At 35.9% G+C, this 117,581-nt stretch overlaps 14 protein-coding genes and 2 pseudogenes across 17 annotated transcripts; 7 read left to right on the plus strand and 9 right to left on the minus strand.

Moving 5' to 3' along the window:
* Positions 1-276: 276 nt before the first annotated feature.
* LOC145639770 (uncharacterized) lies at positions 277-7,023 on the minus strand. Its single transcript, XM_081691095.1, has 11 exons — positions 6,485-7,023; positions 5,608-5,924; positions 5,361-5,438; positions 5,108-5,213; positions 4,725-4,813; positions 3,069-3,180; positions 2,664-2,717; positions 2,533-2,581; positions 2,035-2,135; positions 894-1,009; positions 277-803 (listed from the first exon to the last, which is right to left on the minus strand). The coding sequence occupies exons 1-11, from the start codon at positions 6,872-6,874 to the stop codon at positions 449-451; spliced, it is 1,767 nt and encodes a 588-aa protein (XP_081547221.1). The 5' UTR covers positions 6,875-7,023; the 3' UTR covers positions 277-448.
* Positions 7,024-7,741: 718 nt separating this feature from the next.
* On the minus strand, positions 7,742-11,255 carry LOC145639771 (RAN GTPase-activating protein 2-like). The gene is made up of 2 exons (XM_081691096.1): positions 11,097-11,255; positions 7,742-9,765 (listed from the first exon to the last, which is right to left on the minus strand). Exon 2 carries the CDS (start codon positions 9,755-9,757, stop codon positions 8,129-8,131), a length of 1,629 nt encoding a protein of 542 aa, XP_081547222.1. The 5' UTR covers positions 9,758-9,765; positions 11,097-11,255; the 3' UTR covers positions 7,742-8,128.
* A 2,457-nt stretch (positions 11,256-13,712) lies between these two features.
* Positions 13,713-14,687, plus strand: LOC145638688 (gibberellin-regulated protein 3-like). The gene is made up of 4 exons (XM_081689674.1): positions 13,713-13,924; positions 14,092-14,145; positions 14,232-14,280; positions 14,499-14,687. Exons 1-4 carry the CDS (start codon positions 13,880-13,882, stop codon positions 14,678-14,680), a joined length of 330 nt encoding a protein of 109 aa, XP_081545800.1. The 5' UTR covers positions 13,713-13,879; the 3' UTR covers positions 14,681-14,687.
* A 2,597-nt stretch (positions 14,688-17,284) lies between these two features.
* On the minus strand, positions 17,285-19,395 carry LOC145638689 (uncharacterized). Of its 2 annotated transcripts, none has more exons than XM_081689675.1 (3): positions 19,255-19,395; positions 18,288-18,363; positions 17,285-17,919 (listed from the first exon to the last, which is right to left on the minus strand). In XM_081689675.1, exons 2-3 carry the CDS (start codon positions 18,354-18,356, stop codon positions 17,347-17,349), a joined length of 642 nt encoding a protein of 213 aa, XP_081545801.1. In that variant the 5' UTR covers positions 18,357-18,363; positions 19,255-19,395; the 3' UTR covers positions 17,285-17,346. The 2 variants fall into 2 exon arrangements, with proteins under 2 accessions (XP_081545801.1, XP_081545802.1); XM_081689676.1 differs by having other exon boundaries at positions 18,288-18,358; positions 19,255-19,377.
* Positions 19,396-22,575: 3,180 nt separating this feature from the next.
* LOC145639772 (uncharacterized) lies at positions 22,576-28,543 on the plus strand. The gene is made up of 7 exons (XM_081691097.1): positions 22,576-23,070; positions 24,394-25,125; positions 25,341-25,696; positions 25,879-26,090; positions 27,277-27,533; positions 27,672-27,850; positions 27,965-28,543. The coding sequence occupies exons 1-7, from the start codon at positions 22,791-22,793 to the stop codon at positions 28,046-28,048; spliced, it is 2,100 nt and encodes a 699-aa protein (XP_081547223.1). The 5' UTR covers positions 22,576-22,790; the 3' UTR covers positions 28,049-28,543.
* Positions 28,544-29,603: 1,060 nt separating this feature from the next.
* Positions 29,604-30,545, minus strand: LOC145640726 (uncharacterized). The gene has a single exon (XM_081691956.1). It carries the CDS (start codon positions 30,543-30,545, stop codon positions 29,604-29,606), a length of 942 nt encoding a protein of 313 aa, XP_081548082.1.
* An 854-nt stretch (positions 30,546-31,399) lies between these two features.
* On the minus strand, positions 31,400-35,524 carry LOC145638690 (histidinol-phosphate aminotransferase, chloroplastic-like). Its single transcript, XM_081689677.1, has 10 exons — positions 35,369-35,524; positions 34,964-35,207; positions 34,613-34,696; positions 34,342-34,496; positions 34,158-34,255; positions 33,819-33,927; positions 32,817-32,974; positions 32,340-32,482; positions 32,093-32,233; positions 31,400-31,694 (listed from the first exon to the last, which is right to left on the minus strand). The coding sequence occupies exons 2-10, from the start codon at positions 35,195-35,197 to the stop codon at positions 31,563-31,565; spliced, it is 1,254 nt and encodes a 417-aa protein (XP_081545803.1). The 5' UTR covers positions 35,198-35,207; positions 35,369-35,524; the 3' UTR covers positions 31,400-31,562.
* Positions 35,525-46,919: 11,395 nt separating this feature from the next.
* On the minus strand, positions 46,920-47,450 carry LOC145640727 (uncharacterized). Its single transcript, XM_081691957.1, has one exon. It carries the CDS (start codon positions 47,448-47,450, stop codon positions 46,920-46,922), a length of 531 nt encoding a protein of 176 aa, XP_081548083.1.
* A 1,393-nt stretch (positions 47,451-48,843) lies between these two features.
* Positions 48,844-56,446, minus strand: LOC145638691 (putative magnesium transporter NIPA4). The gene is made up of 9 exons (XM_081689678.1): positions 55,833-56,446; positions 53,271-53,327; positions 52,766-52,856; positions 52,511-52,671; positions 52,221-52,348; positions 51,958-52,095; positions 50,740-50,832; positions 49,395-49,500; positions 48,844-49,308 (listed from the first exon to the last, which is right to left on the minus strand). The coding sequence occupies exons 1-9, from the start codon at positions 55,990-55,992 to the stop codon at positions 49,205-49,207; spliced, it is 1,038 nt and encodes a 345-aa protein (XP_081545804.1). The 5' UTR covers positions 55,993-56,446; the 3' UTR covers positions 48,844-49,204.
* Positions 56,447-57,903: 1,457 nt separating this feature from the next.
* On the plus strand, positions 57,904-60,485 carry LOC145639773 (uncharacterized). The gene is made up of 2 exons (XM_081691098.1): positions 57,904-59,859; positions 59,945-60,485. Exons 1-2 carry the CDS (start codon positions 58,005-58,007, stop codon positions 60,406-60,408), a joined length of 2,319 nt encoding a protein of 772 aa, XP_081547224.1. The 5' UTR covers positions 57,904-58,004; the 3' UTR covers positions 60,409-60,485.
* Positions 60,486-61,386: 901 nt separating this feature from the next.
* Positions 61,387-63,546, plus strand: LOC145639774 (uncharacterized). Its single transcript, XM_081691099.1, has one exon. It carries the CDS (start codon positions 61,457-61,459, stop codon positions 63,440-63,442), a length of 1,986 nt encoding a protein of 661 aa, XP_081547225.1. The 5' UTR covers positions 61,387-61,456; the 3' UTR covers positions 63,443-63,546.
* Positions 63,547-75,233: 11,687 nt separating this feature from the next.
* On the plus strand, positions 75,234-78,638 carry LOC145639775 (uncharacterized). The gene is made up of 2 exons (XM_081691100.1): positions 75,234-77,894; positions 78,047-78,638. Exons 1-2 carry the CDS (start codon positions 75,350-75,352, stop codon positions 78,352-78,354), a joined length of 2,853 nt encoding a protein of 950 aa, XP_081547226.1. The 5' UTR covers positions 75,234-75,349; the 3' UTR covers positions 78,355-78,638.
* Positions 78,639-78,799: 161 nt separating this feature from the next.
* LOC145639777 (dihydrolipoyllysine-residue acetyltransferase component 5 of pyruvate dehydrogenase complex, chloroplastic-like) lies at positions 78,800-83,070 on the minus strand. Its single transcript, XM_081691101.1, has 5 exons — positions 82,154-83,070; positions 81,602-81,793; positions 81,372-81,459; positions 79,437-79,507; positions 78,800-79,338 (listed from the first exon to the last, which is right to left on the minus strand). The coding sequence occupies exons 1-5, from the start codon at positions 82,991-82,993 to the stop codon at positions 79,150-79,152; spliced, it is 1,380 nt and encodes a 459-aa protein (XP_081547227.1). The 5' UTR covers positions 82,994-83,070; the 3' UTR covers positions 78,800-79,149.
* A 938-nt stretch (positions 83,071-84,008) lies between these two features.
* On the plus strand, positions 84,009-90,059 carry LOC145639778 (uncharacterized; annotated as a pseudogene). The gene is made up of 7 exons (XR_014114932.1): positions 84,009-84,356; positions 86,314-86,484; positions 87,156-87,391; positions 88,341-88,563; positions 88,659-88,839; positions 89,010-89,140; positions 89,529-90,059. The product of XR_014114932.1 is annotated as an uncharacterized LOC145639778 (transcript).
* A 1,885-nt stretch (positions 90,060-91,944) lies between these two features.
* On the plus strand, positions 91,945-98,589 carry LOC145639779 (protein SENSITIVE TO PROTON RHIZOTOXICITY 1 pseudogene; annotated as a pseudogene). Its single transcript, XR_014114933.1, has 2 exons — positions 91,945-92,137; positions 96,840-98,589. The product of XR_014114933.1 is annotated as a protein SENSITIVE TO PROTON RHIZOTOXICITY 1 pseudogene (transcript).
* Positions 98,590-109,280: 10,691 nt separating this feature from the next.
* On the minus strand, positions 109,281-113,406 carry LOC145638692 (uncharacterized). The gene is made up of 7 exons (XM_081689679.1): positions 113,083-113,406; positions 112,471-112,679; positions 111,731-112,225; positions 110,506-111,543; positions 110,253-110,400; positions 109,794-110,164; positions 109,281-109,706 (listed from the first exon to the last, which is right to left on the minus strand). The coding sequence occupies exons 1-7, from the start codon at positions 113,369-113,371 to the stop codon at positions 109,458-109,460; spliced, it is 2,799 nt and encodes a 932-aa protein (XP_081545805.1). The 5' UTR covers positions 113,372-113,406; the 3' UTR covers positions 109,281-109,457.
* Positions 113,407-117,581: the final 4,175 nt, after the last annotated feature.

Raw genomic sequence — 117,581 nt, forward strand, 5'->3', positions numbered from 1 at the left:
GTATGTCTTTAGACTCAGATCTGATTAGTAAACTCCTTTAAGTCCTTTAATATTTAGTCTACACTTTACAGTATACACCAAGATGCCTGAACAAATTTGTTTACAAGAAACTGCATAGAGACGTAAGAAGTATTTCTTCAGACTTCGAGCTGATAACCTTTTCAATGGTGAATACTGAATAGGTGATCATAAAACGGACATTACAAAAGGAATTCAGTGTATAGAAGTCCCAATTAGGTGAAGGTTGGCTGTCAAGTAACAAAACAAGCCTAGTCATGAAAAAATAAACTGAATGAATACTTATATTGATTATAATTTATACCTGCTTGGTTGTTACTTGTTACAACAAAAATTTACCATGTCAATAAAGTTTTGAAGTTGGATCCCCAGAAGAAATATTGTGTATACACTAACTCACTAATAAACATAATGACTTGGAAAATAAAATTCAAAGGAAGCTCCTCTGGAAGGACCCAGATGCAAATTTGGTAGACAAACCCTGTTTCAAATTCTCAGCATCAAGTTTTACATCCAGCCGTCCAGCTGAGAGATCTTTCTCTCGGTCCCAAGGTTTCCAGGGGTGATTGCCCACCCATTCTCCCCCATCCTGATTCTGCGTCTGTGTCTGCTTTGATTTCTTTTTTGAACGACTTTTCTGAGACTCTTCTTGATGCTTTTGTACCAAAGTCTTCGATCTTTTGGCTTTGTTATATTGGTCTACCAAAGCAGCATCAATGTCAGAGGTTTTCTTGTCTAATTCATTCGAAGCAAGTGCTGTTGCCACATTATAGGCTTCCAAGTAACTGCACAAATGACATAGTTACAAGGCATTAGGTCTCTAGGACAGCTATGAATATATTAAGGACTAATAACACAAATGTCTTAATCAATACTTTGTCTTTGCTTTCTGAGCACGATCTGAAGGGGTGTCTGTCCAAGCACTGGTATCACCGCGCCCTTCTTTAGCAGTTTTACTGAAAGTTGTAGTGTGCGTAGGCATACCACCAGGCTGAAATAGATACCAAATGTCAGTCACAGAGCAAGATGCAAGAGGTAAGAATTCAGAAATTGTATGTTAAAAGTCTGTACTTATCCACTCAGTTCTCATTTAGGCTAAGAGCTACTCAAAGCCACAATTTACAAGATTTGATCATTAGCGCAAAAGCAAACTAGATGTTGTAGTCTAAAAAATTTCCATAACTACACTGCAGTGCTCAGAGGCCAACAGTCCCCATAGACACAGTCAACCTTTTGTAAGCAATTAAGATATAGGTTCTTCCCTGACCACACATATTCAGCAGCAAGAGTGAAAGCGAAATAGGCTAAAAACATAATGCCTTTCTTATACTAATGAATACTCCAAGTCTCTAATGCTCTCGTAGCTATATGCCTAAGTATAATTGTATATATGCCCTTTGATTTTGGCCATAACATATTGTAATCTCGTCCAAATCATAAACAATTCCACTAACATGGATTTCCCTTTGCTGCTTATATTTTGCCAGCAAGTACGCTACATTATGCCTTCCTAATCAAAAATTAATAAAGCCTGACAGTAATTGCAAATAGTAAGAGGCCGCATAAGAGACCTTGCATTAAGTACGATGCAACATCACACAAACCCAATTGATTTAAGAGGATTTTGGCATAGTACACATTGTTACAGATATATCATATATTACCTGCGAAATCTTATGAATGACTCATTATGAACCAAGGAAACTCCTACTAGAAATATGTACTAAAAGTCACCCTATTCAAAATATAAATCATAAAACAAGCTAGACAATGAACCGAATGAAACCTATATGGTTCGGATATGGAAATATTAAGTGTACATCAAACCTATACCAACCTATTTCTATATATTTGAATATCCAACTTTTTTCAAAATAAACAAAAGAAGTCTATAATATACAAAGTATAAACGCAGTTGATAAAAACTGAACATCTTTAAACATTATAGGAGCAGAGGCCATCTAAAGCACAAAATTCGAGGATACAGGAGGATGTCAAAAACTTATCTAATTATACCTTTCTTTCAGGAGGTAGAGACGTCATCCATTCATCTCGTTTTGGAGGAGCTTTCACTTCCAACTCTGCAAGCAACACATCATCTCCTTCCATAGCCAAACCTATCAATAAAGCAAGATCAGAGGCCGCATAAATTCTAGAAAAAAAATTAAAAAGAAAGGAGGGGGAGTGATGTGCAAGATGCACTACTTTAGTTGTCCTCTGCTTAATGCCCTATAGGAGCATCAATGGTATATCATACCGTCTTGTCTCAATAATTCATGTCTAACAAGAACTAAGTAGAATCAATGCTTTTTATAACATCAAGTTGTTCCACATATTTAAGCTCAACTGAAATATAATACAGCTCTAGAAAGCTGAAATCGAGAAAAATGCTGATATTTTATTGGCCACAAAAGAGGTATGAATTGACAAGTGAGAATATGCTTTTTCCTTTTCATTCTTTGACAAATAAAAATAGAGAATCCTTGTTTAATTATTTTGACAATTGTTTCTCACCTTGTGACTGCCTCCATAGTGCAGCTTCCCGCATTGATCGTAATTCCGCCTACAGCATCCAAACACTTCTATTATTTGATAAATCCAAAATCTGTAAATATCTACCAGGAATTAAGAGTAAAAGGCATTACCTTCATTTCTTCTTCCTCTTCTTTTTTCTTAATTTTATCATCCAATGCCTTTCTCTGCAAAAACGATATAGAAATATTGATTCAGATGGCATGTAAACAAAACACTCTCCAACAGTCAACTGTCAACTTTGATACTGGCTTACATTGTTTGAATTCTTTAATAAATTCATTCTATCACAGCTTATTAAAAATACACATTTCACTATATGTTTCTTTGAAACAGCAGCTCAATCTTTTGGGATACCGCTTTCTAGTCTAGACATCAAAGAATATTAACAAGTTTATTGCTGTACTCTGGCTGACTCCAGATGATGTCTACAATTTGATCGAGGGGCAATTTTGTAAATAGAAAGATTGGGCTATAATAATAAAAATCAAGTAAACCTTATTACAACAGACACCCACCTTATCTGGATCTTGCAGATCTTTGAATCCCTTGTTAAGTTTAATGAATGCTTGGTTAGCTTGTGGATGAGAGCATTTGTCTGGATGCACCATAAGTGACAATTTCCAGTACCTGAAGCGATGAACAAGATATAGTATAACAGTAGCACATTAACATCAGAAACCAACCATAAAAGAATGTAAGTAATCAGAATCTAAGAACTGCATTGATCAAATACCTACAGAATTTAGAAGAATATTTACAGTCAACAGCGCCCCTCTACATTTAAACGCACCCAACATAGGATAGGAAATATAGACTATATCTAGCAATAGGGTACAATGAAACACATAAGTATCTCTGAATACAGCATAGTTTAAAAAGTCCCATTCAAAGGGCTACATAACAGTATGATATACTTTTAGAAAAACAAGCATTGGTCAAGATGCAACATCGTTCGACCGGTTAAATAACGATAACAAGTATCTTGCATAGAAAGTCCATATTTTAAACACTAATTGAGTCGCATATCGAACCATAACCAAGGCTTCATCCTGACAACAGTGATTGCCAATATGTAATGTCCAAAAGACTCTTTCCAATGCCATTGGAGAGTCACAAAGATCCCAAGAAACCTCCAACAGATTTATCCAAACCCCCTACCCCCAATAAATTTTTTAATCCATAGACCTAGTTCAAAGGCTATAAATCCCACCAGTAAGACTACTAGATGCTGTTTACAATGTCAATTTAAAGGGAGCATAATTATCTATGGAGTAAAACTATTTCAATATAAAAATAGAGGGGGGATAAATTGTTACAAATTCATCAAGTCATTTGCTATAGGGTATTCTCATCTCAAAATTGTCAAAACCCTTGAAGTAAATCAAATTCCAAGCCCACAATACCATGTTGCCCATCTAGGAAACGGGAATTAACTCTGGAAAACCTCAATGTATAGGCTATAATGACTATAAATTACACTTAGGATAGTCTTCTCGACTTATATTTAACAAAAAAAATTTAGGGAGAGCCTTCCTTGATTTACAGGCTATAAGTCCATTTATGCAGCAAGAACAATATCCCTCCTCACTCCTGAAAACAGCAACACACTGTATACAAAATACAAGAATCACTCTAATTACTGCCGTGAAACCTCAATAAGACACAAAGAAAAATCCGCTAAGCTGCACGCTTACCATTTATGCTGCAGATGACACAGCGCCAAAAGGCTCAAATATACCTCCGAAAATTTACATGGGAAGCAATGAAAATTTCAAAGCTAAGCTCCGTAATTCATGTCAACAGACTCAACATGTATTTTCTCCATAAACTACAAAGAAGCCTCCAATGGTAACTATAAGGTATGAAACCAATTCAAGGTCTAATACACATTGCCCAAGAAAAAAATTACAGTCATTCCATAAGTGAACAGATTCTGATTCTCTTGTCCCACTCTATGTAGCATATGTATGCCATTTATAGTGATTGATCATTGACATATAAAATGTACTTTCAACAACTGAAGTAAAATTTTACAATTAATCATGCTAGCCATATAAAACTAAAGACAACCTTGCAGTAAGATAATATATCTGGCCAGTGATACCCACAAGTAAATTATTCTAACAGCAGTTAATAAAAATAACTTTATTAAGAGGTTATAAGAAGAATACCTCTTCTTTATATTAGCAGCAGGCATCTTGTGGTTGACTCCCACAATATCATAAGGATTATCTGACTCCACTCCCATGATTCTAGTGACCTGGGGCAATAAATTGCAAAATCATAAGTTTGATGACCGTCTACAATGCTGATACAAACGTACGCATAATTTAGACTTCTGAAAGTAATAAAGTCAATGACAATTACAGATATCTTAAAAAAATTCACAAAAAGTAAATTCTAGTGTGCAAAATGAATGCTCAAGGTATGTGAATATAGGCATCAAAGTTGTAATTATGGATTTCTCCAAATAGCATAATTGGATTGCTAACAAAATAAGGATAGCAGATAGCTATACAAAAAATTAAGAGAAACAGAGGTTGAAGTCCAAAACCTCTTCAAAACGCTCAGCTTCATTAGATGATTCAGCCTCAGTGACAAGAGCAGGAGGTGGTGGCCCAACAAATATTCCATTGTCATCTTGCTCCATCTCAGCATCCCTGTAGGAATTATCAATAAATTCAGCTGCATGGATTTATATAAAAACCAGAACTAAACAGAACCAGCAATGCAATATTAACAGCCCAACTTAACTACCCAATTTCAGTCTTAGCAGATGTCATGCAATATTTAAGGCAAAGCATTACCTAAGCTCAGCCTGAGCTTCAGTCAACTTGGCTGCTGCAGCAAGTAATTCAGCAGATGGCATCTCCGGGCCGATTACTCTACAACAGCAATCATATATCAATAAGAAAATAAAATGGAATCGTGGTGGAAATTCGGCTTAAAACAGAACCAAAAAGATTTAGCAGGAAGCATATGTAACTCACTGACATTTAGCTAAAGCAATGAGAAAACTCAAAGACTCAAAGTAAATAACCAAGAACTACAAACCTCCTTCGAGGAGCAGCACCTTCAAAATTAGGACCTATGATAACTGAAGGGACATCATCGGTACTTTTTCCAACTTCTTCATGAGGCTGAGAAGGAAGGGGGTCCTCAGTTTTCTGTTCAGCCACTCCACTTTGTGCAGTAATCACAGGTCCAACAATCTCTATAGTTGGACGAGCCCTAGACCGTAACAAGAATACTCTATCCCCTTTTTCTTTGAGATTTAAGGAAAGAAACAACTTTTTGAGATGCTTCATCAAAGGCTTTTCAGAAATTCCTTTGATGTCAACAGCTTGTCCATCATCAATCATTTGTAAGAGCTACATTAAAAAAACAAATGCTTCAGGAACAAAAACAAATAACAAATTTCAGAAAAATCAATTCTTCGAACAACCAAAGCGAGAGAATTAGAAGAAACAAATCATTCACATCAATAAATTTTGCAAAGCTCCCACAATTTGTACCCTATGCAATAGAGCCAGTAGATTCACTATTCTTCAATCTTCAACACTTAATATACTTGTAAAATACAAATTTACTACCTCCATACAGAAATATTGGTCAAATTATACTAACACTCCAAGTTAACGAAACTGACATGAAAATTTTTCTCTATGATATCCAATTCAAGTAATAGCATCTTACAAACCATCCTTACCAAACTATTAATCAAATTTCGAGTCAATTAAAAACAGCCTTACTGTTATTCCGTGAGTAGGATTGCATATTTTGCAGACAATAGAATCAATTGATGAAAATCTTGTACTAAATTCCTTCAATTTCAAGCAAAATCTATCAATTGTGCAAACTAAATTCTACCAGGATTATATCACTAAACTTACAATAACAACAATAAATAGTAATCAAAATGAAAAATTACCTGCTTAAGATCGGCAGCAACACCAGGAAATTCTATCAACAAATCCCTAGCAACATCTTTAGCCTGGGAAAAATCATCACCGGAAGAATCGGAATCAGAATCAGACGCACTATCATCAGAATCAGAAACCTTCTTTCTGGAACGAGATCGTCGCTTGCTTCTGCTATCTCTACGATGCTTCCTTTCTTCTTTTTCTTCTCTTTTTCTCTTTCGCCGGCGCTTTTCTTTCTCTCTCCTCGAACTGCGCTTCACTTCTTCTTCATCGTCGTCGTCGTCGCGGTGCCAACGCCTTCGCCGTCGGTCTGACTCGTCGGAGGAAGAGGATGAAGGAGACTGAGAATCACTATCATCTTCTGATATTTTCTTCGTCTTTTTGCTGGATTTCCCCATTTTCCTAGCTCTTACTCTCTCCTTCTCTTGGTTTTTCCCTGGTTTTTGTTCATACGAAATTTCTAAGTATTCGTACGAGTATTTTTCTTCTAATTTCAATTTCAAAATACTACGAAACCTTTTTTATTTCTACACAAATACGGAGTTCTATGTCACCCAATTTATTTTTTTTAAAGAACCCAATTTTTGATATGCTTGTTTTTTTTTTAATGATGCCTAAATTAAATGACTTAACTAACCTTTTGTGTTTATTTTAAAAAAGAACAAAAAAAATAACCTTTTGAATCAAATTTTTTGACAAATGTTTTGAATCAAGTTTTAATTTTAACCTATCAAAAGTTTATATTTGTATTTCTAAAAATTCTAACACATCAAAAGTTTATAATTTGTTTTGATATGTGATGTACATTAAGTGTGAAAAAATTCTTTAAAATAATAATGTACTCATTAAGTAAAGTCATCAAATAGCTAAAACACCAGATGTATAGCTCACATACAGGTGCGTATAAAATTTTAGAGAAGAACAAAATCATTCACTTCCATACATAAAAAACCTATGTTCCATACATAAAAAAACCTATGTTCATTATACAAAATTAGTTTTAAAAAATGTACCAAAATTTATATTTGTATATACATACAAAGTATCGGTTTTCAAAAAAAAAAAAAAAAGTATCGGTTTTCAATAATAAAAAAAATAAATAAATAAAAATAGAGGGAGTTCTAAATAGTTTAATTTGTATAACCCTAATCCTAAGTGTTCAAGCAAAATGTAGAATGCCCACGCAGGGGAAAAACCACAGCAAGCACTAATGGATGGATTTTTAACACATTTACCAGGCTAATAATCTTTTAAAGATTATGAGATCGTCTAAAACATAGGATGTTCTTTTAAAAGTTAAAAAACGGAAGTGAATATCACGAAAAATGACATTCCCTCCTTTACAACATTGATAAAACAAGTCCTGTTCGAAACAGAATCCTACTAACACAACGGCTCAGTAGTACAATAAAACATTCTACCCACAAAAAAAGTAGTAAAATAAAACACAAAAGTAGGGGATGGGAGTTCAACAGGAGAAACTATAAATCTAAACCTACAAGTCGCTCCCATGAAAGCCATCACTACCAAGTGCTCTAAGAAGCTGTCAATCCAAAGCGATGTCCAAGATAAAAGAGGAAAACAGGTCGACAGTGGATTCGACACTAAAAATAAGCTACTATCCTACGTATTTCCACCTACCAGAAATACACCTATTCCTTATCATCTTCAACATCGAGACTCTTCATTTTAGATTCCAGTTCATTCTCCTCTCCATGACCATCACCATCACCCTCCTCATCAGATTCTTTTTCATCTTCATCTCCACCTTCTGGATCATTCTCTTCTAATGACCCTAACATCTTGGGAGACTTCTTGAAAATGTCATTAATTTCATCAATTCCATCATCAGAGATATAATTCCCATCAATGTTCAGCAACTGAAAATCAGGCTTATCCACAACTACCTTAGCCAAAACTCTAGCACCAGCTCTTCTGATCGCATTTGTATTCATATCAAGTTCCTTTAACTGAGTAAGGCCTTCAAGAGCATTGCTAATTTGTATAGCTCCTTCATCTTTGAGCTCATTTTCACCCAAGTTCAGCTTCACAAGGTGCTGCTTTGATTCTAAGCATTCGGCCAGGGCAGATGCAGCAGCAGGAGTAACATCATTTCCAGCCAGCTCCAACACTTCAAGCAAAGGAGCACTCTTCTTGAGCGCATTTGCTATGGCAATAGTCCCCTCATCTTCCAAATTCAAGTAACTCAGGTAAACTTCAACTATATTTTCATGCTTCACAAGAGCTTTACTCAGAGCAACACCTGCTTCTACACCAAACATGTTGTCACGCAAGTCAAGCTTCTTCAAATGAGCACATCCCTCTAAGGCTTCGGATAAGGCAACCCCTCCATCAGAACCTACCCTTGTTGACGAACACCTAAAGTCCTCCAGCAAGGGAGAACGCTTTACAACCTCAGAAATGGCAAGAGCACCTTCATCTCCTGTCATATTATTGTGAAACTGAAGAATCCTGAGCTTCTCTGTGGAGGGAACCAACTCAGCAACAGCACGTGCTGCATCCTCTGAGATGCCATCATTCATTAAATAAAGCTCCTCCAAGCTACTCTGCGATTTCAGGAGTACTCCAAATGCTCGAACACCCTTCTCACCCAAGGCATTATTAGAAAGATTAAGAGACTTCAAAGCAGCGCCTTCAAGGGCAGCTGAGAATATGTTCATGACTTCAATGGCTTCTGCCTCCGGTCTGCCAGCAATAAAATCTGACAGATCTACCTCCTTTAATTTATCCTTAACAGATGACAAAATAGGCTCTGCTACACGAGCTGCACCTAAACCAAAACTTCTGTTACTGAAGCATATCTTAGTGTAAGTGTTTGATGGATTCTTTAGTGGTGCCAAAAGCTCTTCTGCCTCTTCAGCCTCAATGAAGGCACGTGGGCCTTTTGATATATCAAATAAACTTTCAAGGACAGCATCAGAAGTCGGTACCTCTCTAGATTTAATTACAGGACCACGTTTTAAGGCTTCTAGAATAAGTTTACTACATTCCTTGGCATAAAGCTGGACTGCAGAGCTTCCATCACCATCGGGCTCCTTTTCATAGAATTGATTTGCAGCAGTAAATGCCACCTCTTCAATTTGCTTAGCATTCTCCTCAGCCTCTTCCTTGGTCAAACTACCGTACTTCTGGGTAAAAATTGTTGGAGTTGAAAGATTGCTGGTCATCCGTTCAACAAGCATAATTCTTGTGTTCTGGCTAGGAGGCCACAATTTGATCGAGAATGGACGACGCTCAGAATTTGTTTGCATAGCTTCCATTATAAAACCTATTCATTTAAAACATCCAAAACTCAAAAAACATGTCAAGGAAGAAAATGCAAAACAAATCATCCACGTGACTAAAGAGAAGAATGCTAATCTTATATCAACCAGCACAAGGACATTCTTCATGAAAACCAACTTATAGGCTTCTCAGCCTTCAGTATAGTAAAAATTGTTATAGCCTTGTTAACTAATACTTCTCATGTAAAAACAAGAAAGATGATCCTTCCTTAGTTTATGAAACTTATACTGTACCCAACATACATACACTGCAAATTAAATATATACGCTGCTTCGCATTAGACAATTACGAGTAGTTTCTAATAGTTATGGAAAACGACTGATCAATTGATAATCATATAAATTCCATCATTTGATTAAAAACCTTAGATTGACATTCCAATATAAACTAACCAACTTCTGCCTCTGTTTAAAACCTTTCCATTATCCCACCTCACTTCAAACTACCTCCTCTCATTTGATAGGCAACCTAGAAAGTATCACTCGACCAACTCTCTTAAAACATTCTTCTCCTCACAATTCAACTTCGGACATAACAGTACTTCGGATACAACAGTACCGCTTCACTGCTACATCCAAGGATTATACATACAAATTAAGAGACCCTATACTTGTTTTAATTTTAAGGGGCCTTCCGCCCTTCCCTAACAACCAATTCAATCATAATAAACTTGTTCGAGTCTTGAAACAACTCACATTCTAACATTTCCAATCAAAAGATATGCAGGTTGTAAACATATACTTGTATCATAATTGCAAGTCATGATCGCCATTATTCAACATTAGTTTACACTTTAGTTAAATAATTAAACTTTTTTAAAAAAAATGTTAAAGGAACAACCTCAATCAAACCCCAAATAGATAAAAATTAATACTTTATCTAGGATCCAAGAAAATTCTTTAACTTTAAATCATATCAATAAACATTAACACTGATTCCATAGATATAAAACTAATTTGGGGCTGATTTACTTAAAATTAACCTAACATTTAAACAAATCAGTAAACGCTATACAATTTCTTCATAAATTAAACAAACAAAAAACAACAATTAAAACAGGCGAATCTAAACCCCAGAAAAAAAGGGATTAACTTTTACCATAACAATTCAAATAATTAGGGTTAGATAGTTAACCCTAACAATATCAACAAGCAAACCAAATCATCCCCAGTAACAATTAGCACAATAAATTCCCATGAATCGAGAAAATGGTAACTTTATCATCAAAATGCAGAATTCAAATTTCAAATTCTCGAAAAAAAAAAAAAAAAAACAAACAAACAAATCGGAGAAAGAAGAACAAAAAAAGCATACCTGAAAAATGGAGATCAAAGAATCAACCCAGAAAAAAACGAAGTGAAGAAGAAATTGAGAAGGAAGTGATGAAGAGGGAGTGTAAATAAGAGTGAGAAAATGGAGAGAGAGAAAATGTAGATCGAAAGAGAAGAAGAGGGGGCGGAAGAGAAGGTTATAGTCCGTAGTAGGGATTGGATGGGGACTTTAGTGGGGCCTTTTATATTTCGGGTTGGAAATTGAAATTCTTATTTTTTATTTGAAATTTAAATTTTACAAAATGCATTGTGTGTGAGTGTCGCTCAAATCATCGCGCCCATTAGCTCTTTCCTGCATTTCTATTTTTTTTTTTTTTAAAGAAAAAAACCACTTTTTTCCGAGTATAATTATTGCGTCCACTCAAATCCTTCTGACCTGAGTTAGCGAGCTAGGTGCTTTGAAAGTGAGGGAAGAATAAGGGAATTCTTAACCCAAAATGTTTTTATTGAGGTATAATTCTACAATCTCGTGGTTGGAAGATGCAAACCACTTAAACCTGATTTATTGTACTTGTATTCAACTACATAGTATTTTGAATAAAACTATTGGTTGAAACGGGTTCACTTAAATATCCACCCTATTCAATTTTAATTGTACCATATTATTTTAAAATGGTGGGAATAATTATGTGTCTCTAGTGTCCATATACCCTAACGGATTTTCAAAAAAAATAAAAAATAATAAAAAAAAAATTATCTAGTGTCCATATGACTTTACGATAAGTTTTTAGTTTTCTACAATAATAACTACGGAGTATGTTTTTGTAGGTTGTGAAAGAAGCCAATGTGAGAATACTCTATAGATGTATGCCCTTAGATTTGGAAGTGTTCAAATTAAGGGAAGAAAATGAATAATTTTTTAGGGTCTAGTTGAAGTTGTTTCAAGCTATGTTTTATGCATGGAGTATTCAGTTTATTTAAGCAAATATTTGTCTCTCTTGTAAATGATAGATTAAAGAGATTATCTTTCTATTTGCAATACTTAATCCTGTATTGTAAATCTTTAATTCTGTAATTAGTAATCATATAATCAAGAAAATAAAAATAAAAATCCGTTTTTGTATGTGTACATTAATATAAATTTAATGAAATATTAGTTTGATAACTTATTATCTTGAGGAGTTATGTTCAAATCAAAGCATATCAAAAAAATTTAAATCAAGTCTCAATGACGTTTTATGATAACTACACGCATGAGTTTATAACTAGTCTTACCAATAAAAGACCAGTTATAATTAAACACAACATAAATCTATATTAAAAAAAAAAAAAAAAAAAAAAAAAAAAAAAAAAAAACAACATAAATCTATATGGTTTTTTTTTTTTTTTTTTTTTTTTTGTGCCTTCATAATAAGTACTCCGTACTTAGAGTTTGTTCTGATTGGCTGAAATAAGGTGAATTGAACTGAATATTTTATAAGAGAAGGAAATTAAGAGCTGAACTATGAGAGCTAAATTAAACTGAAAATAATCTAATTTATTTAATTTAACCAAATAATACATTTGTATCAATTTCCTTTAACAACATTAGTCACAAACCACATAGCAAGCCACATGAATAGTTTTTTTTTTTTTTTTGACAAGAAGTCACATAAAACTAAATCATTAATTTCTTTACAAATTTACGTTTACTTTTATGTTATTCAATTTGGCAATAATTGAATACTCGTATAAATTTGTGGTGAGTATGATTCTTATGAAGAGAGTACAATAATTGATGGACCATATTGGTGCAACGAACGGACATATGTCGTGGAGGTTGCACCCATGGATGCCAACGTAACCAAGCTGCCAAAATGCATGGTACGTACAGTAGTAGTAAATTAAATCTTCTCTTCAAGGACAATAACAGGGTTTATCACTTTATCTTTTCATTTTTAATTATGTACTTGCAAAATATTTTCTTAATTTCTTTTTTTTTTTTTTTAGGGGAATACATGCATCATTGCATGAAGACATAGTTTTGTACTTTTGTAGACACTTGGTGATACATCTTTCCCTTCTTAATTAATACGGAATACCAATTACCAAACCATAATTAAGTTGGAGATCAACCATAATTAGTGTGACTTGGAATGTGCTTATATCGATCATTTAACTTAAAATAATATATATATACCCGAAAAATACAAATGAATGAACAACCCAAGTCTTTATTCTACAGTAGTACTAAATTAGTAACTTGATATTAAAAGCAAACCTTAGCTTCAAACCAATCCAGTAACAATTAACATGACAATCAATGATTTTGTTTATTACTTATGTAATCAAAATTACTATGCTCATAATTACTCCCATCTGTATATTTTAAAATTAGTACGCCGTGTTAATGCACAGTAATATTAACCTAATCTTATTTTATAATTTTATGAAGTCGGGATGTAAAGCTTTATGCCAAAAAACGACACGCATGCGCAGCCCGGTGAGATCGTATAGATACAACACATAAGTGTATAACAGAAGTTTCCACGGGGAGTGACGAGTCCATTGAGGTTTAATTTGTTATCTTTTGCAAATATCATTATTTTATTTATTTATTATTTATTATGTGTCACAAGTTCACAACCTTGTTATTCTTCCAAGCACAATAACAAAAAACAATAATTATATAATGTTAAAACGTTATAAAGTATCATTGTTTATGAGGCTCAAGGTCTATATATAATACCTTAACCTCCTTGTTCTTATATTCTTGTTCTTAGCTACTACTCTATACCTTTATCATTTTATTATTCCTTTATTTTTACGACCATATAATAAATTATAATGAAGCTTCTTGGTTTTTTAATCTTCTCCATCTTCATCCTACAGGTATAAATTATAACTTTTGTACCTCTGAATATATTCATTATTTAATTTATTTTATTGCATTAGAATAGATATGTTACAAATCTTACAATAGTTATTTTATAATTAATCTTGCACTTAATTATGACTTAATGCTAGCAAATTTCCTCATAATAAATTAATCTTAATAGGACTTTAGTGAGGCCTTATCTGCAGCCAACATCACAGGAAATTCCATCACCAAGGTTAGCTAATTACATTATTTTTATTTTGCATAAAAAAATAAATAAATTATTTTCTTATTTAATAACTCACTTTTGTTGACATGCAGGAAGAAATCAATGCAGGATTTCAAAAGAAATATTTTGTGAGAAATATGAGTAAGTCTTTAGTTTAAGTGCACTTAATAATGGCTCATCATTTAGTTAGCTTTAATAAACCAAATTTAATAATGAAAACGAATGAATATCTATTGTAAACACTATATATATGTTATTGTTAAACGTTATTAATCGATAATAATAAGCCAACATGAGAAATGTTTGGCATTGTCTGTTATTACTAATAATTGAGTATAATTTGGATGGAAATTACATAGATTGCAACCATGCTTGTGCCATGAGATGCACAAGGTCATCAAGGAAGAATTTGTGCAATAGGGCATGCAACAGTTGCTGTTTTCAGTGCAAATGTGTTCCTCCTGGTACTCATGGTAATCACCACCTCTGCCCTTGCTACGCCCGCCTCAGGACTCATGGCAACAGGCCTAAATGCCCTTAATTTTACTTAATACCATATATGAATTAGCTAGTGTTATCGTTAATTTAGCCATTCAGGCTAATTAAAGAATCAATAATGTATTGTACTATTAGTATACTACAAGTATTATGGTTTTGGTGTTAGAATAATGTGTTGGATCTATGTAGTTATTATATCTACTGAGCTGAATTGTAGGTAATAGAAATAATGTGTTGGATCTATATAGTTATTATCTTTACTGAGCTAAATTGTATAATTAGCTTGTCCTTGTTTATGTTTTACATCAATCATAGCTTTTTTTTTTTTTTTTTTTTTTTTTTTTTGTTACTAGTAGTACAACTAGTATGTTCATTCCCAAAAAATATGATATTTGGGGGTTATACGGCTAGCTATAATAACAACCAACATTAAATCCAAGATAATTTAATTATTGTTCAAGTCATTTTTATATTGAATTGAAACTAAAATTACTGTGATAAAAAATACTCCATATGGCGAAATAATGATGGTAAAATAAAAGTCGAGAAAAATTGAATCACATTAATTATTTTTTTCCAAAGTAACACCACATCAGCAATGTTACTAATAATGATTTTTTTTTTTTTTTTTTTTTTTGTTTGGGTGGGGGGTGGGGTGGGGGGGGGGGGGGGGTGGGGCCTGGGGGGAGGGGATCTCCAATTCCGATGTTGGGCAAGAAGTAAAATAAAAGCGGAGATTAAATTTAGAAATAATATAACCCCTAATTCTCAGTTCATCATCTCTCAAATGCAACTTACAACACACATGCACTAATAAAAGATTAAATGTGACAAAATCTACCACAAAAATATGAAGTGTGAAGCTCAAAATAATTGATGATGAATGCATTGTGTTGAGTTGTGGACAAATGTTACAAGCAAAGTCCTTAGAAGATTCAAGGGCACTTCTTGCGGCCTCCTTTGGTGGTCATATTAGCCCAGCAAGGACAAGAGTTAGCGTTGCCAGAAGTTCCTGGTGGCACGCAATTGCAACGTTGGCAGCAAGTGTTACATGCTCTTAGGCATATTCTGTATCTTGATGCCACACTGCACCTTCTATGACACCTTTCCTTGCAATCTGTCATGTCATTGTAGATAGAGTCAACATCATATCATCTCATTGTAAAAAGTGATACATACGTACGTACAAAATTAATACAATATACATTAAGACTCATGTTGGAATTTCAATGTTGTGCTCGCACCTTCTGATAAATCATATTAAGTTAGAAGTTCAATTTTCATATCAACTTGGTCTAGCTCTAGGCTTTAAAAGTTGATTAACCATAACATAGTTGAGTATTCCCCATTATATATTATTACACATATTTCATGCATGTCTATTAGGATCTTCTTTATTGAATTAAAATTCTTGAATTTTTTTTTCACTTGCCTATTTTTGCACCCAAAAAGATGCGATGTTGAAGATGATGACGACGGTGGTGGTGGTGGTGGTGGTGGTGGTGATGATGAAGCTTTGCATTGCAGACTTCCCACTATAGTTACAAGTTAAAAGAAAAAGATTATGTTAGTTGGAGAAATTGAATGTTAGTGAAAGTTAAAGTGACAAGTAGAAATAAGAAAACTTTTCCATTTTTTTCCTAGGGACATAATAAGTAGAGATACCGCATATATATATAATATATGAACCTGAATTTTGTACAATTGTTCACAACCTAATTGAGTAATATACTCCAGTACATCGTAGTTTTCATATTAAAATGGTTCTCTTAATTTTTGAACACCAATACATCATCTAATTAACCCGCGTGTGAAATTTGTATACAATTAAGGAGAAAAAATGCAAAATACCATAAGAAAAACGAAAAACGTACGTACCTCATGTGAGAGGACAAGGCAAAAGATGACAATGACAAGGAGAAGAATTCTATTGATGCTTAGCATATTTGTGATGAATTACAATACGTTGTAATCCTTGGAGAAGAGCCAAAAATTAAGAAATAGAGACGTTTATGTGTTTATGTAAAAGATAAGGCTCTTCTAAATTTGAGAGAAGGTGTATAGGGGATGTTAATGCTAATTTTTGCCAGCGAAGAGGGTCAAAAAATCCCTTCATTATAAGGTAAATAATGGTTGGAATCTTAATTTTGGAGGCTATTCTTTTAAATCTTTGTCCTGTTTTTTTGGGATGATTATTATTCTCTAATTACTTCTTTCATTTCTGATTTTTGAGGTTAGAAATTGATTTTTTTTGCTGTTTATATATTTTGACTCTACTTTTAGGATGTGATCTTGCTTTTTTATTTTTTCATTTATTATGTATTTTTGACATGAAAATCAAAATAAAAACATTGACAATAGTCAATACATAATACAAAGAACGAAGTAACAGGCTTCAATATTCATGACTGACCTATATATCTCAACTGGTTCAAGAACGGAGCCATATTTAGTCATTAAAATCAGCTGTAATTCTCATTAATGTGAGTGAAAATCGATTACGAGTACTCTGTATTAATGTATTAGCTCGAGGGTTAATGTGATGACTGATGAGGTTGCATAGCACCAAGGTGCCCCCCATAATTAGTTTGTCGATATGTAAACATGTGCTCGTATAAGCAATTAAGCACCTTCTATTACCAAAAAATACAGATAAATGTGTGTACATATACTTCGTATTGAATAAATTGGTACAAAAAATAAGTTCATCTAAAATCTAGCCCAGCAACGAGTGCATTGAGCAATACAATCTCCTTTACAGTCAACATTATAACCAAGAGCTTTAGGGTTACGAAGAAGAAGATTTCGCAAAGGCTTCCCTGTTATGCCCCACTGGTTTTCTAGGATCTGTACATTATTCTTCAGCTCAGTCTCAAGGTTGCAACCAAGAACTTCAGGGAATTTTTTCAGAAGCTTAGAAAGATCATCATCGGAGAGGCTCAAACTTCTGAGATACTCCAGTATTTCATTCACTAATTTGTAATTTGGAACTTCTACTTTCCGTTCTTCACCCCAGTAGGGTGAATGGATATGACCAAATGCTTTCCCTAGCATCTTGTCTTGCTCTTCAATACTGAAGTTGAACACAGACAGAGCTTCTCTGCAAGATGCCCATTTCTCGGTATCTTCATTGCTCAAGGTTATATCTATTGTTGGAGCTGCAGAATATAGTTCCCATCTCTTGTGTGTTAGGACAGTATTCCTAGAATTCCGGGTTAGTTCTTGTGGTAAAAAGCTCCATGAGGTTCCATATAATGTTGAGTTTAAGGAAGCAAAATTAGGCTGGAGCAAGAAAAAGGTGAATTAGACACAAAGACTAAAGCATGGTTTTGGGGAGGGGCTATTTTAAGGGAAAGACCTATTCATTTCTTATTCTTATCAGCAAAGTCTAACCACAATGATTATGCAATGAAAGTTTAACTCTTCTGAAAATATGAAATGCATACATTTTGATAACATTTTGCGAATCAGGCAGAAGAGTTAACAGACGAGATCAGTCTAGGTAAGAAAGGGCTAATGAGCTTATACTTACATTCCCTCTCCATAAGAGTTGAATTGATGGGAATCCAAATTGATATACTATGGACAGTAAACAAAGAAACCAGATGCACCATAACATATTGGTAAACAAGGTGTAGAGGTGAACTTACAGAAGACAAGTGTATGGACGATCCACGATATAACGCCAAAGCTGGTGAAGGCAGAGAATTCGCCAGCATCCCTGCACTAGAAAGTGTTCCAATCGAGGATGTTAAAAACCGAAGAATACTACTCAGTAAGACACAGGAGAACATGACAGTAACAAACAGCTCAATAAGGTCCTTAACAGCTTCATATTAACATAGAATCATTAATTACAACTTTACAAATTCCTAAACAAACTCTATATAAAGAAGACAACAAAAGGGAAACAACAATTGCTAAGGGCAATAGGGCATCACCCAAAAATTCGATTTCTCAACAAAATTGTCAGCAATAAGATATGAAGATTAAGGGGTAGATTAACAAAACCTCATCAAACAATTTCACTACTTTGATTTGATCCATAATATTTCCAAATCAATAAAGAAGCAAATTACGATTAAACCACCAAACTTGAATCCACCTTGATCAATTCACATAATTTGCTACCAGAAATGTTAACGGTTATACTCTAATGCTTTTAAACTAATTGATGATGTACTTATGTCGTCCACATTTAGTTGTCACATTACTAGCTCAAGTTACAATACCAATCTCAAAATTAATTTCAGATGGAGGAAGTAGCGAACTATTTGACACTAATTGAGACTAGTTCTTCTATAATTACAATACTTCATTGATGTAAAATGGCAATTAATGTCCTTATAATTGTGAAAATATCATATTAACAATCCAAAGTTAGAAACTTTAACACTAATCATAAATCAAAGTAACACTAAACTAACAAGATAATCACAGCAATTGAAATTAATTATTCCACCCAAAAAATTTTCAAATATCGCAAATTACAGTAAGTGTTAAAATAATCCAGAGTTCAGATCCTCACATATAAAAAAAACAAGAAAAAGGGTAAAAATCCCAGAAAAAAAAAAGAGAAAATCTGATGAAAAAATAAAGGTAGGAAGACAAAAATACCTGGAAAATTGCAGAGATAAAGGGCTGAAAATGAAGCAGTATAGTCAGTTTTTGGTTAATCTTTGCAAACACGAGAGAGGAGAGCAAAAAAAAAATGAAACAAGGCTAATTGGGGCCCACAATAACACGTCATGGTCCTTAAGTGCTGTTTAAAAGCCATCCACTCATTATATTTTTTTATGAAATGCTAAAGATGTTTGGAGTAAATGTACAATTTTAGCCCATGTTTTTTACGCCTACTATATTGGGCTTTTGTCGATAAATTATCATATCACATACAATGGGCTCTCACAAATGCATTTATCATTTTGGAAATGTTTTTTAAATTTTACATCCAATTAATTCATAACTTTAAATATTTTTAGAAATTGATGTATAAGATATATTTATAAAATGACATATTAATAACATATGTGAGACAAATCGAAAAAAAAATTATAATCCAAGAGAAAGTTACTTCTAGATCATGAAAAATAATCAAACTAATTAATATGTATATGTAGTGTAAAATTGGAAGCAAAAAAAATAATAATGCAATTAAAAAAAATAAACAGAAGAAGTAAATGAAGTACGTAAGTACTAATTCCTATGTGTTGAACAGAAAATTTGGTTACCTTAAAACGTGTTTGCTTTAAACTTTAAAGTGTTTTATATTTCTATTACAAGTATATAAATTTTTGTACGTAACAATCTAATACTTAATTGAAAGTGACTATTATAAGCATCTAGATTCAAAATTACATTATTTATCGACAAATGAGTGAATTACTAATTGTGTTAGTGAGTAGGTCGTTTCGTGATATTAATTTATTCTCAAATTACTAACATATATCAATAGGTATAACATACAATTCAAGAGGTTATTATTTTCACATTTTAACAACTTTATTAATAATTACTATAAGTGTCAATTCTTTCACTAAATCACTAATCAAGTGGTAAAATTTTCCAAGCTATGTATCTCTATCTTCTTAATATTTGATTAGTTAACTTACATTACACTGTGTTGACTTGAGCATTGAAAGAGTTTGCTCTACCACACCACTACATATTGTTTTGGAATATCAAGTCTTTGCCTACTTAATTTCAACATCATAAAAGATAACTTGGAACTCAAGATATTTTGCCAAATACAAGAAAACACGCATTATGTAGTTGTTATTAAATTTAACACAAAATTCTGAGAGCAACTAAACAAACTAAAAGTGTATTAGAAAGAATAAGTCAAGAGAAGCAATGTGTATTAATCCACGCTATCAAAGAGAATAAAAGATGATATAATACTTCGTATAACATTTGTTTTGTCAAAATTCTCAAAGGAACCCTTAATAATTGTATAATTAAATTACTATGATTAAATTACTAATTTACTATGATTAACGTGACAAGGAATACGCAAGCAAAATTAGAGAATAATTACATTAAACTAATTATGCTGATGGTGCAATAATATGACACATTATTGACAGGTTCACGGTGCAGTTGATTGGTTTAATTTGGCTTCTAGTTAATGCATAATTGCACATGTACTGATTTTCTGAAACCACTATTTTTATTATTATGATGCACCAAATTAGTAATCAACAGTAAACTAAAGTTTCCTTTTGCAATTCTTGTACCCAACAAGACTTTTAACAATGTTCACTATATATAGTATGATGTATGCCTATATCCAAGATAAGTACTTTAATTTATTCTTACTTGGTTCGATTTCAAATTGATCGGTTGAATATATATAGATCACAGACTTTATACATGGATTGCGTAAGCTATATGATTACATACATTTCACTTTTTATTTTTTAGTGAGATAATAAAAAAAAAATGAGTCATAAAAGACAATAATGTAAATAAGATTCGATCTTATGTCTTAAACATCACTCAATATATACTTTAACCAACTAAAATAATTGATAACCACACGCTATATTGTTACACGGAATGAAGTTAGTGGGGTGATATAAGGATGCCATTAAAATAAGGCAATGTATTAAAATTTGGTAACCTAATTACCAAACTCCTACTAGGTTAGCTACTACAACTACATGATCGTAATAATTAAATTTCTGACAAAAATTCATGTTTTAATGTTTAAGCTACATGTGGGTCATGATCAAGGAGCTCTAGCGTTGATCTATATACAGTACATTATGTGCCTCACGCCCTCAAGCCTCAACAAGACAACTTCTAAGATCTTTAGTTTGGTAGGAGCATCATTAATTCCATTTTCATTCATCAAATTATGCATTATAATTTAAATAATAATAAATTAAGGCATTTAAAAAAAAAAACTAATCAAATATCGATCTGTTTTTTCTTCCCAATGTCATGAACAAATACCACGTTTTTGCTTGACTTGTAAATTGAGTTAATTTAATGCTTAAGATATCGTTACATTTGGGCAAGTTTTATGGATTCGATGGCCAATAAGGAGAGGCGACTAATAATGCTGCAATTTTGACTTATATGTTATCATGATTCATGAACTTATCTCAAATCACATTTAACTAATTTTCCTATTGTATAGTTAAAAGCATGGAGTTATAATGGTAGGAAAATGGAAAAAAAAGGGTAGTCCATGTCTCATTGTTTCAAGATTGAGGTCAATTCGACCAACTTTGATTTAAGATTTTGTTAATTTGCATGACATTGTTAAGACATGATGAAAAATTAGAAACCTTTTTCGGCTAATGGGTTCTAATATAAACCTATAGCACTAATGATAACAATAATAAAAATAAAATAAAAAAAAGCTAAATGTATCAATTATTGCGAGACGGAAGGAATAATAATAAAAGTTACCTTGATCCTCATAAGGTTAAGCTTTTTTACTTTTCAAACTCAATTTCAACCGCTAAAATTTGTTCGCTTTTTTAACCATACTAAAAATTAACCTGAAACACTTCTTCATCGAAACTCTATACCTCCACAATAATTTTTCTTATGTATAAATCACAAACATTAGTACAAACCTTAGTCAAAGAAAATAAATAGCGCAAAAAATAGAAAATGAGGGAAGTATTTGAAACGAAGGGAGTATACTCTAAGACATACTCCATATTTCAAAAAATTATCGAATTAATTCTTATCAATCTGCCCTTATGCCTTTCTACACTAAAAATACGATACTAGTACGGAGTGATTATAAAGTAAGACCAAAAAGGCGGGGTAAAACGAACGAAGTGCAGATAGACCGTGACGGAGGGGGGGACAAAAATTGATCGGCCGATCAAAAAATAAAATTAAAAAAAAAAGCCTCAGAAATTTCGCTTTCCTCTTTCACAATTCACGCTCACCGTCTTCTTCACATTATTAATTTTAATTTAACTTCTCTCTCTAAATCTCTATCTTCTCTCTTCTCAACTCTACTTGTATTGTTGTAGTCTTCTTCTTCCTTCACTTCTCACTCTTTCTCTCTCCTCGATCTGCAATTCATTCAATCTCCATTCTTCCTAAACCCTAGAAAATCCGACTCCATTAATGGTGAATGCTAATTCTTCATTTTGATTCGCTGAAGAATGCTCCGACTCTATTGAATGGCTCAGTACAGGCAGCAGTCAGGGAGTACTAGCAACAGTAACCACCATTATAGCAACGGCATTAGCATCACCGCCGCTTCCGCCGCCGCTACTGGTGGTTCCGACCATGTTAGTATCGGAGTTCGTGGCCCGTCGCATAAGCAGTCGCGGCATCATCATCGGAGATTAGGTTATTCCAAACGAAGGATCTCGATCGGAACTGTTATTACTCTTCTTTGTTTTGTTCTTGCTGCTTCGGCTTTTGCTTACGTTTTTTTATCCAGGGATCATACTTCCGGTAATTGTTTTGATCTCTTTGATTTGATGTCGTGCTAATTGTTTATTAATTTGATCCTGCATTGTTGTCATAATTGTGAGAAATTTAGTGGTTTTGTTATTGTGGAATTTGATCTTATGGTAATTGTTCTTATTAGATGCGCGAGGAAAGGATAGATTGTTGTCTTGTTGATGATTTTGGAAGTTGTGATTGTAGGGTGAATTAGTTATGGATTGGGGGAGGTTTGGGCGGGTAAGTGTAGTCGAATGCTCGAGACTCGAGAGTAGCTGGGAAACTAGGAAAGATAGAGATTAGATTAGGGAATTCTGATCTTAGAGGTATTGCAATTCTGATCTTAGGGATAGAGGGAGGTTTGGACGGTTAAGTTTAGTCAAATGCTCGAGAATTGAGCGTAGATAGGAAAATGGAGCTTAGATTAGAAAATTATGATCTTAGAGATATTGCAATTGAGGAAGGAAAACAAAATTTTGATGTGAGGGTGTGAGTTTAGAGGGGCATAGCCTGTTAGCTAGTTGGTCTTGATTACTTAGAGATAGGTCGGCTGCTGGATTTTGATCCCGAGTATAATGGAATTACAGTGGGTGATAAGGCTGTGTTGATGCAGGATGGCCCAGTAACATTGAAAAGTTGAAACTTACCTTGGTTTGATTGATGTACAATCATGGATTTAAGCTCAAGCCATTGATTCAACTTGAGGTCCTTCCTTTCCGACAAAGTGATAGAGGGAAAGATGTTCATTCTTTGGATTTGGGTTGAGGATTGTGTTCATATGTGTGTGTGAGGTGATTGCCATCAGATTTTGGGCTTAAAAAAATATCTGGTCTAGGTTTTTGGGTTGGCCGTAAATTGTTAGGATTGGAACTGTAATAGAGCTTGTTATATATTTGAATTGACATTGGCTTTTATTGCAGTTTTGTGTATTTGACCACAAGATGTTATTGTTCATATAAATTGTACACTATTCAGCATAATCAATCAGTTTATGTGGGTTGATATTGCTGATGTCCCTGTTATATATGCAGTTCACAATTATAGATATCTTGAACTATACTTAACTATTGTTGCATGCGCATGCTGACACACACTGTTAATTTAGCATACGGAAAAAAAGGGCGGAAGACTTCTTTTAGGGAAGAATTGTTAGTAGCATTTTTTTGATGTAGTAGTAGCTGCTTAAAGGAAAATTTTCTTACAAACACTCTTGTAATAAATAAGTCATTCTCACATTCATTCTTTCACTCAACACAAGTAGGGTTTCTTAGAAAATCCAATCATAAATCTTATGAGTTTTTTTTTTTTATAACTCTTCTTGATTTTCTGCAGACATAGATACTAAAGATACCCAAGATGATGCTTTCCGGGATGATTTTCTTACAAACGTGACAAGAATTACCACTCCCATGGTCAAGTTTGGCCATGACTCTCTGGGTCATGGCCGTGATTCAAGGTATTGGGATGGGGATGATCGTAGAAGGGATGAAGATTACAATGAGGATGCACATAAAAGTAGTGCAGATAGTGATGATGAATCTAAGAAAGGTCATGTATCCAGTAGAGTGAAGAGTCCAACAAAGAAGTCCAATAACCCTATAAGTAAGGGCGCAGATCATCATGGGTTGTACAATGAAGCAGGGCGTAACGAATTGAAAATGTATGAAGAAAAATATGAAGCTTCTTTGAAGAATGTTGGCCAAGAAGGTGTGGAATCTGAGGATGGAAATCATGTTTTAGATGGGGGTCGTTCGGATATGGAGACTGAAGATGCTGATGCAGATGATGAATATGACGATGCGATAGATTCACATGACGCTCACGTAGATGAATATGATGATAGTAGGCATGAAAGTGCGGGGAACTCCAAACTGCCTAAATCTCACTCAGAACATGGTGGAACTGTTTTTGTAGGTCATGATTCGATTGTGGATTATGACTCAAATGATAGTTCTTCTAAACAGCAGAGTTCTAACAACAGTGGGAAGAGTAAACAAGTCAGTGCTTCAAATACTGGCTCTGGAAAGCAGCCAAAGAAACGTAGAAAACACCGCAAGTTTTCATGTAAGTCCTTTTCTCCCTAAGAATGACTAAACGATTATTGGTGTACTTGGGCATGCAATACTCTACCAGTCAACCCTAAGTTTTCTTGTGTTTTTATCGCTGTTGAGGGTTTCCTTTAATCAACATGATTGAATATTACACCACCAGTTGCTGCTGTCTAACAAGTAATAATGCAACTGCGAAATTGCTTAACTTTGTAATATTTATTGATGTAGCTTCAAGTTGTGATATGAAATTGCTGAATTCTACCGCGCAACTTGTAGAGCCTCTTGAAAGTAGAAAATTTGCTAGATTTTCACTGTCGTATACAGAAAGAGAAGAGAAGCCTGTCGGGGAAGATAGCTGGGAACCTAGGTTTGCTGGGCATCAGACCTTAAGAGAAAGGGAAGACTCATTCCTTGCACGTGATCAAAAGATTAATTGTGGTTTTGTTAAGGGTCCTTCAGAGTATTCTAGTACAGGATTTGACTTGGCTGAGGATGATTCCAGATACAACAGCAAATGCCACATTGCTGTTGTTTCTTGCATCTTTGGAAACTCAGATCGCCTGAGATCTCCTTTTGTTAAAGTGGTAAGACATATATTAAAGGGTCTATTAGCATTCTGTCCCATGAAAATTTATTCATTTGTCCGCCGTCTGAACAATGTTTCTTCAAGTTTTTTTTTTTTTTTTTTTTTTTTTTTGATATTTACTCCATCATTGTAGTGTGAGAAATCTGATGTGCAGTGTGAAATTATTGCCTTTTATTTCAGATAAGTCGTTTGTCTAGGAAAAATGTTTGCTTTGTGATGTTTATGGATGAGAAGACTTTGCAAACCATTTCTTTAGAAGGCCATATACCCGACAGAATGGGATTTATTGGTTTGTGGAAGATTGTTGTGGTGAAGAATCTTCCTTATACAGACATGAGGAGAGTTGGGAAGATACCAAAACTTCTGTCTCATCGACTCTTTCCTTCAGCAAGGTAAGAATGTGCATCATGAAGGCTATACCTTTTGTTTTTATCACATAGTATTTTTGACTTTTTTTAATTAAAAAATGGTTGAGATAATGATACTCCTATCTGGCCCTTTTTTTTTTATTTTTATTTATTTTTTTGCTGCGTGAAATCACAGTAATTAATACTTTGGATTTTAGAATTCTCTCATTATATTGTGCTTTAAAGGGTCCTTGTTTTTCTACTTTTAGTTTTCCTTTTTCATCTGCTTTAAGTCTGAAGGGCAATATATGCTGCTATCTAGTCTGTAACTGCAGTTCATATTTGATTCCTCATTTACCATTAAATACGAAGTATATTTTTTGGTAATGGTGAAAGCTGAATAGTATGAATTTATCTATCATTTTATCCATTTTTTTCCCCCAAGAATCATCATTGGACTGAGGGTTTTAGCTTGCTCCAGTGTCATTAGCATTTGGATCTTACACATGCAAGATACAATCACATCTAAACAAGAGACTCAAATTGATTTTTTAAACTCTTAAGTGACTTGGTGAGGCATTATATTAGAACATCAGGGGTAAGGATATTGAAAAATGTAAAGACCAAGATGTTGGTGTCTTTGGAGATAATTTTGAATTTCTGGTTTGCAAGTAATCCAACTGAAAACTCGATGGAATTGTTACATATATACAAACTCTGCTGCAATTCTTACCTCAGATAATTGTGCTTTTTACTAGGAAACTCTGAAATTTTCTGTGCTTTAAATTTTATAAAATATTTAGCTAGGAACAAGATAAAATGGATGTGTAGATAAACAGCTTTACAAGTACTTGCTGAAAGTAGAATTCTGAGATTGGCTTAAATGATTGGCATCTTTCTGTTTCTTTTTTGAATAACTTCGTATCATCGTCCCAATGATTTGTGCTGTAAAACTGTATATAGGGTTTGCACCTGTTCTAGTGGTTTGTGTTGCAACAATGATATAGTGAGGGAGTTAAAAAGGGTATCCCTAGAATTTGAGGCTTAGATTACTGAATGTGTTGTACTGGCTGCCTGATGTGAAATGTTATTGAAGCTATAGATAATATAAACTGCTCTTTCCTGGAAGAAAATATCCACGGAATTGCTACTCTAATTAGTGTGTAGGTTGATAGCTAGATATGTACTTAATATAAATTCAATGCCCCTCTGAGCGTTTCTCTCTTGCCAGGTATTCCATTTGGTTGGATAGCAAATTGCGTCTCCAACGCGATCCTCTGTTGTTATTGGAGCACTTCTTGTGGCGAAAGGGTCATGAATATGCAATATCAAATCACTATGACCGTCATTGTGTTTGGGAAGAAGTGGAGCGGAACAAGAAGCTTAATAAATTCAACCACACTATGATTGATCAGCAATTTCAATTCTATCAGGCTGACGGGCTTAAGAGATTTAATGCCTCTGATCCTGAAAAGATGCTTCCAAGCAGTATGTTCATATGCACTTTTTTGTTTCTCATTCATCTTTGGTGGGAAAAAGTACAATTTTTGTCTGGGTTGCTCCAGGATAAATTCGGATTGGTATCTAATCTGTTGTCCTTAATGGTTTTATTTCTTTTGGCAACAGATGTACCTGAAGGGTCTTTGATAATAAGGGCACACACACCAATGTCAAATCTGTTTTCATGTCTATGGTTTAATGAGGTGGACCGTTTTACTCCAAGAGATCAGTTAAGCTTTGCGTTTACATACCAGAAGTTGAAAAAGAAAAATCCTAGCAAAACATTTTATCTCCACATGTTCAAGGTGAGCAATGTTTGTTTGAAAGCTCTGTGCCAGCAAAATAAAGCAATAATAGAGCCAATATTAGGATTTTGTACATAATTGAAGTATTAATATCTTGTTGCTTGGGATTTGCAGGATTGTGAGAGGCGACAGATAGCAAAGTTGTTCCACCACAGGTCCGATGAAAAGCATAGTACTTCACGGGATGCTACGGAGTAGGTGAAGGGAAGCAGTGTTGCACATAGTGTGAGTTTCCACTTTCTTCTGTACGTTATGCTTGGACGTGCCTTGCCATTCTTGGAAAATATAATCGTTCCCCACGAGTTTCATATTAGGTCGTGGATGCCGGTACAATACAGTATACTGGATTTTTTCAATGAGGACATAATTGTGGTTGATAACAATGGTTCTGCTGGACCAAAGTGGCGGGGCAGCTAAACACTTGAGGTTAACAGCTATGGAAGGAATCGTTCATTTTGTAGTTCCTCATCTGTATTAATTTTATTCCAATTCATTTAATGTTTGATGGCTAGACGAGCTATCATCCAATACTCATGTAACTCTAATATTGATTTTGAGAAAACTACTGGCGCCATATGTATTTTTAGGGACAATACGACCGGGGCAAAATTTTTTGATTGGTCATTTACAGTGTATTCTAGCTTTTGGAAACATTTTTAGATTAATACATTGATGTTGGTTCGTATATATTCACTCACTATTCACAAGATTATTGGAACAACGTTTTTTGCTTTGGATTTGGATTTTTGTTATCTTAATTTGCATCTCTAGGAGCATGGGTTGTATCTATATTTGTCAAGTGGGGTCGTAAAAGCAGGAGCATGAGTTGTACCTTAACTGTCAATTGATGTGGGGTAATAATTCCATGGAAATCTAAGCAAACAAACTTCACAATTTTATCAAGGTACAATTTCTTCCACTAACCTTTTTTTAGTCTTTACGTTGGTATGAACTTCATGTTCCCAAAAAAGGAAAAAAAAAAAAAAAAGAAACACGTGTCAGATGTTTTTTCAAAATTTAAAATATGATAACAAGACCATATTTAAGCATTGAAATGAAATAAGTTGGGCATGGTTAGATGCAAATGGAAAATCATTTTTTTTTTTTTGGGGCGAATGTACGTTTAATTAACTCTTTGATTTAGAAGATTTACAAGTTTTTGTCAATATTCTTTCAAAATATTATAATTGGTGTCATGATTCTAATTTAGCGTTGTTTATTTTATTTTATTTTATTTTATTTTATATAATTTAGCGTTGAATCATTGTTAGCTATTAGTCATGTGAAAGACCAAATTATTATATAAGGACTTTCTTATTCATTCCACAACCAAACCTTTTCTTGTTTGTAGGCGTAGTAGCAATTTAAATTACATTAAGCAGGTAAAAAATAGCCTAATTCAATTTGCTTAAGATTGGATTAACCTTAATTGAAACCAAATTTGGACTAAGTATCACGAATGTATTCACAAATTGATGTTGAAGATAGGCATATTTCAAAGATTAACCACAAAGGTTAATGTTTAAATGAACCAAACCAAGTTTAATCAACAAACAATGAAGTGAAGCTGTAAAATAGCCAAATGGGACAAAGTAGAATAAAGAGAATGAAAGTCCTTGCTAATATGCGTGGAAATCATCTCTTCCTTAGGTAATCATATCCACACACAAATTACAAAAAATAGTAAATAGAAATTATAGTCCATATTTGTTTTAAGGCAAATCTAGTGCTAATTTTCTAAATTGTGTGATTATTAGTTGGTAATTAAGCTGATAATTCTTTTTCTTCCCTCGATAACATTCTCAAACAACTCATTAACTTCACTCTCAAGCAAGTCTAGCCCTTCCTTGAGAACTAGAGATTTGTTCTTTAAAATCTCTAAACTTTTTGTTAATTTCCCTTCATCAGCACTTGATTCCCTAGTTGAAATAATCTGCCCTTTGAATTCGGCAAATGCATCCTCAATCACCTCATTCTCGTGTAAAACTGGCCTCCTCAAATCATGCGCGTTTTTAAATTTCTCATTTAGACAATTGATGAGTTTTTGGACACAACCCGAGGATGAATCCGAATCACACAAATCAGTATAGATTCCCTCGTCGATTTCAACGTGAATTGGATGAAGAATTGAGCAAAAGATGAACAATGAAATAATAGACATTGTGCTCCCAATAGCTTGCAAAACTTGCATGTTGGTCCTTGTCTTCAACTTCACTTTAGTAACTTCTTCCTTGTTAAGGTTCATTTCTCTCAAATTCTTCACGTCGAAAAACTTGCTATAATTATCTCTTTCAAGCCTCTCGAGTTCGATCTTACTTGTCGACGTTGAAAAGGTGGCATCCTTCAATCTCTTAATCATGAAGTTGATCAACTGTCGATACCTATCTAAACCCGAAATGGCTGACTTAAGTAAGTTGCAGAAATCCAAGAGATCCAAAGTTACACTCATATATTCATCAAGCACATGTACAGCTTCCCATGAAGTGGGAAGTTTAGATCTCTCGAAATCAAACAGGAAATGAGAATGAGTCTTCTTGATGACAGACATGGCCTCGCTACACCATCGAAGAGAAAGAGGATTATCTTCCAGAGACTTCAATAGCCGCTGCAGATCAATAACCATAGAAGAAAACAGCCCAACAGCTAGTTCATCGGAAAAAGACGGTTTAAAGGACATGAAACATGTTAGAAACATGTTTGTAATATATCCTATGCAATGTCTGGTAACGAAAACAGAGGATTCTAGGTGTTGTAGCAAAAAGGCTTAGGCTTGGTTTATGGACTCACATATTCAGACGTCGAAACGAACAAATAGATTATATTAGCATGCCCTCAGACTTGAAGGTGCAGAAGCTAACAGAAACTGAATAGGACTGGTAATATTGTAGCTTTGTAGTGTAAAATACTCTCTTTTCTCTAATAAGTGGAAAAGAATACGTGAAAAGCAAGAACTTAAAGGTTAAATAATTAAGAGTATGGAGATGAAGGGTGAAGAGGTTAAGTCACGCAATACCTTTTTGCTATAAACAGCAGAAAAGCGAGCATTCACAAAGGAAAGGGACATTTATTCATATAATTTGTATATGTGGTAAAGGTTGCATTAATCCAGCAAATATGTTTGGGTAACAACTTGTTTAATATAATGTTACTTACAAGTTAAATAAATATCTTATGCTTTCTTTGTTTAGAGGAACTGTTAAATTTTCCTTTGTTTAGAGGGAATGTTAACAAGGATGCTAATTAGGCAATACAGAAGGATTAGTTTTTCTGGTGGTAACCTTGTGGACAAGGATGATGGAGGGAGTATTGGTTAATCTTCGATATACCCATATCTAGTTAGGGCGATTGTGAAATGATATCGAGATGTAAATCCTAAGATAAACTTGTCTTATGAGGACAATCCTATATTTAGGAGGTCATGACTCAAATTGTGGCACCGGAACCAGATTTGAACACCAAAGGGTAGACAAGGGATGACGACTCTATTGATTAGTATCAAAATATCATATTTGACAGAAAAAGAATAAGAACACCAGCAAGATAGACGAGTTCAATTTAAATATTTGAGATGCCTTTCGAGAGTAAAAAAAAAAAAAAATCATAATCACAACAGTTTCTGACTGAAACAAGAATCAGAATTGTTACAGAGGAATAACAAAATCAGGTTGGTAAGAATGTTGTACTCCACTGACAAATCTAAGATGGTTATACATCAGAAGAATTGTTTAAGACACTTCATTAAGGCCTCAGTGTGCTCAGGCTTTCCAACAGATACACGAACATAACCTTTCATTTCCTTGTTATTGTAGTGACGGATCATAACACCCATCTTAGCAAGGTCCTCCTGTTTAATATACGAGACAAAACACATTTGTTCAGGCTATCAGATAAATTGTCTAAGTTATAGGCATCAATGGTTAGAACTTAGAAGGTCGTTTACAAAGAATTGAATTAAAATACAACTATTATTCTGTGTATGTTTTTGCAACTCCAGGCTTTTTAGATTTTAATTAATGTGTAACTTTGTTAATGGAATTAAGGTTAATAAATATATCAGCTAACTAGATATAGATTACTAGATACAGATTGTGGCCTATTATTGAATAGAAATGTGGGCTATTATTTGAAATGGATGGAGTAACTACTATCACAAAGCAAGATAAGGTGATTGGTGACTAGTAAGCTACAAACACATTTTACATCTGTATCCAAAAATAAAGAAAAAGGGCAATGTGATGGTACCTTGAGCTTCTTGGCATCCATTCCAGAGGTAACTTCACAAAGAATAAAGTTGGAGTGGCTTGGAAAGGGTCTAAGAAACGGAACTTCCTCCAAAAGCTTATAAAGCCTCTCACGTTCTTGGACCAAAGCCTCTTTGACATTCTGACAGAAGGCTAAATATTAGAAAAAATGACTGGAACAAAACGAGATCTACTAATAAAATAGAGATAAAGTCGAGGAAAACAGTAGAAAGAGCAACAGAATTTACTTCTAGATAAGTAGGATTTTCCAATGCAGCGCAAGCAGCTATTTCAGCAGCTACAGATACATTATAGGGCTGTTTTGCTCTCCAAAGATATTCAATAATACTAGAAGGGAATGCTCCATATCCCACTCTAAGGCCAGCTAACCCTGTTGATGAATCAAATAACTTATAAGACACTATAGGTTCACTTTACAAGTAGAAATAGAGACTAATGAAATTGGGATTAAGGATTTTTTGTCTCCAACAACTTCTGCATGAATAACAACAACAATAAAGCCTTAGTCCCATAATGATTTGGGTTGGCTAACATAAATCGTCATAAGGAACCGTCCGTAAAAAATGAAACATTGCAAGAAAATTGATTAAATAAAAACATTAAAAGTGAGAATCAAAAAAGGGTGTACAAATAAAACTTGAGTGTTTTAGAAGAGTGAACTTCTGCAAGAATTAAGTAAAAGAAAAAGTTAACCATTAACATACCAGCCCTTTTGCTGAAGGTCCGAAGAACAATCAAATTCTCATATTGTTTCACCCATTTCATACGAGATTCAAGTCCTGCAAACTCAACATATGCTTCATCCAATATGACCAGTACAGGGAGATTGAGGATCTTCAACAGATCTTCGTCATTGATTATACTGCATGAAATGCATATAAAAAGCATATTGTCAGTAAATTGCACTTGAAGTTACGTTATGAAGGTAAAAGTTAGACATTTAAAGCAGAAAGAGCATTCATATAATAGCACACAAAACATGTACAAACAAGAACGATAGACTACTTATCAGCAAAGATTTGGAACTCGTTACACATCAAGCTCACTCCACAAACTAAAAAAATATACAATGAACTCTCTTTTCAATATGACAAAGCACATCAGTTCACCAAGTTATCTCTTTAGCATATAGCTGAAAGTAATTATCTCCTACATGTCTTAATAGATTGAGAATGTAATATGTTATCCAGAAATGTACTAAATATAATATACTATCCCATCCAGCGCAGCTATTCAATGTTGATCGAGAACCAGTTATCAACAACAATTCTAAATCCATACTAGATGGAAACACTAGACATAAATTAGACCAAAAAAATTACCAAAAACATGCCATAGTTTTACCAATTAACAGCACATATTTCTTGCTTTCTATTTTCTAATACTTTAAGTTTAGTCGTTTAGAATTTTGGTAGGTCCACTTCCACCCACGCAAAATATTAGTGTCCTGTCACCCTAAAGCTAATCTAAAAGCATTCTCCCCGAAATACACTTATCAAACAGAATTATAATACGAACCTAAAAGTTTGTACCTGTACAATATAGAATTGTAAAAGTCCAAAAGTACTCATTTTTATTTTTTTTAAAAAAAGAATTATTTTTTTGACAAATGTGCCATATTAACACACAAAATCACTGTTTCCACTAAGAACTGTACTGTATGGAATATATTAACAAAATAATTTTATATCCTACTTGTCACTTACCTCCCATCTGGATTGTTTGGGGAAGTAAGAAATATGCATTTTGGTTTCTCAAGTTCAACAGTACGCGCAATCTCTTCAACATTTAAGCTAAAATCAGCGTGCCTTGGAACTGTAAAGGAAAAGTAAAACTCAGAAGCCTACCAACAGATATTGAATTACAGGAACCCCCCTCCCCCCCTTCTCTCTTTTTCTCCCTGACAAAATCAGTAGAAAGAAAAAGATAAGCCTAAGAACACAAATGCTGGAGCTAAAAAAAGAATTCTATATTGGAATTTATAGTTGATGTTAATATCAGAAAGCTATAAGTTCAGCATCATGGAGCAAGATCATTCCACCTACCCTTTAGGACAACAGCTCCATTCACATTTGCATCAAATTCATACATTGTAAATGTCGGTGGACAGTCAACAATTTTGTCACCGGGTTCTAGCACACAACTGAGCTACATGATCATTCAGAACAAATGATAAGATACACTGAAACTATAGCAACAGAAGCAGGGGACAGAGTTATGATCTCTAACCGCATGATCAGGTCAATGAGCTCATCGGCACCACATCCTACAAGAATGTATTCAGATTCAAGGCCCGAGTCTTCTGCAAGGGCAGCACGTAACCTTCGACTTTCTGGATCAGGATATATGTACGGAAATTTCATGTTCCCCAGAGCTTCAGACACCTAGAGAACAATCTAACTTGTAAAGGGAATGAACTTTTGCTATAAACAGAAAAATAAATTTAAAGACCCCAGTGCAGACAACCAGCAAAAGTAAAACTCATTTTTGCATAACTTGCCTCCGGAGGTGGACCGTATGGGTTCTCATTTGCATCCAATTTAATGATATCCTCAGGCTTCCTACCGAGCCGTGTTGATAAAACCTATCACCAATGCACTCAAGTGACTACATAATTAAACTAATTACAATTGTAGCTACATTGTTAATAACAGATTATACACTTCCAACCTCATCAGAAAAAAAACTCAATACCAATCAAATTAAAATAAATTTCAACATATATACATAAAATCAAACACAATAAGCTCTAATTCTATAATCATCTAACTAATCAATTGAACATCACATATTCACATATCATCAAAATCAAGAAACTATCAAAAACAGAATAATAAGTGAAATTTTTTACCTCAAAAGGTAAAATGGGTTGGTAAGCAGATAATTTCCTGAGATGGGGTCTGATAAAAGAATCCCCAGTAACCTTTGGTTGGCCATTTTCACTCACTTCTTTAACAGGTAATGTAGATGCCATTGAAATTACCCTTCTCTGAAAATTCACCTCAAATCCACAACTGGGTTGACCAAAACTTCTTGACTTAATCAAGCAGGCAGAAGAAGTAGTGCAAAAATCAATCACACCCATTAAATCAAACCTGCATATGATTTCTAAATTAGCTTTCTTTTTCCAGAAATTTGTTTGATTAATGATTTGATACAGGTAATTAAAACCCACATGAAATAAAGATGGATTATTTCAATTTAATATGATGAATAACTAATTAATGGAGTCGTGGAGAGAGAAGAGAGTATGTACCTGGAGTGAAGTGGTAAGAAGCGAAGGAAGGTAGACGAAATGAAACCCTAAACCCTCAAAATTGAATTCCAATAATATGACGGAGTAGTTGTTGTAGAATTGTTCAGACATCAACACTTGGAAAGGCCTGATCTTTGTGAATTGGTGACAAGAAAATATCGCAAGTCGTTAAAAGATTCGATTTTTTTTTTCTTTTCTTTTCTTTTCTTTGGAGGAAAATATGCAATTATTAATTGTCAATAATAAATTGCTAGATCAATAGATCATGCATTATGTCAACACTAAGCAAATGGCAACAAAATTAGTCACTAGAAGATTAGGTGAGTTTTCCACCAACTCCATTAAATAAGCTTGATTTTGTGTTATGAGAAATGCCGTTAGAAAATGATTAGTACTATTAACCAAGTCTTTCAATAAATTCGAGATCAAGGTTTCAATCTATAATAGAATCTATATAATGTAATCTAATTTTAAAAAGTGGGGAATAATTTTTTTTGTAGCATGATGATACGTTGATTTATACTGTATACTCCATTAGTACCATAATCACTTGCCTCTTAAGATCAAAGGAAAGGCCAATTCCAAAAAGTGGGGAGTAAGAAGTAGAATTGGCCAACAAAGAATTCCAAAAACAGGAAAAGAATCCTATTGAGTTTATTAAAGAGGCCCAATCAAAATTCAGGATTAAAGATGATGTTCATGTATAACATGATCCAACTTCACTTATGGGCTAAAAGTCCATAGTTTACAATGGCTAGTTGGCTATAAATGTGGTCAATTTTATGCCTGACTTCGAGCAAATATAGAAATGAAAATTTTGTTAATTACCATTTACCAGCTATATAGGACAATAGGCTGGTCTACAATTGGTTACAGATCCAGAGTCGAGACTACTTGGTTTGGATCATATCAGATAATAGTTTATATAAAATACTCCGTAAATTCGTTCATGCGAAATGAATATGTAATTTATTTATTTTTTGGCTTGCATCATTTTAATTCTGATTGCATTTAGATTTATATAAATGACTTGTTTTTTCTCTCAAGTCTCAACTACTGGATAATGTAGTGCTAATATTAGTATAAACCAAATCTTAGATGGTTCAAGGCACTAAGTTGCTAGGATTTCCAGACCCTATAGGAAGAAATGGAAGTACCTTGATGCTTAATTTTGTCAGGTCAAAAATTACACTCTAAAATCCAAATTTGAAGGCTATAATATTATTAATACATGAAATCAAACAAATTTTGGGTAGATGTTTCAAAACTTGGTGTTGAAAACTCATGAAATCATAGGGAACACACATCCTAGGGTCATATTATGCTGTTTGAACGCATATATGACCACAATCGGTCATTTAAAGAGTCGTGATGGCCTCAGTTACTTAAGTGAGGTTTGTAGGAAAATGACTAGATTTACTATTTAACGAAAAACAGGTAAGTTTGAACCACTCAAATGGCTCCCAAGGTGTTTGAGGGGTCCGTGGGAAACATCTTGACTTATTTCCTTTTCGGTTCTAAAAATTCCAAAATCATTAAAATCGAAGGTTGTAATGCATGCTTTTGAATTAGTTTTAGAGGTTTCAGGACCTAGTGTCAAAAAATCTCAAGACTATAGGGGATGTATTTCGGGGTCATATAATATTGTTTAGAACCATATACAATTAATAGTTGGTCACATAAAGCCCCATGGTGACTTCGCTTTAATTAAGTCAGGTGTGTACATAAATAGCTAAATCAACGGTTTAAAGGCAAAGTATATAGTTCCAACCACCCAATTAGCCTCTAGGGGTGTTGTAGCGTTCATGGGAAGAACCTTGACCACAATTCTTTATGGGTCCGGAAAAGTCTAAAATTTACCTAAATTAAAGGCTATAATTCATGCTCTTTGACCAATTTAGAAATTTCGAGATTTGGTGTCGAAAATTTTAGAGATTGTAGGGTATGCATATCAAAGTCATATAAGTATGGTTGGAATCATCTATGACCACTAGTCAAGTAGTCAGTCATATGAAGTCCAACGGTAGCCTATATTAAATAAAATGGGCGTAAGTTATAAACTAGTAGTTTAAGGAAAAGTGAACCATTTAAATTACACAAATGGACTCCTAAGGCGTCTCCAAAACCCACACTTTTCCTTTTCCAGCTCAAAAAAAATTGAAAATTGTTTAAGACTATAGACTATAATCCAATTTTATGGGCTAGTTTTGGGATAACAATTTTGTAGAGCATTTACCATTTAGAAAGGTTTTAAAAAAAGTAGAAAGTAACAGTCCAAAACCTCCAAAATTTCTCAAAAAGCGTGGATATTAGCCTTTAATTTTGGATTTTTTTTTTACTTTTTTTCACCCGGAAATAAAAATTGTCGAAATGTTTACCATGGTCCGTAATACCCTTCGTGAGTCCAATTGTCTAGGTGGAATCATCCAATTTGCCTTTAAACGACTAATTTACCGATTTACAACTTGCACCGATTTCATAAACTCAAGCCTACCACGAATATTTATGACAACATATAATGATCATATATGGTTCCAAACAGCATTATATGACCCGAAGATGTATCCCCTAAAATCTCAATGCCTTTCGACCCCGGGCCCTGAAACATTCGAAATTTCTCAAAAAGCATGGATATTAGCCTTTAATTTTGGAATTTTTTGACTTTTTTTCGCCCGAATATAAAAATTGCCGAAATATTTACCATGGTCCCTAATACCTTCCGGGAGTCCAATTGGGTGGGTGGAACCATCCAATTTGCCTTTAAACGACAAATTTACCGCTTTACAACTTGCACGGATTTCATTGACACAAGCCTACCACGAACATTTATGGCAACAAATAATGATCATATGTGATTCCAAACGGCGTTATATGACCTCAAGATGTATCCCCTAGGATTTCAAGACTTTTCGACACCGGGCTCTGAAACCTCCAAAATTTCTCAAAAAGTGTGGATATTAGCCTTTAATTTTGGAATTTTTTGACTTTTTTCGCCCGGAAAAAAAAATTGTCGAAATGTTTAACATGGTCCATAATTTTCTCCAGGAGTCCAATTGGATTGGTGGAACCATCTAATTCGCCTTTAAACGGACAATTTACCGGTTTACAAATTGCACGGATTTTGATTAATTCAAGCCTACCACGAACATTTATGACAACAAACAATGATCATATATAGGGGTGGCAATATCATCCAAACCCGATGGATAACCATCCACCCGATCCAAATATATGGATGAAAACCCGAACTTAAGCGGATGACGGATGGATGATGGATGGGTTGGGTGACGGATCGGGTCGGATACGGATGATGATACATCCAACCCATCACCCGATCCATCACCCGACCCATCCATCCACCCGTTAAATTTATATATAAAAAAATAAAAATAAATATTTTTTTTTAATAAATTAATGTCTATTGTAGTGTTAGGAATTGACATTTGTTTTTAATTTAGTACATAGGAACGAGTATTAGAAGGATGTATAAAAGTTTTAATTAATTGATCATTTTTTTTTCAAATCTCAATTTTAATTATTAAAGTGCAAAGTTGTATTTATATATATATTTCACCCGAATTATCACCCGATCCACCCGATTCATCCATGGATGACGGATGGATCAGATGTGGATGAAGGAAAATTAGGTGATGGATGGGTCGGTGATGGATGGATTTTTGGCGGATGGAGGCGGATGAAGCATCACCCGACCCACCTCCGATCCATTGCCATCCCTAATCATATATGGTTCCAAATGGCATTATATGACCCCGAGATGTATCCCCTAGAATTTCAAAACTTTTCGACACTCGGCCTCAAATCCTCCAAAATTTCTCATAAAAACGTGGATATTAGCCTTTAATTTTGGATTTTTTGGACTTTTTTCGCCCGGAAATAAAAATTGCCTAAATGTTTACCCTGGTCCCTAATATCCTCCGGAAGTCCAATTGGGTTGGTGGAACCATTTAATCCGCCTTTAAACGGGCAGTTTACCGGTTTACAACTTGCACAGATTTCATTAATTCAAGCTATCACGAACATTTATGACAACAAATAATGATAATATATGATTCCAAACGGCATTATATCACCCCGATATGTATCCCCTAGAATTTCAAGACTTTTTGACACCGGGCCCCGAAACCTCCAAAATTTCTCAAAAAGCGTGGATATTAGCCTTCAATTTTGGAATTTTTTTACTTTTTTTCCCCCGAAAATAAAAATTGCTGAAATGTTTAACATGGTCCTTAACATCCTCCGTGAGTACAATTGGGTTGGTGGAACCATCCAATTTGCCTTTAAACGGGAAATTTACCGGTTTACAAGTTGCACGGATTTCATTAATTCAAGCCTACCACGAATATTTTTGACAATAAATAATGATCATATATGGTTCCAAACGGCATTATATAAGCCCGAGATGTATCTCATGGAATTTCAAGATTTTTCGACACCAGACCACAAAGCTTCCAAAATTTCTCAAAAAGCGTGGAGATTAGCCTTTAATTTTGGAATTTTTAGACTTTTTTTCGCTCGGAAATAAAAATTATCGAAATGTTTACCATGGTCCCTAATACCCTTTAGAAGATCAGTAGGGTGGGTGGAACCATCCTATTTGCCTTTAAACGACCAATTTAACGGTTTACAACTTGCACCAATTTAATTGACTTAAGCCTAATACGAACATTTATGACAACATATAATGATCATATATGGTTTCAAACGACATTATATGACCCTGAGATTTGTCCCCTAAATCTAAAGGCTTTTCGACACTAGGCCCCAAAATCTTTAAAATTTCAACAAAAACGTGGATATTAGCCTTAAATTTTGGAATTTTTTTACTTTTCTTCGCTTGGAAATAAAAATTGCTGAAATGTTAACCATGGTCGCTTATACCCGCCGGGAGTCCAATTGCGTGGGTGAAACCATCAAATTTGCCTTTAAACGACCAATTTACCGGTGTACAACTTGCACCAATTTTATTAACTCAAGCCTATCACGAACATTTATAACAACATATAATGATCATATACTGTTCCAAACGGCATTATATGACCCCAAAATATATCCCCTACAATTTCAAGACTTTTCGACACCGGACCCCGAAACCTTCAATATTTCTTAAAAAGTGTGGATATTAGCCTTCAATTCTAAAATTTTTTGACTTTTTTTTTTTGCCCAGAAATTAAAATTACCGAAATATTTACCATGATCCCGAATACCCTTTGGGAGTCCAATTAATTGGGTGGAACCGTCCAATTAATTGGGTGGAACCATCCAATTTGCCTTTAAACGACTAATTTACCGGTTTATAACTTGCACCAATTTCATTAAATCAAATCTACCACGAACATTTAAGTTAACAAATAATGAACATATATGATTCCAAACGGCATTATATGACCCCGAGATGTATCTACTAGAATTACAAGACTTTTCACCATTGGGCCCTGAAACCTCCCTCCAAATTTTCTCAAAAAGCGTGGATATAAGCCTTCAATTTTGGAATTTTTTTACTTTTTTCGCCCGGAAATAAAAATTGCTGAAATTTTTACCATGGTCCCTAACATCCTCCGGGAGTCCAATTGGGTTGGTGGAACCATCCAATTTGCCTTTAAACGGGCAATTTATCGGTTTACAACTTGCACGGATTTCATCAATTGAAGCCTACCACGAACATTTTTGAAAACAAAAAATGATCATATATGGTTCCAAGCGACATTATACGACCCCGAGATGTATCCCATAGAATTTCAAGATTTTTCGACACCGGAACCAGAAACCTCCAAAATTTCTCAAAAATCGTGGATATTAAACCTTCAATTTTGGAATTTTTCGACTTTTTTTGGCCCTGAAATAAAAATTGCCGAAATGTTTACCATGTTCCCTAATACCCTCCAGGATTCCAATTGGGTTGGTGGAACCATCTAATTCGCCTTTAAACATGCAATTTACCGGTTTACAACTTGCACGGATTTCATAAATTCTAGCCTACCACGAACATTTATGACAACAAATAATGATCATATATGGTTCCAAACGACATTATATGACCCCGAGATGTATCCTCTAGAATTTCAAGACTTTTCGACACTCGGCCCCAAATCCTCCAAAATTTCTTAAAAAGCGTCGATATTAGCCTTCAATTTTGGAATTTTTTGACTTTTTTTCGCCCGGAAATAAAAATTGCCGAAATGTTTACCATGGTCCCTAATATCCTCCGGAAGTCCAATCGGGTTAGTGGAACCATTTAATTCACCTTTAAACGGGCAATTTACTGGTTTACAACTTGCACAAATTTCATTAATTCAAGTCTACCACGAACATTTATGACAATAAATAATGATTATATATGGTTCTGAACGACATTATATGACCTCGAGATGTATCCCCTCAAATTTAAATTCTTTTCGACACTCGGCCACAAATCCTCCAAAATTTCTCAAAAAGTGTGGAAATTAGCATTCAATTTTGGAATTTTTCGACTTTTTTTCGCCCTGAAATAAAACTTGCCTAAATGTTTACCATGGTCCCTAATACCCTCCAGGAGTCCAATTGGGTAGGTTAAACCATCTAATTTGCCTTTAAACGGGAAATTTACCGGTTTACAACTTGCACGGATTTCATTAATTCAAGCCTACCACGGACATTTATGACAACAAATAATGATCATATATGGTTCCAAACGGCATTATATGACCCTGAGATGTATCCCATATAATTTCAAGATTTTTCGACACCGGAACCAAAAACCTCCAAAATTTCTCAAAAATCGTGGATATTAAACCTTCAATTTTGGAATTTTTTGACTTTTTTTGGCCCTGAAATAAAAATTGCCGAAATGTTTACCATGTTCCCTAATACCCCTCCAGGAGTCCAATTGGGTTGGTGGAACCATCTAATTCGCCTTTAAACAGGAAATTTACCGGTTTACAACTTTGCACGGATTTCATTAATTCAAGCCTATCACGAACATTTATGAAAACATATAAAATAATCATATATACAGTTACAAACGACATTATATGACCCCGAGATGTATCCACTAGAATTTCATGACTTTTTGACACTCGGCCCCAAATCCTCCAAAATTTCTCAAAAAAAAGTGGAAATTAGCCTTCAATTTTGAAAATTTTGACTTTTTTTTCGCCCCAAAAGAAAAATTGTCGAATTGTTTACAATGATCCCTAATACTGTCCGAGAGTCCCATTGGGTGGGTGGAACCATCCATTTTTCCTTTAAACGACAAATTTATCGGTTTACAACTTGCACCAATTTCATTAACTCAAGTCTACCACGAACATTTATGACAACAAATAATGATCATATATGATTCCAAACGGTATTATATGACCCCGAGATGTATCCCCTAGAATTTCAAGACTTTTCGACACCGGGTCCCGAAGCCTTCAAAATTTCTAAAAAAGCGTGGATATTAACCTTCAATTTTGGATTTTTTTTACTTTTTTTCGCCCGGAAATAAAAATTGCTGAAATTTTTACCATGGTCCCTAACATCCCCCGGGAGTCCAATTGGGTTGGTGGAACATTCCAATTTGCCTTTAAACGAGCAATTTACCGGTTTACAACTTGCACGAATTTCATTAATTCAAGCCTACCACGAACATTTTTGACAGCAAATAATGATCATATATGGTTCGAAACAGTATTATATGACCCCGAGATGTATCCCATAGAATTTTAAGATTTTTCGACACCAGAACCCGAAACCTCCAAAATTTTTCAAAAAGCGTGGATATTAAACCTTCAAATTTGGAATTTTTCGACTTTTTTTCACCCTGAAATAAAAATTGCCGAAATGTTTACCATGGTCCCTAATACCCTCCAGGAGTCCAATTGGGTAGGTGGAACCATCTAATTTGCCTTTAAACGGACAATTTACCGGTTTACAACTTGCACGGATTTTATTAATTCAAGCCTACCATGAACATTTATGACAACAAATAATGATCATTTATGGTTCCAAACGGCATTATATGACCCCGAGATGTATCCTCTTTAATTTTAAGACTTTTCGACATCGGCCCCAAATCCTCCAAAATTTCTCAAAAAGCGTAGATATTAGCCTTCAATTTCGGAATTTTTCGACTTTTTTCGCCCGAAAATAAAAATTGCCGAAATGTTTACCATTGTCCCTAATACTCTCCAGGAGTCCAATTGGGTTGGTGGAACCATCTAATTCGCCTTTAAACGGGCAATTTACCGGTTTACAACTTGCACGGATTTCATTAATTCAAGCCTACCACGAATATTTATGACAACATATAAAATAATCATATATATATAGTTACAAACGGCATACCATCTAATTCGCCTTTAAACGGGCAATTTACCGGTTTACAACTTGCACGGATTTCATTAATTCAAGCCTACCACGAATATTTATGACAACATATAAAATAATCATATATATAGTTACAAACGGCATTATATGACCCCGAGATGTATCCCCTAGAATTTCATGACTTTTCGACACTCGGCCCCAAATCCTCCAAAATTTCTTAAAAAAACGTGGAAATTAGCCTTCAATTTTGAAAATTTTGACTTTTTTTTCGCCCAAAAAGAAAAATTGTCGAAATGTTTACAATGATCCCTAATACTGTCCGAGAGTCCCATTGGGTGGGTGGAACCATCCAATTTTCCTTTAAACGACAAATTTATCGGTTTACAACTTGCACCGATTTCATTAACTCAAGTCTACAACGAACATTTATGACAACAAATAATGATCATATATGATTCCAAACGGTATTATTTGACCCCGAGATGTATCCCCTAGAATTTCAAGACTTTTCGACACCAGGCCCCGAAGCCTTCAAAATTTCTCAAAAAGCGTGGATATTAGCCTTCAATTTTGGAATTTTTTTAATTTTTTTTCGCCTGGAAATAAAAATTGCCGAAATGTTTACTATGGTCCCTTATATTCTCCGGGAGTCCAATTGAGTTGGTGTAACCATCTATTTCGCCTTTAAACAAAATCTAATAAATTGATTAATTAATAAAGAATGGAAACCTCAATTCATATAATCTGTATAAAATATACGAAGTAGGAGAAAATTATAATGTTTATAAGAAAATAAAACGGTCCAACCTTCCTTTAATTTCTTCAATAGAATTTGCATAATTAGTCAATTTAAATATAAAATCTGTTAGGATACAAAATAATTAATTCACCATTTTCAAACTTTTATTTTTGTTGGAAAAAAAATGATGTCATTATTAGTTTTGGTGGGAAAATTTTTTATAAGAGATTGACATGTGTATAGTAATGACATAAGCGGTAATTACTTTAGTTATATTTATAGATAGATTATAGATTATAGTTCCCTAGTATATTGTCATATATATTAAAGTCAAAGGAAATAATTAGCTTGATAAAAATGATAATTATCTATTTATAGTAAGTTGAACCCGAATATGACCTGACTTGAAAATGACCCGACCTGATTGTAACCTGTAAATTATTGACTTGAACATAACCCGACTTGAAATCGAGAATGACCCGACTTGGAAATGACCCAACCTGATTATAACCCGCAAATTATTGACTCGAACCGAACCCGACTTGAACCCGAGAATGACCCGACTTGAAAATGACCCGACCTGAATATAATCCGCAAATTATTGATTTGAACCGAACCCGACTCAAACACGAGAATGACCCGACCTGATTCTAACCCGCAAATTATTGACTTGAACCGAACCCGACTCGAACCCGAGAATTACCTTAACCCGTTTTAACCCGAATTTAACCGAACCTATTGTTCACCCAACCCGAATGTAACCCGACATGTTATTAACCCGACCTAAACCCGACCCAAACCCGATAAGAAGTATGATCCGACGTGACCCGACTCAAGCATGACCCAACCCAAATCCGACCCGCATAGGTTATGAAATTAATCCGACCCGACCCGAGTTGACCCGACCCACTCTTACCCGACCCAAACCCAACTCGTTTACCCGAATTGACAGCTCTAAGTAATACATATGATATTTCCATATTCCAGTCTTAGAAGTTAGAAGCTATAGTGGTAGCGTTTAAGTTGTTTCAAAATTGAAGACTGTTTCCCTGTCCCTCCATCAATTGCGGTCATCACGCGGAAATGAACAAAAACACAATAGAAGATTGGTGGAGCCTTGAGAATAAATAAACAACTTCGTAATTTCGTATGTTTTTATTAAGTTGGGCCCATTAATCACTGCTTCACAATAGAAGTTTGAACAAAAGATTTTGCAAATGTCAAAAATAAATTAGAAAGATCATTGGAATCAACTTGTCTTAAATTCCTTTGTCACATTATCAAGGGGTTATTTGTTACAATTTTTTTTTTTTCCATGTTGGGTGTTTATAAAAACCCGATTTGCATTACTCAATTCGACAAATTATCGATCCATTTTGAAAATTTTGGGTAGTTTAATGAAAGTTCTTAAACCTACCAAATATTGTGGAGGGAAACCGGAAAAGAACAATATGTATGTGTACTTATTAGTGTGTTTTAAAAGATTTGATAGTTCGCCTTTAAATAGCTCTTATTTTTCTATCAAACTTTGAAATGAACTTAAATAACTTTTATTTTTCCTTGAACTTATTTAGACCCACATTTTTTGAAATAAGTAAAAATAAGAGCCTCTTCATATTTACTGAATTGAGCTGAACTGAAATGATTGGAGCTGAACTGAATTGATTGGAGCTGAACGGAACGAAACGGAACTGAACTGAACAGAGCTGAATGAATATTTTATGAGAGAGGAAAATTAGGAGTTGAACTGAACTGAAATGAACTAAACTGAAATTAAGTAAATGTGAACAGACCCTAAGCTAAAGCGTCTTAATGAGATTATAACAATACCCCTCTAATCATAAGTAATCAATGAAGCAATGAGATGTAAATTTCAACCATATTATAACATATTAACAGTTTAATAACACCCCTCCAATCACGAGTTTGACATAAATGAAGCAATAAGATGAACGTTAAAATGAAATCATAACAACATCCCTTCATCAATAATCATGAGTTTGACTATGATGTATATAAATTTAAAATTGAACCATTCTACTACTTGCTCTTACTTTATTGTGTAAATCAAATAACGTATGATTGTTTAAAGTATCCCCATACAATTTGCATGTTAGAATTCAATCATGATGAATTCATGAAATAATTCACACAATATAATTATAAAGAACAAATTAAATTAATTATTATTGCAAAATCCCGAAATTTATCTCCTTTAATTTAAAAAATATCCTATGTGCATTAGTATCTTACTTACATAATTACCAAATAATTAGTAATAATAACCCATAACAATATGTATGCTTATTATAACTCATAATCTAAGCTAAACTATAAATAACATTTAACAACATATAGTATATCTATCAGTATAAAATCGAATCAAACTAGCTAATTTAAACCAAACCAACTATATATTATTATACAATCAAGTATAGTTATATGTATGTATATATATAATAGTGAGATCAAATTGCAAGAAAATCTAATTACATGATGAATTAGTCAATAGGACCTCTTCTTTGTAGATTGTTGAAGAACAAAGAGCCTTTTAAGAACCTTAACTAAAAGCAACATACTTGGTTTCTTATTACTTTTAGTATTCTTCAAAGTACTTGTTCTTACTAACTTGAATGGTGTAGGAACACAACCAAATTGCACAACTTCATTACTTCCCTTAGGATAATTTCCATGAAACTCAATCATCCTTGGATCGCGCTTATTTTTGAATAATTCCTCATAATTCAAATCCTCCCAAAGCATGTCCATCTTCTCTTGATCTTGTTCATCATTAAAATCATTGCCACCCAATTTTGACCGTTTAGTCAAGCACTTTCCTTCTAAAAATGAGCAACTCTTCCTAGAATAAAAGTTGCCATTTTCTGTTATTTTCGCGTTCAACTTGAGCTCTTTTCTTGCTTCTTCATAGGAAGACCGTGTAGGAGAGGCTGCAGGAGAGAGCCTCCATAAAGGAGGAGAATCGATTGGACTATTGTTCGGATTCGTGGTAGGGAAGGTGAACTCATCTATTTCCATTCGATTTGGATGATGATCAAGTAGTTCTTGTAAATAAAAATGGTGGTTTTTTTTAAGGAAATGGGTTTGGTTTTGTTTTGATATATTAGAAGCACAAGTTTTAGTAGTTCAACTGCTATGAAAACTCAAATGATTTAGAATTCTTGGTGAATGTAATAGCTGTTTGTTCTAACACATATATAGTGTGGGGTCCCACAAGAAAGAGAACTCAACTCTAAAGTCCATGTTTTACCTTTTGCACAACAGCATTTACCAAATTAATTTTATTTTTTTTTATAAAAAAAAAAAAGAAAAAGAAAAAAAGAACAGAGAAATGAAATACTAGTAGTTTTAGTTTTCTGGGTTGGACTAATGTCAATGCTTTTTAGTTTTATAAAGTGAGAAATTTCTTGCCATTAGGTCTACTAGTCAACATTAATGCACCTAAAGTCAATAAGATTTTATATCTTCTTTTATCTTTGAAGTTTGTACTAAAATATTCTACACTAGTAGTAGTACAGACGTACACTCATTGAGTAATGATTACGGTTGTCGGTGTTTGATCATTTTATTTCATGTAATCCTTAGACCTTGTTTTTTTCAACTTAAATAGAATTATTTCATAAGTATGATATAAAAAAATTTAGCAAATAATAAGAAATTAGTTTCGTTATGTAATATTAAGTTCAGTAAAAAAAAAAAGATTAATTTTGTCGTTTTTTTAGAGTAAATAAATTTATGCATAATGGTATAACTGCACAATGACAATATCCAATACATGAAAGAAGTTCAGAACAGACAAGAATAGTGAGATGATTTTGCTTTGTAGAAGAAAAAATCAAATTCCATAAAATGAAGTTTGATATAAGTTATCAATTGATGTGATTATTTGTGGTAGATTTGTTTTTAAAAGCTATCAGAAATCTAGAATTTTCTGTGAAACAGCCATCTGTAGAACTTGGAGGCGTCCGTCATCATATCGAAAATATGTGGAGATATTCACACCCTTTATATTATGCACTCGAAACTCGAAAGCGACATAATAACCCAAAGCAAGGTTTATGTGAAATGATCGAAAGAGGAGTTACTAACCATCAATGTCATACCTGCATTATAGTCTATGTACAAGGAAGTTCACATGATTTCTCTTTCACCATTCTGCTTTGTCCAAAGTAAGAAGCTTCAGTTTGCGCGATTTATAACTGTGACATACTTGAAATGCATAGCACAGGGGCAGTTTGGAAATTTGAAAGGAGACATCATTGGGATCTTGGGAGTTATTATGTAGACCTAATGGGAAAAGTAGAAAATCACTAGTTTCTTGGTTGATGCACGATTTAGTGAGCTTATGATGGCGCTGAAGTACAAGATTAAGAAACACTAAACATGGAAATTGATCAACAAAAATGAATGTAATGATTAACTGCCTTTGCATCTTTATACACCCCTCGAAACAAACTCGAGTCTAAATTAAGTTGTATTGAACAATCTGAATTATCTACAAGGCATTCATCATCCTTTCATCAACCACTCAAAGCCCGAATGAGATTTCTTAAAATTGGTTGGAGGGCAAGAGCTCATAGACATGTGCATTGAAGCAAAGCAGTTAAGCAGCTTGATCTATTTTAATCCTGAGTTGTGTGCTGCTTGGCTGAACAGTCGATATTTTTAGTCAGAAAGAATGGGAGCTCAGTCACTTGAACTAAAATATGTGAGAGCCCCGACTCTAATGATAAACCATAGGGCACTTGCAGATTTTGAAGCCACATGCTTTGTTATGATGTATGAGTTAATTCTAGGTTCACCAGAGGGGCACCTTCAAGATCAAATTCCTCCATGTTCGAGTGCTTGGGAGTTCGTGAGAATGAAAATGATGGGCCTGAAGAAGGGGAGAAGATGAGAGAATACTAGATAAAACAGACAAAAAAAAAAAAACACAATGAAAACAAGTGAACAAGGACATACTGTCTGTCATGTCCTTCGTTTTATGCAGAAGAAAAGTTCCTGCCAGAATTGTTACAAATCCACACATCTCTGTGACAATTTGACTGCCATTTTGTCCAGCCCAATCCTGCATAAAAACCAAATCCAAGTTTAATCCGGGAATAAGAAAGATCCTTCAGACATTTAAAGTTCGTGTGCTTGCGAGAGAACAAAAAAGTGGTGAAATGGACTGAAACGCACTTAACCAAAATATATCATTGCACCCACCCGTGATTCCACCCCCCCCCCCCCCCCCCCAAAAAAAAAAAAAAAAAAAAAAAAAAAAAAAGTAGAAAATCTAAACAATAACACTATGTTTGGATAACAATTTACAAGGGGAAGGAGATAGGAGGAAGGGAAGGGGAAAGAGAGGGAGAGTGGAGCTTATTTTCCCTCCAAATCTCTCCAATTTTGAAGGGGTAGTGTATTAAAAAAAGAGTGAAAATGAATCCCTCCTCCCTCCCCTTCCTTCCCTCAATCCATTATTCAAACAAGGTGATTTGTCCCCCTCCCTTTCTCTTCCCTTCATTTCTCTTCATTTCCTCCAATCCAAACAATGTGTAAGTTAGAATCAAATCATATAGTTTTTCAAACCCTATTTTAATACTATGGCCCATCCACTTGAAGGAAGGGTGACAACTTAGCACCGATGAACAACTTCAATGCCAAATCCCCTCTCAGAAAGACCACAGGTCATTTAACACTATCCAGCTCCTATCTCTCCATCCACAACCACAATGCAAGCATCACAAAGGGATACACACAAAAGAAAAAGACTGGGGTCGTCGATGGGAACTGTGGCAAAATTAATTGTGTAGCTCTAAAAGAATTAGTTTGTTTGGATCTTACTACGAATAAATCTTGCTAATATCCAGGGGAATACAATATACCCTAGAGAACGTGTGCACTGCTAGTTACCACATTTTCCCAACTTCCCAAGAACATACATACAAATTAACCCATATAACAAGCACACAGGAATTCTTGATGCAAATGACACCTAAACCACTCAAGGAGATAGAACTTTTGGGAAAATGGCCCGCGTACAAGTACAGAGATTAGACACTTTTTTTTTTTCATTTATTTTATTTTATTTTATTGCGGCTACACTACGGGATCAAGTAACGTAATGTAACAATATGAAAAGGCTGCTTGTGCCATCTTTGCAAGCTGTTGCACTTCATTTTAATTTTTAAATTCTTAGCTTGCTAATTACTATTTATAAATACATCTATTGAAGGAGATCAATGCTAAATCACAACCATTTAATATGTTTCTTTCCCCTCCAAGCATAACTTTAGGATTCAGACCAAACAAGATATGTTACCTTAAACATAATAACACTAGCCACAATGGTAAAAGTCGTGAACATCACATAGTATATAGGTGACACAACAGCCGTGTTGAAAGTATCAAGTGCCTGCACATGGAAGACAAACTCATAATCATCTTCCAGTCCAGTCACAGAATAGATAAAAGGACATATTTAAATGATAACAATGTCATACTCTATACACAATCACAAAGACGCAAACTACAGGGCCATGAGCACCAAATCATAGATAAAAATGCGACATGGAGTGTCAATATAACATGGAGTGAGACATCAATTTTACAGTGTAAATACATTAGAGTAAAAAAAACCGGACCAAGAGGGATATCTTTTATGTTCAGCGACAGTACATAATCTTAACAGGGATAAAACCCAATCATTTCAAGATGTCCAAAAGGCTAAGAAACAAGATTTAACATGTAAATCTTGTCTAGCTAATGATAAGACCATAGACATTAACCCATACCCAACTGAACAAAGAATTCAAAGGATTTTCACAGATTCCCAAAGTTAATGTATAGTTATGTAGGCATTAAGCTCTGATAATCATTTCCAAATAAACTAGGATAACTAATATGGCAAATAGCATGGAGAGATCAAAGTACTAGTTCAACGAAATTCAAGGAGCACTGGTTTCGACATTGAGGAATCACATCAATGTAATGCAAATAAGATACTTGGGGAGGGGGACCGGAGGGGAACCTAAGAGAGGTAATCCACCACGAGGGCCTGCAAGTGATTCAACGTAAACCATGCAACTTACCAAAAGTTGCACAATCCTTTGTTGAAGACAATTAAAGGAGGTTAAAAGTATGCAGCCATCAATATCAACTACATATTAAAACAATGCATACCTAATTTCCTTGTCACATACTTTCTCATTCACAATACCAAGTGATGGATATGCAGGTATTATAGTCATTTTTTTTAAAAAAAATGGAAGAACATATCCAAAAAAAAAAAAACAAAAAAAAAAATAGAGGAAAAGTAGGAGCATGTCATGAGGAATTGAGGATGATGGACTGAAAAAAAATGCCAGTCACCATTGCAAGGTTTGCAACCCACTAATTTCTTTCCTTTATAACAAACCAGGCCACAAAAGACGTGTTGGAGTAACAATCAATCAAGGTCCAAAGATACTTCAAAAAGCTAAGATTCTTTTGCTTCTATCACCAATTATACATCCTTCACAATATAGCATAAAAAGGTTACCTTGTTTAAATAATTCATTTGCGTTATAATACAAGATACCACGACAAATGCAAATACCCATGTTTGGGGGTATACCAATTGATTCATTCCTGAGAATGTCAACTTCAGAGCAATTCCAAGTGCTTTAACACCCATGACCTGTTGTAAAAAAAGTAAATATTTGTCACAAATCATTGTAAAATGATAAAGTAAAAGCTATTACAAAAAAATATCACCATATAAACGTTGCTAAAAAATGAAATAGAAGAATGCAACCCACATACCGACAAAGACCCCACAAGTGAACAGATTCCAATGTAGACCATCACATGAGTCTGCCCATATTGTGGGACATAGTTAACCATGAGGAAAAAAACTACTAATAGCACCAGAACTGCATATGCAAGGAAGCCTGCAATAAGGAATGAGAGTAACATTTGAGTATGGCAGAATCTCTAGCCCAGCACACAAGAGCATATAAGTGTGTAACTAAGGTTTTCAGATATGTTTTGCTAGTTTATGTTCTATAACATTATCAGACTGATAGATAATCTAGATGGTTACAGAATAAAACCTGGCTCTGTGGCTAGATCCCATACTTCTGCAACAGACTCAATTTGGCGCTCTTGTGGTGCATGCAAAACAATCGTTATTGAGCCCACAACACACAGTATACAGCCAAGTATCCCGAATATGTGAAGCCTCTCTCTCAAAATAATATGTGCAAGGGTAGCACTAAAGCAATCACATAAGCAAACAATTCAATAAACAAAAATCAACATATACCTGAATATTGAGCCTGAAAAACAAATTGAAGCCAACTACTTACCTTATGATGATACTGACTGCACCAAGTGGAGTCACCAAAATAGCTGGTGCAAAAGCGTAGGCTGCAAAATTAGCAATTTCCCCAACAACCACTGCAGCAAAGTCATTTACATCAGATATCTTAAAAGCAAGGCCTTGATAACAATTACAAATGCAAGTCCTCAAATGAGCTGACCACAAGAAGTACAAAAAAGTAAATGTGTGAAATAAATAAAAATGACTTGGGTGAAGAAAAATAATCATACAAGAACATCTCATCTATGTGGAAAATGGCAAAAGCTAATCAGAACAACCCATCTTGGCAAAAAATGAAGGTATCACCCTTCTTGATCACTAAATATAGACATTCAATAAGTTAACAGGAGATTCTTGCAGAGAAATGTTCAAATAGGATATATGAAAGGTGGGAGCAGGAAAAATAAGAGGAAAGACACATCACAAGATTCATAACTATAGATAATAGTAATATAAATAATAGACATGATACAAAAGGGTAAAGAACTTACTAGTTAACATGCCAGTCCACCAAAGTGGCTCATATAAGTATGAGTAGCCTCCACTACCTTTAACAATAAAAAAGAAACAATATCATCAATAAATATTGCAAATATCAACTAACATGGACATAATGAAATATAGATTTAACATTGGGCCAGTTATTCTGATCCAGCAGTAGCATCTCACAATGATAACACACACACAAACGATGGTAACGTGTCTATCAGTCTATCATCAGAATAAAAGTAGAAATTTGATCAAGTTACATAATTCCCAAGAACAGCAGTGCATATCTTACCAACTCACCATTAACAAAAACCACTCCTCCGATGCAATAAGGCAATAAGCTATTCAAGCAAAAGGTTCATATTAGGTATAAATCTTAGGTTAGGGAATTAAGTTAAGTTTTTTAGGAAGTTCTGTCACTCTTTGGGCCCAGTTAAAAGTATTCCAATGTCTTACACTCTACACTGTGTGAAGCGTTATACTTCCACATTACCAGAAAAAGGTAGCACAACAAATAGAGCTTTGCACATTAAACAAATACACAGTAGCAAGTCCAACACCTAAAAGATAACCAAAGGGTTAAGAAAAATCACAGAGACTTTACCAGCTCCATTTTGAGCAAAAGGTTCAGATATGACTATATGAGTGTAGATATAAAATTCAACCAATCAGAGATTTATAAATTTCAGGACTAGTTTCAACTTTCAAGGACCTAGTTTTTCTAGAATCATATGTAAGTATGCATCATCTTGGTCAAATGGAAGAATTAAATTACTTCAATAACATCCATTTTCTGAAATGCACATCGGTGCCCTCCCCCCCTCCCCCCCCCCCCCCCCCCTTAAAAAAAAATAAAAAAATAAAATAATAATAATTATATCCTGTACAAGTATAAAAGAGTCCACAGGATCAATCCTTGAGAAGTAAAAGATTAAATCCATAAAAAGTACGAAGTAGCATTTAAAAAATCAGAAAAGTACAAGCATTTCAGCCATGGCTTTCATTCAGTATGTACTTTTCAGCCATGGACTTCATTCAGTAATTTTAGACTGGCATCATCCTCAATCAATTAAAGCCTTAATCCCATAAGTGGGGCCGGCTACATGAACCAAAAGTGATTATTCCGTATAATCATCAACAAAAATCTTGCTTGTCCATCCCTTACGATCCAATACCTCATCCTCATACAAATCCATATACTTCATTCCTTCCTAACTCCTTCCAAGCAAGTCATTTTCGGTCCCCCACTCCCTAGTCTAGCCCCTCTCATGGCCTCACTCTTCCAGATGTTAAAAATAATATTTGTAATAGGTGCATAAATAGAGGACAAGAACATCAGGAAAAACCACGCCATCCCATATAACACTCTTACACTCCTCCCTAGCAATAGATACTGAAAATTTGTTTCAAAACGATCAAATACTACCAGTCTACCACCCATTACTACCACCCAGTACTGAGGCCTTCTTTGGTGTTTTGAAGTTTAAATCTTTATGGAAACTAAAATTACATATGGAAGTCAGAACTCTGTAGAAATCGATAGCCTTCTCTTGCTAAGATCGAATTCCACTAAACTTATGATGTAATTGCAAAATGAAAAAATTAGCCTCGTTCATTCACACAAGTGTTACCTGTTTATGGGAACCATCATACTTGGCATGAAAAAGAGCACTGGAAGTTCCACTAATCTAGCCCTCCTAAGTAAAAAGCAACTTATCAGGACTCGTGTGGGAAGTAAGTTACATAAAAAGCTTTCTAGTGCACACAAATTGAAAGGCTACTGAAGCTCGATTTATTTCTGATGTTGAAATTCTCAAGCTAGCTTGTAGCCTAATACACTTGTACCCAACCAAACAAGGTGTAATAGACCTAATAGTGAAGTTTGCAAATAGACGGGTTGAACTAAGCACCAAAATCAATATAATGGACTCCATATGATTTCCATTGCAAAAAGAAATCTTTATTTCAGGTAATCCCCAAAGAATATCAGAGTTTCTAAAACAGTGATAACTCTTGTAAATTCACTAGACTACCATTAATAAACTTTTCACCTTAGATAAATCCCAACAAGCCATACTAATTGCAGTGCTACAAACCACATATATTTCAGAAATAAATGCACTCTTTTTACCTGATATGGCATTTTATTACATAATATAGCATTTATCACAGGAAAACAGGGTTTACCATTCTTCCAACATTATAATGCTCATTATCACTACAACAACCCCGATTCCACATCATCAAGGTCTAAGGAGGTTCAACTCACAACCTCACCCTAACCCATGAAACTCATCCTAACTTTAGCAGTTCTAAAACCCAGAAGAGCAAAGAAATACCCAGAAAGCTCAGAATCCGATAAAATCCAAAATGCCACAAATTATTCCTAAAAGCATAGGCAGTAAGATCAAAACCCTAATTCAAAATAGCATACCGTTGCAGAAAATGGGGGAAATATGAGCAAATTAAATGTATTAAATACAAATCAAAATTAGAACAGTATATACAATTAAAGTTGATGTATTAATTAATAATTACCAAATTGCAGAAATTAGGTTCAATACCTGCTCTAACGCCACTAGATCCAGCTTTCTTCAACCCTTTCTTCTTGACAATAAAACTAGCCCCAATAAAAAAACTGGATGATAAAGCCAAAACCAATCCTTTAATGTTATCAGAAGACATCCCATTATAAGTTCCAGAAGCTTCCCCTGATTCTTGCATTGCTCTAGTTCTTCAAAATCCTGATTTCGCTCTCCAAAATACACAAACTACAATTGATACAGTGTAACTAAATGGCTGATGAATTCAACAATTCAATCCAGCATTAAGCATAAAAAAACCCCAGTTTCAGAAAAACAGTATTGTATTCGAGTTTAATCTTCTTCAACCCCCAAAATGTTCTACTCTTTTATGAAGAAGCTAAACGACAATGTTTGAAATCGCAGAAAGTGGAAGATGAAAGAAATGGTGGGATCTTTGGGAAGGTTGAGAATTAGGGAAGTAGGGGATTTGATTAAAGGGGAATCTAAGTGAGAGGAACCGACATTGATTGCAGAATTACAGAAGAAGAAGAAAGAGAAAGACCTACAGAGAGACACAAAGAGACGATGTGTTAAAGGGGGTTTTCTCACTTTTTTCTTCTTTTCGATTTCCTTTAATTTTCTTTTCTTTTCTTTTTTTTCAGTCTGTCATTTGAGAAGAATGAGGATCACGGTGTTAAGCTGTAAACATAGGGGTAGGGGGCACATGTGTAAAAAACCGACCTGATTCGAAAAAAAAAAAACACTATTCCGTGGTAAATTTGTTTGGATGCAATAATTTAACCTGACTCAATTTACAATAGACTTAACCTGACTTCGTCAAACCTGATCTACACAATTGAATTAACACCTCTAGACGTAGGGCCAAAGGGGCCGAAAAAGAAAAGACCATATAAAAGAGAAAAGTTTGGGAATGAATTTTTTGAGTAAAAAACTCCTTCTATCCCTAAATTTTTTTTTCATTGGACTTTGCACAGTCTATAAGATGCGCCTTATAATAAATAACTTTATTTTTATACGCATAAAAATTATAAAAACTTGATATTGATAAAATATACAATAAGACGAATCCAATAATACCACACATGACTATTACAGTACCTCTTATTGGTTAATAAGAATTTATAGTCAAAGCTTTTTATAGTTTGACCCCATTATTTACAATGGGGCAAAAAAATGACAGAAAGTGTAAGTGTTTTGTTCTTGTTATAATATTTACTTGTAAGTTGTAACCATTATATTTCAAACTCAATTCAGTAGTTCAGTGAGCATAATCTCATTTGATAATAAAATGAGTTGGGAAATATCGTTTGGGCCAAAAATTAGTGTTGCATATAATAGTTAATGTTACAAACTATTATGTACTCATATTACCTTTGAGTTTTATATGTGCCATGTTACCTTGAAACTTGTTTTAACGTAAATTTTTGGCATGCAATAACATCAAATCATCAATTATGTACTTTGTATGGTTAATAAGATCTCAAATACTACGTATGTTTTTACATTAGTACTCCCTTTGTTCCTAATTGTTTGCTTCACTTTCCTTTTAAAGGTGTCTCCAAAAGATTGCCCCATACTACTTTTGGCATGTTTTCCCACTTGCACAGTTGCACTCTTTCTATCTCTCTCCTCATTGATATTTGTGTCAACCCATGTGCATCATTTTTTGCTCAAAGTCTTAATAAAGTAGATTTATAGTTTGAGTCAAACAATTGGGAACAGAGGGAGTATAATAGAACAAAAAAGGTTATAGCTGATAATGTCAATAGTATATACTACGGAGTAGAAGGTTATAATGGATGATTCGGAGTAAAATATTATTAATTTAATTTCATTACAATATTAATTTGATAGTGTTGGTGCAAATCACTTGTAAAAAATAAAAATTAAAATTAAAAAAAACGTAAAAGAACCAGTGGTATGGATATACATACTACGTATACTACTACTCTACTATACTCTAGAACTAGAATACAATAAGTATGAGATATTTCAAAGTCTGTTTCCCAAGTCAATCCAAGTCAACTCATCCTTTTAAAGACGTCAATACTGTTAGTTACTTTGTTCTGCCTTTGCTTGTCTTCGTTCATTCATCTCCCTTTTCTGAGTCTGAATATATAAATACTTGTATTATATATAACGCCATTGTCACAGTCGACGAAAGAAGCAAACACGTACGAGTAGTTGAAAATGGGCATCGCCATAAACTACTTGTCGATTTTGTTTTTGTGGAGTCTCTTTGTATTTTCTCATTCATCTTCAACTCAGAATTCAGTCTTGCTTAACCTCTATCATCATATTTTCCATGATCCAGAATTCACTCCCTTATGGAATGCAAGCGCAAACCCATGTACATGGGTTGGTGTGATATGCACCAACAACTCTGTTACCCAACTCCATCTCTCCAACTTCGACATCAACAATTCAAGTTTTCTATCAATTGCATGCCAAATTCAGTCACTGCAAGCTCTTGATGTTTCCGACAACTTTCTACATTCAATCCCAGATGATTTCATCACCATTTGTGGCAAACTTCCAAGGCTGAAATCAGTAGATTTTAGTGGGAATTCTATTTCTGGAAAATTACCTAGTTTCAATAAAGGTGGTTTTACCAACTTAGAGTCCCTCCACTTGTCTAACAATTTCCTGAATGGAAGCATTGGAGCGCGGTTTGATGGGTTGGTGGCTCTCAAAAGCTTGATACTTCACTCTAATCAATTGACCGGGTCAATTCCTAGCCATCTTTTTGGAAATTTGAAGGGGTTACAAGAAGTTGATTTGTCATACAATCATTTCCAAGGCATAATTCCAGAGCAGTTTCGTCATTGTAACAACCTGACATATCTTGATCTCTCTTACAATAAGTTGACAGGTACGATCCCTGCTGATATTGGTTTATGTCAGGAGTTATTGTCTTTAAACTTGGCGGAAAACAGGTTATCTGGTGAATTGCCAACAGAATTGGGTAATCTGAAGCAGCTTCAATGGTTGAATCTCGAGGTGAATAGCTTTGTTGGTAAGATACCTCATGAATTCACACAGCTATTTAAATTGATACACCTAAATATCAGCTGCAACTCGCTGAGTGGTTTAATCCCACCTTTTATCTCAAACTTGAGTAACCTTGGAAACCTGGATTTGTCAAATAACAAATTAAGCGGTTTAATGATCCCTCATTTCCAAGGCAGAATCCCAGAGCAGTTTGTTAATTGCAACAACCTCACATATCTTGATCTCTCTTACAATAAGTTGACAGGTACGATCCCTTCTGAACTTGGTTTATGTCAGGAGTTGTTGTCTTTAAACTTGTCGAAAAACAGGTTATCTGGTGAACTGCCAACAGAATTGGGTAATCTGAAGCAGCTTCAGGGGTTGAGACTCGATTACAATAACTTTGTTGGTAAGATACCTCATGAATTCACACAGCTATATAACTTGAAACGCCTAATTATCAGCTGGAACTCGCTGAGTGGTTTAACACCTTTTATCACTAACTTGACTAACCTTCTTTACCTAGATTTGTCTAACAACAAATTTAGAGGTTCAATCTTCCCTTTTATCTCAAACTTGACTAATCTTGAAAATCTGGATTTGTCAAACAACAATTTTAGAGGTTCAATCTTCCCTTTTATCTCAAACTTGATTAACCTTAACAATCTAGATTTATCAAACAACAATTTAAGTGGTTCAATCCCTCCTATTATCTTTAACTTGACTAACCTTGTAAACCTGGATTTGTCAAACAACAATTTTGGTGGTTCAATCCCTATTTTCCCTTCTATCTCAAACTTGAAAAACCTTGAACGCTTAGATTTCTCAAACAATAATATAAGTGGTTTGATACCCAAAAACATTGGTGAAATGTATTCCCTCATTGAAATCCAGTTAGGAGACAACTATCTTAGCGGATATATTCCTTCCATGCCCATAAGTTTAGATTACGCTCTGAATCTCAGTAACAATTGTTTCAAAGGACAAATCTCAACGTCACTTAATCAACTGTATTTTCTGAAGATATTGGATCTCTCCAACAACAGATTTTCTGGTAAAATTCCAATCTTTTCTTTTGTTGGCTTGTTGCTTTTGCATAGATATGTTCTCTAACTCTCATAATAATCATAAAACTTCAGGTGTCATTCCATCAATTTTTGAAGACATGCTACAGCTCACATATTTGAACTTATCAGGCAACAAGCTGTCAGGGAACATTCCCTCAAGACTCGGGTCAGGGTATCTGAGCTCTCTTGATTTATCATATAATAATCTGTCTGGTTCGATTCCACCAATGCTGCAGAAATTCACATACGAAGCTTTTGCCGGCAATCTTGACCTCTGTGGACAACCAGTTACAGCCAGCTGCGACATGGTGAAAGGAGGAGATGACGAAGATGAAGGCAAAGGCAACTTTTATATAGGGTTGTACGTGAGCATAGGGCTTGGATTCTACTTTGGATTTTGGGGAGTGTGTGGTACTCTTGCACTAAAACATACTTGGAGATATGCCTTCTTCAGCTTCATTTACAGTGTATATAACAGAATATATGTAACTATAGCTATTTATGTTGCCAGATTTCAGAGGAAGTGTCTGACATAAGCACAGTCTGTATTTTATCATCTCAATATCATTGATGCAGTTTACGTTGTTGAATAAGCTAAGCTATATATGTTTCAGTGATTCACATAGTATAGCACCACCTACTTCTCCTGATTGATAAAAGTTTTCTTGAATCTCCGGGGCTAGATGTTCCTTCAATCGTTTTTGTTGTTAATCTTGTTATTGTTGTTGGATCATAACATTATGTTCATTGTGTTTTAAGTAATCTGTTTTTTTTTTTCTTCTGGAAATCATCCACTGACCACTGTATGTCTCCATTATCAAGACAGCTTTAGCCTTAAGTCAAAGCAAGTGTTATATCAAATTTAAACACACACTGTATTTTCTCAAGTAACATTGTCATCAGTTTATTAGAGATCAAAGTTTCCTGTAAGCAGTAAGAATGGACACATTCAACAGTACAAATTATGTCAAAGCAAGTAATGTACTATGTTACTCAAAACTTCCCTTCCTCCAATAAAATACAGTGAGGAAATCAATATAATTGCTTGCCAAGGGACATTAGTAATCGTGTTTGGTTTTCGGATTTTCCGAGTTGTATTGTTCCTATTTAGGAGAAAGATCTCCCTATGAATGAAAGGTAAGTGCCATTGGGCCTCGATTCAAAAAAAAAAAAAAAAAAAGTATTCCGTAATTTTTAATTTAATTATAGATTAGGAAGAAAATCAGACTAATTTTTATACTCCGTACAAATATACAAAGTATATATATACGTACATGCATGTGATGTTACTATCTAGATGGGGGCATGCAGTTACAAAACACTAATCAACGTGGAAAATGGTTTAGGGAGAGATAGATAGTCTAAATGTAGCACAATTCAGTCAATGCAACTTTAAATAGGGAAAATCCAAATCTTTGCCCGATTTTTCCAAGTCAATTCAACTTTTGAAACACGCCAATACTCTTTGTCTTCTCCTTCTTTCTTCCTCCCTTCTCACTCTTACCTCTGTTTTGCTCCTCTGTTCTAATTCTTCTTTCTTCATTCTTAATTCCTCACTTCAAAACACCAACACTTTTATCCAACATGAAAATTGATGGCCTGAATTTCTTCTTCTTGTTCTTCATTCTTTTCTTGAATTCGGTTTCTTCACAGCTATCTCCAACGCAGAAATCGTCCATGATCAATCTCTCCAAGCAAATTCACAGCCAAGTGTCCTCTTTCTCATGGGATACTAGCAAAGACCCGTGTACATGGACCGGTGTGGTATGCAATAACCTCAACAGCTCTGTCATCAAACTCTCTCTCTCTAGCTTGAAACTCACCAATTCCAATTTCTTACCTATTGTATGCCAAATTTCTTCTTTGGAGGTTCTTGATGTCTCCAAAAACCTCCTAAACTCAATACCAGTTGAATTTTTGTCGAGCTGTGGCGATATTTCTACGCTCAAATCAGTTAATTTCAGCTGGAACAGAGTTTCTGGTCCTCTGCCTTCTTTTGAGAATGGCTTTACCAATTTAGAAGCCCTGGATTTATCTCAGAATTCGCTGAGTGGATCCATTGGGACGCAATTAAACGCGTTGGTGAGTCTCAAAAGCTTAAACCTTAGCTCAAATAGTTTCACTGGTTCCATTCCAACCAACTTCGGAGAAGTCAAGGGGTTAGAGCAACTTCAATTGTCAGCCAACAAATTTCAAGGCACTATACCAGAACAGCTTGCTGATTACAGAAATCTAACCGTTCTTGATCTTAGTTTGAACCAGCTCAACGGGAGAATTCCTTCCAAAATTCAGGAGCTCCCTAAGTTGGAAGTGCTAGTGTTGTCAGGTAACAAACTAAGTGGGGAGGTCCCCGATATTTTTTCCAATAACACAAGACTACAGAGATTTGCAGCCAATCGGAACGGTTTTCATGGCAGTATACCATCTGGGATAACAAGGTTTCTGAAGAATTTGGACTTAAGTTACAATAACTTAAGTGGTTCAATACCAAATGATTTATTGTCACAAACAAACTTGCAGACAGTTGATCTCTCTTACAATGGGTTGATTGGAACAATACCTGGGAATGTTTCTTCAAGTTTGGTTAGGCTCAGATTGGGAGGTAATTTACTGCAGGGATCAATTTCGCCGATCAATTTCAGTAAGCTTCAGAGCTTGGTTTATTTGGAGCTTGAACATAACAACTTGAATGGGACAATACCTGTTGATCTTTGCTCATGTCAGAAGTTAAGCTTGTTGAACTTGGCTGAAAACGAACTATCTGGGGAATTGCCAACAGAATTGGGCAATCTGAAGCAGCTTCAAGTTTTGAGTCTTCAGCTCAACAACTTTGTTGGCAATATTCCTGGTGAAATCACCCAGCTATCCAAGTTGACAAGCCTAAATATCAGCTGGAATTCGTTAAGCGGTCCAATTCCTCCTTCCATCTCAAACTTGGGAAAACTTGGATACCTGCATTTGCAGGAGAACAAGCTGAGTGGTTTAATACCCATAAACATTAGCAGCTTGTATTCTCTGATTGAACTCCAGCTAGGGAAAAACCATTTTAGTGGGAGGATTCCTCCGATGCCCCGACTTTTGCAGTATTCTCTGAACCTGAGCCACAATTCATTTGAAGGGCGAATCCCAGAAGCATCACTTGATCTGATGACTTCCGTGGAGATTTTGGATCTCTCCAACAACAGATTTTCTGGTGAGATTCCAGACTTTCTAACTAGTATGCAGAGCTTAACATGGTTGTTACTTGACAATAACAATCTCTCTGGAGTTATTCCAGAATTTCGTAGCACTGTCATTGTAGATACCAAAGGAAATTCAGGTCTTTCTTATCCACCACCAGATAGGCCAAACACCAACCAACCTACTTCAAGTCACGTCAAAATTGCAGTGGTGGTTTGTGCAGCTCTCTTTGGTGGTTTGATTGGGATTCTTGGGATTTTTCTTTCATCGCGGCTATGCTGCAAGGTTCATGATGTAAAAGTTCACTCAAGACAACCAGATTTTCCCATCCTTCTGGGTGTAGAAAGTTGCATCTTGACAAGTGATAGTATAAAGAATAATGATAATTAAATCAACAATATCATTATTAATTACCATTTATAGCTAGTGTAATCCTTATATAGTTGTATTACTTATTAACAGTAAATATCAGCATTTTAAGAAAAAAAATTAAAAAATCATGATCACGGTTTTCAAATAGATATGTGGACTGCAGTAATACTCATTACTCATGGATATACCAAGGACTTCACTAACAATGGTTTAGATAAAAAAATAAAATAAAATAAAAGGGACCCAATAAACCGAAATTATGATCGGTGGGCAAAAATGGCATATTTTGGTATTAAAAAGGTACTTCGTAAGTTTTAGGGGTGATGTCGTAAAACTGGTATTGGTATTAGCAATTTACCTTTACCAAATTATGCCATTTTTGCCCCTGATAAACAATACTCCATATCCTACCTCCGATTCTTATTACTCGCAACAAAGGAATATTTTATATCTCACAAATAATACCCCTTTCTTACCCCTTTTTGCGAGTAATAAAAACCGAAGGTAGTATAATTTGTTATTTCCCCTAGCAACTGGAAACATAGTTATTGATTTCAGGCTAAAAATTCCACAATGAATCATTTTTCCAATTACGGAGTAGTTTAGCTCTTACAGTATAACTCAGAATGCTTCAAACTTACAGCAGCAGAAGAGCAGAGACTAGAGCTTTAAGGGCCTGAAGAACCGCTTGTCAACTCAATAATATTCAGTAACCCTTCCCTTCGACCGTCGCCGTCACTCGAACCTCCTTCCCTTCCCCTTCCCCTTCCCCTTCCATCACCACAAAACCCAGCAAAATTAAATCCCCAAATCCAATATTAAACCCTAACCCTTTGAGTTTTTTAGTTATTTTGTTCCGGGCGAGTGGTTGCTGGTTTAATTTGGTGATTTTTGTTTTTTATTTATTTTTCATCTATTTTGTTTCAGGCTGGTGATTGTTGCGCTGCGGTGACTGATTTGCTGATGTTGTTGGAGAAGTTACCGGACCTGTTGGGGGCCGTAGCAAAAATTTTGGGAGCCTGTTCCTAAATTCTAATTGAAAAAAGGGCCTTAATGTGAAAATTCCTCAGTTTCCGAATGATAGTCACTTTTGTCGTTTTTAGTGATTCAAAATGTTAGTCAATTTGTTTTTTTTTTCAAATACCATGAATATTATTTTTTTTTTTAATCAAAATTCTCTAACATTTGCAAAATTATTTGAGCAAATTTAAGTTTTATATGTACTTTAATGTAAATTTACTTTTTCAATGTATTTTCTTTAATTCTCCCTAATTCCCGTGATTTTTCTTCAAAAGTGACTATCATTCGGGGACGGAGGGAGTACACTTTTTTATTTATTTATAATTTAGACAATGCACAATTTCTATATAGTATATACGAGTATATACATTACAAAATGAAAATACTTTTGTATAACAATGAAATCGAACCACATACAAAAGCGCAAATTCTATGCTACTCCTCCAAGTTTATAAAATTTATGTTATTTTAATAAGAACTTCTTGTTCTTTCAATTTATATGTGTTATTTCAAAATAAGCATAAGTTATTTTATATTTGCAAGTTTTTTTTTTCCAACATTGATCCTTTCACTGTATTCCAGATTTATGAAATTCATGTTCTTTTGATGTGAACCTCTTATTATTTCAATTTATATATATGTTATTTTTTAAATAAGTACATGTTATTTTAATAAATGCATGTTTTTTTTTTATACATGATGTTAAAGTAAATAAGTGAATAACATATTATTTTAGCAAAATAACACAAGGTTTTAAGCAAAATAACTCAAGTATATTTGGTATGGAGTAGTGGAGCACCGTGATCCAGGAGTATATAATACTAATTGTACAAAAGATGAAAAGATTATATCTAACACAATATAATAATAACATCATAATATTATATTTATAATAATATTGTCACAGTTTGAAATATTATACGATTAATTATACTACAGAGAAAATGTCGAGTGAGAGCGAGAGAGAAAAAAGTCTGTCGAGTGAGGAAAATGATCTCCTCCAGAGATCTAATAAAAAATGTAAACGAACCCAATCAGAATTAGAACTGAATGGGGATTCAATTGAAGAATTCTCTTCTGGTGACGCGGCAATGGAAGAATGTTCCGTTGTTCCGGAAACTATTGGTATAGGAAACAATAATCAAAAGTCGATATCTTATGGCCAAATGGCCAGGGGTTTCGGTAGAAATGTTAATCCTCTGTTTGAGGGGATTATTCATGAAGAGGATCCAGTCTTTGATGACGATGTGCCGTTGGATTGTGACGAGGACGACGACAGTTGTCCTGTCATTTATCTGACAAAAGAGGAAAAAATAAGACTTCGTCGTCCATGGAGAGATGCTATTATCATCAAACTATTTGATGGGCGCCTGAGCTATGAAGTCCTCATGAAAAGGTTAAAATTGAAATGGAGTTTGAAAGGGGAGATTGCTTTAACAGATGTGGGGCATGCTTATTATGTTGTCCGGTTTAGTAATCGAGAGGATTACGAATTTGTGATGACTGAAGGGCCGTGGATGATAGGGGATAGCTACCTGACCATTCGAAAATGGGTTCCTAATTTCGTCTCTGATGAAGAACCTATTAAGAAATTAACGGCCTGGGTTCGTATTCCGCAACTATCAGTTGAGTATTTTGACAGGGAATTCTTGTTCAAAATAGGATCAAATATTGGTAGGGTCATTAAAATTGATAGGAATACCGAATCAAAAGATAGAGGACAGTATGTTCGTTTCTGTATCGAGGTAGATCTTACTAAGCCTCTGCTATCTAAATTTAAGTTGAATGGGAGAGTGTGGCGTGTCCAATATGAGGGTCTTCGGATGATTTGTTTCAAATGTGGTCGTTTAGGTCATAAGGATGATGGTTGCCCAGCTTTCAAAGCTGCGACTGATCAAACAAGTCAGGAACAATCAGAGGTTGAGGTTCCTTGTGCCGATGTTAACAGAGGAGTGTTCGACAAAAGTCAAGTGCAAGGGAAACGCCCTGAGACTAGTGACAAATATGGAGCATGGATGCTTGTCCAAAAGCCAAATAGGAGAAATAATCCTAAGGCTAAGTCAGATAGCAATATGAAGCAACAAGTCCCATCGAAGCCTAGACAAAGTGCTCCAGTTACTAAAGAGTCAGGGAAGTCTGTTACAAAAAGTAATAATCAGTCTGGGAAGACCAACAACAGTGGGTCTAGGTTTGCAGTTCTTGGAGCAGAGGAGGACAAAATTGAGAATTCAACCGAGCAGCGCCAATCAACAGTAGCTAAGGATGGCAAGAGTAAATTTTGGAAAAAAGTGCCTAATGGCAATAGAGAGTTTTCAGGAATAGAGGACAAGCCTGAGGAGGATGTTGAGACAAACAAGGAAAATTTTCGAATTGAAAAGGTAATTTTGGAGGGTGATGATTCGGGAGAAAATATGGTTGAGGATAATTCTGATGTATTTGTGGAAAGGGACAATTCTGAAGTGAATTTGGAAATCAGTAATATGGAAGATGTCATGAATGTAGACCAGAACTTAGAGGATTTGGAAGTGAATGATTTGATTCGGGGAAATCATGTTGATTTAGTCAAAGATAGAATTTTAAATAAAAATAATATCATTGGAGATATTGATAAGGGGATTAAGGAGAATAATATCTTTCCGAATTATGCTGAGAAGTTAGGAAAAGATAATAGACCTCCTTTGACTAATAAGAATAAATATTCTATTCCCAAAAATAGCTTCAAAAAATCAGACTCGGCTTCTCCTTATGCGAAGTTGATTGGAAGCAAAGGCAAAGAAAACCGTATTCACTCGAATTTGAAATCCTCTCACCATGAATCCGTTGCAAGTCCCTGTAACAATGGAGATGAGGATCCCCCCAAGCTTCGAGATGTTTGTGGATTACCATACGGAGGGGCCATACTTGATAGTGGTGCACCCTGTGGCAAACAAGGCGACGATTCAGGTGGATACTTACATCCAACCGGAACACGACCCTCCAAGCATGATGGCGAACTTTACACTGCCAATAGAAATAGAGGGGCCAATGAAGGCTCTTCGACAAGCTTTCCTAAGCTTGATGCCTGATGTTCCGATGAACGTAAGGGATAGATACCCAAATTTCCCAGAGTTTAATATGTCAATTAAGATTTTAAGCTGGAATGTTCAGGGTGTTGGGAATAAATTGTCTATCATTAAGGAGTTAGTTAGAATTAATGACCCGACAATTTTAGTTTTAATTGAAACTCATATGAGTGGTGAGAATGCTCAACAAATCTGCAATAAGATCGGCTTCTCAGGCCAGCGTCGGGTGGAAGCTCAAGGGTTTCGAGGAGGTATTTGGCTCTTTTGGAGGATGGATAGGATCTCTGTGTCTGTGTTTGGAGAACACGCTCAACATTTAACTGTGGAACTGAAAAAGGCAGGTGAAGATCCTTGGCTCTTTTCTGCAATTTATGCGAGCCCGGGAAGCAACTTGAGAAGTGAACTTTGGGAGGAATTGGAAAGAATAAAAAACGCATATTCTGGTCCCTGGCTTCTTGCAGGGGATTTCAATGAGACGATGTCTATGGACGAGATAAATGGAGTTGGTGGTTCTGAGATGCAAAGAAGGTGTAGAAATTTCTCTAATTGGGTAGAGAATAATGGGTTGATTGACTTGGGGTGTTCAGGCCCTGCTCATACTTGGTTTCGTGGTTTGACTCCAGAAACATTTAAATCTGCTAGATTAGATAGGGGTCTAGCCAATGATTCTTGGAGATTAAAGTTTGAGGAAGGAGCAGTGCGAAATCTCCCGAAATCCACCTCGGATCACTGCCCAATTTTGATCAGTACTTCGGGGTTTGCTCCAATCCCAAAAATTTTGAAGCCTTTCCGCTTTCAAGCAGCCTGGTTAACGCATCAAAAATTTGAGGATTTCATGCATTCGAATTGGAGGAGTGATACTCTATTAGTGCCTTTCTTGCGAAAGTTTGCGGACATGCTTGATAGATGGAACAAGGAAGAATTTTACAACATCTTCCGCAAAAAATATGAATTATGGGCGAGATTATAAGGCATCCAAATAGAACTCTCAAAAGGGCGTCAAAATCATCTGATTACTCTTGAGGCTCAGCTTCGACAGCAAATGGAAGATGTCCTAAACGCTGAAGAGCTGCTTTGGTTCCAGAAATCAAGGGCTGATGCGATTTGTGATGGTGATAGAAATACGCGCTATTTTCATCTATCAACAGTGATTCGTCGAAAGAGGAACAGGATTGAGACTTTGAAGAATAATGTAGGGGAATGGGAAACTGACCATGTCCGAGTGCAGCAATTGGTGGTTAATTATTGGCAAGGTCTGTTCCAGGAGGAGATTTAAGGTTATGTCGACACAAGCTTGCTTTGGGATTATTTCCCAGAGATAACAAGCTCTGATATGGAAACTCTTAATCGGCCTTTTAGCCCTAGTGAAGTGCAGCGCGCTCTAAAGAGTATGCAACCGTTTAAAGCACCCGGTCCGTATGGCTTCCAACCCTTGTTCTACCAAAGGTTCTGGGATCTCGTGAGTCCGAGTTTGATAAGTCTGGTGAAGAATGTGCTGGAAGGTAAGGAATTTCCTGAGGGGTTAAACGATGCATTTTTAGTGCTCATTCCGAAAATTGAAACCCCGGAGAAGGCTAACCAGTTTAGACCCATTGGGCTTTGTAACATAACCTACAAGATCGTGACTAAGGTTATTGTTAACCGGCTCAAACCGATTTTACCTTCCCTTATTTCTCCTACTCAGTGTAGTTTTGTCCCTAAACGACAAATTACTGATAATGTGATAATTGTGCAAGAAATGCTTCATACTATGAGGAGAAAACAAGGTAAAATTGGATATATGGCGGTGAAGATTGATTTTGAGAAAGCCTATGATAGACTCCGATGGAAATTCATTAGAGACTCTTTGATGGAACTTAGACTACCTCAAATTATGGTTGATCTGACTATGCAATGCATCACGTCGGCTAGGTTGCAAATTCTTTGGAATGGAGAACCTTTGGAGGCTTTTTCCCCGACTAGAGGTATACGTCAAGGAGATCCACTTTCTCCATATTTGTATGTTATTTGTATGGAGAGGTTGAGTCATTTAATTGAGAGGGAAGTGAAGTTGGGAAGTTGGAAACCGGTGAAGGCTAGTTTCGATGGACCTCCAGTATCTAACCTCGCGTTCGCAGATGACTTAATTTTATTTTGTGAAGCGTCAGAGGAGCAGGCTGCCATCATGAAGCACTGCTTAGATCAATTTTGTGCAGCGTCTGGTAGTAGGGTTAGTGCTGAGAAATCGAAGGTCTACTTTTCGAACAACACTAATTTGGATATAAGAGATAAAGTTTGTGAGGTGTTGGGTATGGATCGAACTGATGATTTTGGAAAATACTTGGGTGTGCCCACGATAAATGGTCGAACTTCGAAAAGGGAGTACCAATATCTTGTAGACAAAGTGAATGGTAAATTAGCGGGGTGGAAGGCCAAGACTCTTTCTATTGCGGGGCGTGCAACCCTGATTCAATCCACCTTGAGCACCATTCCGTTTTATACTATGCAATCAACAAAGTTGCCTCGCTCAACATGTGATGAAATTGATAGGCTGAGCCGTAATTTTTTGTGGGGTGAGAGTGAAGGCAAACGAAAAGTGCATTTAGTAGCATGGGATAAAATTACTAAGCCGAAGGAGATTGGAGGTTTGGGATTTAATTCCATGAGAGAGGCTAATAAAGCCTTTTTGGCTAAATTAGGTTGGCTCCTTCTTGCGGAACCTACTGCCTTGTGGTCCAGGATTTTACGAGCCAAGTATTGTGACCATCGGTGTGACCTTGATATGTTTCAAGGAAAGTCGAATGCTTCGAGTACTTGGAAGGGTATTCTAAATAGTATTGACATTGTGAGGAAATGAGTGAATATGGCTGTTGGCAATGGCAACCGCACGTTCTTTTGGCATCACCGTTGGGCTACTACTCAACCTCTTATTGACTTGACAACGCAAGAACCCCCGGTACCAGTCCAAGATATGACAGTTAATGAAATGTGGGATTGCAATGTGGGTTGGAAATTGGAGTTATTTGCGGACTACTTGCCAAGTCAGGTTTTAGGGGAAATTGCTTCTCACTGCGTTGTAGAAGATGAGGAGGTAGTAGATGAAGTATATTGGAAGGGTACACCTTCAGGAGGCTTTTCAATTAAATCAGCTATTGCTATTATCAGGGAGGAGGATTCTGTCGAGACAAATGTGTTTCAAGAATGGAAGGCAATTTGGAAGTTACCTGTACCGCAAAGAATAAGGTTCTTCCTTTGGCTAGCAGCACAAGATAGGTTGATGACTAATAAGAATAGGTTTATTAGACACCTAACTGAAGACCCCCGTTGTCAAATGTGTGGGGCTGATGATGAAGATACAGAACATATATTGAGGAAGTGTCCTGCTGCTCGATAATATGGCAGAGGTTGGGTGTTCAATTGAATGCTGAAGACAGCTCGTTGCCTTTTCTGAGTTGGATCGTGAAAAATATTGTTAAGGGAGATGAAATTAGGGGTGAGGAGTGGCCAAGAGTTTTTGCTGTGACTTGTTGGTGGTTATGGAGGTGGAGAAATGAGAGAGCGTTCAATCCGGATCCTAGTATTCCAGTAGATCAGGTGATTTTTATTTTTACAAGGGTGGGATTGATCAAGCAAGCCATGGATAATAGGACTCTAATGCAGCAAAAAGGAGGTAAACGCAAGAGAGAAATGATCTTTATTCGATGGATTACTCCAAATGTTGGGTGGGTAAAACTGAACACAGATGGCGCGTCGAAAGGAAACCCAGGAAGGGCTGGAGCTGGAGGCTTAATCCGTGGCTGTAGTGGTGAACTATTCGAAGCTTTTGCTCTTAACTGTGGTATTTGTTCCTGCACTAAAGCAGAATTGATGGGAGTAATGCGTGGCCTTATGCTAGCTTGGGAGTCAGGACATAGGAAGATTCAGCTCTCGATTGATTCAGAGGTAGTTTGCTGGTTTGTTAGTGGAGGATACTCCTGCTAACTCTCCATACATTCATCTCATTCGCAAATGCAAAGCCCTGATTTCTACTAGAGATTGGGAAGTTGAGATTTCACACTGTTTTCGTGAGGCTAATCGTGCGGCGGATTGGCTTGCGAATTATGGTGTGGATGCAACGCCAAAGTTTATTCTCTTTGAGGCGGTCCCGACGGGCCTTCAGACCGTTTTATTGGAGGATTTGGGGGGTGTTGCTCTGCCTCGTATGGTGCCGCAAAATAAGGTTGCTTAGTTGTGCCCCTATGGCATTATGTTAGCTTCCAGTGTTGCTTCGCTTTTTGTTTATTTTCCTGCTTTTCTTTTCGTTTCTGTTTTCTGTGGTTTGTTTTCTTAAGGGCTTTGCCCCTCTTCATCAACAAAAAAAAAAAAAAAATAATATTGTCACATATACAATGATAATAATTATACTAGGGCCATACAAACAATCAAGATTTCAAATAAATGATATAATATTCTAACCCAAAGGCCAAAAAAAAAAAAAACAATTAAAGATTCTAACATATATACAAGTTGCAAAATTAAAAAAAAAAAATCAGCCAGCTATGAAACTCGAAATAATAGGAATGATGAACATACTGCATAAATAAAAAATATATAGGCTTGTAGAAGAATTAGAAACCAGCCGTACAAAAATAATTGCTTCAATTGACCTCATCAAAACCAGAAAAGATAAAAATAAATAAAAAAAATTACGAAAAAAAAAGAATTAAAAAAGAGTGAAATTAATTGCTTCAATTCGTTTTTGTTTTTGTTTGATTGTGTATCAATTGGGATTTAGATGAATAGATGATTGAAGAATAATGGAAGATAACCCACCGTTTGATAAAAAATAGGGTGTACCGGTTCGAAGAGTGGGACCATGGAGAGCTTAAACGTAAGAGAGGGAGACCGAAAATAACTTGTTTGGAAGGAGTTAGGAAGGATATGAGGTATATGGTTTGTATGAGGATGAAGCATTAGACCGTAAGAGATGGGGGAGGAAGATTTATGTCGACGACTACACGCAATAATCAAATTTGGTTCATGTTAGCTGACTCCACTTATGGCCTTATGGGATTAAGACTTTGATTGATTGCCATTGTTATGGAAGAAAAATAATTTGAATTTGACCGAGTATATTTTTTGTTTCCATTGAAAATCTTTGAATGGAGACATATGATATATAATTTTCCATGGAATTAATTGATGTAATTATGATATACTAATCTGAATTGATGGAGGGATTTGAAAAATCGTAGAAATTTATATGGAATTTTGAATAGAGAGAGGAAAATAATAGACGTGATTAAAAAAAAAAAAAAAAAAAAAAAAAAAACTAACTAAGAATAGGAAGAAAAAAAAAATCCTTTAAAATTGGGGCCCTGTGCAAGGGGCTTGCTCTTCTATGAATCTAGCTTTGTTGAGTGCGCGAAGTGCAAAGAAGGCAGGCGTTTGAGATGTGGGGCTGCGTCGTTGGTGGTGGGTTTGTGGTGAGTGACCGAGTGGTGACAAGGACGGAGGTGGTGGTGAGTCAATGTTTGGTGTGATGAGTTGCAGTTTTTTGGGAAAGGGGAGCGGGGAGGTGGGGGAAGGGGAGGGAGTGGTGCCATGGTGGACTATGTGGTGGCTAGTGGTCATGGTGGGGATCCAGGGAGGGAAGGGGGATGAGGGAATGGAGAAAAAGTTTTTTTTATTTTTATTATATATAACTTTATTTATTTTTTAAACTAAACTAATTTTATGTTGTTACATGTTTAATAACCTGTAATATTAGGTTGAGCGACCGGTTAGGACTTGGGAGTGTTATTGGCGAATAAGGTATAAATTTCAGATTAATATAATATATAATCTAAAGTTGTAATTAATATTGGCGCATAAAACAGAGTTGAGAATAATGGTGACAAGTTTTCTTAAATATTAGTCAGTAAAATAAGTAAAGCAAGTATTTCAAGTTAATTCAAACACGTCAATACTGTTGTGCCAATCTGCTTACTTTTCCCCTCATCTTCCTTGTTCTCCTGTCAGGATATAACGCCATTATTGTGACAATCAATTAAACAAACACCGAAACACGTACTTAAAAAATGGGCATCACTACCATAAACTACTTGTCGATTTTGTTTGTGTTTCTTTTTTGGAGTATGTTAGTGTTCTCTCAACAATCTTCAACTCAGAAATCAATCATGCTCAACCTCCTTCAACTTATCCAAGATCAACAATATTATGATGGTAATTATTATCCCATCCAATGGAATGCAAGCACAAACCCATGTACATGGGAGGGTGTGATATGCACCAACAACTCTGTTACCCATCTCCATCTCTTCTTCTCCTATGGACTACCTAACTCAAGTTTCTTATCTGTTGCATGCCAAATTCAATCACTCGAGGTTCTTGATGTTTCCTACAGCCATCTGTATTCAATCCCAGATGAATTTATCACCATTTGTGGTAAACTTCCAAGGCTGAAATCCGTAAATTTTTGTGGGAATTCTATTGATGGTAATCTACCTTCTTTCAATGAAGGTGGTTTTACCAGCTTAAGGTCACTGGACTTGTCGGATAATTCATTGAATGGAAGCATTGGACCCAAGTTAGACTTTGGTCGTCTCAGCTCTCTTAATTTGTCCTACAATAATCTGTCTGGACCAATTCCAACCACGATGCAAAAATTCGGATTTGATGCTTTCGTTGGGAATAGTTACCTCTGTGGGTATCCATTAAACAGCTGCGGCGTTGCAGGAGGAGGAAATGACTCTTCCATTCAAGATGAAAAGAGAGGCAAAGATAGTTTTTATATAGGGTTGTACGTGAGTATAGGGCTTGGATTCTATTTTGGTTTTTGGGGAGTCTGTGGTACTCTCGCATTAAAACATTCTTGGAGACGTGCCTTCTTCAACTTTGTTGATAGAGCATGTAACAGAATATATGTCACTGTAGTTATTTGTATCGCCAAATTTCAGAGGAAATTTCAGACTTAAAATTGTACTCGTAGTCTGTAGTTTCTCATCATTTTGGATTGAATATATAATTACGTATGTTTAAGTGGTCTTACATAAAATAAAACAAAATTTCCTGGGATAGATAGTCTTTGGGCTGTTTCTGTTTCTGATTTTGTTGTAGGATTACTGCGTTATAATTAATTAACGAGATAATTGCTTATTACTCTCTTATATGCTGTACATACCTTTTTTTTTTTTCCCAGAAAATCATGCAGAGTGCAAAATTGGAAGAAAAATGTGTATAATATGTCCTCCTCTAGATCTCTAGTCCCCTATGCTACAACAACAATCTGCTTTCTTAGTTTCTCACAGATCCTAAAGAAGGGTCCAGTAATAATTTCCCTACCATACGACCCTTACCAGATGAAAGGAGAAAGATAAAAATGGGGGTGGGGGATTTAAGGGAGCCCCACTCGCAAAAACCGCAACTAGTAGGATTCAAACTCATTCTTACCACTACGTCAAATATTACTTGTAGTCATAAAGCTACTACGTAGTAATTTATCATAAAATAGGTGGTATATAAAACTAAATCTTATAATTCGTACAATGTACAAAGTATATATCTACGTACATGCATGTGATGTTACTATCAGATGGGGTCATGCAGTTACAAAATACTAATCAACGTGGAAAATGGTTTAGGAAAAGATACATAGTCTAAATGTAATGTAGCACAATTCAGTCAATGCAACTTTAAATAGGGAAAATCCAAGTCTTTGCCCGATTTTTCCAAGTCAATTCAACTTTTCAAACACGCCAATACTCTTGTCTTCTCCTTCTTTCTTCCTCCCTTCTTTCACTCCTAACTCTGTTTTGCTCCTCTGTTCTAATTCTTCTTTCTTCATTCTTAATTCCTCACTTCAAACTCAACATTTTTATTCAACATGAAAATTGACAGCTTCACTTTCTTCTTCTTCTTCTTGTTCATTCTTTTATTCTTGAATTCGGTTTCTTCACAGCTATCCCCCACGCAGAAATCGTCCATGATCAACCTCTCCGACCACCTTCACAGCCAAGTGTCCTCTTTCTCATGGGATACTAGCAAAGACCCGTGTACATGGACCGGTGTGGTATGCAATAACCTCAACAGCTCTGTCATCAAACTCTCTCTCTCTAGCTTGAAACTCACCAATTCCAATTTCTTACCTATTGTATGCCAAATTTCTTCTTTGGAGGTTCTTGATGTCTCCAAAAACCTCCTAAACTCAATACCAGTTGAATTTTTGTCGAGCTGTGGCGATATTTCTACGCTCAAATCAGTTAATTTCAGCTGGAACAGAGTTTCTGGTCCTCTGCCTTCTTTTGAGAATGGCTTTACCAATTTAGAAGCCCTGGATTTATCTCAGAATTCGCTGAGTGGATCCATTGGGACGCAATTAAACGCGTTGGTGAGTCTCAAAAGCTTAAACCTTAGCTCAAATAGTTTCACTGGTTCCATTCCAACCAACTTCGGAGAAGTCAAGGGGTTAGAGCAACTTCAATTGTCAGCCAACAAATTTCAAGGCACTATACCAGAACAGCTTGCTGATTACAGAAATCTAACCGTTCTTGATCTTAGTTTGAACCAGCTCAACGGGAGAATTCCTTCCAAAATTCAGGAGCTCCCTAAGTTGGAAGTGCTAGTGTTGTCAGGTAACAAACTAAGTGGGGAGGTCCCCGATATTTTTTCCAATAACACAAGACTACAGAGATTTGCAGCCAATCGGAACGGTTTTCATGGCAGTATACCATCTGGGATAACAAGGTTTCTGAAGAATTTGGACTTAAGTTACAATAACTTAAGTGGTTCAATACCAAATGATTTATTGTCACAAACAAACTTGCAGACAGTTGATCTCTCTTACAATGGGTTGATTGGAACAATACCTGGGAATGTTTCTTCAAGTTTGGTTAGGCTCAGATTGGGAGGTAATTTACTGCAGGGATCAATTTCGCCGATCAATTTCAGTAAGCTTCAGAGCTTGGTTTATTTGGAGCTTGAACATAACAACTTGAATGGGACAATACCTGTTGATCTTTGCTCATGTCAGAAGTTAAGCTTGTTGAACTTGGCTGAAAACGAACTATCTGGGGAATTGCCAACAGAATTGGGCAATCTGAAGCAGCTTCAAGTTTTGAGTCTTCAGCTCAACAACTTTGTTGGCAATATTCCTGGTGAAATCACCCAGCTATCCAAGTTGACAAGCCTAAATATCAGCTGGAATTCGTTAAGCGGTCCAATTCCTCCTTCCATCTCAAACTTGGGAAAACTTGGATACCTGCATTTGCAGGAGAACAATTTCAGCGGTTCAATACCAGAAAACATTGGCAACTTGAATTGGCTGATTGAACTCCAGCTTGGGAAAAACCATCTCAGTGGGAAGATTCCACCAATGCCCCGAAATTTACAGTATTCTCTGAACCTCAGCCACAATTCATTTGAAGGGCGAATCCCAGAAGCATCACTTGATCTGATGACTTCCGTGGAGATTTTGGATCTCTCCAACAACAGATTTTCTGGTGAGATTCCAGACTTTCTAACTGGTATGCAGAGCTTAACATGGTTGTTACTTGACAATAACAATCTCTCTGGAGTTATTCCAAAATTTCGTAGCACTGTCATTGTAGATACCAACGGAAATTTAGGTCTTACTTATCCACCACCAGATAGGCCAAAGACCAACCACCGGAAAATGTCAATTGCTGTCAAAATTGCAGTGGTGGTGAGTGCAGCTCTCTTTGGTGGTATGATCGCGATTCTTGGGGTTTTTCTCTCAATGCGACTACTTTACAAGGTTCATGATATAGATGTTCAGTCAAGACAGCCAGATCTTCCCGTCCCTCTGGCTATAGAAAGTCACATCTTGACAACCAATAGCACCCATAAATCAAACATTGATTTTACTAAAGCCATGGAAGCAGTATCAAACCCATTAAACCTTGTCTTGAAGACCAAGTTTTCGACCTACTACAAAGCAGTCATGCCCTCAGGAGTAAGCTACTTTGTCAAGAAACTCCACTGCACCGACAGGATTTTCCAACCAAGCAACCAAGGAAGCTTTGGGCAGGAGCTAGAGGCTCTAGGGAAGCTGAACAGTTCAAACATCATGACTCCTCTAGCTTATACACTGGCTGCAGATAGTGCTTTTCTCATCTATGAAATGTCATTCAAAGGAACTTTGTTTGATTCCCTACATAGAAGTTCTGGAACTCTTTTAGATTGGGTGAGTAGGTGTAGTATAGCAGTCGGGGTGGCTCAAGGCCTGGCCTCTCTCCATGGATGTTCAACTGGTCCAGTTCTGCTTTTTGACCTCTCAAGCAAAACTGTCTTGCTCAAGTCAGCGAAGGAGCCGCAGATTGGAGATATCGAGCTTTGTAAGGTGATCGACCCCTCAAAGAGCGCTAGCAGCCTATCGGCTGTGGCAGGTTCTGTTGGCTATATTCCACCAGGTAAAAGATATATACATTATTCAGTCTTTCCATCTTAAATTACCTAATTTATGCATTTTGTTTTGCTTTAATATGTTTTTGGTTGGATTTTACTTTCTGTTTTGGTTGGTTTCTTATCATAGTTTCAAATTGTAATTTTCTCGGGTTTACAGAATATGCTTACACAATGCGGGTGACACTGGCGGGAAATGTATACAGCTTTGGGGTGATTTTGCTAGAGCTGCTAACAGGAAAGCAGGCAGTTAGTGAGGGGACAGAATTGGCTAAGTGGGTTCTTAGAAATTCTACACAGCCACAAAAATGGGATCGGATTCTTGACTTCAGAGTCAGTCGGACATCACCATCAGTCAGAAGCCAGATGTTAGCAGTACTCAAAATTGCTCTGGCTTGCATTAACGCCTCATCAGAGGCAAGGCCAAAGATGAAGAGTGTGCTAAGGATGCTGTTGAATGCAAGATGACCACAGCCTAGAAGAACTCAAGTTAACAACTACAGAATGTTGATTTTGAATTAGCCACGAAATTAAGACAGCCTTGGCAATGGTTTTGTAAAATATACATTAGCTATCTTTACACAAGTCAATCACTGCTAGCACCAAATTATTTTTGATATTTTAAAAATGAAAATTGATAAACACAGAGCAATAAGTACAACTTCATATATGCAATGAATTCTCTTTAGCAGATGATTGTTTATTGTTTGCAGAATATTCTTCATTTTAACTGTAAATCATAAGACACAAACTCAGCAAAACTGTATCAGATACTCAAAATTCACAGGCGCTTAAAGTGGAACAGGGTATTCACGAATCTTGTTAATATATAGAAGCAAATTTTGCAATCTGGAACAACTAACAACATTACTCGTACTTGCTGACAAAGGGAATTTCAATGAGAAGTAGGAACTATTGAAACAGGGCAGCCATTATATTAGACATTATTTGTCAATAGTTCATATGGTTAAATATCTCAAATACTGCTAGAACTATCAAAAGACAATGATACATGGAACAGATTTGACAATGATGGTGGACAAACAACAATCCAGACGTTTCCAGATTCATAGGAGACCAGCAGTGGAGAAAAACACAAGAGCAAATCTTTCAAAAAATATTCCATCAGTAATCCAGTCATAAGCTTATAATGTATACTAAATTCTCCACTCAGTTACCAGCACTCGTAATTTGGGAAGCATCATTTCAGGACTGAATATCTCAACACTCGGAAGTTATGTATCAAATTCAGAAGGGAGTAAACTATAGTGTCAGATCCTTAGGATCCTCAATAATTTGAGCTAGAGTTTGCAAGAAAGCAGCAAGATCAGCACCATATATAACACGATGATCAGCAGTAACATTCACCTGCATCTGGTTCTTCATGCCTATCCGACCATCTTTACTGGCAACGACATTTGGTTGAGATGCACCAACAGCCATTATTGCTCCCTGGAGCATTAAGTTCACAACAGAAAATTCTATCAGTTCTGCTTCCGATGATAAAAACTTTAAGACATTTAAAAGGGAGTCCATTTCAAAGAACTTACAGTTCCGGGTGGAAGAATAGCATCGAAGCGGTCCACACCAAACATTCCAAGATTAGATAAAGTAAAAGTACCTGAGTAAATTACCAATATCACAATGAGAATCTCAAGATTACAAGAATAACAAATTTCTGATGCTTGGATATGCAAGATGTACATTGCACATTAAAGACATAGATTACTGAAAAAAAAAAAGGTCCTGAAACAGCAAAGAACCTAGCCTCGAGTCCACTATGCTGTAAACTACAATGTTTTCTAAATATCTGGATCATCAAATGCCATCAACATTTAATTGACCACCAAATTCCACCATAAAATTTCAAACTTGCACCAATTGAGAATAGAAGTTCGAGACATGTGTACAAAAACAATCAATCTGAATTTACAACTCTTAAACGTATTTGATAACGCCATCCATTCCAAAGGAGAATGAATAATCTATTGAATGCTTACTAATCCCTATTTAACTCCATGTTCAATTTGTTCATCCTTTATAATTATCACATTGCAGCTTCATGAAAAAAAAAAATTAAGGGGAAATGATGGGCTTCTGAATTTTAGAGAACAATGTTTTGAAAATTTATATACTAGCTTATACAACATGACCCTCCAAGCAACAAGTAGGCCTCCCAAATTCCCAATGCTTGAATGAGATGCCTTTGGACCAAGTAGGCCTCCAAAGGCCCCTTGGGGTCCCCAAGAAACACCTCGATGTATAATCATATAGAGTCAAAAACTGTTCTCTAGAAGCCAAAATTGAAGGATATAATACACAGTATCCGACCAATTTTGGGACTCGGAGTCAAAAACTCACTGAATCGTAGGGGACACATACAAAGTCACATAATGTTGTTTTGAACCATATACATTCATTAGTCGGTCAAATAAAGGCCCGTGGTGGCCTTTTGCCAATGGTTGGAGGTGTATAATAAAATGGCCATACTAATTGTTTAAAGGTAAAGTAGATGGTTTGAGCCGATCAAATGGTCTAACAGGGTCCATGTGAAGCACCCTGACCTCTTTTTTTTTGGATCCCAAAAGTTCAAATTTGTCCACAAGCAATAATCCATGACTAAAGTTAGGGTTTTGGTGTCGATTGTCAAATAGTTTTGGAATCCTAGGGGATGCATCTAGAGATCATATATTGTTATTTGATACCATATTAGACCACTAGTAAGCTAGTATGTCATATAGAGTCCCGTGGTGAATTTGTATTGATGAAGAGAGACGTAAGTTTTAAACGACTAAATTGGTTGTTTAAAGGCAAAGTGGACAGTTCTAACCACCAAAATGGACTCCTAGGGTGTTGTGGTGTCTATGGGAGCAACCCCGACACGTTTCCTCTTTGGGTCCGAAAAGGTCTAAAATTGACCAAAATTGAAGGCTATAATCCACGTTTTTGAGACAATTTTTGGCAATTTTTCCAAAATTGAACAAAATGTGAGGGGTGTTCCCCAGGTTCATATTGCAACCATGAAAGTTATGAATAGGTCTATAAAGTCCTAAGAATGAGTTTGTTTTAGTTATGTGATACGTCTGGAATCATGTTGCATTGGTATTGAAGAGCCAGAAGAGATTGTTTGTTATACAAGTACACACTTATCATCATTGGTGTTTTTTATTATTCTGAAACTCTTTATTACAGTATGTATAAACAAAATGAGGGATGTCACACAATCCAATCAAAAACACAATTAAAACCGCTGACCAAATTTCTTGACTAATTGGTTAATCATGTCATCCCAATCATCTGGTGTCAGGCTGTGGTTCAGCAGCTTTTGACTATATACTAGACAGAACCAAGGCCCTCTCATCAAGAAATACAATAACGGGAAAATATAATAGATTGTCAACAATAGACCCTATATTCATTTGTTCCGAAGGGGATGCACTATTAGAAGACTGCTAGACTATGTGCAGAGTAATGTGACCAAGTACCTGTACTGTATTCATGAGGTTGCAACTGCTTGGCCCGAGCCTTGTCAACCAACTCCTTCCACTTTCTAGAAAGTGTGTAGATATCAACCTATGACAAAAATTTATGAAAGCAATTAGATCCTTTGGCAGTTTCAACAAAACCAATGATAAATTTAGTAACTAGCAAAACTATCACTACCCATCAATCAAAAATAAAATAGTAATGGTGATCAGGTGATCACGAATTGAACCTTATCAGCATCTTGGAGCACAGGGGTAAGCAATCCACCATCCATCGCCACAGCAACCGCAATATTAATATGGCTATTATAAGTAAAGCTTTTTCCATCTCTACAGCTTGAATTCACCACAGGATGCTTAATTAAAGCCAAAGCTGTTGCCTTTGCTAGCAATGCCGTCATTGTCACCCCCTTCGACTTCAACTAATCATCCATTCGAATAAAAAACAAACATTCAGTGATCAACTCAAATAATCAATCAATTAAACCAAGGATAATTCCGGTTAAAATACCAAAACAGTAATCACACCATCTCATTTATTGTCTTTAAAATTAAGATAAAGAGAACATTTCATCCCATAATTCAGTGAACTAATTATCTTCAAACTAAACATAGCACCTGCTCATAGCATATTATTCCTCTAATCAATCAACTAAACATAGAATTTGTTCCACTAACAATCAAATTGATCATTTTGCAATATTTTCAAGTTTTAACATATTCAAAAATCAAAATCAATCACCCCAATCAATTATCAAATTATGATTAAACTCAAAACTCACCTTCTTGTACAAGGCATCAAGAGCATCGGTAGTAATAGTATACCCAACCCTAAATGTAGGCACACTAAGACTCTCCACCATATTCCTACTCACAGCATTCTGCATTGTCGTAAACGGCACCGTTTCCCCTAACTCCACCGCCTTCGTCACCGGAGCATCCTTCGAAACAACCTTCTTCTCAGCCGCCGTTGCCGCTGCCTCGACATCCTTAGCAACAATCCTCCCTTGAGGCCCACTCCCAACCACACTCCTCAAATCAACCCCTAATTCCTTCCCTAATTTCTTCGCATACGGCGACGCCACCACTCTCTTCCCTCCCTCCGACGCCGGATGAGTCGAAACACTCAATCCTCCCTCCTTCTCTTCCTTCACTACCGGAGCTTTGAGACTCTCCCTAATTTCCACTACTGCCGGAGATGGCGGAGACTCCGAAGAATTAGAAGACGGAGGCGAAGCATTCGTAGCCTTAGCAATGGCATCGGCGATTTCGGCTTCAGACTCAGCAAGAAGAGCAATGGCGGACCCAACAGGAGCAGAAGACCCTTCATCAACAATAATCTTAGCGAGAAAACCATCGTAGAAGGTTTCAACATCCATGTCAGCTTTATCAGATTCAACCACAACAACGGAATCGCCCTTTGAGAGCTTATCGCCTTCGGATTTGATCCAAGAGACGATTTTGCCCTCAGTCATGGTGGAGGAGAGTGCTGGCATGAAGATTTCGCGGATTTTGGCCCGGATTCGGGTTGCGAGGAGGTGGGTGGGGAGGCGTTGAGTGTGGCGGAGAGAATGGGATGATGGGACGAATGTTGTGGTTTTCAGGTTTAGGAGGTTCGCCATTGTTGAAAGCTCTGTAATTCTTGCTCTGTATTTTGTGTGTGTGATTAGAGGAGAGAGAAAGAAGAAGGGAGTGAAGAGAGTGTTGTTGTTTTTGGGTTTGAGAGAGCCTCGATTACATCGAAGAGAAAAGCAGGGGAAGGAAGAGTTGAGCGAAACTTGAACTAACTTTCACCTGTTTTTGATCATTCTGGTTATTGCCCGGGGCTTTTTTTTTTTTTTTTTTTTTTTCAATATCTTTTTATTCCTCATTTTTGCAAATTTTATTTTAAAATTTTTATATTATTATTATTGATACTAATAAGTCAAATAATATATTAAAAAAAGCATGTAAGTATGTAATAAGTTATTATAAACTTTAACACTTCTTTATGTGGATGTCAACTAGCTTAGTTGGTTAAAGTCTTGGAGGTGATACTTAAGACTTGTGAGTAAATATTTGCTACATTACTGTCTATGTGGCTCTTTTTACACTTTAAAAGCTTATAAATTTGTAGAATGGTAGAAAGTGTATGAGAATATGTCTAAACGAGAATAACATATTAGGTGGTTTAGGTTTTGGCATACAATTTATTCATTTGTGGTTAAGGTTTTGGATACACTTAAGTAGGAAGTGTTCAAGATAAGCATATGACCTAGGAAGTTGATACATAGTCTATTATAAGTACTTGAAGAGTATATGAAGTTTCTAATTGACTTTAGATAAGGAAAAATTATCATGCACTTAACCACGAGATACATCAGTCGAACAATAATCAAAATCACTTTACCTGGTTTCTGACCTAACCCTCTAGACTAATAAAGATTGTTTTACATAAAATTATAATTATAAAAAGGTTATTGACAACCAAATATAAAGACTATTCTGCACTAATGAAACTCAATCCAAACGACCTGATTGTCACCTCTAAAAAGGCTAAAGAAAAACGGTTTCAATTACCCGCATACCTCCCATTGCCAATTGCAAATTGTCGAGACTCCGAAGTCCAAACTAAGACCAAAACGATCCATCTTCTTCTTATCTTGTTAGCGGGCAAAGTGAAAAATGTTGGGAACTGCTGCATCCGTCTTACAGTTACACACACATCTCTCTTTCCCTCTCAATAACAAATGGAGCACCAAATCACCATTGAAATACAAGAAGCTCCAAGTATTTTCCTCAGTTTCTTCGAATACCCAAACAATTACTGAGCAGGTTTCTTCAATTCCTGGGAATTTATCAGGGAAAGCAAAAACTAAGGAAAGGGTATTCCTTTTGGATGTAAACCCTATTTGCTACAAGGGGAGTTCACCCAGTTTACACTCTTTTGCTCACTGGATTTCTCTCTTCTTTTCTGAAGTCAGCCTCAATCATCCTGTTATTGCTGTAATTTTCTCTTTTCTAATCTATTTGGCTGATTCTTCTGTTGTACTGATTTTGAGCTGAGATGATTAATTTGGAATTTTGATGTTTATATTTCAATTTTATGATGGTAGGGTTAAGTTTGAGATTGTGAGTACTATTTCAATTTCAGAAATTTGGTAAAAAAGAGTTGAATTGATTGTTTTATGAATTCTATATAAATGGTTAATGCGTTTTAATATAATCTTTGTTGCTTAAGAGTTTTGAGAATTATCAGATAATGTGCTTCCCCACAGAAATGTAGTGTGGCTGTAGAGTTTAATAGGAAAGACGTGAATGAAGGATTATAGGAGAGTGTTAAGAAAATTTTTATTAGTGAAGGGGAGTTGGTAGTTAAATTTGAGAGCTTTGGGTAGAAATTTTATTGGCTATGATTTTTATTGAAACCCAAAAAATGGTGTGCCTTAATATGTAATTTCCAAGTTCAATGCTCCCAATTGGTGTTGTGGGAAGTATGCATCAATGTTTTACATGCATTGTGATGTTACTTGCATAATATAGTGTGTTTGAACTAGCATTGATCAACGCACCCCTAAATTTGAGAAGAGAATGGATATTTATTTAAGCTTGTTTGTCTAGATGAATAGATTCATGTAAGGTATATCTTGCTAAATCTGACTTTTGTTGCTAGAATGCTTTCATTTGTATAAATTTAAGCCTGGAGCTAAGGCTATATCTAGAAGTGTAAGAAATAGAACAACAATGTGTTTACTATGCTTTCAATGTAGATTTCGTTGCCTATTTATGTCTCCATCAAAGATGTGTTATGCTAGAAGAGTCATAAGCTCTTTATTTCATGTTTTGATGGATGCTGTGTAAATATCCAAATAAATTTTGGATCTTGATTTAAGAAACCTGGATTGTTGACTATTAGGTGTATTAAATTCATTGGTAGTCTTATTTTCAAAATATGTCAATTGATGAAACATGCCCTTCTAACTGATAAAACTATAAAAGGGTTAGAGGTGAAAGTAATCCTATTTGTTTGAGTGAAATGCTCATATAATTAGTGTTTATCATTTACTTCCTCTATCCCACAATGTTTACTTAATACTGCTCCTTTTCAGGATGTCAAAAAATATGGTGAGTTGCTCATCCATTTAATTTACTTTCTCCAAAAGATGAAACTTTTTTACTGAATAATTATATGTAAGGGAGCTTATGATATTTTGTTTTCAATAGAACTATCTATAGCAAAGAGTAATCATGGATAAAAATTTGTACATTCATGAATAGTAGGACTCAATGTCCCAATTCGGTCGTTTTTAGCTCTATGATATGATTTTGTATGTCAGCTGAACATAGGCTTAGTTGTAAAAGCTACGAAATATTAAAGAAAGACTGAAGTGAAGGATGGGCGAAATACAACTAAGAATAAATTTATTTTGTAGAAGAAGGGGATGGTCTGATACAAAGAAGGTGGGCTTGAATACAAGGAAATGGGTATGCTACTTAGTACATGCTAGTAGTTCTTTTTAAGGTCGATTCTTCTGTAAAAATAATCTTCAATATACTCTAGGCTGTCTGTGAAGAATAAAAAACGCTTTGCACACTAAGATGATATCTGGAGGGCCTATGTGCTGTCAAATATTGAACAAGGCTTGACTGACATTGAAATAGCTATTTTTGTACCATGTACATTGGACCAAGTATTGACTTTCCATGCTTACTTCATTGTGCAACCATCACTTCTAACTAGGTGCTGCTGTAAGAAAATACTTAAGCAGTGTTTATCCTATGGTTATCTTTTATGAGACTGTATGTTTCAGAAGAAAGATGACCAGTTGGCATGGAAACAACAAATAGTTTGTGTTGGAATTTGGAACACACTTTTCCTTTGTAACAATATCTTTATTGCTATGGTATTTTGTTTATGCATGAACCGTTGATTTTTACCTGAAAAAGATTTGTTCTTTGTTAGGTACTCGATGGGGAAGGAGGTCATGAACACCGCAAACAAATATTACCATCTTATAAAGCACACAGGCTTAAATATTTGAGGCGTATATATACATCAAAGGGATTCGAACAGCTTCCAATTGGAAGGTCACTAAAACCTGTTATAGATCTTCTGAAAGACTGTAATGTGCCGGTAAGGTGAAAATAATTTTTCTTTTACTTGTTTTCACTGATTTTTCTAAATTTCTTATATGTTTGTCTGCTTCAAATCTTCTACTAGTTCACTAAAAGAAACTGTAACTTAAAGAATATCATTAAATAACATGCCGTTTCCTTAGTGCAAAGTTGCATCATGCTCTCATGGCCAAACTGCCAAAGGAGGAAAAAAAAAAAAACAAAAAAAAAAAAAAAAAAAAGAAAGAAAAAGAAAAGAAAAGAAAAGAAAAAGGGAATAAAGAGCAAAAGTGAATGGCAATCGCTCTTGTGCTGATTTGATATTTCATATAGGTTGCCTAAGAATCTCAAGGACATCAATGTCGTCCTTTATACCTGGCTCTTTGGCTCTTCAGTCCCCTTCTTTTGGGCGGGGGTTGTGTGTGTCTTAGGTGCCTGGGTGGTGGATTGCTTGGTGATGGTGTAGCTTGATTCTCTTACTCCCTCTTTTATCTCTGCTGGTTTCAGTTAGATATTATTTAATATCTTAGACTTAGAGTAACATTAGGCTTCAAATCTGTAAACAATAGAACTGGAGGATTAGTGTTGGATTTCTCAATGAGGTTATACAGGACACCTTATGTTCAACTAAGGTGTCTGATCCTCTATGCCTATTATTGCTAATTTAACTCAAACATTAATGTCATACAGGTCTTAAAACTTGATGGTCAGGAAGCAGATGATGTTATTGCTACCCTTGCTAAAAAAAGTCTTAGATAGAGGAAAGAGGGTGGTCATTGCTTCACCTGATAAAGATTTCAAACAATTGATTTCAGAAGATGTGCAACTTGTTCAACCCTTGCCTGAGCTCAAAAGGTGGTCCTTTTATACACTGAAGCATTATATTGCTCAATATAGCTGTGACCCGCAGTCTGATCTAAGTCTACGTGAGTTTTCTGATCATCTTCCCTTTATCTTCAGTTAACACGTGCTATTTTTCGCTGTCTTTGCAACTTGTGACTTTCCTGGTATTGTTATCATTAAATTGCAAAGAACAAAAGGGTCTTGCATCCCCCCCCCCCCCCCCACACACACACGCCATAGAGCGTTGCCCATGTGTAGGGCGTGTTCTCCTTAAAATCTACTGTCATATCCAGGAAGTCCCCTAATCTCAAAACAATCGCCAATCCTATATATTACAGCAACAACAAGGTGAACCACTTACTAACTACATGAAGCAAATCAACAAAATGATGTAAAAACTTATCACAAGCAAAAGTCATGATTTCATGGTAGCATCTATTGTAGGGAATCTAGGGATCTACATCAACCAAAACTGAGTTTCTTGCATATTTTCGCTGATTAATTTGCTATCTAGTATCTACTTAGCATTGTTTTGGCATTTGTTAAAGCTGTTATGAAGCTTGGGAGGACGGGATAGAAGGCTTTTATGCTTTTTCTTTGTCATCAAGTAGATGTTAAGGAGAAATACTGTGATTATGATGCTAATATGAACATTTTTTTCCCTAAAGTTCAAGATTTGCTTGCGTTTAGGACATTAATTTTGCAGAATAATTTACTATTATACAGGGCCAGGAGGACCAGAACACATATTTCTAAAATGTTGTAGATGTATATGGAACTGAAGTTTTAAAAAATTTACACTTACAGAATAAAGAGCACTATTTTACTATCTAAAAGGAAAACTGCTAGACTTTGCTAGTAAATTTTTCTGAGTCTGCTGGTTATTCTTTTTTACGAAGTATACAATTTCAGAACATGTTTACTTTAGACTTGATTGACACAAGTATAATCATCAATATGAATTTCGTCTCAGATAAGTATTCTTTTGGGGTTGGCTTACTAATATTTTCTGAAGGAGTTCCATTTTTGTAGGATGCATTATTGGCGATGAAGTTGATGGTGTTCCTGGAATCCAGAATCTGGTTTCAGGATTTGGTCGGAAGACTGCTCTTAAACTCATTAAAAAACATGGATCTCTGGAGAATTTATTGAATGCAGCTGCTGTGAGAACTGTTGGAAAGCAATATGTCCAAGAAGCCCTAACAAAATATACATTTGAGCTTAGAAGGAATCACCAAGTTCTTTCCTTAAGGAGGTGAGTTGACTCACGACAATACGCTATAGTTATGTATATCTTTTGATTGCTGTAGAAGTTAGATCTTAAAGATTGATCATATGGCTTTATTCTAGGGACATTGATGTGTTTCTTGAAGAAGAGTGGTTATCCAAAAGAGACACAACAAATGATTTGGTTACCATAACAAATCTGAACAACTTGTTGAGAGGAAGCTAAATCCTCAATTCTCAGATGTAGGATCCTGCTTATCGATATGGTAAATTCGAGTATGCAAGCTGTATATCCATATTTAAGGTTTGTTTTATTCATCATTTTAGTGGATCCCCCCTCCCCCCCCCCCCCCAACACACACACACACACACACACACACATACACAAATCTACACCCTTAAGTGAAGTGTTGATTGAATTTACCAATGTTGTAATTGCTTATGTTCTGTCTCTAAAGAATTTGATTCCTGCAGGTGAGAGGGTGCTTGAGTAATTTATTGCTGTACCATTCTTGCCATCTGTCCTGTGACAAGACCTGCTCGGGTAATCCAAATGAAAAAAGATGATGATTTCCATGATGGCATGAGAGAAGATAAACGGATCGGTGAGATCACAATCTTTTAACATATATATTGGCCTGCTAATGCAGTTGCAACTGGAGCTTAAAAGATCACTTTTAACTTCTGAGTAAATTTGATTGTTGATCTATGTTACTTGCACTATTTTGTCACACCTTAAGTACCCATTATAGATCCTCAGCATTCCAACAAAGGCATAAATTCATATAGATCAAACATATATTTTTGTGTTCTTATGTTACAAATTTTAAAAAGCTGACCCTTGCATGCTGTTCATTTTACTTCATTTACAACATGAACAGAAATAAAAGATGGATAATGTGTTTGTGCTATCAGCCTATCACCAGTCATATTGATTCCCTTCACTATCATGCATTTAATATGTAATTGTATTTTTCTTAATTGTTTCTGTAGGTGTTGCCCGTTGTCCATGTGTTGCTTAAAGCTAACAATCAACAGCCAAAGATCAAGAAAATCTTTTGCAGCCCTCCTGTTTATGTGTTACTGCAACCGGTCTAATCCTGAATTCGTTGTCATATATCTGTTGCTTACTTCATTGGCTCGATATGTATCAAGCACAGGGGTATTTTTCTGTTTGCTCAAAGTCGTCTTTGTATATCCTCTTTGGCATTTTCGTTACTCGTTCAGATGTCTTCTATTTTGTGCAGTTGCGAAGTTGGAAAATTTTTGTATGAGATTTGGATGGTGTAGTCGTGGAAAAATATGTGGTATATATGTTTGCATGCGGCTCCCGTGGACATCAAAAATTCGTCATTGCAAATGTCATTTTTGGGAAGGACTAGTCATATTATTCATTTTTGGGTCCATTGCTTTTACAAAAATGTTTGTTAAGGCTTCATTTTCATCTTTTCATCTCTTATTGGATGGAATTTTGGACCTACCATTTTCTGGTTGAAGATACTTTAAAAATGGCAGTGAAAGATAGTACCCTGTGTGATAGTTATAAAAATTACTTCTCATTTTAGGCTAGTCTAGCCATGTATGGTTATAGATTGGGCAAAAGGTGTGACCGCCTTAATAGGATAATTGATTAGAATCCACATGAAATTTTAGGGTTAGCTGTTCTTTGTTTTGGGGCTAAACAAGATTGATTTCAAACGAAACTTCAGAATCAGAAGCACAGAATTACTTGTGAAAGTTGTGTTAACTTAATTTGACCCAAAAGCAACCCGAAAACCAATTTATACCATACTCGAATGTACTTAAATCCATAATGAACTTACTCAACCTAAAATGACTAGGCTGATTCGATTGGAAAATATGTTAAATTGAAAAGTTCTCTATTAAGCTAAAGTTCACGATCAAGTTCAATATGGTGGTAAGAATAATAACTTGACTTTTCACTTGCTTGAAGAGTTTTGTATCTTACTTTTCTCAAAGATTGGATCATTAAACTAACATCGTACTTGTGCTACTAATCTCCCACCTAAGTTTGGCGATTGGCCGGGTATGCTATAGATAGTTTTAAAGTCCTTTTTTCAGTCTCCAATTGGATTGAGAATGACCTAAGCAAGGAGAAGATGCAACAACTAACAAAAAGTACTTCGTACTATATCAAATAATCCAACCCTTCAACAAAAATAAAACCCTTCCCACATTAATCATCAAAGTGGAGTGTGGACATATTACAAAGTATGCATCATCTTTTCTGTAATTTAAAATCTTAAAGCAAAGTGACAAAAGTGGGTTATAATTATTTGGAGTTTTTTGGGTGGAAAAGTTTGAGTTTTATGTATGAGCAAGTTTTAAATTAAGTTTGATCATATGATATTTCCATTTATAAAAACAGTCTTTGCCTAATCTACATACTTGTATTAGTTGTATATTGTTCTTTAATTTGCTTCCACATTTCAAATTTTATTTATCGTGACTAATTAATTAAGTAATTACACCGTATACTATAATGTTGTTGTTAGACCCTATGGAGTATTTATTATTCTTAACAATCACTTACCAGTTACCAATCATAATTCATAAGGGATTACTATCTAAAACTAAAATGTTGTTAATTACCACTCCAAATTTTATTAAAGATGTAAGTATTTCAATTAATGAATTGCAATTTTTAATTTTAACTCACCAAAAAAAAAGCAATTTAAGTTAAATTTAGAATGAATAAAACTTGACAAAATCCAACCCAATCCAATGTTTGATTATCTTCAATCTCCATGACTATTGGTCATTTATGTCATTATGCAATTTTGTCTGGTCGAAAAAGAGCAAACGACAAAAGTTAACCAAAATAATTCACTAATTAATATAAGTAGGTTTAATTAACTTCTGATTAGCTTAAGGCTGGACAGTATTAAATTGTTAACTTTGACTTTGCTTCCTTCCAATTAACTTCAATTGTTCATCGATTCTCCCACTCTGAACCTTCCTCGCAGGTGGCATAGCTTCCTAGCAACCTCCAAAGATCATAACTTTTACATATATTTTTCTTAAAGAATTGCTCTTTTTTTTCTTCCAATAATTAGAATATCAACTATTAAGTGGGAAATCAACTCAGATTTCAAAGATCAAAACTTTAATCATCTGGGTAAAAAAAAGTTTATCCCTTTTTTTTTATTTTTTACTTAAAATTTTGTTTTTATATATAATCGTGAATCATGAATTCATGATGATCATGTTTATGAGAATGAGACCCACCAACAAACGGTGGTGATTAAGACTTGGACTTCATGTAGTGGAAAATTAACGGTGATGATCAAATAGTTGACTCATCTTGGTCCCACATAGTGTATTACTGTTGCTTGGGGCGGGGGGACTACCATAAAATGCTGCCAAATTGCTACTAATACATTGAATCCCTTTTTATTTTATTTCTATTTTTATTATTAATATTTATTTATCTATGGTATTGATTTGTTTGGTGCTTATTTAATTGATCTAGTTGAACTTCAACTCCTCTTTTCAACATCTGGGTAACTTTCTCTCTCTTATTTGGATGGAAATTAGGGCTCTGAGCTGACAAAAAGGATTCTTTGGCAACCCTAAATCTGGTGAGTTCTGTTTTCTTTTTACTCCTTATACAAAAGATGATTTTTTTTATTTTTTTTCATAAAGTTGATTTATATTATCTATTAAATTGTTTGATGTACTTGCTTTAAGTTCAATTTCTGGAATTTTGTGAAGGGTAAAGATCTGTGATGTTTATTTTAGTTCATTTAATTGCTGACATTCTTGAAATTGTGTGTTTTTTAATTGTGTGTTGACCTTTAAATTTTGATGATTTTTGAAGGACTTAAATATATTATATGCTTAATAGAAGTTTGTTCTGGATGTTGAGGCCATAATTTAGTAATCCTTTGTATTTGTATGTTGTTCAGAGATTGCATATCTTATTGTCTTTGATTGGTTAGGGGTAAGGTTGTGCACATCTCTGTGGCCCTGTACTTGCATAATGGTTCAAGAGTATCTGTGTAGGTTGGTGGTTGTACTTGTATGACACCTTTTCTTGCTGCAGGAATTGGGCTTTTACTTTGATTTCCAGACATTTTGGGTGTCTTTTCTTTAATCTGTATTATGGTAAACTGGCCGGATCTAATTTCAATGATGACAAATTATAGTATAAAATGCTGAACATAACCATAAGAAAGCATAGAGAAGATGAAAATCCTTCAATATGAAGGATAAACCACTAATAATGGATAGCGTAAACCACTAATAATGGATAGATTATACTAATTATGAGTATTTCTGTGACTATCTAGTATAGATGGGCTAGATGGCTAGGCTCAACCAGGTTGGTTCTGCAGTTGAAATCGGTCATATGGGTGTAACGAGTAGCAGCCTGTTGTTGGCCCTTTTTGCCTTATATAGATTTATTCCCATGTGCACCAATTGCTTTGATGCCTATTACTGACAGATCGTGATTCTTACTGTTCAAATGTTATCAGTCTCTCACAGAGTTTCAGGATTTTGAAGATATGTTGGGTTTGGTTGAAGGCTGAAGTTGCTATGTGGCAAGGAGATTGTGAATGTTATCAGTGCTTATGCTCCCCAAGTGGGTTTAGATGCAGAAGAGAAACGACAATTTTGGGAGGACCTAGACGAGGTGGTGCAGGGTGTCCACCACTCAGAGAAGTTATATATTGGAGGGGATCTAAATGGGCACGTTGGGGCGAGCCGAGATGGCTATGAGAGTGTCCATGGAGGCTTTGGGTATGGGCAGAGGGACGCCGGTGGTGAAGCTATTATGGATTTTGCCCAATCATATGATTTAATTTTGGCTAATACTTGGTTTAAGAAGAGGGATTCACACTTGATAACTTTTCGGAATGGAGCAAATGCAACTCAAATAGACTTCCTGCTCACAAGGAGCATAGATAGACAAAGTTGCATAAACTGTAAGGTTATCCCAGGGGAGAGTGTGGTCACCCAACACCGGCTATTGGTAATGACTATTCGTCTGAAAGAGAAGGCGAAGAAAAAAGTTAGACAAGAAGAACCAAGGATAAGATGGTGGACCCTAAGGGATGCAAAAGCTAAGGTTTTTACAGAAAAGGTAATTGAAGAAGCGGATTGGGATGGAGAGGTGGATCCGGACATGACCTGGTTACGAATGAAGAACTGTTTCCTAAGAGTGGCCAAAGAGGTCTTAGGGGAAGTAAGGGGAAGAACTTCGGTACAGAGAGATACTTCGTGGTGGAATGAAGAGGTGAAAGCAGTAATTAAGCAAAAAAGGGAATGCTATCAAGCCTTAGGAAAATGTAGGAGTGATGAAACCTTTGCAGCGTATAAGGAGGCTAAGAGTAAGGCAAAGGCAGCTGTTCGCCAAGCAAAAGAAAAGGCATATCAGGAGGTTTATGAAAAGCTTGATTCCAAGGAGGGAGAAAGGATCATTTATAAGATGGCAAAGAGAAGACAAGAGGCAAGGAAGGATATTGGCATGGTGAAGTGTGTCAAAGATAAGAACCAAATGGTCCTAGTGCAAGAGGAGGGCATCAAGGACAGGTGGAAGGGGTACTTCGATGAATTATTTAATGGAAGTAATGGAGTTTTGATAGGAGATACCTCTATGAGTGATGAAGAAATCAACATGGAGTATGTGCGAAGGATTAGGAGAGTAGAGGTGGAGATTGCACTGAGGAAGATGAAACCTAAGAAGGCGGTTGGCCCTGATGGGGTACCGATAGAGGTGTGGAGGTGTTTGGGTAAGATTGGTATTGATTGGTTAACAAACCTTTTCAACAAGATATGGACGGCTACAAGGATCCCACAAGATTGGAGGAAGAGCACCTTGGTCCCGGTTTATAAAAACAAAGGAGACGCTCAAGATTGTTCTAACTATCGAGGAATTAAGCTTATGAGCCATACTATGAAGTTGTGGGAAAGGGTGATTGAACAAAGGTTGAGGGCATGCACAAGCATTTCAGATAACCAATTTGGTTTTATGCCTGGGAGATCTACTATGGAGGCAATCCATTTGATAAGACAAATGATGGAGTTTTATAGGGTAAAGAAGAAAGATCTTCATATGGTCTTTATTGATTTAGAGAAGGCATATGACAAGGTGCCAAGAGAGATACTTTGGTGGGCAATGTTGAAGAAAGGTATCCCACGAAGGTATGTAGACCTAGTTAAGGATATGTATCGGGATGTGTCAACAAATGTGAGGACATGCGGAGGGTTGACAAAAGATTTCCCTATTACAATCGGATTGCATCAAGGGTCTGCATTAAGCCCTTTTCTTTTTGCAACGGTTCTAGATGAATTAACTAGACCAATTCAAGATGAGGTTCCATGGTGTATGCTGTTCGCAGATGATATCGTTTTGGTGGATGAGACTAAGGATGGGGTTAATGTCAAGTTGGAGCAATGGAGGCAAAGGTTGGAATCTAGAGGGTTTAAGCTAAGTCGGAGTAAGACTGAATATTTGGTATGTCGTTTTGGCACTCAGAGGGGGACAAGCAATGAAGTGGTGAGTTTGGATGGAAAGGATTTGACCATGAGTGAATGTTTTAAGTACCTAGGGTCGATCATCCAGAAGAATGGTGACATTGATCAAGACGTGACCCACAGGATTAAGTCAGGGTGGCTTAAATGGAGAGCGGCCACGGGAGTGTTATGCGACCGCAGCATTCCCTTAAAGTTGAAGGGAAAATTCTACAGGACTGCCATAAGACCAGTGTTGCTCTATGGTACAGAATGTTGGGCTTCTAAGAAAGAGCATATTAAAAAGATGGAGGTTACGGAAATGCGCATGTTAAGGTGGATGTGTGGAAACACTTTAAGAGATAGAATCAGAAATGAGGTTATTCGCAAGAAAGTAGGTGTGGCGGGCATTGTAGATAAATTAAGGGAAAATCGTCTGCGTTGGTTTGGACATGTAAGACGGAGACCCGAGGGTGCACCGGTGCGAAGAGTGGAAGAGTGGGACCATGGAGGGATTAAACGAGGAAGAGGGAGACCAAAGATGACTTGGTTGGAAGGAGTGAGGAAGGATATGAAGTGCATGGATTTACGTGAGGATGAAGTTTTGGATCGTAAGGGATGGAGGAGAAAGATTTATGTTGATGACTACACGGAATAATCAAATTTGGTTCATGTTAGCCGACCCCACTTTTGGGATTAAGGCTTTGATTGATTGATTGATTGATTGATTGTTGGGTTTGGTTGAAAGATAAGGTAGAGCTTGGATACAAAGCCAGAAATTTTTGGGGTGGGGAAAGGAGACTTGGGGGGAATGGGGGTGGGGAATTGTGTTGATTTATAAGTTTGTCTCTACTTGATGAAGACTAAAATGCTCTAAAATTTTATATGGCTTATATCTCATGACAAATTTACAGACCAATCCAAAGTTTGAACCGCCATCTTTTCCCTGGTATAGCAAGATTAGCTACCCAGGAGAATGGTGCTTATTCTTCCATAGACATAGGAGTGATGGAATACTGTAGATTGTGGCTATTGTGTAAGTGAAACGTGATATTATTGGAGCTTAGAGATAATGGAGAATAAAGGAAGATATCATGATTTTTTTTTTCTTTTAGTGTTTTAAACATGAAAGAAGTGCAATAATTGACATGATTTTTTTTTTTTTTTTTTTTTTTTTTTTTTTTTTTTTTTTTTTTTTTTTTTATCACATGGAGAATATTTAAAAAGAGAATATATAAAAGGCTGATATATGAGATAAGTTTAACTTCATTTGGACTGCAATTATTTACCCACCTAATCTGTGTAATTGTTGAGAGTTAGAAGTGCATAACAAGATGATCAAATTAATGACATTTTTTTTTTTTTTTTTTTTTGAGGACATCTTTGAATGACAATTATAAATATAGAGCAAGTCTTTTTGCTTAAGGATAACCTTTAGTTTTTTTAGCTGCGTTGGCTGATAAGATTTTTGTGCTCTTTTGCTTACCAGATGTTATCAGCAGTTGAACTACTGAATTGGTTGATATATATCATTTTACATAGCATCTTTAGGCTTTGTACATATTTTATTGTTGCTAGTGCAGTATGATGCTGGATATCATATATCATTCGAAGTATATCAGTGGATAAAAACAAGGGTTGCTTTTTGACACTTTGTCACGACTGTTTTCTGAGTTCCCTGATGTTGTCTATTACTATGTAAAATGGAAGTGATCGATTTTTTGATCTATACAAACACTTTCACTGTTAATTTTACTCTCAATCTGTGTGGACATGCAGTTATTGTTCTTTCACTGGAATAATAATGTTTTTATGTGGTTATTCCAGGTTTGGCCATCTGTTAGATTTGTACCTGATTAGGATTTGAAAATGGACGTTAAAGATAGGCCAAATTCAGAAAATTGGACTGAGCCTTCAACTTTTGGGAATGAAGTGCAGCAGAATGCATCCCTGAACAATCAACCGTTCACCAATTTTACTTCTCAGGAACCGTCAAAGTGGGAAGATCCTTCTATACTTGATTATAGCATGAGGATAGATTCTTCATTCTCCAAATATAACCCACCTTCAGAGAACTCATCTTTGTTTGTTGGCAATCCAAGTAACCAGGGCAAAATTCCAAACCAAGACAGGGCTCAAATGAATCAGATGCCTGATGGTAGTAACTTTGATCCAAGAGCAATGCTTAATAATCTCTCTTTCTTGGAACAAAAAATCCACCAACTTCAAGAGCTAGTTCATATGATCGTTGGCCGAAAAGCTCAAGTTCCTGGCAACCAAGAAGAAGTTGTTATTCAGCAGCAGCAACACCAGCTCATCACAGCTGATCTTACTTCAATTATAGTCCAGTTAATATCAGCAGCTGGTAGTCTACTTCCATCAATGAAGCATAACCTCTCTGCTGCTAATTCTAGCTTGCTTCTTAATAGGACCCTTTTCCCCTCAGCAACGACTGTTGGTACCAGTATGATATCACAAAACAACATAGGGCAAGTAAAACAAGTTGTTGGTGAAGTTAAACCAGTTGAGCAGTCAAACCAGGTGGAGGTTACGGCCAATTGTGTATCTGAAATGAACTGCAACAACATGGAAGAAGATCATGAACTAAAAGATGATGATGATGGCAAGGAAGAAGAGCATCTTCCTCCTGGATCATATGAGATCTTGCAATTAGAAAAGGAAGAAATTCTTGCACCCCATACCCACTTCTGTACCATATGTGGGAAGGGTTTCAAAAGAGATGCTAACTTGAGGATGCACATGAGAGGTCATGGGGACGAGTACAAAACTCCGGCTGCACTGGCAAAACCCAACAAGGAGTCTAGCTCAGAAAAGGTGCTTTTGAAGAGGTATTCCTGTCCTTTTGTAGGTTGCAAAAGGAATAAGGAGCATAAGAAGTTTCAGCCTCTGAAAACTATTTTGTGTGTGAAAAATCATTACAAGAGAACTCACTGCGACAAGAGTTACATTTGTAGCAGATGCCATACCAAGAAATTCTCTGTTATTGCTGATCTCAAGACCCATGAAAAGCACTGTGGCAGGGATAAATGGCTGTGTTCTTGTGGAACAACTTTCTCTCGAAAAGACAAGCTTTTTGGGCATATTGCTCTTTTCCAGGGTCATACTCCAGCCATTCCCTCTGAGGAACATAAAGGAACATCCGTGCCATCAAATCTTTCAGATAACAGTGAAACAACAAACACTGTTGCAAATATGGGTTTTAGCTTTGGCTCCAATGGTACTAATGAAAATGGTGCACAGAATATGATGGATGGAAAGGGGAATGTTGATGATCCTTTCTTCTCTCTGCTAAATTACGAATATAGTCTTGGTGGTCTTCAAGATTTTCCACTAACCAATTTTGACGATTCACCAAGTTCTTTTTCGTTCCTCAATTCTGAAGAAAAGGACGGGATGATGTGTGTCAGTAACGACGTTCATTAGTATTGGTTGGTGTTTTTAAGTTTTTTGTGCAGAGGAGCTTCTATCATCCTGACTTGTTTTCAAATTGGATGGACTCAAGCTCCTGTAATTGCTTAGCTTAAATAAATGCTTTATATATGATCATTGCACATTACAGATGTGTCTGCTGCATTCTTTCATTTTTTTTTTCTGAAAGGATGCTTCATTCTTTCATTTATTCGGCTTCAATCTAATGTTGAGTCACTAACGGGATCAAGCAAGCTAAACGCTTGCCTAACTACTACCATCCTTCCATATGATTTTTAAGGTTTCAAATACATGATATAGAAGTGATTGTAAATTACAGTTTAGTACGGTGTAACTATCAAAATGTTGAATCGGAAATTTAGGCTGCTGTATTGCAGTTTGTTTAAAAATAAACCGAAATCAGAGACATGGGTTTTTATTGGTTGGAACAGTTGGCCCACTTGGTCCCACTTCAATATTTTCAAAATTTTCGCTGTAAGTTTTGCAAATGAAAAATTTTGAATTTTGAATTCTTAATTTGAATTTAATTGTACTTTTGGCTGTGAATAATGTTGGAGGATTTGCGAGAAGAAACTATGGAAGACGACGGTTGCTTTAAGGCGAGGGTCGACGACGGTGGCTTTAAGGTGAGTAAGGTGGTTGAGAGGAAATAAAGGGCCGATGGTCGATTTAATGAGAGAGAATGGTTTAGAGTATGAACGGTGGTCGGCGAAATCAGAGAGCGATGTAGTCCATCAGATGGTCTAAAACAGTGGTGGGTGAAATAAAAGGCACGGGTGAGAGAGCGACAGAGACGACGGAGACCAAATGTATGGTTGTAGTATTGAAATTGTTTTGAAAATATTTTGTAATTCATCATTTGTATTATTATAGTATCAAAACTGATTGTTTTAGTATTATTTGTATTATATTAGTATAAAAAATAATGTTTTATTAACAAAATTCATATAAAATTCTTAGTTGTGGTTGTTTATGGACATAAATATCACAAATTGTTATGATATTTGTTGGTCAATTATGTTCCTAAAATTCTTAGCAGTGGTTGTATAATATTTGATTTTCAACTTGAAACGAGTTTCTAAATTTAGATAAGAGTTAGTGAATTAGATAAGTTAATTATTGTAGATCTTTTAGAAGATGAGTTCTCTGTAACCATAGTAGTTGAAAACATTTGAGAAGAAAGAGTGGGTATGTGATTGTTGGTGAATTGGTTTCGATGTCGCCAAAAAAAGGTTTCAAATGTGAGCTATCAAATGAAACTCTTCAGCTTCAAATCAATGACTTCCTTCACCATTGTTTGTCATTGCCATACAAATGGTTTCTAAAACTACTTAACTACCTTCGAGAAGAAGTAATTTTTTTTATTATTATTATTATTTTTTTTTTTATGAAAATGGCGGGATAAGATCATCACTTTTAGCGCTCTTCTCTCCTTAGGCGGGACACTCACAACACAAACTTTTACAGCTTAATTTTCCCGCTCAACTTTCTTTTTATCAATTTCTTAGCAAGCTGATGTGTTGCAATATTATTGGTTGTCTATGTGGGGATACACATAGACTAAGTCTATGTGTATCAGCTCCCTTGTGAATTATAATGCAGGGTCATCTTCATTCCTTCAGAGTTCAGACCTTTCATATTCTCCAAGAATATCTTTTGAACTAACAGGCATCAGTCTGCAGGAACCTCGCAGTGAGATAGCTCATAGCTGTGAGTTAGGTCTAGCCAAGCCTAAAGACACATTGGCCCAGTACGAGTCACAACCCACAACCAATGCACTAATGCACCTAGATAAAGTTACCGTAAATTCTTTTTCTTTTTTTTTTTTTCTTGTTTTTTTGAGGAAGTTTGACCAATGTAGTCTTATATTGTCAATTGTTTAAAAAAAAAAAAAAAGTTTAAAGTACAACCTTTTATTTTTTCTTTTTATTACATAGTAGTATTTATTTTTAGTGTAAGAGAGCCACGTTTTGATTAAAGCTGTCAAAATTTGACCCAACTCGAAATACCGACTCAAACCCGATTAATAACCGACCCATTTGAACCCGAAAAAATGGTGACCCAAACCCGATTTGACCCGACCTGAAACAAACCCTAGACCCGAGTTGACCCGTGTATGTGAGACCCGAACCCGAACATGAACTGACCTAGAAATGACCCGACCCAAATGAAACTCGTAAATTATTGACCTGAACCGAACCCGACTTGAACCGAAATTGACACAAACCCGTTTTAACCCGTCAAAACCCGAATTTAACCCGACTTGTTACTAACCTGACTTGAATTCAACCCGACCCGTTCTTAACCTGACCCGAATTTAACCCAACCTGTTACAAACCCGACCCGAAATCAACCCGACTTGTTATTAACATGACCCAACTTCAATAATCCGACTTGTTATTGATTCGACTCGAATTTTACCAGACCTATTACTAACCCGACCCAAAAATTCAACCCTATTTGTTACTTACCTGACTCGACCTAAATTCAACCAAAATTGTTCCTGGCCCGATTTCAAATCACCTTAAATGCAATTTAGACCACCTTATTATTGTTAATCAAATTATTTTGTCTAGAGAGACCAAGTCGGTCCAGGCCAACAAAAGAAAGGAGCATCATCCTCAAATTTAAGAGTAAATATAGTACTACCTCCGGTTCAATTTACTCACAACAAAGGGGTATTATTTGTGAGACATAAAATATTCCTTTATTGCGAGTAAATTGAACCAGAGGTAGTATATATTTATTGCATGGTCAAAGGAGATAATTATCTTCCTAAATTATAGACTATAGTTCCCTAGTATATTGCCATATAATATTATAGTCAAAGGAAATAATTAGCTTGATAAAAATAATAATTATTTATTTATAGTTAGTGTAACCCGAATATCACCTGACTTGGAAATGACCCGACCTGATTGTAACCCGCAAATTATTGACTTGAACATAACCCGACTTGAATCCGAGAATGACCTGACTTGGAAATGAACCAACCTAATTATAACCCGCAAATTATCTACTTGAATCGAACTCGACTTGAACCTGAGAATGACCCAACCTGAAAATGACCCGACCTGATTAAAAGTCGCAAATTATTGACTTGAACAGAACTCGAATCAAACCCGAGAATGACCCGACCTGATTTTAACCCGCAAAGTATTGACTTGAACTGAACCCGGGAATTCCTCTAACCCGTTTTAACCCGTGAAAACCCGAATGAAACCCGACATATTGATCACCCGACCCAAATGTAACCCAACCTAAACCCGACCCAAACACGATAAGAAGTATGACCTGACGTGACCCAACTCAAGCATGATCCAACCCAAAACCGACTCGCATACATTATGAAATTAATCTGAATTGACCCAAACCGAGTTGACCAGACCCACTCTTAACGACCACAACCCGACACGTTTACCCAGATCGACAGCTCTAACCAAAACATCCAATATGCTTTCGACAACTTGCACAGATTTACCGGTTTACAACTTGCACAGATTTCATTAACTCAAGCCTACCACGAAAATTTATGACAACATATAATGATCATATATGCTTCCAAACGGCATTACATAACCCCGAGATGTATTCCCTAAAATCTCAATGCTTTCGACATCGGGCCCCGAAACATTCGAAATTTCTCAAAAGTCATGGATATTAGCCTTCAATTTTGGAATTTTTAGACTTATTTTCGCCCGGAAATAAAAATTGCCAAAATGTCCACCATGATCCCTAGTATCATCCGGGAGTCCAATTGGCTGGGTGAAACCATCCAATTTGTGTTTAAACGACCGATTTTCCGGTTTACAACTTGCACAAATTTCATTAACTCAAGCCTACCACGAACATTTATGACAACATATAATGATCATATTTTGTTCCAAACGACATTATATAATCCCGAGATGTATCCCCTAAAATCTCAATGCTTTTCGACATCGGGGCCCGAAACATTCGAAATTTCTCAAAAATCGTGGATATAAGCCTTCAATTTTGGAAATTTTTGACTTATTTGTGCCCGGAAATAAAAATTGCCGAAATGTTTACCATCGTCCCTAGTATCATCCGGGAGTCCAATTGGCTGGGTGGAACCATCCAATTTGCGTTAAAACTTCCAATTTACCGGTTTACAACTTGCACAGATTTCATTAACTCAAGCCTACCACGAACATTTATGACAACATATAATGATTATATATTTGTCCAAACGGCATTATATAACCCCGAGATGTATCCCCTAAAATCTCAATGCTTTTCGACATCGGCCCTGAAACATTCGAAATTTCTCAAACATCGTGGATATAAGCCTTCAATTTTGGAATTTTTTTACTTATTTTCGCCCAGAAATAAAAATTGCCGAAATGTTTACCATGGTCCTTAATATCATCCGGGAGTCCAGTTGGCTGGGTGGAACCATCCAATTTGCGTTTAAACGACAAATTTACCGGTTTACAACTTGCACAGATTTCATTAACTCTAGACTACCACGAACATTTATGGCAACATATAATGATCATAAATGGTTTCAAACGGCATTATATAACCCTGAGATGTATCCCCTAAAATCTCAATGCTTTTCGACATCAGGCCCCGAAACATTCCAAATTTCTCAAAGATCGTGGATTTTGGAGGCCTTCAATTTTGGAATTTTTTACTTTATTTCGCCCGGAAATAAAAATTGCCGAAATGTTTACCATGGTCCCAATTATCCTCCGGGAGTCCAATTGCCTGGGTGGAACCATCCAATTTGCGTTTAAACGACTAATTTACCGGTTTACAACTTGTACAGATTTCATTAACTCAATCCTACCACGAACATTTATGACAACATATAATGTTCATATATGGTTCCAAACGGCATTATATATTCCCGAGATGTATCCCCTAAAATCTCAATGCTTTTCGACATCGGGCCCTGAAACATTCGAAATTTCTCAAAAATCGTGGATATTAGCCTTCAATTTTGGAAATTTTTGACTTATTTTCGCCCGGAAATAAAAATTGCCGAAATGTTTACCATGGTCCCTAATATCCTCTGGGAGTCCAATTGGCTGGGTGGAACCATCCAATTTGCGTTGAAACGAATAATTTACCGGTTTACAACTTCCACAGATTTCATTAATTCAAGCCTACCACGAACATTTATGACAACATATAATGATCATATATGGTTCCAAACGACATTATATAATCCTAAGATGTATCCCCTAAAATCTCAATGCTTTTCGACATCAGACCCGAAACATTCGAAATTTCTCAAAAATTGTGGATATTAGTCTTCAATTTTGGAATTTTTTGACTTTTTATCGCCCGGAAATAAAAATTGCCGAAATGTTTACCATGTTCCCTAATATCATTCGGGAATCAAATTGGCTGGGTGGAACCATCCAATTTGCGTTTAAACGACTAATTTACCGATTTACAACTTGCACAAATTTCATTAACTCAAGCCTATCACGAACGTTTATGACAACATATAATGATCATATCTGGTTCCAAACGGCATTATATAACCCAGAGACGTATTCCCTAAAATCTCGATGCTTTTCGACATCGGGCCCCGAAACATGCGAAATTTCTCAAAAATCGTGGATATTAGCCTTCAATTTTGGAATTTTTTGACTTTTTTTCGCCTGGAAATTAAAATTGCCGAAATGTTTACTATGGTCCCTAATATCATCCGGGAGTCCCATTGGGTGGGTGGAACCATCCAATTTGCCTTTAAATGGCCAATTTACCAATTACAACTTGAACCGATTTCATTAACTAAAGTCTACCACGAACTTCTATGACAACATATAATGATCATATATGGTTCCAAATGTATTATATGACCCCCAAATGTATTCCCTAAAATCTCAAGACGTTGCGACACCGGGCCCCGAAACCTCCAAAATTTCTCAAAAGCGTGGATATTTGCCTTCAATTTTGAAAATTTTAACTTTTTTTCGCCCCGAAAATAAAAATTGTCGAAATATTAACCATGGTTCCTAATACCGTCCGGAAGTCCCATTTGGTGGGTGGAACCATCCAATTTGCCTGTAAACGGCCAATTTACCGGGTTACAACTTCCTCCGATTTCATTAACTCAACCCTACCACGAACATTTATGACAACATATAATGATCATATATGGTTCCAAACGACATTATATGACCCTAAGATGTATTCCCTATAATCTCAAGGCTTTTAGACACCGTGACCCAAAACCTCCTAATATTCTCAAAAAGTGTGGATATAAATTAATTTTGGAATTTTTGGACTTTTTTTTCGCCCAAAATTAAAATTGACGAAATTTTTACCATGGTCTCTAATACCGTCCGGGAGTCCCATTGGGTGGGTAGAACCATCCAATTTGCCTTTAAACGGCCAATTTACCGGGTTACAACTTCCATCGATTTCATTAACTCAAGTCGACCACGAACATTTATGACAACATATAATGATCATATATGGTTCCAAACGGCATTATATAACCCCGAGATGTATCCTCTAAAATCTCTATACTTCTCGACATCGGGCCCTGGAACATTCGAAATTTCTCAAAAATCGTGGATATTAGCCTTCAATTTTGGAATTTTTTGACCTTATTTTGCCCTAAAATAAAAATTGCCTAAATGTTTACCATGGTCCCTAATATCCTCCGGGAGTCCAATTGGCTGGGTGGAACCATCCAATTTTCGTTTAAACGACCAATTTACCAGTTTACAACTTGCAAAGATTTCATTAACTCAAGCCTACTACGAACATTTATGACAACATATATGATCATATATGGTTCTAAGCGGCATTATATAACCCCGAGATGTATCCCCTAAAATATCAATGCATTTCGACATTGGGCTCCGAAACATTCGAAATTTCTCAAAAATCGCGGATATTAGCCTTTAATTTTGGAATTTTTTGACTTATTTTCGCCCAGATATAAAAATTGCTGAAATGTTTACCATGGTCCCAATTATCATCCGGGAGTCCAATTGGCTGGGTAGAACCATCCAATTTGCGTTTAAATGACTAATTTACCGGTTTACAACTTGCACAAATTTCATTAACTAAAGCCTACCACGAACATTTATGACAACATATAATGATCATATATGGTTCCAAACGACATTATATAACCCCGAGATGTATCCCCTAAAATCACAATGCTTTTCGACATTGGGCCCCGAAACATTCGAAATTTCTCAAAAATCGTGGATATTAGCCTTCAATTTTGGAATTTTTTGACGTATTTTCGCCCGGAAATAAAAATTACCGAAATGTTTACCATGGTCCCTAATATCATCCGGGAGTCCAATTGGCTGGGTGGAACCATCCAATTTGCGTTAAAACGACCAATTTACTGGTTTACAACTTGCACATATTTCATTAACTCAAGCCTACCACGAACATTTATGACAACATATAATGGTCATATATGGTTCCAAACGGCATTATATAACCCCGAGATGTATCCCCTAAAATCTCAATGCTTTTCGACATCGGGCCCCGAAACATTCAAAATTTCTCAAAAATCGTGGATATTAGCCTTCAATTTTGGAATTTTTTGACTTTTTTTTGCCTGGAAATAAAAATTGCCGAAATGTTTAACATGGTCCCTAATATCCTCCGGGAGTCCAATTGGGTGGGTGGAACCATCCAATTTTCCTTTAAATGGCCAATTTACCGATTACAACTTGAACCGATTTCATTAACTAAAGTCTACCACGAACATCTATGAAACATATAATGATCATATATGGTTCCAAACGACATTATATGACCCCCAAATGTATTCCTTAAAATCTCAAGACTTTGCGATACCGGGCCCCGAAACCTCCAAAATTTCTCAAAAAGCGTGGATATTTGCCTTCAATTTTGAAAACTTTGATTTTTTTTGGCCCCGAAAATAAAATTTGTCGAAATGTTTACCATGGTCCTTAATACCGTCCGGGAGTCCCATTGGGTGGGTGGAACCATCCAATTTGCCTTTAAACGGCCAATTTAGCGGGTTACAACTTTTTCCAATTTCATTTACTCAAGCCTACTACAAACATTTATAACAATATATTATGATCATTTATGGTTTCAAACGGTATAATATGACCACGAAATGTATCCCCTAAAATCTCATTTTTTTTTCGAAATCGGGCCCCGAAACCTTCGAAAGTTCTCCAAAGGCGTAGATATTTGCCTTCAATTTTGAAATTTTTGACTTTTTAAAACCCAGAAATAAAAATTGCCGAAATTTTTACCATTGTCCCTAATACCCTCCGGAAGTCCAATTAGGTGGGTTTATCCATCCAATTTGCCTTGAAACGACCAATGTACTGGTTTACAACTTGTATTGATTTCATTAACTCAAGCCTACCACGAACATCTATGACAACACATAATGATCATATATGGTTCCTTACGGCATTATATGACCCTGAGATGTATCCCCTAAAATCTCAATGCTTTTCGACACTGGGCCCTGAAACATTCGAAATTTCTCAAAAAACGTGGATATTAGCCTTCAATTTTGGAATTTTTTGATTTTTTTTCGCTCGGAATAAAAATTGTCGAAATATTTACCATGGTCCCTAATACCCTCCGAGAGTCCAATTGGGTGGGTGTAGAACCATCCAATTTGCCTTTAAACGACCAATTTTCAGGTTTACAACTTGCACCGATTTCATTATTAATTCAAGTCTACCACGAACATTATTTATGACAACAAATTATGATCATATATGGTTCCAAACGACATTATATGACCCCGAGATTTATCTCATATAATTTCAAGAGTTTTCGACACTAGGCCCCGAAACCTCCAAAATTTCTCAAAAAACGTGGATATTAGCCTACAATTTTGGAATTTTTTGACTTTTTTTCGCCCGAAAATAAAAAAAATTGCCAAAATGTTTACTATGGTCTCTAATATCATCCGGGAGTCCAATTGGGTGTGTGGAACCATCCAATTTGCTTTTAAACGGTCAATTACTTGTTTACAACTTGCACTGATTTACCGGTTTACAACGGCCAATTTAATTAACTTGCACCAAACCCGAGTTTAACCCGACTTGTTACTAACCTGACCTGAATTCAACTCGACCCGTTCCTAACCTGACCTGAATTTAACCCAACCTGTTACAAACCCGACTTGAAATCAACCCGACTTGTTATTGACCTGACCCAAATTCAACCCGACTTGTTTTTGACCCGACCCGAATTTTACCAGACCTATTACTTACTCGACCCAAAAATTCAACTCGATCTGTTACTAACGCGACTCGAAATTAACACGACTTGTTATTGACCCGACCTAAATTCAACCCAAATTGTTCTTGACCCGATTTCAAATCACCTTAAATTCCACTTAGACCACCTTATTGTTGTTGATCAAAACATTTTGTCTAGGGAGACCAAGTCGGTCCAGGCCAGCAAAAGAAAGGAGCATCATCCTCAAATTTAAGAGTTAAATATAGTATATATTTGTTGTATGGTCAAAGGAGATAATTATCTTCCTAAATTATAGACTATAGTTCCCTAGTATATTGTCATACATATTATAATCAAAGGAAATAATTAGCTTGATAAAGGTGATAATTATCTATTTATAATTAGTTGAACCCGAATATGACATGACTTGGAAATGACCCGACCTGATTATAACCTGCAAATTATTGACTTGAACATAACCCGACTTGAATCCGAGAATGACCCGACTTGGAAATGATCCAACCTGATTATAACCCGCAAATTATTGACTTGAACCAAATTCGACTTGAACCCGAGAATAACCCGACTTGAAAATGACCCGACCTGATTATAACCCGCAAATTATTGACTTGAACCGAACCCGACTCAAACCCGAGAATGACCCGACCTGATTCTAACCCGCAAATTATTGACTTGAACCGAACTCGACTCGAACCCGAGAATTACCCTAACCCGTTTTAACCCGTGAAAACCCAAATTAAACCCGATCTATTGTTCACCCGACCCGAATATAGCTCAACCTATTATTAACCCAACCTAAACCTGACCCAAACCCGATAAGAAGTATAAATAACCCGACGTGACCCGACTCAAGCATTACCCAACCCAAACCCGACCCGCGTAGGTTATGGAATTAATCCGAATCGATCCGATCCGAGTTTACCTGACCCGTTTACCCGAATTGACAGCTCTAGTTTTGATATTACTTAGTTACAGAGTATGTGAATTGTTAAGCACGGTAACATTATTTATCACGAGTTTGCAACAACCAAACATTTCGTATGAACAGACCATCATACCCTTACTACTTCACCACCGCCTTCCCTCTTACCACAACCCCCTCACTAGCAACCCACCACCTCCCTCACCTATGGGAGGTTATTTTTTTATTTTTATTTTTTTTAATATTCAAGGTGGGATGCCCATTTTAGTAGATGGTTCAACTGATTTGTTTTTATTGTTTTGATCAAATTCGGATTGACGAACTAAAATCATTGATGTACGACCCCACTAAACCGACACCTCTCACAAGTTCAGCCAACTTAGCTTTGCAGGTTAGCGCTTGAGAGTAGAGGGAAGAGGTAAGGGAATCCTTCTAGGCCTCTATTGCCTTCTCCCAAGCATTTTGTAGTTAGTGGGGGTCAAACTTGTGACATTAAAGTCACAAGATGAATTTTTCACCAACTCCACCAAACAAAGCTTGGTTCATATGTTGGTATTGCAGAAGACCAAAAGTCATAGGAATTTCACAATATTATGCCCATCACTGAAAATTTAAGAGACATTTAAGAAAAAGTTTACGAAGTATATAGCATGAATAGCAAAAAAAGGGGGATTCATAATTTCATATTGAATGAATTTCTTTATTTATAGGAGTTGATCAAATTCAAGGGAGAAGTCAGGACTGAGCATCAAGAGAATTGATACATTTAAGTACGTAGTATAAAATTTGAGGCCTTGATTTTAACCAAACTTGAGCTTTTACACAACCTGCCCTGCTCTGCCCCAGCTATGAACCCAAATCACCTAATGAATTGCAGTCATTCGTTCATAATACTGTGAATTATGAAGCAGGATCAGTTTCAGGCCCTTGACATTCTCCATAGCCTTGGGTGTCATCTTCAATGAGCTTGGATAAAATTTCTCTCTCAGAACAAAGTCGTCTGAGTAAGACCAGGTTTGACCTCTTGGGGAGCTGTCAGTCCACAGGAACCTCTCAGAGAATGGGTTCACCAAACTTTCCCTGAAATCCTCAGCCGGCTCACAGATTATACCCTGAAACGCCATGCGAACTTGCATCAAGATAACGAAAGAATATAAATTAATATGATAATTTAAAGGAGCATTTTAGTTGCTGGTTACCTCTGCCATGGCCTTAATCTTCAAAGTGATGTCATTACTGAGAAGGACAAGCTGTCCATCATTCTTATTCTTCCTCAGGCTGAGAGCATAGTCAAGTACATGATCTTCTGTAGAGGGTGACAGAAGTTCTGGTCGAAATTCAAGGGCAGAAAAGGAAAAGGAGCCTGCAGTTGTCCCACAACTGACTTGAGAGTAAGGTGATGCTGGAGGGGTTATAGCAACAGAGTGCCCTTCCTCCATGGAATTTTGAACATGGATCCACCACTTTGTTTTAACCATGCATTCTTCTATCCATTCTAATGCAGATGATACCTCTGTATTTCTTCTGAAGAAACTCGTTTGTCGTTTCAAACAAGCTAGATCCTTTATGACTGGCAAAACAAGCAACAGTTACATAGAATAATTCACAATTTGATTTGACTATAGTTAGAGCAGTAACATTCAGGCAGTTCATTTTACCTATTTTGGGGATGATGAGTTGAGTTCCCTTGAGACCTTCAAGCAGCTGCAATGCCTTTCTTGATTCTTTGTTCAGTAGAGTAGTAGTGTCCACCAGCATACTCCATTTTCGGGTTTTTTCTCCAAAGCATTTGTTTGGTATATCAGTCTAAAGTATCAGGAATAAACAATTAAAGTGTTACTTAAATAATAAAATTACAATAAAAAGATATCCAAGGAAGAAAAAAAATAAGGGAACACAGCATTTGCCAACCTTGCTTGGGACTTTAGCAGCACCAGGAATGCAAGTTTCAGATTTACTATTCTGAGGGGAGTCTGCCAGAAGGGATTGAAAAGGCATCCTTTGATGTTTTTTCTCCCTTAGCCTAAATGATTTTGCTTGATTAGAAGAAGCACGGTGTGCTGTTTTCTTCTCCAGAGATTTTTTGGGCGAGTAATTCTCTTTATCTGATGAAGGAGACAAGCTGTCCTCATAGTAGAATTTTGGGCTTCCAATCATCTTTAAAAGGGGTGATTTCCCTAAGCTTGAATTTATTACTTCTTTCAACATAGCCACCTTTCTCATAGACTTGTGAGTGTTAGGGGTAAAGTTCTCTTTGTCTGGAGTAAAGACTTCTTCCTCTTCTTGGCTTTCCAATTCATGGAAGAGAGCCCTAGTAACAGGTTCATGCTTGACATTCTTCTGATCACCTCTCTTTTTATTTCTTTCAGACATGCTTGTTGAAATCTGGGGAGAATTTTGTAATTTACCTCTTCGGGACCAAATGCTACTTGCAGACTTCTGATCTGATGTTATCAAAGGACTACCAAATGGCCTTTTAATAGAGCTGAGTGGTGGACTACCAAAGCCATTTCTCGATGATTTGTTTTCAAACTCTGATAAGAAGCTTGCATCAGACAATGATGAACACACTGAAGACTCCACCCCCATATTTCCAGACCAAAAACTCCAAAGCTTGCCTTCATTGTGTTCCTTGACTGATGAATTCACATCAACACTTTCTAAAGATTTCCTTTCAGAAAATACTCTAGTATCAGATACTATTTCTGGGAGCTGCTTTTCTATATCAAGGTGATTGTTGTCAGTGCAAAGAAGAGCCTCATTAGTGGCAAGAGGTGATGTTAGCGCTGCAGGTGATCCACACCAGAAAGTCCACACTTTTTCTGTGTTTGGAGCAACTTGCTCTCCAACCAATTTGTCATCATCAAATAGAACACTGAACTCCACATCCTTTGAAGCAGATTCAACTGCAAGTACCTCTTCATTTTCCTTTCCCTGAGGATCCTCATCCTAAAATACCCAATTGACATGATGAACATAAAATCAGCAACTATATGAAGGAAAATGTATTGAACGAAGACCATAAAATGTCCTAATATAGGCTTATACTATTACCAATGTCATAGTCATCTATCACCCACAAACAATCAATAACATAGAAAAGATAAAATAAGTTAAGGAGTGCAAATCATCTCACCTTGACAGTCTCTTCATCATCATCTTTCCGCATAAGCTGTTCAGTGATATCGTCCAAAAACAAGGTATCCAAGCCCTCCAAAACAGAGCTAACAGATTCTATGTCTTCAAGCTTCACTGACTGAGGATATTCTTCTTCCATGGGACATGCCATATACTTCACTTCCTGCCCAACCCATTCCCAGTTCTCACCCAGAAATAAAGGCACCAAACCTTCCAAAGCAGAATCCAAAGGTTGCACATTTTCATTACCCACTAATTCCTGTGCAAACATTTGAGATTTTTCATCCAGAAATAGAGACATCAAGCCTTCCATATCAGGGTCTTCCAATCCAACACACTCATTGTCCACTGCCATAACATTTTCGTCTGTGTTTTGAGCAACTTTCTCTATATCCAATCCATCATCATCACACAAATCACCAAACTCTAGACCCTTTGAAACAGAATCAACTGCTAGTAGCTCCTCATTTTCATGTCCTAGTGAATTCTCATCCTAAAAAATCCAATTGACAAAACAAAGTCAAGTACTACATCTAGGCAGGATAAAAGAAAGCATAATTTAGATGTCCAATTCCAACTAATAGGCAAATAACATTATATGATTAATATCCAATGTCCCAACAGACAAGCACATTAAAATTCATTGCATATCTCAATTTCATCTAGTCATCTATCACCAACAAACAATCAATAACCTTATACATACTAAAATAGATAAGGAGTGCAATTTTATCTCACCTTGTTGATCCCTTCATCCTCGTCTTCTTGCGACCGCACGAAGTCCAAGGGTGGCACAAAAGGGTTGGAAACATCATAAGCTTGGCTCAATGGAATCCAGTGCAATTTGTAAACCCTACTCGATCCTCCAATCCTCAAACTATCACTCTCATTCATCCTTGTTCTTATATTTGGTTCTATCCTTTTATCTGACACCCAAGTTCCATGCACTAAACAGAAACACCAAAATTGCATTAATAATCAAAACCCACATTATTCTTAAACCCTAAACCTTACAGAAAATTTTTGTTAAAAAAAAAAAAAAAAAAAATCACAATGAAATAAACATAGAAATTACAATTAATCAAGACCCACAAAATTTTGAGGATTGGAGCTCATAAAATGAAATCAGAATACCCACAAAATTTCAAGATTGTTTCCACCATAAAACTTCCATTTTTTTATTTAATTAAACCTAATAACACGATTTACAGAGCAAAACCAAACAAACCCACAAAATCAACTTCAAAAATTCGAGTAATACCACAACAATTCAAATAAAAAACTACAGATAAACACTATAATTAGTACTGAATTGAATCTTACAAAGTTTCAGAAGAAAATTCGATTTACCTGAAGATAAATCAGTGATAGAAAGGTGTTTGGAAGAGGGTTTAGAGTGAATGCGGAGATGAAAACGGCTAATACTGGGATGTTCTAAGCGAATATCGCAATCTGGGTGTCGCCCAACAACTAATGTTTCTTCAAATTCTTGATGGGTTTTACAGAATTCATCATTTTCTTGGTGGGTTTCATTTTGATTTACAGAAGGAGGGGAGTTGATTAAGAAAATGTTCTTGAGGATAGCGTTGTTCTTCCAAACTGTGAATACTGGTATCTGTATTTCTTTCTGGGTTTCCATTGCGCCGGTGATGACTGATGATGATCGGAAGTGGATGAGGGAGAATTTTAGGGGCTTTAAAGTAGCAAATGGGAGGGTTTTGTTGATTTCAGCTTTTTGAAATTTTAACTTTTGAATCTTCAAAATGTGTTAGTGTATGTTGAATGTGTGTTGTAACGGATCTTTTTTTTTGTCAATGGTACATTGACTCAATTGACTGCATTCTATTGTTTCCTCTAATATATATGTACCCGTAAGGCCGTAATAATTACTTATGGGCTATGATTCCTAATTTCCTATGACACTATTTAAGGATGTCACTAGGCCAAACTGTCATGACCCAATATGGAAAAATTATATATGGGGTTCATGGTGTAATATATGGTAAGATAAGCCCTGTACGACACATGATGAGCACTGGGATGAGTTTGAGGTGTAGTTTTTGTAAGGAGGATACAATAGTTTGACAAAACTAACAAAGCACATTTAAATAAATTAGAATTTGGGGTAAACACAAATGTATTATTGTGGCACGTAGTGCTTAATGCTAAAGCAGCTCTTTTGAAAATATTGACACGACGCAACACGATAAGTAGAGAGTATGTTCATTTGTGGGCTAGACAAGTTAAGTACAAGTATTTTGTTTGCAATAGTTAAGTCCGTAGGTCAAATTTCAATGAAGGACAAAAAAACAATAAAGACAATAATTGAATGAAGAAATGAAATAAAAATCTCTAAAAGCACCAGATTCACAAATATATGTAAGGTAAAATATCATAAAAGAGTTGAATTTAAAACGTATGCACGTATTTAAAAAAAAAAAAAAAAAAAGAGGCATAAAGTGATGAATAGGGTTACAATATTTTCCCTTAAGATTAGAAAACATACTATATATACAAAGAATATTTTAATGTTATAGGGTTACAGTCTTGTATTAGAACCATATGGCTAGCTAGCTTAGCTAGGAAATATAATTGATTTGATTTGCTAGAGTAACATAAGAATTCAATTAATAATAGTCATAATAATGTGTATGTACTTCAAACAAGAGGGTGCGCAGTGTGTATTTACTACGTAGTAACAGGCATACATATATAGCTGCAGTTTAAACTAGGGGTGAGCGTAGCAGGATACCCTGTAAAAATATCAGGACCCGGAACCGGAACCTGTTGCAGCAGGTTCCTAAAAATAGGAACTGGGATCGGAACCTGTTGCAACAGGTTCCTAAGAATTGAGAACCGGATCCGCTCGGTTCCTAAACAGGGTACCCTGTCTGTCAAAGTAAGTTTAATAGTTACTTGATAAATTGTGATAAATTTATTTTTTTTTAAAATAGATGATCACAATAAAAGCTTACAACTTTAGTATAATACTTCAAATATAACAAACCAACACTAATTGTCTAGAATTTTTAATACCATATAGGTTCCGGTTTCATGTACCCTATAGGGAACCTGTACTAACAGGGTACCCTACAGGTTTTAGATCCAAAATTTTATTATCCGGAACTGGAACCTGTTGCAACAGGTTCCTAATTTTATTACCCGGAACCGGAACTTGATCAACAGATTCTGGGTTTGGAACCTGCGGTTTCGAACAGGTTCCGGTTCCATATTAGGGTACCCTGAATTTTTGCTCACCCCTAGTTTAAACTATAAATAACACCCTTTATCACTGGATAGTCTAGTTAGTTCTGGATAGCAATATATATGTATGCAAGCTAGCCTGCCATATGATCTCCATTTCTATAGCGCAGGTGCGCATTATTGGACAAAAGAGCGTATGCTATATGTTGTTTACTAGCTTTTATTAATAGGGGTGTCAATTCGGTTAAACAGTTCGGGTTTGGGTTGGGTTTATCAGTTTCGGGTTATAACGGGTCGGTTTATAACGGATTGAAATAATAAGCGGGTCGGTTTGGGTCGGTTTTGAAAATTATCGGGTCAGTTCGGTTTGGTTTTTTTAATTGCAGTTTCTATTCGGATCGGGTCCTTATCGGGTCGGGTTCTAGTCGGTTCGGGTCATAATCAATTTGGGTTGAACTGGGTCGGTTTGAAAACGGGTTTAGCCCATTTAATGTGGGTTTCGGTTAAAAACAGTTCGGGTCTTAATCAGGACGGGTCGTAATTGGTTCGGGTCATAATCAGTTTGGGTTTAACTGGGTCGGTTCGAAAATGGGTTTCGGTTCAAAATAGATCGGGTGAAATCGGGTCCAACCATTATTGTTTCGGTTATAATCGGTTTAGATTGAACTTGGTTGGTTTGAAAACGAGTTTACCCAATTTGAAACGGGTTTCTAATCAAAATCATATCGGGTTAAAATTGAGTCGGATGATTATCGAGTCGAATTAGTCAGATAATGGGTAGGAACGAGTCATGTTATAATCAAGTCAAGTCATAAATAAGTTGGGTTTATCGAGTAGTGGGTTGAAACAGATTAGATCATAAACATATTGGGTAACAGGTTGTAAATGACTCAATCATAACGGGTTACAGGTTTTAAACGGTTTGGTCATAACGGGCTACGGGTTGTAAATGGTTCGGTCACAACGGGTTACGGATTATAACCGGTTCGGTCACAACGGGTTACGGGTTGGAACGATTTAGGTTTATCGGATTTTTATCGGGTTTTAACGGTTTTCGGTTTAAAACGGGTCGGGTTACTATCGGGTTTAAACGTAATCGGTTTGGGTTGCTTTCAGTTTCGGGTTGTAACGGTTTGGCTTGATAACGGGTCGGGTTAGTAACGGTTTGCACAAATTCGGTTTAGTTCAGTTTCGGTTTGGAAAAAATTGGGTCGGGTCAGTTTTCGGTTTCCAAAACACGGGTTTTAAACAATTCAGTTCCTTTTCGGATCGGTTCGAAACAGTCGGGTTTAACGGTTCGGGTCAGAAACTGACAGCTCTACGAGTTTTATACCATACACATCGTTACTAGTATTCAATATGTAATAAATAATGTACCTAATCGCACATAACGTTAAGAAATTATATATAAAGTCGAATGTTACAAGGCAGGGAAATTATTGTGGTTACATATAATGCATCTTGCTAAATCTAAGCAAGAATTTTAAATTAAATTACAAGTATATATGAGCGAAAAAAAGCTTCACAACTAGTTCCTTTTGGTTTTGTGTAGCTCTTTCTTGAATTGCCTAGTTGTTACTACTAGCTAGATGTTAGCATACAAATTGAGGATTTTATGATGTTACCATACAAATTGAGGAGTTTATGATTGAAGAGGGAAACACATTTTGTTTCCACTAGTTGGATAAGGGTAACAGTTTGAGTGCCCTGCAATGCACAGAGGTGAAAGAAGACAGGCAAAGAACAAGACAAAGAGTGGAGGAATGGATGGAGTATCACTAACTACCTCAACCTCTAAAGAAGCAAGCTATTCAATCTGAATGGAGTGCCATCCGAGGCGTAAATGATGAAGCAATGTTGGATTCACTTCCATGTGACACACGGTTTGAGATTCGAAGACACTTGTATCTGAAGATCACCCGCACTGTCAGTTTCTTCCTTCGTTTCTTCCTGTGCGCTGATTTTCTTCCAGTCAGCAATTAAGGTTTAATAAGGTGAAAAAAATGACTGTTTTTCATCATTCAGATGCCATTATTTGCAGATATGGATGATGTCCTTCTAAATGCAATATTTGGTTACCTCCGAACATTCACCAGCAATGAAGGTACTTATGTAGCGTTTGAGGGTGAACCAATTCACCAAATGCTGTCTATTCGATGGACAATTAGAGATATTGAATGCAAACAATTGTCTTGGGCCGGGAGATCTGTGCGGGAAAGAGCTGCTGGAATGGTGTTTAAACCCAACCACATCAACTGAGAACCTAAAACCTGCAACGCAAACAATCAAGTGTACTACTGATATTGAAGCATTTGCTTTGCGGATTGATGATGTAAAACTCCTGGCAATCCAGTTTCACCATGATGGGAAATTTCGCCATGCGTTCCAACGTTATATTGCATAAGATGAGATGGTAGATACTCACTTATTACAATGGGTTGGAGTACATGGTTTTGCACGTTTCCTTCCCAATTAAAAAGCTACTGTGTTATTAGAGTTGAATGAAGCTTTATATTATCTTCCTATGGACCTATTATACAGTATACACAAGAAATCTATACATCAGAAGAATGTATTAATGAAGTCTCTTCCCCGGAGACATCAGAGGATAATGTTTGATGAAGTTGCATCATTCTTTTCTTTTT

Source organism: Chenopodium album, chromosome 7 (genome assembly GCF_948465745.1).
Source record: "Chenopodium album chromosome 7, dcCheAlbu1.1, whole genome shotgun sequence".
NCBI lineage: Eukaryota > Viridiplantae > Streptophyta > Magnoliopsida > Caryophyllales > Amaranthaceae > Chenopodium > Chenopodium album.

Bases quoted from the DNA above. Each gene is read 5' to 3' on its own strand.
- LOC145639770 (XM_081691095.1), bottom strand. From the start codon at position 6,874: ATGGGGAAATCCAGCAAAAAGACGAAGAAAATATCAGAAGATGATAGT. The intron at 2,136-2,532 runs GTGAGAAACAAT...CTTTATTGATAG, and splicing joins ACTATGGAGGCAGTCACAAG to GTTTGGCTATGGAAGGAGAT. The intron at 1,010-2,034 runs GTATAATTAGAT...TATCTATTTCAG, and splicing joins CTCTACCTCCTGAAAGAAAG to CCTGGTGGTATGCCTACGCA.
- LOC145639771 (XM_081691096.1), bottom strand. From the start codon at position 9,757: ATGGAAGCTATGCAAACAAATTCTGAGCGTCGTCCATTCTCGATCAAA.
- LOC145638688 (XM_081689674.1), top strand. From the start codon at position 13,880: ATGAAGCTTCTTGGTTTTTTAATCTTCTCCATCTTCATCCTACAG. The intron at 13,925-14,091 runs GTATAAATTATA...TAATCTTAATAG, and splicing joins TCTCCATCTTCATCCTACAG to GACTTTAGTGAGGCCTTATC. The intron at 14,146-14,231 runs GTTAGCTAATTA...GTTGACATGCAG, and splicing joins CAGGAAATTCCATCACCAAG to GAAGAAATCAATGCAGGATT.
- LOC145638689 (XM_081689675.1), bottom strand. From the start codon at position 18,356: ATGCTGGCGAATTCTCTGCCTTCACCAGCTTTGGCGTTATATCGTGGA. The intron at 17,920-18,287 runs GTAAGTTCACCT...TTCTTGCTCCAG, and splicing joins CGTCCATACACTTGTCTTCT to CCTAATTTTGCTTCCTTAAA.
- LOC145639772 (XM_081691097.1), top strand. From the start codon at position 22,791: ATGGCTCAGTACAGGCAGCAGTCAGGGAGTACTAGCAACAGTAACCAC. The intron at 25,126-25,340 runs GTAAGTCCTTTT...TTATTGATGTAG, and splicing joins AAAACACCGCAAGTTTTCAT to CTTCAAGTTGTGATATGAAA. The intron at 27,851-27,964 runs GTGAGCAATGTT...TGGGATTTGCAG, and splicing joins TTTATCTCCACATGTTCAAG to GATTGTGAGAGGCGACAGAT.
- LOC145640726 (XM_081691956.1), bottom strand. From the start codon at position 30,545: ATGTTTCTAACATGTTTCATGTCCTTTAAACCGTCTTTTTCCGATGAA.
- LOC145638690 (XM_081689677.1), bottom strand. From the start codon at position 35,197: ATGGGTGTGATTGATTTTTGCACTACTTCTTCTGCCTGCTTGATTAAG. The intron at 34,497-34,612 runs GCAAGTTATGCA...ATTGTTCTCTAG, and splicing joins CATACGGTCCACCTCCGGAG to GTGTCTGAAGCTCTGGGGAA. The intron at 31,695-32,092 runs GTACCATCACAT...TATATTAAACAG, and splicing joins TGGATGCCAAGAAGCTCAAG to GAGGACCTTGCTAAGATGGG.
- LOC145640727 (XM_081691957.1), bottom strand. From the start codon at position 47,450: ATGGAAATAGATGAGTTCACCTTCCCTACCACGAATCCGAACAATAGT.
- LOC145638691 (XM_081689678.1), bottom strand. From the start codon at position 55,992: ATGCAAGAATCAGGGGAAGCTTCTGGAACTTATAATGGGATGTCTTCT. The intron at 53,328-55,832 runs GTATTGAACCTA...TTATTGTTAAAG, and splicing joins ATCTAGTGGCGTTAGAGCAG to GTAGTGGAGGCTACTCATAC. The intron at 52,672-52,765 runs GTAAGTAGTTGG...TGATTGCTTTAG, and splicing joins GCAGTCAGTATCATCATAAG to TGCTACCCTTGCACATATTA.
- LOC145639773 (XM_081691098.1), top strand. From the start codon at position 58,005: ATGGGCATCGCCATAAACTACTTGTCGATTTTGTTTTTGTGGAGTCTC. The intron at 59,860-59,944 runs GTAAAATTCCAA...ATAAAACTTCAG, and splicing joins CTCCAACAACAGATTTTCTG to GTGTCATTCCATCAATTTTT.
- LOC145639774 (XM_081691099.1), top strand. From the start codon at position 61,457: ATGAAAATTGATGGCCTGAATTTCTTCTTCTTGTTCTTCATTCTTTTC.
- LOC145639775 (XM_081691100.1), top strand. From the start codon at position 75,350: ATGAAAATTGACAGCTTCACTTTCTTCTTCTTCTTCTTGTTCATTCTT. The intron at 77,895-78,046 runs GTAAAAGATATA...TCGGGTTTACAG, and splicing joins TGTTGGCTATATTCCACCAG to AATATGCTTACACAATGCGG.
- LOC145639777 (XM_081691101.1), bottom strand. From the start codon at position 82,993: ATGGCGAACCTCCTAAACCTGAAAACCACAACATTCGTCCCATCATCC. The intron at 79,508-81,371 runs GTACTTGGTCAC...TAATTTACTCAG, and splicing joins ACCTCATGAATACAGTACAG to GTACTTTTACTTTATCTAAT. The intron at 79,339-79,436 runs GTAAGTTCTTTG...TTAATGCTCCAG, and splicing joins CTATTCTTCCACCCGGAACT to GGAGCAATAATGGCTGTTGG.
- LOC145638692 (XM_081689679.1), bottom strand. From the start codon at position 113,371: ATGGAAACCCAGAAAGAAATACAGATACCAGTATTCACAGTTTGGAAG. The intron at 111,544-111,730 runs GTGAGATGATTT...TGGGTATTTTAG, and splicing joins ATGATGAAGAGACTGTCAAG to GATGAGGATCCTCAGGGAAA. The intron at 110,165-110,252 runs GTAAAATGAACT...TTGTTTTGCCAG, and splicing joins ACTCATCATCCCCAAAATAG to TCATAAAGGATCTAGCTTGT.